The following is a 125,945-nucleotide window of genomic DNA, read 5'->3' as shown; positions in this document are numbered from 1 at the left end:
TAAGCGGCAGAGTATGAAACTGGATACCAGGTGGATCAACAAGTAATAAAGTGCATCGCCAAACATGAAACTGAGAACCAGGATGACCAGAAAGATCAACACTTCTGACTTTTATCGTCAAGAAAGTTTGAAGGTTTAGTCAATACCAGTGATTTGTCCGTGTGTTATTTTAGAGACGTGCCCTTTTACAAGGTATCAAAATGGCAGAGGCTGAAGCTGAGAACCAGGATGACCAGAAAGATCAACAAGTTATACTTTCCAAGGAAGTTTAAATGTTTAGTCAATACCAGTGATTTGTCCGTGTCTTATTTTGCAGTCGTGCCCTTTTACAAGGTGCCAAACGGCAGAGGCTGAAGCTGGGAACCAAGATATCAGGAGGATCACTAGTAATAAGTGCATCGGCAAACATGAGGCTGAAAACCAGGATGACCAGAAAGATCAACATGTTATACTTTCCAAGAAAGTTTAAAGGTTTAGTCAATACCAGTGATTTGTCCGTGTCTTATTTTGCAGTCGTGCCTTTTTTTACCAGGTCGTAAAATGGCAGAGACTGAAGCTGAGGACCAAGATCGCCAGGAAGATCAACAAGTAATAAGTGCATCGCCAAATATGAAGCTGAAAACCAGGATGACCAGAAAGATCAACAAGTTATACTTTCCAAGAAAGTTTAAAGGTTTAGTCAATACCAGTGATTTGACCGTGTGTTCTTTTGCAGTTGTGCCCTTTTACAAGGTGTCAAACGGCAGAGGCTGAAGCTGAGAACCAGGATACCAGGAGGATCAACAAGTAAAAAGTGCATCGTCAAGAAAGTTTAAACTTTTAGTCAATATCAGTAATTTGTCCGTGTGTTATTTTGTCGGTTTATAAGTACAAGGTATCAAAATGGCTGTGGATAATGCAAACCAGCGAGACTGAGCAGACCAAGTAGACCTAAGACGACCAAATTTCTCATTCACTAACCTGCAGATCTCAGCACTATATCCAGTTTGATTTTCTTCTAGTCTGCAAAATCTCGCTTCCATTGTCATTCGGGCTCAGAAGGATTTACTCAACTCCTGTGGTTTGTCTGTATTTGACTTTTGTGTCTATCACGTCAGAGACCTTACTCTTCACGCTAAATATAATCGAGATTTCCCAGCTTGAATTTCAAATTTGATGAAAATGTTGCAGTTTCACAAAAACTATAAACGAAGACTATAAACATCAGCAGATGGACACTTAGGATGTCCTGGTATTGGTGATTGCTGATAGAAAGAGCCAAATAACGATAAAATCTTGAAATGTACGTTACATACTTTCTTAATAAGATAATTTCTATAATGATACTATTTTACCAAACAGAAGTGATGAACGTAAAGGTTGGTAGTGTTTGATGGTCTCTGCGTTGTCAGTTGTGACTTTTTTGAGGAAGGAAGCAAAATAGTAGAGACTGACGATTACATTCAGGATGACTAGAACTTCCAAATCCATCGCCTGACAAGTTTATGCAGTTAGACACAATCAGTGGTTTGTCGGTGTATTATTTTGCAGTGAAGCAGTATGAACAAAATGTAGCAGATCCATAAAAACCATAAAGGAAAACAATCGACAACGGATAAGCATCAGCTTGAACGCCAAGGAAGTACGATAATCGTATCATCGTGTTGTTGATAAAAAGAGCCAAATAAATAAGGATAGAACCTTGCGATACATGATACATCCTTTCTAATAGCAATATAACTTCTAAAATGGTACTATTTTGTTAAAGAGAAGTGATGAACGTAAAGTTTGTTCGTCATACGTCAACCTTGTTGTTCAGTCGCTCAGTCGAGTCCGACTCTTTGCGACCCCATGGACCAAGTCCCTCCAGGCCCTCCTGCCTTCTGCTGTCCTCTGACGTTGACCCAATTTCAAGTTCATTGCATCTATGACACTGTCTAACCATCTCATCCTTTACCGTCCACGTTTTCTTTGACCTCAATCTTTCCCAGCATCAGGGTCTTCTCCAGTGATTGCTCCTTTCTCATTTGGTGCCCAAAGTAATTGAGTTCATTTTCATTATCTGGCCTTCCAGGAAACAGTCAGGGTTGATTTCTTTTAGGATTGAGGGGTATGATCTTCTTGCAGTCCAAGGGACTCTCAAGAGTCTGCTCCAGCACCATAGTTCAAAAAAATCTATTCTTCGGCTCGGCCTTCCTTATAGTCCAACTCTCGCAGCCATACATGACTACTGGGAATACCTTTGCTTTGACCATGCGGACTTTTGTTGGCAGGGAGATGTCTCTACTTTTTATCATGCTGTTTAGGTGCGCCATCGCTTTCCTCCCAAGGAGCAGGCGTCTTTTAACTTCATGGCTGCTGTAACAGTCTGTGGTGATCTGGGATCCCAGGAACGTGAATTCTTCCACAACTTCCCCTTTTATTTGCCAAGGAGTGATGGGGCCGGTTGCCACGATCTTATTTTTTTTATGTTGAGCTTCAAGCCCACTTTTGCGCTCTCCTCTTTAGGTCCTCTTCACTTTCTGCCATTAGAGTGGTATCGTCTGCATATCTGAGGTTGTTGATTTTTTCTCCAGCAATCTTAATTCCCGCTTGTGATTCAAGTCAACCAAGGTCAACCTAGTCGCTCTATTATCCATGGCAGAAGCATTTAGCACTTGTGTTTGTCTGAGTGTTATTTTCTCTCTCATGTCATTTTTTATACATTTGGCAATAGCTGTGGCTGAAGAAAATCAGTGAGAATAGGCATACCTGGTTGACCAAAGACGGCCATACTTCACCTTCACCTTGTGAATACGCTTCACTCTAAAAATAACCAAGATTCCCAGCTTAAATTTCAAATATGAACAAAATTTAGCACATTCACCAAACTATAAATGAAAACTAACAAGAATCCGTTTTAAAAGATAGCGAAGCATCAGCACACAGACTTGAAACCGGATGACCTCTGATGCATGATGAGTTAGATGGTTCAAAGAAATAAGTACAGAATATTGTAGTACCTGCACGGTACATTATTTCTAATAACAAGATTGTACCTATATGATTGTTAAACTACAACCATTGTTAACAACTCTGGTTTTATTTGATTGTCTGGCTTTTTCCAACGCGATGAGTCGTCTTGAGTTATGTTTGTTTTATTAAAGAATCGTGTTATCATTTTTAAGAGCGAACGTCCACTTAGTACTGGTTCTAAGTACTGGATAAATTCGCTTTTTCCGTTTTATTACATTGTTCCGATAACGAAATGCGAAGTGTATTGAAGATGAGGTTTATGGCGTTTTAATGTCCGTTATCACCATCGGAATCGAGGAGGACATCTCGCCTTTACCTTATCTTCCTTTTTAAGGTTTTATCTCGACTTTTTCAGTAATTATTATCTTACTACGTACATTCGTTTCTTAGTTTGTTTTGTTTTAATGTTCTAATCGAAAATTTGGCATTGGAAGCGTTTTTTATGACGATGTTATCTTCCCTGTAAGGGGATCTCTAGGTCAAAAAGAATCCATTGATGAGTTCGAGTCTCATCAGAGTCGGAAATTATCTTGGAAAATTTCTTGAAAAATCTGAAGGTTTAAACCACGAAAATACTTCATAAAAAAATAGGGAAGTATAATATGATAAATAAATTCACACGCCACTTCTCAACACATATTTGTCACATTTTTGAATATAATTCCGATAGCAGAAAAATAAAAACAATTGTCAATAAAAAGTGTTGTTATTATTAAGAATTAAATCATGTCAGAACTATTTTTACAATATTGCAGATCGTGGAAAATTTAAAAAAACAAATTTGAAGGTTTGTCCTGATAGCAGCATACACTCCATATATTTTACTCATCGAACACATAAAAACATATAAAATATAATAATATATAAAAATATAAATCAACTGGGTTTTAAATGTGATAATTTAATATTTCTGGGCAGATACCTCTTACATACAATCGTAAAATTGATTTGGTTTTTGTATTGTTATCTAAACTCTGCACTTTTCATTCTTGATTTTTGTTAGTGCGAACTTCTCAGCACATCGTCTTTAAATTGTCATGACTAAGTAGTCGTGAAAAAAAATTTGTATCTCAAATCATTTTGGTCCGCTGATTCTCCCTGGTTGACAGATTGAGCTTGGTCTGTGTTTTGTTTTGACAATCGTCTACTTTTTATAACTGAACAAGTCTCAGACCTCCAAGTCTTGGTTCGCGACTTCAGAAGAGTCATCAATTCGCATCTTCAATACAATATTACATAGTAATTAACTCTGTACTTCGATTCTTTTTATCAAAATTATATGTGGATAAAAGGGACTCGACTGTCAGAACTGCGTACAGACCAAACACTCAAATGGGCTAAGTATTCTTCTGTTAGTCACAGCCAGCAAGCATCAGCAACGATCAAGCTACATTTATTCACAACATAGTATATAATGAACCTACAGCTAGGCTGAATCAGAACTGACCAACGTGGCCTTCTTATTCTGCTGATGTCATTGGACACGTGCTTAAAAGGGACTTGGCTGACTGAAGAGCTCACAGACCAATCGCTAAAGCTAGCGGGAACAGACAGATCAGATGATATGATATAATCAACCTACAACAGATTTATTTATTAAGGAAAATTGTGTTGAAGTTACCTTGGTTGAGCGATGTGATAAACCTGTAGCTTGAGTTAGATCAACCTGGTCTTCTTATCTCACTGGTTCATGCCATTAGTCACGTTCGTAAAAGGGACTTGGCTGAAAGAACAGCACACAGCCTAACTGCTACGTTGGCAAAATGCTTGTGCGTCTGAATCAAAACCAGGGAGAATAAACGGGCCAGGTACGATGTGATGGACCTTTAGTTTCACTTAGATCGTGTGTTTTTTAGGTTATGAAAAACAGGCGCAGAAGCACCTAGCCAATTTTAGTGTTGGTCTGTATATTTTTCAGCCATATCCCTTTTACATAAAATCAAAATTGGGCTAAGTGTTTATGCGTTTGTTTATCGCAACCTAAATATAGACGGACCAGGATGGTGAGAAACGATCCAGCTACAGATTTATTTATTATGCAATGTGCGACGTGATGACCCTATAGCTTGACTGCCTTAAATCCACGTGATCTCTCTATTGTTGCTGTTTTCGCCATTTTACAAACAAAAGAGGATACAACTAACAAAATAACACACAGATTAACCATTCAAGTAGGCTAGTGTTTCTTCAACTGATTATCAAAGTCAGAAAGAATTTTTTGGAACTGCAGTTTGATCTTTTCGATCAAAATGGTCTGGCATTCTCACTGGCTCTGGCAATCAGACACAAATGCATTTTGGTAAATTCGAAGGTTGACCTGTGTTTATTGTCCATCGTGTCCTATTTATAGGCTTGTAAATTGTTAAATCCAGCGAGGAGAAGTAGTTTTGTTTGTTCGTTTCCTATCATCTTGGCCTGTCTATTCTCGCTGACTTTAACAATGTTCCCCAGAAGCTATGAGAGGTAGAGCTGAGTGTGTTTATTCCCTCGAGTCACCAAATGGCAAATACCAGTGAGAAGAAATAGCTTAAGTTGTTCTCATACAAGCTATAGTTCATCAGCTCGCAGACATCATCTCAATATTGCATAATATTTGAAACCTCTAATCGTTTTCTCGCATCCTGATTTGCCAATTGTTGCAGGTTTTGACAATGACGCAGAAGCTTTAAGTCAACTTCATTGGTAGGGCTGGGTTGTTTAGTCACTCGAGTTACTTTTATATGATCTTTCAAATGGCAAATACCAGTGAGAAGTACCTTAAGTTTATCTCACATAAGCTATAATTCATCAGCTCGCTGACATCATCCCAATAGTGCATAATACTTGAAACCTCTGATCGTTTCTCTCATCCTGCTCAGTCCATAGTGGCTGATTTTGACAAAAAGGCGCTGAAGCATGCCCAACTTCAGTGGTTGGCCTGAGTGCTGTCTAGTGATTCGAGTCACTTTTTATAAGTTTGTGTTAACAAAACTAGTGATAATAGGCAGACCATATTCTCTTAATCCATCGAGACCATCGACCTACAGGTTCATCAGACATCTCAGTCATCTCGGTGACCTTTATGCAATATTGAATAATAAATCAATCTTTATCTTGATGGTTGTTTTTTTTAGGACTAGGACTTCTACATAATATTGCATAATAACTAAATTTGTAGATTGATCGTTTCCGATTATCTTGGTCCGCCTGTTCTCGCTGTTTTTCTTTGTAACCGACCAGTTTAGAGACGAATGAGTTGCTGAATGAAACCGGCTTTTACAAATTCACAAAAAACAAATATTCATATTCTATTGTAATTTTAAATTAATGAAATTGGTTTTGCTGAATAACGCCAATTATTAACGGAATAGTCCACCGGACAAAATGTAAAGTTATTAATTCGAAATAAAACACATTTTTCAATCCCGTTGTTACACGGCTTTGCCAATCCAAAATTAGACCCCGCCCAAATTTTGGCCCGGGTCCCGGGCTTTAGCACGTGTGGGTTTCACCCCTCCCGGTTCACAACAGAAACACCTTTTCGCAGCTGTGCCTGGACTCGGATCAAAAGGTCAGTCAATCAAGGTCGGTAATTAAAATGAAAAGACAACTGGGGAAGAAAATAGTCGAGTGCGAGGAATTTGAAAAGGACAAGACGAATAACTACGCGATGCGTCAAGACGTTTTATCCTGCCTTCCCGGTCGCACGCCGTTTTTTTCCTGCAGAAGTTGCAGGACAGACGGGAAAAAGTCACAAAGGCTCTTTTTATCGAACCGTACCTCATATCTGTAAGCAAACAGAAAACCTTTTTCAACTTTTTTGCACCCTCTCAAATAGGTCCCAATTCATTATCACTTTGGCATCAACAATCGAAATTAGGAAATATGTTAAACAGTTATATCCTTGTTTAATAATTTTCTTATTGTAAAATCAAATTGAATTTCTTAGCAGTTGAAGATGTATCACGAGTTTGATCAACGATCTATGACGTTCTGTAATTTTTGCCGTTTTTAATGTACGATCGCACAGAGTAACGTAACAGGTTTTTTGGCTCCTCCTTTAAGAATAAGGTGAGACAGAAAAAAAAAACGATGGGTAAAACGTTTCAATACGTGTAAGCCATTATCTTATCTCATGGAAAGATAATATCGGCCGGCCGCGAAAGGGAGATAAAGTCGCTGCGCGTACGTTCGTTCATAAGGGCGTATGTGTTCGACTTTTCGTCTGCTCGAGTCCAAAAGTCGACTCCATTCTGAAACCGAAAAAAATACCAAGTAAAAATATTCAAAAAGCCCAATATTTGACTATGCCTTATTTTTTTCTTGTAACACTCCGGCACGCATTTAACGTAATTACAAATTTATTGAATACTGAACGAGTCTACCGCCTATTTGGTCAAGTTTGGTTTAAAAACAAAAAAACGAAAAAATCGGAATCGAAAAGTATTCCAGAATCCGCGGATGAAAGATTTTCTTGAAAGGTTATCAGCCAGCCGAGTTATCGTTAGACATAGGGTCAAAAAATAGACAGGAATATAGAAAACTATGTCAGTCGAGTTTTTTATATGTAATTTATTTATTTGCATTTGTTTATTTCATTCATTAATATGACAAATATTTATTTAGATTTCTCCTCTTGTTTTTGATCAACCTAATTATCAAATTCCCCCCCCCTTCACAGTTTTAATAACTTGTGAGAGGGAAAAAGACCCAGACAAACTACTGAAGATAGCGAAGACCCGACAGGATGATAGGAAATGATTTACAGATTTAATGATTATGCAAAATTTTGTGGGGGTTTGCGTCGTGAAGGACCTGTACGTGGATAAGACGGACTTGGCTGACAGAACCATACACAGATCAACCACTATAGTTGGCTAAATGCATCTTCGCTGATAGTCAAAACCAGCGAGAATAGATTGGTCAGGACGATAGGATACGATCAAGCTACAGAAGGGGAAAAGCCGCAGACAAACCTTGAAGATAGCGAAGACCCGACAGGATGACAGGAAATGATTAAGTTACAGATGTAATGATTATGCAAAGTTTTATGGAGGTTTGCGACCTGGTGGACCTTTAGCTTTCTTTAATCAACCTTATTTACGGTTCTTCTTCCTGGTTTTTACCATACTCGTGGATAACACGGTCTTGGTTGACAGTACAATACACAGATCAACCACTATAGTTGGCTAAATGCATCTGCGCTGATAGTCAAAACCAGCAAAAATAGATTGATTAGGACGATAGGATACGATCAAGCTACAGATTTATTGTGCAAAATTGTATTGAGGATTGTGATGTAATGAACCTGTAGGTTCACTTAGATCAACCTGGTCTTCTTCTTCTCGCTGTTTTTTAAACACTTGCATATGAGTGCTAACAGAACAACCAACTACCAACCACTAAAGTTGGCTAAATGCTTCTGCGTCTGGTATCCAAAACCGGCTTACTAGGCAGACCAAAACCTAACAGAACAACATACAGACCAAGCACTAAAACTGGCTACGTGTTTCTTCTTCCGATAATCACAGCCAGCAAGAACAAATGGACAAGGATGGTAGGAAATGATCAAGCTACATTTATTCGCAATATACTATGTAACAGACATCTTGACTATCCCAGATCGACCTAATATGCCTATGTTGTTGCTTTATACAAACATATAAAGAGTACACGACTGACAAAAAATATAGTGTTTTTTCCCATATAAGGGCTAACAGAACAACCACTCAACTTGTGTGCGTCTGCGTCTTATCGTAGACAGCGAGAATTTTCCTACCAGGAAGATCGAGTGAACCTGCAGCCTGGTCGACTTGATCTAGCCTGCTTACTCTCTCTGGTCATGCCATTTGGAGCCTTTTTTAACAACTTATACACAGTTAAACCACTGAAGATGTCGACGTCGATTGTGAAAAACAATGAGGATGGACGGACCGCTTTTATGTGTGTCAAGATTTAAACTAAAAATGGCACAACAAACTAAGCGATTATAAAGAGCTATTAATCTTTATTTAAGCGGGATATAAATTGGCAGATAGCAACAACTAATTAGATTTAGAAGAAAAGAAACTATGTTTAAATTTTTTTATGAAGATTGCACGTGATTTCACCCCACTGTTTGACACAATTTTCGCCCAGTCAAAAAATGAATTGCAATTTGATAGCTAATTCAGCCAGGTGTGTTTAACTAGCATGCAATTATGAAGCAAGGTATTTCTGGACCTTTAACTTAAACAGGGTGTGTATACTTCAATAGCACCAAGCAGTACTTGGTACAATGAGTTGGGGACTTTTACTGTAGCTTGTTTTCTGTCAAGAAAAATCAACTAGTTTGTCAGTATTGTCAAATTTTCAAGGATAACAGGTAATACTTCGGGATATTGCCAGCTCTAGCTACTTCTAAATTTTTTTAACAATTTTTTTCAGTACCTACTTATATTTTTCACTATCATTTTGCAATGTTGCCTGAGGGGTGAAAACAAGTCTCCTTAGTAAAAATAATGGAGCCCCTCGTTCTCAGATGCGTTTATTTAAAAGGAGGGGCACTAGGCCTTTTGTGGACCTTTTCTCCGTCGAAAATAAAACCTAAGGGGTCTTCACAAAAGGAAAGGGGTCGCCGAGGAGGGCGCAACCCGGTTTTCTGGAGAGGGGAGCTGGATTGAGAAATGCACAAAGGGTTCTGGTTCCTTTTTTTATTTCTTTTTCAACCCCGGACACTAATTCCCAAGGGAAATGTGCGAAAAGTGGGCGGGGGAGGGTGTGGGAGAATTTGCATTTCCAATCATCTGGTCCCACATGAAGTCCTGAGGGTGTACTAGTCATTTTTCCTTAAACAAAATATATTAATTATTAAATATTTTGGTACATGAGATGAGAAGCAACTTTCTTCAAAAGTCAACCTATTGAATACAATCACCGAGGGATGTTTTACATTGACCAATATGTATTAGCAGATTACTATATTTTCTACTTTCATTCGCAACTACAAATTGGTGATTTTTAACCGTATTCGATCATCCTGATTTGGTCGTCAGAGAAACTGTCAAATCAGTGGTTGGTCTGTGTGTTATTTTTTCAATTGTGTCTCTTTAACATGTTTAGAAAATGGCGAAAAAAGCCATCTGGTTCAGACAAGCTGTAAGTTTATTACGTAGCAGACCTCAAAATTTTAAAATATATGAGTAGTTTGGTCGTCTCTGTACTTAAAATAGCTGTAACGAGCGAAAATATGACTGGTTGATCTGAGACGGTCGAGCTACAGGTTGGTCACGTACAGACCTCCGCACTTTCTCGTTCCTTTTGACAATAAGCGAAGAAGCAAACCAACATCAATGGTTGGACTGTGTGTTATTTTGAGAACCGTGTCCCTTTTACCGTTTGTGAACCCAAGAAATCCAGCAAAACTGGAGAGAACAATCATCAAAATATCATACAAAATAAGACAGTAATCTGTTTTCACTGTGTAAATATTACATAACGATCATCTTCGTTATCCTATTCTTCTGTCCCTTATAAAAGGATTGACAAAATAATACACAGACCAACCACAGAATAAAGCCAAATTTCGTTCGGCGTCCCGTTGAGACCATGATGGAAGAGGGCCAAAGGCAAACAGTTGACGTTTGCAAAATCTTTTTTCGGATCTGACCTTCAAAACGACCAGGATGATCAGTGATGATCTCAGGAGTGAAGGGCTTGCAGCTTGGACGTTTCCTGTCATCCTCGGTTGGACAATCAGATACCAAAACATTTAGTTAGGTCGGTCAGTGTATTGAAAGGTTAATTGTGTCTATTTTATTGGTTTGAAGAAACCTCAAAAATTAGTGAAAGATAATAATCTGTTTTGGTTGATCTGAGGCGATTCGATTATAGATTCATCAGCCGTCAGATCTCAACACAATGTTTCGTAATGAATAAATGGTACCATGGTCATCTCTGACTATACTCCGTTTATTCTCGTTGGTTTTGACAAAATTGGTCAACCATGTAGTCAACATCAGTGGTTTGTAAAATGGCGAAAATCGGGAAAACGGAGAGACGAGATTGACCAAAAACAATCTATCTACAGGTTCATGATGAAGCAATGGCTTGAGCTCTCCCTGTCATCCTAGTACCTCGCTGGTTTTGAAAATCACTTAACATAGAATTTAGGTTTGTTTGGTTAATCGTTTCTTCAATACGTTGGAGAATTACATATGCAAGCGAGAACTTAGGGAGTTGTAGGTTGACCTGAGGCGATCCAGGTAAATGCTCATCACTTAGCAAACCTCAACAATTTTGTCAATCAGACGCAGAAGTATCCAGCCAACTTCAGTCTGTATGTTCGTAAATTGTGTCCTTACCACGTCCACACCTCAGAAGGAGACAATTAATGGAACGTACAGACCGAAGGTGTTTAATTCCTCATTTACCTGAGATGATGCAGATTCGTTTTTGCTGATTTTGACAATCAGGCGCAAAAACACTGCCCAGTTTCCATATCCATTTTCGGTGGTTGATCTGAGTATTGTTTTGACAATCTTGATACTACTGTTTGTCAATCGGCAATGACCTGCGGGAATATTTGAACCGGTTGATCTGAGAACAAGCAACAGCTGAAACCTGAAACAATCAGTTCCTATCCTTCTGGTCCGTCAATTCTCGCTGGTTTCGTCATTAGTGTCGTAAAATGTGAAATGGCGTCTGCATTGTCCATTAACATCGGCCTTTTTTTTATGTTTTAGACTTTTTATATGTTCCTGATCATTTGATTCCTTTATTAAATATAGTAATAGGTTTTATGTACCCAACATTTATAATATTCTGTTGAGTGGGTTAGTGTTGTCTCAAAACGTTTTCATAATTATACTTATTATTTTGATTGCACTTTTTATGCTTTATAGTTTGTATTTTTAATATACTTTAATGTATTTGTTAGTTCGTGTGTATTTTTTCTTTTGTAAGCGAATTTCTTTTCCTGTGGTGTTTTGTTTTTAATTTTACACATGTCCTTTGTTTATTAGGGTATTTTATTTACTGTTTGTCTTTTTTAGCGGTACTCAGTATTGATTTTAATCTACCGTGTTCTTCATCGTCATTTATTGTCTATGTGGATGTTTTGAACCCGCACGTTTATCTAATATTGTAAATTGTCAGCTATCATCTAAATCTGATCAATATTGACAGTCAACAGTGGAAGAATTGCAAGAATAACATTTGTTGCCTTTTCTAGAGAAAATATTGACGTTTATTTTTGTTTAATAGGCTAACCAATTAGAGTTAAGACAATAAACCATTAACATTCTTTTCCGAAAGTGGAGACTGCATACGATTGACGTTTCGACTCGTGTAAAATTCATCGAGCGGATAAATTTAGGTTTTTTCAAATTTAACGTACATTGCAAGTTAAAATTTAGTCTAGGGTACATTAATTTCTTCTCGAGACTTTAGGCGTGTGCGGCGGTGTCTTTGACCCTCCGAGCTGTTCCTTCTCTCTCCTTCTTTTCTCTCCTTTGCTCCCGGGCCAAGGACGGACAAAGACAAACTTTCTCTCTTTCCTTTATGAGAAAAATAATACGAAGGAAGGTGGGTGATTAATTAGTTAGTGTAAGGATCATGAGAATAGGCCTAATTAGTATAGATTAGACCTCTGAGAGAGAGAGAGAGAGAGAGAGAGAGAGAGAGAGAGAGAGAGAGAGAGAGAGAGAGAGAGAGAGAGAGAGTGAGAGAGAGTGAGTGAGAGAGGGGAACACAAATAAAACGAATAAACATTAATGTAACAAAGAAAAATAAATACACTCAATTGATGTATAAAGTAAATATCATTGTAATTGTCAATTAATATTTAATTTACGGGTTGTTTTATTTAAAAATATACTGTTCAATCTTTCTCTTTTTTTAACCTATTAATGCCTGTGCATTTCGGGGTTTACATTAGGCTTCCTGCAGACATATTTTTGAAAATTTTATTAAAATTAAAACTTTGTTTTATTTATGAAACTTTATTTCAATATTTTTATTTAAACCAAACAAAATTTTAATTTTTAATTTGATCATGTATTTGGCGATTACAAACGAAATATTACTACGGTGTGATGGACCTATTAAGTACTGGTCCGCCTGTTCGCGCTGGTTTGCCCTGTCAGAATTCGGCAATTCGCAGTCTTCAATGCCTGTGCGAGTTTTGTCATTCGAGCCTTTTTGTAAATCTATAAAACCAACGAGAACAGGAACACATATTTGGTCAGAGATGACCAAGTTTATCACTTCGCGGTCTTTAAGCAATATCTCCTCCTACATCTTTGATCTTCCTAAGTCTTTCCTCGCTTTTCCCACTATTGGCATGTACAATGACGGAGTTTTTTTTTTTTTATGCGTTCCTAAATTTTCACACGTGAAGGAGACTCTATGCGCAATGGTAATGTTTACGGATGTATGCCTGTACTAGACTGGAAATGGCACATGAAGTACCATGTATTTGACTTTAATTTTTAAAGTAGGTTATTTATCTACGGATTCCATTGAATGGCTTAGCTTTTCCTTAGACGTCTACTAGTTGTGAGTTTTCTATTTTGCATTTGAGTTCTTTGTAAGGTATAGGGATCCACTGAACCATCAGACTTTTGTTTATGACCATCTATCCTCGTTAGTTCAGCCTATAAGACACGTGAAAAGGTGATATTCAGTGGTTTGTCTGTGTGCTATTTTTATAAGATGCTCAATCCTCCAGTGAAGAAGGAAAATGCCGTAACAAGTCCGACAGAGGTGATAGAAATACCAGGATGATCGGACAGGTTTGAACTATTTTGAATGCTTTTTATAAGTACTAACCTAGAGTATGTTTAATATAGAACGAGCTATGTACAAAGCATAATTTCGTTTATGACCGAAATCATAGATCATCAATCAGATAAGACATAGACATGCTTTGTATAAAAGGAACAAACATTGGCATGGTTTTTTCCTAAAGGGCGGCCTTTCAACAACTCCCGCCGTCAAGCAGGTCCTTCCCCCCAAGGGCCTACCATCTCTACACTACTTTAAAATAATTCTCAAATTAGTAATTTTTAGCGTTATAGTTTAGTTTTAGTTTTGTAGCGTCGTTTTTCTCGCAGTGTGTTGGGAAGGGATGGGATGAATTGGGAGAGGGCAAACTGGGACAAACACGTGGATCCCGGGTGAAAAAGAAGAGGAGGAAGATAGAAGAAGTACTAGCCAAAGGTGGTGGGGAGGGAATAGTAGGCGAGATGGAAGGCAGGGGGACGTTCTAAAGAATCCTAGTCGAACCGATCCCAGCCCTTTTTCAAATGATCAAAAACTATTAATCCAACAAGTGGGTTGAAAAAAAGTAACACATTTGTACTTGGATACAAAATACAATTATTCATTAAGTCCCTTGCTTTGTAAATCTCTAAAATGACAATTTGTATGCACAATTTTTTAATTTTTTTTTTCTACTTAGCTCAGCATATGTGGGAAGTCGTCAGGTTTGCGTTTCCCATGGGTACGTGATGGATAAAAGCGCGACCGAGCCACGGCTCGGATGGAAAAATGACGGCATTTCCCCAAAAGAAACGCTTTTTTAAAACGCGTCTCACAAACGTCAAAAAGAATGTCAGCAATCACCATTGCTGGCAACGGTTCTACTCACATAGCTTTCAGCAGGCCATTACGGACCGTCAGAGGGTCTGCCTATTCACGCGGTTGTTCTTGGCTCAAGCGTGCTCCGATCTATTTCTATATTTAAACCTCTTGTTTATAGAAAAATGAAAATAATGGAAATTTAATTTTGACCGTTTGCGAGACCCTAGCCGCGCAATATTCCTAATCGGCGAGCGTTTACGGTCATCATGCTTGAAATAAACATTAAATCAAGGGATGCTGGTGAAAGCATCTGCAAAAAATCTAATCAATAAACTTGACAAATGGAACCACCTTACCATACTTCCATTATTAAACCATTTCCAATAGGAAACGTTGGAGATCATTTTCAGAAAACGCAAAAATGTGGTCTCTCTCTCTCTCTCTCTCTATCTATCTATCTATCTAACTATCTATCTATCTATCTATCTATATCTCTATCTCTATTTCTATCTCTATCTACCTATCTATATATTTCTTTCTCTATCTTTTTATAGAATGAGGGTTTTTTTCAAAGTAACCAGCCATAAAAATACTGTTTCGCTCTACCTCTGTCTGTCTGTCTCTCTTCATCTCACTTTCTCTCTCTATATTTTTTTAATATTCCAACGTCTATATGTAAATTATAAGCTATATTGGATGTAAGAGAGGTCCTTGAGACCTAATTCTGCGAGGCTAAATAAAAGCTAACAATTTCACTCTCTCTCTCTCTCTCTCTCTCTCTCTCTCTCTCTCTCTCTCTCTCTCTCTCTCTCTCTCTCTCTCTCTCTCTCTCTCTCTTTCTCTCTGTATATGTATAATATATATTATATATATATATAATATATATATATGGAATACATGTATAATATATATATATTTTTTTATACATGTAATCCAACGTCTATATGTAAATTATAAGCTATGTTGGGTGGAAGAGAGGTCCATGAGAACTAAGCTAAATAAAACGCTCTCTCTCTCTCTCTCTCTCTCTCTCTCTCTCTCTCTCTCTCTCGCTCACTCACTCATTCTTTCAGTCTGAATCAACGAAGTGATCTCAAAGAAACCAGCCATAGATATTGCATTATTTTTTGGTCTCTGTATTCTTCCAGAAAAGATTTCAGAATAATTGTTTATAATCTGACATATAGAATTGACAATATTCACAAAGTACTAGGCACAACAATAGGATATACCCTAGTAAACAAAGTTTAAAAAAAATCTATTCTATATTTTTATGTTTTTACTGGCCTTTAAAAAGAACGACGCGTAAATTCAAGGGCGCCGCTTTTGAATATAAGATGGAAAAAAGAGAGGGAGAGAGAAGAATAAAATTCATCAATTGATAAGACATTGTTTATCAATTCAATTGGTGCGCCTCTTTCATACTGAAAATTATTTCAAAAAAATGTGCTTTATCTCTAATCTTTTTTAATTACTATTTACTCTTCTTTTTTCCTCGGCAGAATGTATTACGCCTTGTTCGCATTATTTACGTTATTTCCTCTCTACGGCTTTTTTACGTACTATTTTTCCATTAATGCGGTTTTTTTAATCGAAATCTAATCTTTGATTAAAAAGAAAAAAAGATTACTTCTACGTACGTGTTCAACCTTTATTTTAATAAAATATGCTGTTTAGTTATTTTATACTCGACTGAATTTGGAAAGAAAACAAGAACATTTCATAAAATTATGAAATGAAATTGGTAACCTCTTTTTAATTGATTTTGCCTTTTGTTTTTAATTTGAATTTATGAACGATCCTTTCGTACGTGTATTCTTCCGGAGAGAGAAGTAAGAGGGAGAGAAAACGTCAAAAAGAGATAGATAAAGAGAGAAAGGCAGAAAATTGAGAAAGTTAGATAAACAAATTCAATATTGAAGCAAGGGTATATAAATGTAGGTAGATAGAAAAAAAAGGCAAACATAGAGCCAAATAAAATTATAACAATACAATTATAGCTAAATAAGAATATATAGATTGAAAGATGGACTCAGATAGATTGATAGATAGAGAGAAAGAGAGTGGGAAAATGTTAGAAAGAGATACCTTGGATACATATAGAGAGAGAACGAGAGAGGGGGGGAGAGATAGTGACCAAAGGGAAGGAGGTGAACGAAAGGGGAGAAGGTGTAACAGGAGAACGAAGGCTAAAGAAGATAGAAGGGGGGAGAAAGAAGCACAATTTGAGAAGGAGAAAGTAAGACAGACAGGTAGTAAAAAAGAGAAAGAAAAAATGCCGATACTTCGATACTTGCAGAAAGAGTGGGAAAGAACGAAGGAAGATTGTGAGGGCAACAAAGAATTAGAGTCAACTAGTGAAAGAGAGATATGTGAGATTGGGATGAGAGGAAAGTTTAAACAGAGAAAATGAGAAAAACTTGCAGAAAGTGAATTAAGATAAGGAAACAGTGTGAAGCAGGCAGAAAGAACGAGAATGGCTAAAACGAATGGTAACACAGGAGTCGTTCTTTTTAAAGGACAGTGAAAATATAAAAATATAGAATATATTTATTTTTTATTTTTTCGGAGAGAGAGAGAGAGAGAGAGAGAGAGAGTGAGAGAGAGTGATGGGGAGAGAGACAGTTTTGTATGACTGATTACTTTAAAAAACAACCTCATTCTATAAATAGATAGATAGATATATGATAGAAAGAGATAGAGGTGTAGATAAGAGAGTGAGAGAGAGAGATAGATAGATCGATTGATAGCTTTTTATTTAGCTACGCAGAATTAGGTCTCATGGACTTCTCTTACATCCAACATAAGTTATAATTTACATATAAACGTTGTAATAAAAAAATCAGAAAGATATATATATATATATAGAGAGAGAGAGAGAGAGAGAGAGAGAGAGAGAAACTCTGAAACAAAAAATAACAATAAAAAATAGACAGAAAGAACGAAGAGAAACGTACAATGAGGAGAATTTGTGAAAAAGAAAGTAAGAAAGACAGGTATTAAGAGAATACGACAATAAAATATCTACACAGGCAACACAGAAAATTTAAGAAATATAGAGAAGGGAATGATAAAAAGAAAAAGAAAGGGACGAAGAGAGAGAGAGAGAGAGAGAGAGAGAGAGAGAGAGAGAGAGATAGAGAGAGAGAGAGAGAGAATTGAAAAAAAGAAGATGAGGTAAAAAATGGATAAAGAGTGAAACAGGTAAAAAGACGGAAAGGGTGTGCATAGGTAGAACTTAGAAGAAAGAGAGGTGATATATGAGAGAAAGAGAGAAATGGATAGATAGATGGACAGAGAGAGAGAGTGAGAGAGAGAGAGAGAGAGAGAGAGAGAGAGAGAGAGAGAGAGAGTGATAGAACGAGGGAGTGATGGAGAAAAGTACTTGGGGACAACAAATAGAAAGTTCCAACTGTACAATTTTAAACCCTTCGGGTTGTTTGTCCCATTAAAAATATTCCATGTACATTCACGTAACATTTCAAAACAATCCCACAGCTGCATGTCTACCTTTTATTAACCGAAAAGGGCAGGGAATGTAAAAACGATGGTGGTTGAGTGAACTTACCGCCAGAGACTAGACAAAGAAACCGCAGGATCTTTGATAGAAATTAGAAACACGAATCTTCTTGATTGGACATTAGAATAATAGAATATTGGAATGGGAGACGGTATGAAGACCAAATTCTGCTCGTCTCTGAAGAGAACTTGAAGCGAAGATATCAATGATTGATTAACTTGACTCTTGATTTGTATCCCTTTCTTTTATCGTAATTTATCAATCCTCGTAAAAGTTTAAGAAAGATTATTGTAAAATCTTGACGTGCTTGGTACAAGTGTGCACGTTTTCTGCTATTAAATGTTACAGGACGATAACAAGGCCACGGGGTCGAACTAGCCCCCGTGCTTCCTAAGCCGTCAGGTTTTTCCTGTCTGTGCGTACGTCTTTTTAGCAGTTTCTGTGAGCTGTGAGCATCGACCTAGTTACAAAAGTCGGCAACTTTCCATTTCTTTTTCAAAGGAACGAACTCAGCCCCCCCGCCCTGAAATCCAGTTACATAATCCGTTGTTCCATGGCGCAGAGGGGGAACTTTCACTTTCCCGAGCTCCCTCCACGAGAAGTACCAGACGTAATCTTTTTACGGTATGTCACATGAAAAATCGAAAATGGAAAAAATACGAATTTTACCCTGCCTGGCAACCCGAGGAAAAAACACGGTCGACGCAACTATGCGTATAAATGGGGTATAACAACCAAACGTTTAAAGCGTGGATATTCGCAAAATTTGACCCAGATTTGTTTCACAGGGGTCAGTACGTCCCCTTCGCTGTGAAACATACACATTTCTCTAAAAACATTCTGTTTAGCTCGACTCTATTTAGTTCTCCCTATCTAGTTTCATTAGGCTATGAGAAATTTTCAAAAATTCAATTCCCAGTGTAATCTTATAAAGCTTGCTGTAAGATTAAAAAAGAAACTACTTGATTTCCTTACCCTCCGAATAAAAGGATCACCAGTGACAGAATTACACGCGGGCAAACTACTGAAGAAAGTGAAACGTCTTAAGGCGTCTGAAAGGCCAATCCAGCGAGGCTCTGCAGACCAGTCTGCACCTGTACAACAGACTGTAGCTAAGTTGTCTCAGATCAAATAAGTCTTCCTATTCTCGCTGGTTTGCTCCATTTTAAGAACTAATAATAGGGACATGACTGAGAAAATAACACACAGAAAAACGACTCAAGACACCAAAACACCACCGTACGGATGACCGGCCAAACCAGCAAAATTAGGCAGACCAGATGAAAAATCGATCTTTTCTATATTGATTATTTACGAAATGTTTTGGTTACGTCTGCAAAGTGATAAACTTGCAGTTTCATTGTCAAGTCACAGTGGTTTTCTCCGATTTACAAACTTATAAAAGGACTCGACTGATAATGCAGCATAAAGACCAATCAAGACGTCGGAACGCCATACCCAATCTGATCCGCCAAACCAGTGAAATTAGGCGGACCAGGATGATTAGAGATGGCCAAACTTCATATTTACTCATTACGAAATATTTTAATGAAGTCTGCGAAGTCAACCTGTAGCTTGACTGCTATTATCGTTGTTTTTCGCAATTTTATGGCGAATAAAAGGAACACCTCTGGCATAATATCTCGCAGCCTAACCAATGAAGACAGCGAAACGTCTAACGTGTCTGACAGGCTAAACTAGAGTGACTATGCAGGTCGATATGTTCTTGTAATCGTCCCAGAACAAGCAAGTCCCCTTCTACTCTCGCTGTTTTTCTCCATTTTAAAAACTAATAATAGAGACGCACTGTTAAAACGAAACACAGGCAAACCGCCTAAGACATAACCACCACAGCACGGATTTCAAGTCAAACTACAAGATTAAGCCAGAAGATCAGAAACGACCAAGTTATGAACATGTAGTTCATTTTCCCATTCACGCCGGTTTTCTCCGTTTTACAAACTTATAAAAGGACTCGACTGATAAAACTGAAAACAGACAAATACAAGCAAACTACTGAAGACTGCAAAACGCCTTGACTTGTCTGGCAGAACAAATCAGCAAGATTAGAAGGATACTACACGGTTTTATGGTGTAAAAGGGACAAGTCTGACAAAATGTCTCGCAGGCAAACCACTGAAGACTGCAAAAAGTCTTAAAGAGTCTGCACGACTAGGGCACCGGGATGATCTGAGACAACCAAACTGAATATTTATTTATTATGAGATGCTGATTGAAGCTTGCGACGTGACGAAATGCAGACTACCCTTTTACAAACGTGTAAAAAGGACAAGAATGACGAAATAACACACCGGCAAACCATTGAGCCTAATAATGATTATGATTTAATCAGGAGAGAAATAAAATTTGAAAATACAAATATTTGGCTATATGGTATATTCTACAAAATTCCTTTCCGTAATTGTATTATTAACTTTTTTTACCCCAAATGGTTGTCACTCCTCAATGTGTTGACCCTGTATGCAATGTATGCATGCAATATATAATTTAGCCAAAAACTAATTTTTACAATACAGTCGCACAAATAAATACATTCACATCTGTGTACATTCCACTCATTCTGATTAATCGGTGGAGTACTCCATATTCCGCCATAGATCAACACACAATATTAATAATCTAACGTAAATTAGATGGGGTACTTTTATAAACATTCCGCCATCGGCACAAAACAACGTTGGAGCGGTTGCGCTTTATTTCACCATCAGACCCTCACCACTCACACTAATAAATACATTTACTCAAATGGATCTATATACAATACAATAAAAAAGAAAATAGAAAATTTTATATATTTTTTTCACACAAATAAATACATTCACACCTGTAGTTGTACCTATGTAGTATTTAGTAGATGGAGTACTCAATATTCTTCTATCAACCTGCATACAATAACAAACTAATCTAATTGGGGTCGATGGGGTACTTTTATAAATATTCCGTCATCGACCCAAGTCACGTACATAGCTCGAGGGGGGGATGGGGATGCTAATTCACCATCAGCCCCTCCCCATTCACTCCAATAAATACATTCACTCACACAAAACACATTTTGACGGCTATATATAATTAAAAAATTCGCAATTCCCCTAAGAATCGGAACAGGGGATTCTGAAACTAAAGATTATAAATTGACAAATGTTTATAATTAAAATATATAAAAAATGTAATATTATATTATATAAAATATAATAAATCTATAGCATATATTACAAATTTATTATTTACTAAAAAATAAGTACTTATATAACTACAGATTATTAATTGACAAATGTTTGTAATTAAAATATATAAAAATCTGATATTTATAATATATAAAATATAATAAGGCTATAATCTGTATAAACATAAAAACATAAAATCTAAAATCTACATTCATGTAATAAATATAAATGAAATAACTGTGTATAAAATCGAATCTAAAAATCCATTTTGTACTTCTAAATATTAATTATAAATCAAATATTAATTAAATTATCACAAAGGAGAACAATAAGATGAGCATGGTGACATGATTTTGAAGAATTCATGAGATGAGGTGTCCGAAAAGGTAAGGTGGAAAAGGTGTTGTCAGAAAATTATTTTAATGTAAAAGGACAAAATAGTTTTTATAAACATTATTTAACTATTTATTTATTTTTATAAAGTAGCCAACAATTATTAAAGAAATAATTAATGACAACCAAAATGAAAAAGGTGTGATTTAATCCTTATCAATGAAAGGAGAGGCTTTAAGTTTCCTCTTTGGTGCATTGTCTGTTCGGCATTCTTTTTAAGGACGAAACAACAATCTTAAGAATTAAAATCGTCCACAATCCAGAAAAGAAACATTCAGCAAACTAAAATTGTTACAAAACCATTTCCCACATTTTCCGCTCTTGGAAAAAGTAGGTCACGTGACGTAACACTTGTGTTTTTTTTTTTTTGTATTCGCCTCCGTGGTAAAGACCCAGTGAGGGAAAATCGGCGATCCCTGACTAGGAGTTGTAAGTACGGTTCGGTTGCTATAGCTGTCGGCAGCCGGGCCGTCGTCGGAGGGAGGGGTGGCCTAATTCCCTGGGCTCCGGGCCCCCCGTCGCCGTTGCACAACCGAATACAAAACGGCGACGCGAGAAAAAGGGAAAGTTGATGTCTTATATAACTGATAAAACGCCCGCACGGCTCACCGCTCCGGGGAGAACACGCAAATGGGGAATCGGGACACAGGAGTGACCCGAACACCCCGGAGGGCGAAGGATGGTCGTCCGTTAACGGTCGACTGTCGAGGTTCACGACATGTATGACGAAGCTCGGGGAAATCCAACTTGGACTAAGTCCTAATCTTAAATCTTGCCGGCTGATGAGCTAAATACCACACCCTAACCTGGAAATCGTGAAAATCCTAATTGCCAAAGTCAAGCAGCTAAGTTTTGAGCAAAACAATCCTACTTCAACAAGATGGAGAAGTTTAGAGCATCTTTAAAGGTCTCAATTTGCACCTCAGCCAAAGTTAAAAGCTCAGAAATCAATATTCAGCCTTAAGCATTATGGTACATGCTATATTCTATATGATTTTGTTTACATTTTGTTGTCTCTCATCATCCTAGTTTGATTATTCTCGCTAGTTTTGATGTTTAGACTATATTAGTTTTGACCATATTCAGTGATATTTGGCTAATTGTGTAAGGTATTGACACTCATAAACCCACGGAACTCGTCTAACAAAACAAAATTACCGGAAGCGACCAGAGTTTGTCAAAACATTAGATTAAATATGTAGGTCGATCGTTCGAGACGTCTTGGTCCGTCCATTCTCGGTGGTTTTCTCTGCGAGATACATTTCGATATCTTGATATTTTCAGTGGTTTGTCTGACAGTTGTGGTTTTCATTCGTGTCCCTTTCATATGTTCGGAAAATGGCTAAGATTGGAGATGTTTAAATTCAGCGGGAATAAACAAACAAATTTGATCTGAGATAATCAATCTACGAACTTATTTTACCTTTTTTAACTTGTGTTGCTATTTACAACTGTTCAAACAAATAGTCCAGCTAAATTTCTGGTTTGATGGCCTCCAATCGCCCAAGTCTGTCTAATATCGCTGTTTTATTGCAACTTCAATGGTTGGCCTGTCATTCATTTTGCCAGTTGTGTCTTTTTGTAAAGTATCAATACTCATAAAACCCACGAAACTCGTCTGACAGACCGAAACGACTGAAAACGACCAGAGTATGTCAAAACATTAAATTAAATTTATAGGTCGATCGTTCCAGATCTTATTGGTCCGTCTATTTTCGCTGGTTTTCATCTTCAGTGGTTTGTCTGAAAGTTGTGTTTGTCAGTCGTATCCCTTTCATAAGTTGGGAATATGACTAAGACTGGAGATGGCTAAAATCAGCAAGAATAAGCCAACCAACAATGAGATGGACAAGCTACGTACTTATCTGTATTTTTTTAAGTTATGTTGCTGTTTACAATGGTTCAATTAGGTCTGTCTAATATCGCAGGTTTACTGCATCTTCAGTGATTGGTCTGTGTGTTATTATGCTAGTTATGCCTTTTTAAAGGTATTGACACTCATAAACTCAGGGAACTTGTCTGACAGACGAAAATTACAGGAAACGAACAGAGAATGTCAAAGCATTAAATTATGTAAATATATGCTGGTCGAGTCCCTTTTACAATTTCGTAAAAAGAGTAAGACAGGAGATGATTAAATTCAACGAAAATAACCAGACCATGTCTGAGATGATCAAGCTACGAACTTATTTGTACTTTTATTTTATTTTGGTTGCAATTTACGTTCAAGCAAATAGTCCAGCTAAATTTCTGGTTTGACCGTCTCCAATCGCCTAGATCTCTCTATATCGCTGGTTTTCTGCATCTTCAGTGGTAGGCTTGTAGTATTTTGTGTCTTTTTGTGGCGTATCGCTACTCATAAAACCTGTCCATTAACCAATAACCTTTTTCGATATTACACTTTGATCGTTTACGATCATCTGGCCTGTCTAATGCGATTATCCAACCTTAATGTTTTGTCTGTGCGGTTTTGCCAATTGTGTCCTTTCAGAATTGAATATCAGAAGCAGCCAATGAATAAAACTGCCTGGGTTTATGAGTCTGCCTGTTCAAACCTGCGAGAATAAATAGTTGGTTCATCACTTCCCAAACCTTAAGTCAATATTTGGTAGTAAGTACATATCTATGATATTAAACTCGATCATTCGGGTCCGCTTGTACTCGTGGATATTATCGTTCATGCACGTTTTTAAATATTCGCTGGTTGGTCTGTGAGTTATTTAAACAGTAGGTCCTTTTAAAAGGTATCGATAGTCCACAAACTCATCTGTTACAGCGGCTTAATGCTGAAAAACATGTCTGGTATGCAATAACAGCGAGACTAGGACCAGGATCTTAGCCAATCTACCTACAAATTTACTTGTAATCATCACTTTTTAATTATATCTGTATGAACTTCCCAATAATGAGCACCCCTCCCGACTTCGGTAATCATTTACAGACTAATGTCGCTTTGGATAAATTAATGTACAAAACATATAACCATAAACATATTAAAATGTGTCACTGCATTTCTGTTTGATTAATAAATCACGATTGATTTGCCTTCCATTTGCGATGACGGGGAGTCGGAAAGACCTAAACCTAAGATTACCTACAGTTATTGAACAGCTGTATAAAGGAAGATACCAATTATGTTTGTTGGAATCCATAATGCAAAACAATAAGTTAAATACAAAAGAAGAAAATATTAGCAAGGAATATTGTTATACGAAATCGGCCTAAATTCACCCTTTTCCTCTGGATAGTGCAGTATCCCCAGTTATCTGCAATGCAAGAATAAGTAATCGGTGCTATAGCATTATTTATCGCGGAATACTGCAGATGATAACACGTCAAAAAAATATGCCAATTTCGTTATCTATATCATAAAAAGTAGATAGATTGTCGCACATTTTAATACAGATATTTATCCTCTCAATTATGCTGAGATTGTTGAGCGCCGAAGAGCTTGTGGTGTTTAAAGGTTGTCGAATAGATTTAAAAGAAAAGTAAACATTTCTTTTGACGTTTGTTTCAACAAAGAAGTCAACGGTGACGTTAATTTTGCAATAAAATAATAAAAAAGACAAAGAGAGTCATAAAAACCGACCAATAGAAGATAATACTTTTTTTTATTTGTTTATAGAAAAAAGTCAATAAAATTATAAGAGCGATACGGCCGATCGGAGTTGGGCAACAAGCTGAAAACATCAACGGCATAAACTTTTTCCTTCAAGTAAGCAAAGTAATCAGGCTTTGCATGAATGTCGTGTGCAACAGTTAATAACTTTTACTATATACTTTATTATAATTTGTTTATACTATATTCTGGTCGTTGCCGATCTGTCATCGCAGGTTTTTTTGTCAGACAAGTTTCGCATTTTTCAGCGGTTGGTCTGTGCGTTATTTTGACAGTTGTGTGTTTTCATAACCAATGTATCAGTTAGTTAATGAACCATAAAAATACCCACTTGGCTAAATGCTTCTGCGTCTGTTGTCAAAACCATCGAGAGTAGGAGGACCAGGTAGATCAGAGAGTTTCGCCTTTTCCGCGGTTGGTCGTGCATTATTTTGATAGTTGTGTTCTTTCATAAACAAGCATCAGTCGACTAATGAACCATAAAAAGAAAAGACGCACTTGGCTAGTTGCTTCTGCGTCTGTTGACAAGGCCATCATGAATAGGTGGACCAGGAAGATCAGAGTATTTCACATTTTTCAGCGATTGGTCTGTTCATTATTTTGACAGTTGTGTTCTTTCATAAACAAGCATCAGTTGATTAATGAATCATAAAAGAAAAAAACGCACTTGGCTGAATGATTCTGCCTCTAGTGACAAAGCCATCAAAAATAGGTGGGCTAGGTTTTTCTGTCAGAGGAGTTTGGCATTTTTCAGCGGTTGGTCTGTGCGTAATTTTGACAGTTTTGTCCTTTCATAAACAAGCATCAGTTGATTAATGAACCATAAAAAAAAAACTCATTTGGCTAAATGCTTCTGCGTCTGTTGTCAAAACCATCGAGAATAGGAAGACCAGGTGGAGTGTCTAGAATTTTTTCACGGTTGGTCTGTGTGTTATTTTGACAGTTGTGTCTTTTCAGAAACAAGCATCAGTCGACTAATGAACCATAAAAAGAAAAGATGCAATTGGCTAGTTGCTTCTGCGTCTGTTGACAAGGCCATCATGAATAGGTGGACCAGGTAGATCAGAGTATTTCACATTTTTCAGCGATTGGTCTGTTCATTATTTTAATGATGAATTAAATCAGATTAATGAACCATAAAAATAAAAAAACTGTACTAGGCTAAATGACTCTCAATCTGCTATCAAAGCCACCGAGAATAGACAAGTAAACTAGGGTTGGTTGTTTTCTTACCTGATCTTACCTTTATTTCCTGATCTTCCATCGAATGCTTTGTCTGTCAGGCGAGTTTCGCATTTTTCACCGGTTGATCTGTGCGTTATTTTGATAGTTGTGCCCTTTCATAAGCGACCAGCAGACGTTTGATGAACCATAGAGACAAAAATTCGTAGTCGGCAAAATGCTTCTGCGATTAGGTTGATCAGAGATGATAAAGTTATTCAGATATCGTGAGATGCGGTCGGGTGTGTCGAACGCCTGTAGGTTGATCGTTCCCTGTCATACTGGTCCGCCTATTCTCGCTGTTTTTTCGAAACAGATGAGTTTTAATGTTTTAATATCCTCAGAGTTTTGTCAGTCGTATGACACAGGTTATTGTGTTGTCTTTCAGACGCGTCATTGATTTCCATCTGTATTATATTTTAATTGTGTCCTTTTATAATGTATCTGCTTCAAAATTCATCTGATAGGCCTAACCAGCGAGGATAGGGCAGACTAGCGTCAGTACCCCGTCGACGACGCAGATAAACCTAGAACAAACGTCATGGATCTAAACTTACACTGAACTCCCTCCCCACCATTTACTAGCATTTGTAACTCAGTCATCTTCCTTAGCCTTATCCAGATGGTTTTGAGTTCAGACGCAATCTTCATCTTCCCTGACTGTCTTGTGAGTTATTTTGTCAGATGTGTCCTGGGAACATAAGGAATGCGTATGAGTTAAGAGTACAGACCGAATGCGAGATAAGGGCAGACCAGCGTCAGATGAGCACATCAATCTCGAACAAAACGTTTTATTTGTAAATTGTAATATCTGTACCCTTTTCATTTTGGTTCGATTTAGACATTTAGTACAGCTAAATTCGAACTACTAGCATCTGTTGTTTAATCATCTGCCACTCTGGTCAGCCTTTTCTGGCTAGTTTTGTCCTTCAGATGCGAGGTCTATCAGGCCAAGCCAACGAGGATAGGATAGGGCAGATCAGTATGACCAGGAACGACCGATGTACAGATTACCGATCAAGAAATCTCACAAAATGCCCTTTTTAACGTTCATACTTGTAATTATAATTTCCTATAAATATATATAATAATTGGTTATTTGCACAACACTTTTATTGTTCATTTTCTTCTCACTCTATTTAATCACGAACAATTTAAAAAAATTCTTTTTAAAAATATAGTTCCTACTCACAGTAAGTTGTTTTCCATCGCTCCGGATTTCGAGCTTTTAGCTCATCATCAGGGCAGACCAGCGTCAGATGAGCACATCAATCTTGAACAAAACGTTTTATTCGTAAATTGTAATATCTCTATCATTTTCATTTTGGTTCGATCTACACATTTAGACGTCTGATGACTTGATAAAGCTAAATTCGAACTACTAATCTGTTGTTTAATCATCTGCCACCCTGGTCAGCCTTTTCTGACTAGTTTTGTCCTTCAGATCCGAGGTTTATCAGACCAAGCCAACGAGGATAGGGCAGATCAGTATGGCCAGGAACGACCGATTACCGAACAAGAAATCTCAACAAAATGCCTTTTTCTAACGTCCATATTTGTAATTATAATTTGCTATAGATCGCATAAAACTTTTAAAATGTCAGGATAATTGTTGGTATAAGGTTATAATGTTCGTAACAGCAAAATTAGGATATATTAGGATCTGGAGAAGATGGACAAGTAAACGATAATTGATTTTTATTGGTTTTATTGCTATGAAATATTTCACGTATAAAAAAATTCCTGTTTCACACAAGAAACAAGTTCTTGCTTTATAGTGGTCGTCTTTTAACGGATGCAGGCCGGAAGCAGTGAGCCAAATTGTGAAGAACCTAACGTTCCAAGGTCGTCCAAGTTTATCCAAACAATTTGTAATCTCTGTCCACAATTCACAGTCATTAAATTGTCTTATTTTAATTAAAGAAGTTATGTATTTTTTTTTCTTTTCAGGCGACGACACTGGTTATTAAACTTGACCTATTTTTCGATGCTGCAATACTTTCGAGAGGGGGGCGGGGCGATGAAAATTTTTGAGAGTCCTGAAGAACCTTTTGGTGAAGACGTCAAGAATGGCCGGTTTTGGGGGAACCGGGTCGAATAATCGGCGGAGTGAATCAAATCGTACCGGTAACACACTTTCACTTTCGAAATTCCCTTCCAAGCGGACGCGGCTGGACGCGTACGAGGGCCTCGTAGAACGTGACGTCTCCCTGGTAGAAACATCAAAAAACACACACAAAACCGGCTTATATTTTAATCTTTTTTAAAACATTTATAGACAAAAATTTATAATGGAAATCGACAGTAAAACACTACTCTGAGTGACAAACGACTAGCGGTTGAACGAGAACAGACGGACCCAGACAGGGCGGCCGTCAATTTGTGTGATCTTTTGTGCAATCGTATTGATATTGGCCTTTAAATTTCCGTGTCACACGTTCGATTTCTTTCTATAGAAGCACCACATCCGTTATACCTGGAAACAGTGACTTTACACTTCCTATCAAATGTTTGGGTTGTGAACTATTTAAACTGTTAAATATATTTAAAAAATCTATAGTGTATAACAATATAACTGAATTGAATAAAACTGTCCTACCTGCAGTTATTTGTTTTAAAAAGACTGTTATGCAATATCATGTTGTAGTCGTAATTGTATTAAATACTAAAAATATTCAAAAAATATATGGATAAATATAGTTGGACAGATATAAAGATAGACAGGCTGCCAGAAAACCAGCATTGGAAACAATGAATATGATAGAAAGGAAGACAGTGAAAAAAAAGAGAGAGATAGTTAGATAAATAGATTGATGGATAGATAAATAGAGAGAGATTGATTAAGAGAGAGAAGAGAAAACTGAAAGAGAATAGAAAAAATGAACATGATATCATGTCAAATTTAGTGAGAAAAAGAGAGGTGTGGAGAAAATAGCGATAGTGAATATCGATAGAGAAAAAGTTTAGCTAATATACAAAAACAGAAAGACATAGAAAAAAGGGAGAGGAGAGGAGGGAGAGAGAGGGGGGGAAAGAGAGAGAGAGAGACAGAGACAGACAGACAGATCGATAGGCAGACAAAAATTTGAATGAAATGCAATAAAAGAACAGTAGGGAAAGCACTAGGAGCGGATGAGGGGCGATAAAGAAAGAGAAACAGAGGTGTCCAGATATAGTCTCACAGATAGTTATTGTTTGAGTAAATGAGAGTGATAACAGAGAAAGAGAAATGGAAAAAGAAAGAGAGAGAGAGTGAAAGAGAGGATAGAGAGCAGGACAGAGAAGAATGAGAAAAAGAGAGAGGAGAGACAGACAGACAGACAGAGAGAGAGAGAGAGAGAGAGACAGACAGAGAGAGAGAGACAGACAGACAGACAGACAGACCGACAGGCAGGCAAAAATTTGAATGGAATGCAATAAAAGAACAGTAGGGAAAGCACTAGGAGGGGATGAGGGGCGATAAAGAAAGAGAAACAGAGGTATCCAGATATAGCCTCACAGATAGTTATTGTTTGAGTAAATGAGAGTGATAACAGAGAAAGAAAAATGGAAAAAGAGAGAGAGTGAGAGTGAAAGAGAGGGAAACCCAGAGAGAAACAAAGACAGACCGAGAGAAGAGAGAGAGAGAGAGACAGACAGACAGAGAGTGAGGGGGGAGAGAAACACACAGAGAGACAGACAGTCGGACACACAGATAGGCAGACAAAAATATGCATTAAAGGAACAGAGAAAATGGGATGTCTAATACATTATTATAAGAGGTGATAGAGAGAGACAGGTACCCAGATAAATAAAGATAGAGATAGATAGCAACAAAGATGGATATCGATTAAATGAGAATAAAAAAGAGACAAAAACGTAGACAAGGAAGGAGTGTGAGGTGGAAGGAGAGATTGGAAATTTAAAAAATTAATACGAGAGAAAAGAAGAATGTAAGGAATAGATAAATAGATAGGTAGATAGATAGAGATAGACATAAATAGATAGATAGTGAGAGAGGGGAAAGACAGACAGGCAAGTTGAAATAGAAAGAGTGTATATGAGAGAAAGGAAGATAGTGAGAAAAAGCTTTAAAAGAACTTCAACTTTTCTCAAGCTTAAACAATCCGTGCGTTGGGATTTTTTATAAATACATCTTTACATGTTAATGATGACAAATACATGTTTACCTATGTTATACAATTATATTTAAATACAATAAATGTTTTATGTGTTTCTTTTGCCATAAAAAAAGTTTATCCATTTATCCATTGCTTAACTCATCGATCTTTTAGTAATTTTTGAACTCGTAAAATTGAAGAAAAAAAATCAGGGATATATAAAAACACAGATCAATCGTCAAGCTTTCGATGAAAAGTTCATCAGGACTTTGAAAACTATTATTAATTTGTAAAGTTAGCAAATAATCTACTTGCAATACTGAAACTTATTGTTTTAAACGTAGTGAATTTATGAGTTGAGGGTGAGACGTGATCTACAATCTAAAATATGACTAAAATGACTTATGACTAATAAATTTGGATATTTTAAAACTTGACAATAACCACCAACACTCAGACTTTTTATTTATTTCCTACAGTTGCAAGATCTTTCATCTCCGAGTGTCTTTTTTTTTTTACATTCCTTCTGTCAAAATATTTGTCACAATTCACAGCTTTTACATTAGCCCAGTCAAACTGTGGATATGGTCCTAAAGTACAGTTCCGGATTTCTGCTGTCCGACTTTTAGTCAGGGATTCTATTGTTAATTAGCTGTTGGCTTGGCCATCAAAAGAGCGGTAATTCAGTTTATATACTATGCTTGTTTTGATGAACTTCATTTAGGTACTTTTAACATTAAGTTTATATACTTAAAAGATAATTTTTATGCTTACTTCTAATAATACAGCTAATTTATCTGAAATGTTGTCTGTCTACAGGTCTTATATTTTAACATAGTTAGCAGGAGTTTTAACATTCTGCCCACTGTTTCTTAAACCACTCAATCTTGTACTGGATTAATATGTCAAACTAAGCCAACTGTCAAAATGATCTTTTCCTGATTTTAGAGTAATCGATATTCTTTCAAATTGGCCTTATCCCTGATTTTTCAATGCGGCAATAATATTGACGGCTGTAATCAATTATATCGACTAGTTCATGTAGAAATATTTATTAATTTTAATTGCCTAATTATTAGAAACCAGACTAATAAAGCAATTTGTACGATCGATTTGATTTTAAATACAATCAAGTACTGGCCAATAGTCACATGATTTGCATATCTTTCATTAAAATCATTCATTAGAATGGCAAATTATAAAACAAATAATCGTGAGGAAAAGGATAAAATTTACTTCCAGTGTGGTCGGGTCCGGGGCACCCAGGTCTGTCAGCCCTCGCTTGTTTTGCCTTACAAAACCTACTTTACAAAAGGGCTCAAATACAAAATAACACACAAGTCAGACCAGTGAAAGTGGCGAAAATTATTAAATTCCAAACCAGATTAACAAAACTAAATGACCAAAAATTTCAATAAATTTAGAAAGCCAAATAAGGTCATTTTTGTTTGCATTATATTTAAAACACGATCATGTGAAATTAAACTACCCAGATTGCTTAGAAAAAAAATCTGTTGAACGTTTTTCGGTTTTCGGAAGATAAAAAATTAGATTTGTGCCAAAAAAAGAAATTTTTTCTTTGCATTCTTTTGAAAACACGATCATGCGAAATTAAATGAACCAAATTGCTTAGAAAAAAATCTGTTGAACGTTTTTCGGTTTTCAGAAGATAAAAAATTCGATTTGTGCCAAAAAAGACAAATTTTTTCTTTGCATTCTTTTTAAAACACGATCATGCGAAATTAATTGAACCAAATTGCTTAGAAAAAATATATGTCTATTGACGAACGTTTTTCGGTTTTCAGAAGATAAGAAATTCGATTTGGGCCAAAAAAAGACAAATTTTTTCTTTGCTTTCTTTTTAAAACACGATCATGTGAAATTAAACGACCCAGATTGCTTAGAAAAAATTTATATCTATTGACGAACATTTTTCGGTTTTCGGAAGATAAAAAATTCGATTTGTGCAAAAAAAAGACAAATTTTTTCTTTGCATTCTTTTTAAAACACGATCTTGCGAAATTAAATGACCCAAATTGCTTAGAAAAAATATATATCTATTGACGAACGTTTTTTGGTTTTTCGAAAGATAAAAACTTCGATTTGTGCAAAAAAAAGACATTTTTTTTTGCATTATTTTTAAAACACGATCATGCGAAATTAAACGACCCAAATTGCTTACAAAAAATCTATTGCCGTACGTTTTTCGGTTTTCAGAAGATAAAAAATTCGATTTTTCCCAACATATACAAAATTTTTGTTTCTATAATCTTTAAAACCCAATCACGCGAAATTAAACGACCCAACTTTTTTCAGTTGCACGGAAATATTATCTATTGTAGAAGGTTTTTCAGTTTTTAGAAGATAAAAAATTCAATTTGTGCAAAACAAAAAGTGTTATTTTTAAAACACAGTCATGCAAAATTAAACGACCCAACTTTTTTCAGTTTTCAGAAGCTAAAAAATTCGATTTATGCAAAAAAAAGACAAAATTTTTGTTTGCATTCTTTTAAAAACACAATCATGCAAAATCAAACAACCCAGATTGCTTAGAAAAAATATCTAATGTCGAACGGTGTTCAGTTTTTACAAGATAAAAAATTCGATTACTGCAAAAAAAGACCAAATTTTTGTTTGTATTATTTTTAAAACACAGTAATGTGACATTAAAAGATCCAACCGTTTTTAGTTTTTAGATGCTAAAAAAATCGATTTATGCCAATAAAAACCAATTTTTTTGTTTGTATTATTTTGTAAAACACGATCAAGCAAAATTAAACGCCCCTGGTTGCATAGAAAAAATATCTATTGTCGAACATTTTCCAGTTTTCAGAAGCTAAAAAAATTGATTTATGCTAATAATAACCAATTTTTTGTTTGTATTATTTTGGAAAACACGACCATGCAAAATTAAACGCCTCTGGTTGCATAGAAAAAATATCTATTGTCGAACATTTTCCAGTTTTCACAAGCTAAAAAAATTGATTTATGCTAATAATAACCAATTTTTTGTTTGTATTATTTTGGAAAACACGACCATTCAAAATTAAACGCCCCTGGTTGCATAGAAAAAAAAATCTATTGCCGAACATTTTTCAATTTTAGAAGCTAAAAATGTATACAAAAAGATAAATTGTTTGTTTGCATTCTTTTTAAAACACGATCATGCGAAATTAAACGACCCAAATTGCTTAGGAAAAAATTAATTAAATTTAGATTTGTGCTAAAAAAGACCAAATTTTTGTTTTTATTACTTTTAAAACACAATCATGCGAAATTAAACGACCCAGATTGCATAGAAAAAATATCTACTGTCGAACGTTTTTCTCTTACCTATGCTAAAAAGATTCGATTTGTGCCAAAAAATAACCAAATTTTCACATGAAGTTTGTACTCTTATTTGCTTTAGATTTGTATATGTCATTAAGATTTTATTATTATTATTATTATTGTATATTAGTATCATTTTTGTCGTCATAAATGGATTAGAAGTTTTTAATGTTTGCTGTCATGTCAGTTTTAAATACGACATCTTGAATATTTTTGTAGAAATTGAAATGACAAATTTGTTTAGTTTTGGGTCATAATTTTTTTCAAGACGCTACTAGGGGAATTGGAAAAATTACAAGTTATTACAAATTGCATACCTGTCCCAGCTATTAATCCACAGCTAAATTGCGACTCAAAATTCCCACTTTTTTTCAACTTTAACATACTTTTTTCCCCATCTATAAAACCTGATTTCCCAGAAACTAGTTTTTCATCAGTATAATTACATCCTGGCATCCTCCCACGGCTTGTCTTTACAGCATAACCAATTACATTATTATATTGAAAATAAAACGCCTAAATTTAAACCATAGATATTTGCATCTCTTTAACATAGATTTTGGCCGAGGGCCCGGAACCCCTGAGCCAAATCCGACCAAATATAACAATGACGCTACCCACTGTAAATAAATATACAGCGAAGCATAACAAAGCCGTTCGTGTGCTTTGAAATTTTAAGCCGGTGAAATTTCCTATGGTACACGTCAATAATAAAGTCCAATTATTTAAGGGATCGAGGTGAAAATAAACTGGCTCCTTTCTTCTTGACCACTATCGATTTAAAATTTAAAATGACAACTGCATATTCCAAATTCCTGCTTACTTACATAATTCACAGGATGAATACGAAAAAGGTTTACTACCTCATTGGGTTAAATAATAAACAAGTCTCCTCCTGGTCTTCCAAAAATATTTTTTTTTTAATAATAAATTAAAAAAGGGGCATACAAAATAAAATAATACAAAGGGGGGAAACAAAACAATGGAAAATACATTAAAAAATTATATCTCCAACTTAACAACTACAAATTCGTATATTTGCATATAATTATGTATATATTTATATATATATAAAAAAGAAAATAATATGTATACAAATCTATTAGATTAAAGAAATGAACGAAACCAATTTTTGTTTAATGTCATTTTAAGTATCTACAATGAAAACGAAAATAAAATAAAAATTGTGGGTGTTTAACACCATATAATCTGTTTTTAACTATGTAGAAAATATATAGCTATATGTATCAAATATATAATTTTTTGGAATAAAAAATAAATTAATTACTATTATAATTAAAGAACGCAAAAAAAATTCAATAATTTTTTTCCATAAAAATCAATAAATTATCCTCAATTAATGATAATAAAATAATATTTACATGGATTTTTTTTCTTGTTTTTCAATGGTATGATATATACAGTGCTGATAAGTGGAACTGTATAAATAGATGTATTTGTGTTTTATTAATGAGTAAAAAGCCTTAAATTTACTGGTTTAAAATTATATTTTAATTCGTTCCAAGTTTTTAAAAATAACAGATTTTTTGGTAACTTTTCACTTTTTTTTGTCTCCTCCACAACATTTTTAACAAAATATCCTCCATTTAACACATTATGAATAAATTTTGTTTACATCTTAGCTTAAAATTGAAAATTTCTTTTTTTTTTAATTATTATCATTATTATACTCTTTCTCTCTCGCTATATATATATTTATATATAAAAGGTAACAAAAATAGTTCTATACAAATGCTTTTTTTTAATTTTTAAAAAATTTTACTTTTTTAGATATATATAATCGCTGGAAGAAAGAAGAAGATTTCTGCTGAATATTTAAGTATATTGTTTATGCTGATTTAATATACTTAAGTATACACACATGCAAAGCTTTTTTTAAGTCCGACACCAGAAAAAAAAGAAAATGTTAAAATTATAATTTTTTTTTTATAAATCACAATTTTTTCTTTTTCTGTTAACAATATCATATTTACATAGCTGTTAGACTTTTTATTATTATTTTTTAAATATATTTTTATACAATAGTAAATAAATATATAGAACATCAATTTTCTCGTTAAGCTTTTTTTTATTTTTTCTCGATGATCGGAGCTCGGAAGATCACAGTTTGATATTTTCAAGGCCATCGGTGAGAGGGAAAACAACGGGCAAAAACAAAGAAAAAACACGTGAGAGGGAAAACGGTTTTGGTTCAGATTGGGTTTGCAAGAAAGAAAATAAACGAAGAAATGCGGATAGGCGGAAAGTTAAAAAGTCCATAATCGATTTGTCCCGGTGGATAAAAGAAAAGTACAAAGTGTAAACAGTAAATAGTTTTGACAGGAAGAAAGATAGTAAGAGGAAAATGGGGGTTTAATAAGAAAACAAAGAGAGATTCGGTACTTGGTTTAAAAACGAAGCATCAGAACTCTTTAAAAAATGGCGTCGATTTGTAGGAAAGCAGCCAGACCGTAAATTTCAACCCTTTCCTGACATTGGTCAATTAAAGATCCTGTTTTAACCTTTTGAACAAACGTGAAATTTTCTTGCACTTCGTATGTTGTCTACAGACAAGAATGAAAGACTAACTCGAAAACTAAATTCTCACTTTTACACGAAAAAACTCAAAAATCCCTTTGTTATTTATAATTGAGAAAACACCCCTTGAGACAGAAATCACGAAATATGACTATAGACACTACATATCTCTATAATTTTCTTTTGGCACGACTACTTTTGTTTAATAATGGTAACTTTTTTTGCCAAAATGGTAACTTTAATATATGGCGGTATATACATCTACGTTATATGTTAAGATATTAAGAAGTAGTAAAAAAAAAGGAACACACGTGAAACCCAAAGGAAAAAAAATATAGGTCAATTATGTCATTATTAAAATGTGCTTGGAAAGAACGATTTTACGACCTTTTTATTAGATAATGGTAAAGATTAATATATTAATTAAACCTTAAGGTGTGATCATTAACAATTTTTTTGTTTATCGTATTTCTTTTTGGACAAATTCGATTGTAATAATTCTGATTATATGAAGAAGTAAAGGACAAATCGTTATTGCTGACAGGTTGAAATTTTTTTTTCCAAATCGGCATCACAAGTCAAGAAAGGCGCTTACTACTTAGCAGCACCATAAAGTGTGTAAGTACGGCTTAACCTTGGATCTAACATCACCAGAAAGCAGGAACAAACACTTCGAACCACTTGAAACAGAAACAACACAGAAAATGCCACAGAGTCGAAGGATTTTGTCGAGTTAAAGAAAGAAGACGCCAAATATAGTTACGCCCCTCGAGACCACTTGGTCCGCTGCGGTTCGTCTTGAGCACCGAGCCCGGAAAAAAAAAGCGAAACAGTTTGAGAAGATCTATAATCAAATAACAACAGGGTGGTGCATTGACGGATCCCAGTTGTACGTTTGTATCCTATGCCCGCACAGAACCAAAACCAAAGATTTAAGATCACAGCCTTATCCAATAATATAAATCCGAGCTCCAAACCATTAGAGTAAGTACTTTTACCTTTAACTTTTCCAGTTGTGAGGATATAAAATATAAAGAAAAGCACTTGAAACTTGCACAGTACACTTCTTCTTCCTTCTTTTCTGGGGTGGTTTAGGGTGTGTTATTGGTGGTTGTAAGTGTCAAGGTGTTTGTTCAGCTCCCGGTGGAGGTGTTCCGGGAGGACGCCGACGTTGCTGAAGAGGCTCCTCAGGACGTTCAGCTCTTCTGTGAGGAGCTCGATCCTTTTCTGGAGCCTCTCGTTCTCTTTGATGAGGAGCTTCACCTTCTCCTCTGTCTCACGCGAGCGCATCTTGGCCTTCTCCCGAGACTTTCTCACGGCGATGTTGTTTCTCTCTCGTCGTCTCTTGTATTCGTCGGTGTTCTTGTCTATCGACTTGCCAGATTTCCTCAGCTGGGTCTTGAGGAGAGGCGACTGGTATGTGTACCTAAACTCCTCCGGCTCTTCTTTCACGGCCTCGAAATGGACAGGCTGAGGCATATAAGCTAGGGTCGTCCTGTTCTGATAACGGGGCTTAGGACCGGTCAAAATGTCGTTGAAGATGCCCTCGTTGAACTGGGAATCGTCTATCAGATTCTGGAGGTCGAGCGAGATTTCGGGGGCGTTCAAGTCCGAAAGCTCGGTGTAACGCTTTTGCTGCGGCTGGACCGGCTTCTTCATCTCGCCGGGATTGTCGTACAGCTGAGGCGAGTCCATCTTAAGTTTATCGGTTGTTCTCGAGAACCGCACGGCTCCGGGCTCGGCTCGGGACTGGCCCCGGTATCGCAGAAGGGGAGTGGAACGGCCCCTCCACTTGTTGATCCGAGGGGGGATCGCTCCCCGCCCCTCCACACAGCTATTCGTACATTTACGGATTTACCCATTTGCCCCTTTGATTTGGATTTGACGCAAAAACGTCAAACACACTTTTACTCTAATAAATACATATTTGTTACGACAATTAAATAACAAACGTGTCTAAAACTAAAAAAAAAAATCAGCAATTATCAATCCACCATCAGTTGAAAACCAAAGAACTAATAGTTTATTTTTTTTACAAATAATATTTAATGTTTCTTTTATACTGCATATAATTAACATAACAAATTCATTTTAATTAAAAACAATAATAATAATAATGAAAAGTATTTATTAATGAATATTTTGTAAAATGTATAAAAAATCGTTTCCAAAATTAAATTTTAAAAAAATTCAACTATTATCTGTCCACCATCAGTTGAAAAATAAAGAACTCTTTTTGTAAAGTTTTTCTTGCAACAAAAAACTAAATAAATATGTACAAAAAATATCACTAATCCATACATGTTTAACAGTCGTAATTGACTATATTAATTATTTCAATTAAATTTCTTTTTCTAAGGTCTTGGTTGAGTTTAAAAATTTAGTGTCATGAGTGGGATTCGAACACACGTTCTTTGGCCACTTCATAAGTTGCTGAGAATCCAATTCGATTACACGACATTTGAAAAATGACAAAAAGAGGGAAAATCCAAAAGGTTGTAGGTTGAGATGAGTTGCTGTCGAAGATCGTGGATTCGAATCCCATTCGTGCCAGTAACTTTTTCATCTCAACCAAGACCTTAGGATAAAAAAAAAATTAATTTAAATAATACATAATAATGAAAAGTATCTGTAAATAAATATTTTGTAAAATGTGTTAAAAATTGTCTGAAAAAAAAAAAACTATGTCCACCATCAGTCAAAAAACAAAGCCTCTAACAGCTTTTTTCACATATACACAAAAAATATATATAATAAAATAATGAATAATTATAAAAGAATAAATATGAAATATTTGTTAAATAAAGTCATCAGTTCAGAATCAGTTGAAAAACAAAGAACTCTTAACACATTTCTTTTAGCACTTCTTTGTGATGGAACCTCGTCGTGGATTTTTTAGATAAATTCAAACGCTTTTAGTTACAGCAAATTTTCTTTTATTTGAGGGTTAAATAAAACCTACCGCCTTAATTAAAATAAAATCTGCTGGAAATAAGTGTTTAAATTTATCTACACAATCCAAATGTAAGTCTTTTTACTCAAAAAAGACAAATATACAATAATAAAGTAATATATAATAATATTTATTAAGTATTTAAAAGTATTTATAAATATATACCATATATTTTTTATTTTAAATATGTATGTTTTTCTCTTTGTTATATATGTGTGTATTGTTGATTGTCTTTTTTTCTGTTGGTTTCATTTTTATTTTCATATTTTATATGTATACTTTCTGTGATAATTTGATATTTTAAAAATGCATATAATGACTTTTTTCTGTCTGTAATTGCAAGTTATTTTTTTAATTAATTAATTATTTATATATAGCACACTACACGAGATTAACATGTATGATTTTTATTTTTTGGGGTTCCTTTGTATACATTCTGTCCCAGTGCCATGCCGTAAAGGCAGGGCAGGCCGATTCTTCCAATCCTCCTTGAATGTAGTTACATTTCTCTATCAGAACTGTAGTAAATAACAGCCTGTGATATGCTCATCAAGAGTAAATGATAAAAATGTAATTACATTTTATTTAAATTATTAAAAATATAATTACGTATATTGCTTAAGCACTAGTGTATGATTACACAAAAACATACATGCACTAAATTTCGAGCACTGGTCTCATTGTATCAATATCGATAATACAAATTTGATGCCCGTGGATATGAGTTTCGGCCAACGGGCAAAAACCTATCCACATACTGATTAAATTGACTGATGAAAATCACATTACACGCAAAATAAAATTTAAAAAACACAGATGTACATATTATTAATATAACTGTGCTTCTAACCATATATAATCATAATTAATAAATACATAATAATAAAAGTAATCATGGAATTACACCGATGACTGGGCTTGTCTACCGAACTGGTATCAACTCACAGGCAAGTAGTTAAAGTTAAAGTTAGTAGTTAGTTATGTTGAAAGCAAGTAGAACCGATGAGTTGACGTGTCAATGCTCTAATTTTTGTGGCCATTAACAATCTGTTAAATGAATATTAGTTAAAAAAATGTATTGAAAAGTTATTGTTCAAGTAGTCAATAGTAGTACCAAAATAATATTTAGTATTGGTTAGTTGTACAATATTGTGCCATTATTTTATGACAGTACATTAATTTTTATAAAATGAAGTCAGTATAACAGTTAGTATTTGAATTAATTATACTTTTTATCTAAGGTATTGGTTGAGATGAAAAAGCAAGTTCATGGACGGAATTCGAAACAACCTTCGTCAACTCAACCAAGACTTTAGATTAAAAGTATAATTAATTAAAACACTTAATATTGTTAATTGTAACTATTAAATACTTATATGGGTTATATTTATTGTTAATTTCTCCTTGAAGAATGCAAGGTGATGAACCTGTAACGTGGTCGCATCTGATTCATTTTGGTCTATTACTGTTTTTTTTTATGAAGTATTGCCATCAGCAAGCCCACATCGTTCGAATGCAATTTTTGTTAAGCGCACCTTCAAGAAAATATCTAAAAATAACAAAAATTAAACAATCTACAAAAAGAGAAAAGACAACAAAAACTAAGAAAAAAAAATTAGAACCAACCAAACTATAAATTATATATTTGTTTCCAACCACCGCTTGATTATTATTGAAACTTCAGGGGTTGTAATAAATAAAAAACAAATACTTTCCCATTGTTTGTATTTTTTTTGTTTTTGTTTTTTTGTAAAAATGTACATTTAACAAACAAACATTAATAACATATTTTCATAAATTTAATCACTATTAAAAAAGATTAAGTGTAAAAAAATTATTTATAAATTACTTACAGTCTAATTTTTTTTATATATATTTATTTTCTGATTTGCATCTTGGACATATATTTCCTATATTGTATGCCTGTTTATGACATACAAGCACATGCTTTTTATACGTATATTTCAGTCTCTCGCACATGCTCTTTCTATAATTATTACAATTGTTTATATATTGTAATTTTTTTGTAATGTGTATAAAAGTATTATTTACAATTTGGCCGTTTCCCGTGCTGTCAGTGAAGAGGTGTAGTTGTTATTAGAAGAGAGAGAAAAACCATCAACAACCAAAAGAATATAAGTCAAGCTGGCAAAAAGGTATATTATAAATAAAAACTAGGGTGAAAAATTTCTAAAAATGGGTTTCCTCTTCATGGTCTTCAATTTCTTCTTTTGTGTCGGAACTTTCAGTTTCAATACGAGCGGTGAATTTGTCCAACTGCTCTTTCAGCTCCTAGGATAGAACGTTTACAATTATTTCATACAAAGACAAGGACAAGTGTACATTTACGATATCTTACCGACGGCATTTTGGTCCGATCCCAAGATTTGCTGTATGAGTCTATGATATTTCCGAGGGCGGAGTAGAGATCGAGGAGACGCTCAAAACCGCTTGCGCTGTCTGCGGCGTCGACTGTCTGATGGAAAATGGCGTCAAGTTCCACCTTGTTGACTACCACTTTTTGCGATGTCTCCTCCTCGTGGACAGATACGCTTTCGTCCAGTGTTGTAGACTCGTCTAGTCCATTTTCAAGCACTTCTTCATCACACTTGCACCTTTTAATCGGAGTCGAATGGGGTTCTGAATTTGTATCATTATGTAAATTTTTTTTAGGCTTGCTTATAAAGCCCTTCGACCAACGTTTGCGCCTACGACGCTTATCGTTCATTGGCTTCTTTTCTAGACCGTCTTCCCTCTTATCTTCTTCTATTAAACAATAATAATAATTGTAAGACAGATAAATAGTATTATCGAATTAATTTATCCATAATCATTTAACAAGTTTAATAATAAATGTAGGTATATATTAATTTGATGAAAATGATGTAATTATTAACAAATACTATTGTATGAATCCTAAACTACATCAGATTCTTCAAAATACATATATTTATTAAATTTTTAATTAAATTAAATTAAAAAATAAATTATTCCTCACTGAACTTAGTCGATTTATATTATTTGGAAATTCATTAAGATTTATTGTTTTAAAGGAGTGTTTTAGCTAATAGTAACATTATCAAACCTTTTAATTAATCGTATCTTCAGATTTGATTGTTTGTTAATTTTAATTGTACTTATAACAAAACCTCAATTACTTCTTTACCTTTCTCTTCCAAGGGTTGAACAACCTCCTCCTTCTTTTCTTCCATTTGTTCATCCCTTCCCTTCCGAGCGTCGCGTATGCTTCGACAGTTCACTTCAAAATCCGAGTCCATTTCGGCTGAAAATAAAATGAAATGTCACTATGACCGATGCAGTTTGTGACTTCTTGAGCAATCGCTATGTGAACAGACCTTTAATAAGTGCATATGCCGTGTCGCGAAGATAACAAGCTCGGTGCCGGATCAATTTATCAGCAGGATCTCTGTCTGGGTTGTACTCGAGAGCATTTGCACATATCATATCGATATCTTTAAGAAAATCTTCAGCACAAGTATATTTATGAAGGTCAATTTTGGTCATCATAGTCTCAAGGTCCATCGGCTCTTGAATTACCTGAGTACAGATAATATTTGTAATGATGTTGAGGTAATAGATTAATAATAATGAATAAAGCTTACTTGTAAATAATCTGGAACCTCTTCAGTATCAACGGGTTTGGAGAACATGTAAAATTGTTTATTGCGAGCGAGTTTAGCGCAAATTTGTCTGAGAAAAATTCTCAATTCACGAAGAGTGTTTTCTTCCTCGTTGTGAAGATGCTCGAGCTGTTCTTTTGTTAGCTTTGGAGGGGGTGTAGGAGGGGCTTCGGCCAGCTGTTCAAGCGGCCTCTCTTTCTTAGCCACTGGGGGTGGTTTCAGTGCTCTCATTCGGAAAAGGGGCCGGAAAAAGTTTTCAAGCATCTCCCTGCTCGGCCTTTCGACCGTGAACACCTCATTCCTGTATTTGTTAAAAAACCGGTCTATTTCCGATGGCGTGTTTCCAGTCTGAGATGTAGCGAGGAACAGGATCGGCAGCGAAGGATCCAAAAGAGAAGAGAGACTTGTAAATACGGCTTTCACTGTCTCCGAGACATTCCTCCACCATAAGGAAATATCTCCAAACCAGAGGATCGAACCTAAACTATGAGGAAGTTCTTTAAAAACCTTGGTCACAGTTTCCTCAGGTGATCGAGCCGACTCAGAATACAGCGTTTCCAGGGATATTGAAAGAGTTGGGCAGTGTTCAAGTTTGTACAATAGAGAAGTTGCAAGAAAAGATGTTTGCTTCTGCTCTCCTACAATAAGTAAGCTAGGCGATCTATTTACCCTTGTGCTAAAATGAAAGTTTTATTTAGAAGTGAGAACTATATACAACAGATTTATAAATTTATAAAACTTACCACCCATGAAGTCTATTAAAAGCCGTTGGAAAAACATCGCCCACATACGACAGTAATTGTGCAAGAGGTTGGCTGAGAAGGGGTTCCAAATATAAAGGCAACTTCCTTCCCAGTGTGTACATTGCTCTCTGTGCCGCTGGGACTATACTACGCTGTGCTCGTTCAAAATCAATTTTTGAGACCTAAAACCAAATTACAAATCATTTAATGTTTGTCTATTTAGATTTGTAGTTTAGTGTAAAAACACAAAACTAACCTTGACTTTATTGTGATCGAGAAGAAGTTTCTTGCTCGAGTTATAAATCTGTGGGTAAACTCTCTTGAGCGACTGGATAACCGCTTCTGTACAGAGCGCTTTGAGGTCTGAACCGCAGTACCCCGCAGTCGTTTCTGCCATCTTGTTCAAAACACCAGCATCTGCCCACGATTTGGCGTGGATTCCGAGGATCTCCCGCCTCTCTTTAACGCCTGGAAGGGGAAAATGGAGTTCCCTATCGAAACGCCCAGGACGTCGCAATGCGGGATCGATTGAATCGATACGGTTTGTTGCACCAATAACGATTATATCACCCCGGTTATCAAGACCGTCCATAAGTGCAAGCAGGGTGCAAACAATGCTGGCATGAATCTGATCTTGTTTAGAAGACCTAACAGGAGCCAAACCGTCAAGTTCATCAAAAAAGATTATCGAAGGTCTACCTTCATGAGCCTGTGGGAGAAAATAAAATATAAAAATATACTCAAATTAAAATTAAACTTAAAACTGAAATATTTACCTCTTGGAATAATATTCTGAGCTGTCGTTCCGATTCACCGACCCATTTACTCAAACAGTCTGCCCCTTTCCGCATAAAGAATGACACTTTTCGTTCTCCTATGGAACATTCGTTCGCAAGTGCCCTTGCCATCAGTGTTTTACCAGTACCTGGTGGGCCGTGAAACAACACACCTTTCGGCGGTACTACGCCGAATCTAGAGAATATTTCTGGGTACAAAATCGGGAACAGGATCATTTCCTTTAAGCAAGACACATGTTTCTCCAGGCCGCCGATATTACTAAAACGGATCGAATGATCTAGAGAGATTGGGTCCACATCAGCGAGTTTTCCTGTGTTTGATTTACTGTTTCCGCCGGCTAGTTCCAATCTAAATTTAAAACATTTAAATTTGATTTAAACAAAATAGTCGAAATCGAATGCGAAGGCTTAAACTGAACCTGACCTGTTTCTGGACCTTTTCCTATCTCTATCACGATCACGGTCACGGTCCCGATCACGTTCTCGATCTCGATTACGATCATAATGACCATCTGAAGATGAAGAACTAGAAGAAGACCTTCTCCTTTTCCTGTGAATTTTCCGTGCAAATACTTCCCGTAGAACTTGCCTTCTTGACGATGGCTCTGAATTAAAAAAAGCATCAATTACATTTTAATTATTTATTACGCAAGATTTCATGAATAATAAATTGTCATAAGTTAAGAAAAGAACAGTGCAACAATAAGTACAGTAAATAAAAAAAAATCAAGGAATAAAAATATAGAAGAATTTTATCATTGTGAATCAGATTCTTCTAAAAAATTTATTAACTCACCTGCAATTTGAAACCGTTCAACTGTGGGCTTAGTTTTTCTAAGCTGGTATTTAATTTTCTCTTGCCTTTGTTTCCCACTCCTCGTCCTTATTCTTCTCTTGGAAACAGCTTCATCGTCCGCAGAAGAGCCTGTTGAATCTGAGTTCTTTTGTTGACGCCTGCGCTGTTTCACACGTGCGTACATATCTTGATAATTGTCCTCGTTCTCATCGCCTTCATCAGAAGAGCCTTCTTTTTTGTCTGCTTCTTTCTTCATCCCTGCCTCTTGCTTCGATGAAGCCTTCTCTTTACTTTGGTTATTTTCTTCATTGACATTCTCCTCCTCCTCTTCTTCTTCTTCTTCCTCCTCCTCTTCCTCTTCTTCTTCCTCTTCCTCTAAAGGTTGTTCTTTTTTGTTCTCAGTCAAGCTAGGATACCCTTTAAGAGACTGCGATCCAAATATCCATGAATCATTACAGTTTTCATATTTTAGCTTGCGCTGTCTCTGACTCCTACGAATTCCATCTTTAAAAAAAAAAGAAGTAAATAAATAAAGTTACACATTTTTAATATTAACATTTTGTTGAAAATAAATTAATACCTTCACGAGATGAAGAAGCCAGATTTTCTTTAGTTGAACAGTGGCGCTTTCGCAGGCTGTGTGGAGGAGGAGTAAACATGGGTTCTTCATCTTCATCTTCCGACAAATAGTGGCGCCCGCTTCGTGCTAAAACAGATATCCTGCATCCCCTAATATTGCTTCCGCCTGAACACCACAAACCAATTCATACTTTAATTTTTTTCCATGAAAATAAAAATAAGCACTTACTGTTAGAAGTATCAACATTCCCTATTTCTTTTCGATCACACATTTTATTTTGTGTTCTCCGCTTCTCATAAATCTCCGTTTCTTCATCTTCGGAGGAAGATGGCGTCCTAGCTGCAAGGACTGATATCCTGCAGCTTCTGATGTTACGCTTCGGTTGGCCATTGATACTTTGGAATGTGATGCTCCGTTTCCCTGAGCTCAGGACAAATCGATTTCGGAGCTCGCGACTCCAGATGTTGGATTTGGAGACCTTAAAGTTGTCATTTGAATCCTGAAAGAAAAAACAGACGATAAAGTAAAAATAACATGATGTCAAATTTAAAAAAAAACCATATATGTTACGTTTAAAAAGGATCATCATGACTACGAAGCCTATCACTTAAACTGGTTGATCTGAACTGAAGATAGGATTGTCTAGATGACATGAGCTTGAACTGTATTTTTTTAAAATGCTTTGTTAATGTTTATATAAGTTTAAGATACAAACTGTCAGATGCTTCATCACCCAATTTCTTTAGTTTATTTTATTTAAATTTTGACAGCAACTGCTTGAAGAATAACATTACCAGCAATAAATTTTATAGCTTTAGTCGTCCATTACCTCAACAAACACTATGTCACTCATATCACTGACAGATGATGAAACTTTTACGATAGACTAAACCAACAAATATGGGTGACCAGGATGATCAGAGACTATTAAGATATGGGTTAAAACTTCTTGCAAATTACAATACGATATAATTGACCTAGTAACACACAGACCAACTTCCGTCACAGAGAACTCTTCACTAAGATTCACAATAATACTGCAGCTTCATCCGACCAAATTTGTACATATATTCTTGCTAGTTTTACTTGTCATACGTGTTTTTGTGTTTTGCCATCTTCAGAAGTTTGTCTGTGATGAACACTAAAGATGTTTGAGTGAGAATATAGTCAATCAAGTTGATCTGAGATTATCAATCATCAGGTTCATCACTTAGCAAACCACATTTATTTATTTTTTTTATTAAAAGAAAAAACAAGATATACTGTACATGTTATACATACCAACAAGACTTGGTGTCTTGGTCAGGGATCTAAGATGAATGAAGAACAGGTGTATCACAGATCACAATATAATATTTTGCAATAATATTGCAGTTTGATCATCTCTAATAATCCTGATCTGCCTATTCTCACTGGTTTGGTTCATCAGACACGATTTTCATTTTATAAAATGTAAATGTAAAAAAATAAAAATAGGCCATACAAATCAATAATAATAGGTGATTGATACTAGGAAGCAGGGTTTATGCTCCCCAGGCACTGCAGCCTTCTGGCTTATTGTGCCTTCCTAGTTCCCTAGTTCAGTGCAATCGATTCAATCTTTCTTCTCAGAAGTATTAGGTCATTGACTATCACTGTTACAATTTCATCCCCGGGTATTTTTGTATGTTAGGTTATCTCCATTGAGCCGTTGCTTCGAAACCGAAGATGCTACAGGTGGCTGTTCTTACTGCTCATTGCATAATGTGCAAATGGGATCACCGTTGAATATGTCCATGTTATGTAGAGGTTTTCCCAGATGCCAGTGACCGGCTAATAGTCCTATCACTCCTTTGAGTCTTCCCCTCTTCAATCGCAGCAGTGAGTTTGCCAGTCTTGGGGAGGGTTGTTTTAATATAACTTTACTGCGTCCAATGCCCCTAGAGTTTATCCACTTTGTCTTTTTTGGATCCATTCTGTAATAGAGGATTCTGTGTTTCTTTTTATTATTCCAAGAATAGGTTCAGGGCCTTTATAAGATCTTGCAGATCCTCCTCTGGCCAGTGTGTCTGCTTTTTCATTTTTTTCATTACCCAAAATTCCTTTGAGTCCTGGCACCCAAGAAAATCATCAGAGTGTTTTGTTTCCTCAGGTTTTGGGATTTTGGATGCATTCACTGACTAGTTATGATGTGATTTTTTATATGCTAATGCTTTAATAGCTGCTTGGCTATCTGATTTTTTTTTTTTTAACCAGTGTAATCCCTTTTAAGATTTTACACAGCACAAGTATTCACAACCGGTTCCTTCGTTTGATTTTGAGCCATCTGTGTACACCTCATCCTTGTACCTGATGCTCTCCCGAGTTTTTCCTCTTCTTTATAGTCTATTGAGACTTTATAGGATGTAAAGAATGTTTCCGGGATCGTCAGTCCCCTTTCTAAGAATGGGTGTCTGATTTTATTAATTATGGTAGTGTGCCTGAAGTGTTTAGTTTCCATTTCATTTAATCGTTTTTGGAGCTTAAATGAGCTTTTCCTAGCTTCTTCTTGATGACTGTTTCCAGAGGAGGTTTAGCTGAGTTTCTAGTGAACTTGTACGGGTAGTCCTAACACTTGTTCACACACCTCAACATAATAACATACTATTTCATAACATAGCCATCCGATGACTTAATAGGCCTTATTTCACTGGTTTAGTCTGTCAGGTTTCATTTTATAAAACATCAAAAAATGGCCAATCTAGGCCATAAAGGCCAATGTTTAATCAGAGATATCAAACAGCAAGTTCACCATCTCACTGACCTCAACACAATATTTTACAATAATATTGCAGTTTGATCAACTCTGATTGTACTTTGCCTTGTTTTGCTGCTTTATTCTTTCAAACATTGTCTTCATTTTATAAAACATCAAAAAAGGACAACATCATACAGAATAGAATATATGAGCAGGTTGATCATAAATGATCCAAGCAACAGGTTGATCACCTCACAGATGACAATATAATATTCTACAATAATATTGCAGTTTGGTCATTTCCAATAATCCTGATCTGCCTTATTTACTGAGCAACCTAGACCAGATGGCCAACAAGAGTAGGTGAGCAGGATTATCAGATGATCAAGCAACAGGTCTATCATGTCACAGAAGTCAATACTTTTTTTTTAATATTACTGTTTTATCATCTCAAATTGGTTTAATTTGCCTATTATCGCTGGTTTAGTCGGTCGAACACTGTTTTCACCTTATGAAACCACAAAAATTGACAAAATAAGTCACACAGTCCAACAATAACAGGTGGTCAGGACAATCAAAGATGATCAAGCAACAGGTTGACAAATATGCAGACCTCAAACCAACATTTCACAATTATACTGCCGTCTTACCATCTGTGATAATCCTCCTGATCCACCTGTATTTATCAGACACGTTTCAAGTGTTTTTCCATCTTCAGTATTAACGTGTGTTGTTTTTATTGTTTTAATCAGTTTATAGCTAGCGAGAATAATGATGATTTGGTTCATTCGAGACAACAAGCTACAGAATGACATACAGGTTCATCCGGTCCAAACATTATAGATCTTCATTATAGATCTATTATAAGTTTGAAAAAAGGAGAAAACGAGGGAGAATAAGCAGCAAATTCACTGCTTTGCCATCTGTAGTGATTTTAATTTGTTGTTTTTATCAAATTATAAGTCAATTAATTAAGGTTTTTAATTGAGATAAAAAAGTCAGCGTCACGAGCGGGATTCAAACCCACGACCTTCGGCTAGATACGCCACTGCTCTACCAATTGAGCTATCATGATCCACTCGAACACTAAAATCCCATCTCAACCTCACCCGCTCGTGACACTGACTTTTATCTCAACTAAAAACCTTAATTAATTGAATGATATTAATTGGTCAAGCGGACCATGAAAAATAGTGAATTTAATGAATTAAAATGAAGTATACTTCACTAAAGCTCTCCGTCGCCATTTCATTTGTCACCCGAGAACCAAATAGATTACATGACAATTGAAAAATGGCAAAAAGGAGGGAAAATTCAAAAGGTGAGGTTCAGATGGGATTTTAGTGTCCCACTGGATTGAAGTCACGACAGCTCAAGTGGTAGAGCAGCGGTATATCTAGCCGAAGGTCGTGGGTTCGAATCCTGCTCGTGACACTGCCTGTTTTATCTCAATTATTAACCTTAATTAATTGAATGATATTAATTGGTCAAGCGGACCACGAAAAATAGGAAATCAAATTATAAGTTTGTATAATGGCAAAAACTAGCAAGAATAATATTGCGTTGGTGGATATGAAACAATAGAGCTACAGGTTACATCCTGGCCCAAATGTTCTTGCTAGTTCGATCTGACAAAATGCATTTCCGCATTTAGACATCTTCAGAGGTTTTTCAAGGGAGAACAAGCAGAAGTTCATCAGATATTTCATACGAGAAATTCTAAGAAAAGGACATGAAATGCTTAAACAGTCTGGCGTATCAAACCTGATTTCTTACAATACTTGAAAAACAAGCTCAACAGATAAAGTTTTGAATTATTGAAACCTTTACCCTAATTAGCAGCAGGATCAATAAGCTAAGAAGAAAAACGAGACTTTTTTAATATAAATGCACAATAAATCTTAGGCCATAACACATGTAAAAAATTATTCAAAACATTTATCTGTTCTTTATTTGAATGATATAAAGCTTAAAATAGCAGTATGGTTGTTCAATGAAATCATCGAAACTATTAGATTTTGTTTAAGAGAATTAAATTCATATGATTTTTTTTAATTTAATGTAGGATGGAGTTGTAAACTTTTTGAAGCTATGAGTGTGTGTGATAGATGTAAGATGCTAATACATACTATATTTGAAAATATTTCATAGTCAATTTAATAATAATAGATTAAAAAATAACACAAACTTACAAAATTCCTTGGCTTCATATTTTCCTTTTCCCTTTTCGACAGGGACTTTTTTCTCGACCATCAGCAGGAATTAAAGGCAGAAGGTTCGTCGCATAGACAACTGGCCGGCGAGCTTTGGATCGCGACCCATAACTAGAAACCCATCGCGTTTCGCCGTCGGCCTTTCGAGTACCGCAAACAGGGACAAAATGGCACTTTCCTTTAACGGGATATCTGTTGGTATTTCCTCCTGGCCCATGCCCACAGGGCCGACGCGATCTTTCTACAAACCGAGATTAAAAACGAGACTCTGCCTTTAATTTCCCCCTCGTCGCCTGTCGGGGGAAGAAAAAACAACGCCTTTTTCTTCCTGGAGAACGGAGCGGGTTCGACAACCGGACTAGGAGACAGACGAGATTCGAGAACCCTGACTTCACTTCAACTTAACCTAGATGATGTTCAAACGGCGTACGGGATATCGATTCGTCTACCGCGCCGGCGGCCATACCTGAGTACCATCAGATCCAACGACAACAATAGTCAATTTAAAGAATAAAACTGTACGTTTTACAAGGCCTCTCTTTTATTTACGAATCTTATAAGTTCCATCAATACACAAAAGATCAAAATGTGAAAAACGATCTGTAAAAAAAATGAAAAGAAAAGAAAACTGTAATGCAAAATAAAACTGAATAATATACATACAGAATAATCGATAGTTCCTCGATTAGTTCGTAATAAAAGTATTTTCCTGTACGAGTTTCGTGTTGTGATTTTACCCGCGACTTCGTCTAGGCGGGACTCTGTTTTAAAGTACCTTTCTAATGGGATGAAAGTGCTAGTACATATAGGGATGGAATTTCCAAAAATCCTTTCTTAGCCCCTATCTTATGATTTTTCCTTCTCGAAGGTGGGATAATAGGTCATCTCGAAAAAACAACAACCAGTTTTTCTTCAATCCAAAACGTTTCGGTTTTATTTTAATCCTTCCTCAGGTGAGTCAACGCAGAGGTCGTCAGTCATTAATATTTTGTAACAGTTTATTTTAAAAAAGTGCCACTATGGTACATATTTAAGTCTTTCAGACTTCGTTCTTCAAAATGCAAAAAATCATAGGTTGAGGTCGAAATGTAAGAAAACATCGTTAGCCGCTATCAATGTCATTATAGGATTGCACTGTCGAAATTTCAGCCCTTTAGATCCAACGGTTTGGTCTGTGTGTTGTCTGTCAGTCAGTCACGAACTGTTTTATATATATATAGTTTAGTTTATACGGATAGGTACAGGTACAAAAAAACTTCCCCGTTCCGTTTTTCAATGGACATGGGAGTATTTAATTGTGTATAGTTATGATTTTGTGTTTTGTTTGAGTACGTGTATTTATTAGTGTGAGTAGTGATCGGTGGTGTAGATGATTAGTCGGGGTGCATTTCATACTGCGCCCTTTTAAGAGCTATACCCTAGTTGAATTTCTTCTACGGTTACATTGTACATCCCATAGCACTTCCTCCTGCGGGCAAATGTAGCGCCACAGTTTGTTAATAGGTGTATTGGTGTCACCTCTGCTTCCTTGCAGAATCTGCATGTGCCGTGTTGAGTTATGCCAATCTTTTTTTAATATTCATTTAGTTTTTCAGTGTCCTGTTAAGAATCCTGTAAGGATTCGCAGTTTTTCTTGCTTCCCTTGGATACGTTCTGTTACTTCTTTCATTCCAAAATTTATTAGGAAGGATTGTCTATGTCCAATGAGTGAGTTCTATTGTACCCTCATTTTCCTTCTGTCTGAGGTGCTCATTGATAGTGTGGGTTCCTATACGAAAGAAGGGTTCGGGTCCTATCAGAGGTATAGCAATCCCTTTTCTTGCAAGGTGTCCCTTTCCTGGGACGCACTGGTGAGGTAATGGTCAAATATCATCATTTCCCTTCCAGTAGTGTGTGTGCGTTTAGGGGCGATGGCAGAGTTTATATTAATATTAAAGCACCTCATCGACCCTAATTAGGTTAGATTTTACAGTGTATAGATGGATGGAAGAATATCCAGTACTTCACCGACTAATCAGAATGAGTGTAATACACGGATATATTTGTGCGACTGACGTCTAATTTAACTAGTACTAGGCTAGATTATAGTTTGCACGCGTTTAGAGCGAAATGACCTATCTTTATGGCCTCCGTAGGAGCCTAACCGGTAGGAAGCGACGATCTCCCAGGCATCTGGCTTAAAGGTAAGAGATTTATAGACACTAAGGTCAGCACATCGGGGACCTTACAACCCTTCTGGGTGAAAGCCAGAATAATATACATACAATAATGAAATAACAGAAATATAAAACAAATCAAACGCAATTGTCAGGTTTCATTTTATTGATATTAAGTTCTTATGACTTAAGGAAAGGTAAAAAGTGTCACTATTTAAAGGGAGTTTAAGTAACATTTCATATGAAAATCGTTTAACGGTCATTTATATAAAGTACGGTCATTGTCAAATAGGGCAGATGTTGCGTGTAAATAGAAATAAAAAGTGTGTCGTCTGTTATTGTTTGAAATAACTAGAATTTGTCATCTGTAAAAGGAAGGCGGCCGGGATCCGTTTCGGTTTCGTCCAAGTCGAATTTCCCGCCATCTGTAAATGGTTCGCCTTCACGTTGGCCAGCCTGCGCCCCCTCCCCGGCGAAAGACGTCCGACGGCAGTAATGGAGGATATGTTTTGATTCCCTCCGATCGACGTCGGATATTTTATCGCGAATACCTTTCCGTTGGAATTTGAGTTTGATCGCGTCCCGCTTCACCGAGGGAGGAGTTTCATTTTCGAGAGGAACTTGACCGACGAGTGATTTCGCCGACAAAACAGTGTAAATCCGGTATTAGCCCGTGATAGTAAAACCCTTGTGATGTGAGTGTTTGAGAAGACGACCCGCACATTCCCCCCCTGGCCGGGGGTGGCTCTCGAGAAGAAGAACGAGGTAAACAGTTTTATTTCAACCCTGGCCCTTTTTTCTCCTCAAACCGAAGGGTTCTTTTTGCGTCTAGATCGAAGGGATTTAGGGACGACTACGAGAACGTAAGGAAGTCGCGTAGCGCGATTCCAAGATGGCCGACTCGGGCCAATGCCGTGTACAGCCTAGCCCTTTTTTAATAAATAAAAAAGCCCTTTTCGCCCAGTACGTCCACGGTCGGACGAGTCTGTACGCCGTTCATCATTTCCACGTTTTCGAAATGACCATCCCGGCCGCTTGTCCGGATTTCCTATCCGGCCGCCGCGTTGATGCGTTCCTTTTTTCCAATTTTTTGGAGGGGGCAAAATTTTGGGATTTTGTTTAAAAAAAACAGTAAACAGGCGATTGAAAACAACAATTCAACAATAACCCTTTACATCGGCTAAAACTTCTCTTATTTATTTTTTTAAACAAAAATAAAATAAATAAATAAACAAAACAAATAATTTCCTTACAAACTGATCGACTTGGCACCAGAACTAGAATAAAAATCTAATAATTATTGTTCGAAAATTGAAAAAACGTTTTCAAACAGACCCTTTATACCTTTGCCATTATCTAAAACGAGACTAAATAATTATGTTGAAAAACCCCCATAAAAATCCGTTTTTAAAAAATTTAAAAGTTAATCCTTTTCCTCCATATCAGAACCTTAAATCTTTCCGGCGTAGTTTCAAAATTTGCAAGCACTATTAAATTTAGTATAACGTGGATACAAATTTAATATGTCAATTCACATTTAAAAAAAGAAGTCAATATTGACAATTTAAAAAAAGAACAAGGTAGAGAAACAAAGAAGAAAGAAAACTGACTTCCAAGGGCGTAAAAAGTAAATACCTTAAATTCATTCAAGATAGTTTCAGAATTTCATAAAATGTAAAGAAATTAATGGTTTTTTTTTCTCTCCATTTGTTGTAAACGTATCTCGTGATAAAATTGTCATTTATTTGGACAGTGCTTTAGTCCGATCACGTCATTGTGATTAATGTATTGTTTTGACGAAAATAAAATAGTATGATCCCATTGAATACATATTTCATTAAAAATATACATTTTATTTATTTAGGTCTCTCAGCTTGTGCATGGGTGTTTCATGAAAGGGGCGTTTACAATTAAAACAGTATTGTCAAAATTTAAAAACAGATGAGTGGTTGGAGGTTTTTGATCGATTTGATTAGTCATTAGATGAATTAAAAAAATCAAATTCACCATATCTTCAGTTTTATTAATTAATAAACTAATTTTACTGATTTTTTCCTTTATTCTACACTTTTCTGGCACTATAATTTTTTTCAGTTTGTTTCAAATTGTTAACTATTTTTGGTCTTACGTACATTATTGATGGGTTCATCGTTCGAATTTTTTTTTTCTTTCAATTTCTTTAAATCTCTCCTTTTGAAAAAATCGTATTGCTTTTTCCCCATATATTTTACTATTTACGGTCAATTTTTTTCTTTGAAATTTTTAACAGTTTTTACATGATTTGAAGTATTTTACTATTTATGATCAAAACTTTTTTTTTTCATTTTGCTTTGAAGTTTTTAAACTGTTTCTCCCAATTTGTGGATTTTTTAAAAACTTAATTTTCATACCTTTATTTTTATTTAGAAAGAATTGCTTACAAATAAAACTTTATTGTCAAAATGTAAAACAACATTGTAGAAGTTTTTGATCGATTTGATTGGTCATTCCGAGGGTTTAAAAAAATCAAATTCAGTTTTATTAACTAATAATTAAAATTTCTGATTTTCTCCTTTATTGTACACTTTACTGGCTCTACAATTTTATTTTCAGTTTGCTTTGAAATTTTTAACTGTTTTTTAGCTTTACGTACTTGATTGATGGATTGATAATTCGAATTTTTTTTCAATTTCTTTAAATTGAATCGATATAATCTCTCTTTTTGAAAAGATCGTATTGCTTTTCCCTATATATGCTATTAATTATGGTCAATTTTTTTTTTTGCTTTGAATTTTTAACTTTTTTTTAACTTTACGTACTTGATTGATGGATTCATCATTAGATTTTTTTTTCAATTTCTTTAAATTGAATCGATTTATCTCTTTTTTTGAAAAGATCGTAGTGCTTTTTCCCCGTGTATTTTACTATTTATGGTCAAAACAGTTTTTTTTTCGGTCTGCTTTGAAATTTTTACACTGTCCCTTCTAATTTCTGGATTTGTTTAAAACTTAATTTTCAAACTTTTCGCTCTTTATTTATTTTTATTTTATTTATTTATTTATTTGAGAAATAATTATTTACAAATAAAATGTGTGTCTATATGTCAAAATTTAAAACCACATCGTAGAAAGTTTTGATCAATTTGATTGATCATTCGGAGCATTTAAAAAAATCAAATTCAATTTTATTAATTAATAATTCAATTTTCTGATTTTCTCCTTTATTCTACTTTTCTAGCCTTTTTTTTTTAAACTGTTTTTAGCTTTTTGTACCTGATTGATGTGTTCATCACTTGAAAAATTAAATGTTTTTCAATTTCTTTAAATCTCCCTTTTTGAAAGATCGTATTGCTTCCCCCCTTTATTTTACTCTTTATTGGCTCATTTATAATATGGGGAAAACAATTTTTTTCTGTGTGCTTTGGCATTTTTAAACTGTATATATTATAATTTCTGGATTTTAAAAAAACTTAAACTTAACTTAATTTTTATACCTTTATTCCCCCTTTATTTTTACTTTTGGAAAGAAAGAAAAGAATTGTTTATAAATAAAACTCAAAATTTAAAACCACATTGTTTGTAGATAAAAAAAAACTTTTTTTTAAAAATAAAAGTACTATGATTTGTTTTCGCTTTTACTTATATATTACACAGGGCGGGCGACCAGGACCCGAGGGGTTAAAAGCCTGAGTAGGCCCGTACCCCATCCCTAGAAGGTCCGGGACCTGGTCGGCTCACGAGTCCTGTATAAACCTATTGGACCTATTCACAAACCCCAGGATTGTGGACCATTTTATCCTGGGGAGTGTTTTGGTTATGTCCTCTCCTTCGAAAGTATTAAATCTTTCCCTAGCATACCTNCTGAGCTGCCCCATGCTATGTTATGTGCATTTACATCACAGCCCAGTATAAGTCCTATATTATTATCCTCACAATATGTTGTGAGTTCCCTGACTATCTCGGTTGGACAGTCCTCATCGTGGGGTAGGTAGGCACTCGCTATGTAGAGGTTATGTCGACTACCCCTTCTCCTGAAATCAATAGAGATCGTTATGATATCCCTAGAACAAAACCTAGTTATGAGAATTGGTTTTAGTTCCTTGTGAGCCACAACACTTTTACTTTCTTTTTCTTCTTCTTTTCTTCTGCTTTACTGGCCTATAATAACAAATTTTTTCGTTTTAATTTGAAACTTTAAATCTGTTCTATTTAGTGAGCATATTGCCTACATTATTTAACGTTTAGTTGGGTTTACTAGAAATTAAAATTTTTTCAATTTAATTTCTTCCCAATTTTATTTATTTATTTATTTTTTCAAACGGTTATTGGCCTACAACATTTTGTTTTTCAAGTTGTAAATTGTATCTGACTATCATTCAAGTTTCTGATGGGTTGATCAATCAAAAGATTCAATTTTTTCTTTCAATTTGGTAAATCTCCCTTTTGGCAAGAATTAAAAAGATCATATTGCTCTTTTCCAAGTATTTTGCACTTTATTTATCCATAATAAGTTTTTTCGGTTTGCTTTTAAACTGTTTTTATCTATTGAACATTATTTACATTATTGAAGATTTGATGTCTTGGCTACTTGAATTCAAATTCACATGTAAAAAAAAATTATTTTACTTTATTTACAAACCTCTATTGGCCCATACCATGTTTTTGTTTTGATTTAAAAACTATCATTTTTACCTAGCGAACACTTACGTACATTATCAGTGGTTTTTATTGGTTCATCACGCGAATAATACAATTTTTTTTCTCTTTCACAAATCTCCCATTTCGGTCATAAAAGCATATTTTCCCCTTATTTATTTACTTTTTCTTTTCAAACCTTTATGGGCCCATAACACAAATGTTCTGTTTTATTGTTCTTCTAACTATTGAAGTACATTCTCTGCATTATTGATGAGTTTTAATGGGTTTATTATACGAAAATTTACATTTTTTCAAATTCACCAAATCTCTCATTTTGACCGGAAATAAAAATGTTAAAATGCCTTTTTTTATTCTACACGTTTAGCAGACTATAAGTTTTTTGATTTGTTTTAAAATTTTAAAACTGTTTTTAGCAATTGAACACTTTAATTATATTATTAATTGAAGGTTTTGATGTTGGAAACTTCAATTCATTTTTTTTTAAATTTTATTTCTTTTTTTTTATATATTTACAAATCACCAATTTTGATCAGGTAATTTTTCCCCCATTTATTGTATTTTTTTAGGCATTTATCGATCTACTTTTTTTACCCATTTTGTTTCAAATCGTTTCTAACAGTGAAGTACATTACCTTCATTATTGTAAGTTTTGATATGGCAACAAGGTGATTGTTTTTGGTGGATCCATCACTTGAAAGTTTTTTTTTCAAATTCACAAATTCATTGCTCTCTCTCTCATTTTGGACAAAAGTAGTTTTTTTTCTCTTTCTTTAATATACCCTGCGTGCTTTCACACTTTTAATGCTTTTAGGTAATGAGTAAAATCAAAAAGCAAAATCATCTTATATTGTTTGTGAGTGAAAAAAAGTTATCCCCATTTTATTTACTTCATTTTCAAACCTTTATTGGCTCACATTTTTTTCTATTTTGTTTTTCAAGCTGTAACCATCCTAATCCCTAGAGTAAATGTTTTGATGGGTTGGTCACTCAAAATAGTAGAAAAAATTTCAATTTCACAGTGCCCTATTTTGGTCAAAAGTACACAAAAATCTCTTTAATATTCCCTTTATTGGTCATAATAACAAGTTTTTAAGTTTTGCTTTGAAATTTTAAAGTGTTTGTAGTCTAAAAAGTACTTTACCTGCATTGAAAAAATGTTTTTGGTTTGGCTACTTGAATTGATTCTTATTTTTTTTTAAAATTAATCTCCCATTTTGGCTTGAAATGGGACCATGTTTTTGTTTTTTTTAAACTTTATTTTCAAACCCGTGTCTTGCATAAAAGGTTTTTAAAAGCTTTTTATTAATATATTATCCCCAGGGTTAAAGTATTAATTAAAAGTCTAGAAACTTATATTTGAAGCTCTGAAATAAACTGTGATTTCACTGTAAAATTTTATATTCATTAAAGTTTTTTCTCGTTTCTTCAAAGTAGATTAGTGTTATATTCAGTAAGATTTCTTCTTGGGGGTTTGCTAGGTGTACAATAACAGTGTACAATCCAATATGAACCAGAAGCAAACTACTTATTTCGTTAATATAAAACAAAAACTCCCAAATGTCCAGTGGTCTTTCTCGGCAAGCATTTTGTTGTTTGTTTTTTTCTATTTCTTAAGAACAATAGAAATTGAAAATATAAAGGATGATATAAACGAGAGAAATTCAAAAAAATCGTATCTTTCTTTTTCAGGTTTTATATCTACGAAACATACATTATAATAAAACCTTATAAAAACTTTGAAAAAACCCAAAACAAGTAAAAAACAGGGAAATGTGCAATAAGACAATTAAAAATGACGTAATTTGGTAAGTAATATATTAGTGGAATTGTTCCAACGATCGAATTTGTGTTATTAAAACTAGTCTTGCTTCATTGTTCTTTAAAGAAATGGAAGAAAACGAGAAAATAGATGCTGTCGAGACAGTCGTGACCTGCATCGGTGACCTGAAGGACCCTGAATTCCCACAGAGGTTCAAGTACATCTTAGACAGCCTGCGGGAGCTGTTATGCCGGGGTGAGTGCAATTTCTCAGCCCACTCAACCAATTCAGAGAATAAATTTGATAATGGAGCTGATTAAAATTAAAATCCAAAGGCTTAACAGTTGGATTGAAATGGTTAATATTATTTTTGAAGAATTGAATTTTCACACTTGAAAAAATAAAAAAGGTTATTAGTAGGAAATGATATATTAGCGAAATTTTGCTAACAATTATAAATAACAACTAACAATATTTTAAAAAACAGCTTTGTAATTTTTTTGTTGCCCCCTTTATTACTTAAAACTAAGTATATTATGAAAAACCTTTTATTATAGGTTTTGAAAATTAATTAGCTAGATTAGATTTAGTTAGGTTATTGTTGTTTTCAGATTCAGACAGGAGGTACCTGAGGGTGAAAAAAGTGGAGCCTTGGAACTCAGTGAGAGTGACGTTCAGCCTGGGGCAGGATGCCGCTGAGAGGCTGCGAAGCCTGGCGGGTCAAGGAGGAGGGGAGGTCCTTGGTCGCCTTGGGATCCTCTCGGTTCAACTGCGCCCTGCTGAAGTCATCTCAATACGAGTCAGTCCTCCGGTGCAGCCCCCCGTTGCACAGGATGTGCCTGGCCCTTCAAACAGGCCACCCCCCGTCGTACCTGCTCGGCCTCCGGCCCCGCAGATACAGCTGCAAGGCCAGCGCGTCTTCGCACCGTTTCAACCCACACCACCACAAGTGCAGAAAGTGGCGCCACAGATACAGCTACAGCAGAAGCACTATCCACCTCCCCCTTATCCAGGACAGCAGCCCACTGTCGATCCAAAGATAGAGCCAGTCGAAAGCCCCCTTCTAGTTAACCTTCTGCAAACAGAAGCAGTGCCTCAACAGAATGCGCAGCAGGTCGTACAAAGGTTTCAGCCCTGCCCACAGGCTGTAGTCCACCATAGGCCGCCGCCTCCGCCTCCTCCTCCACTACCGCCTCAGCCTTTGGTGCCATTGGCTCAACAGCTTTCAACACCTGAACCAGAAGTCAACAAAATAAAAGAAGTAATTTACTTGATTTTTTCTTATATTTCAACAATTCATTCAGCTTGTTAGTTATTATTTAATTTTTTGTTGTCATTAGATTAAAATATGAACTTTCTCCATGTGTGTGCCAATAATGGCTGAATAAAGAATAAATGTTTAATCAATTTTTAAAAAATATTTTAGGAAGCGGTGAAAGATCCGAGTGAGGAGGAACTGACTTCGAGTGGTAAAAAAAGGCAATACCTTATAAATCCTCTAACTGGTGTGCTCGAGCCCATGAGCTCGGATTCAAGTTCTGAAAGCGAGGCGGAGATGACAGTCGAGGAAACCAGGGTGCCACCAGTACCAAGCCCACCTCAGGCACCGGTACCAGTCCCAGTGCCAGTTTCCCTCCCCGTGCCAGTGTCAGTGCCATTACCAGTGCCGACACCCCCACCTATAGCGGTGCCTTTGGAATTTCCCCCAAGCCCTAGTAAATGCGAGGGCTCCCCACAGGAAGAGCGTGCCGCTGAAAAGCTCAAACTGCGTCTCAAAGTGGACAAATGTGGGCCATTTAATGTAAGGTATACGGCCTCAGCTTCAGCAATGCAGCAGACTCCTACCACACCGCCTAACTCAGAGCCCAGGGTTCCCCCACTTCACATATCTCTGAGAGGGAGGAATGCTGCAGTTGTTAATAGGTTTGTATTAGTAGATTTATCGACCGTCTCTTATAATTTATTAATTCTACTTACTTTTAAAGGTGTAGGGAAAGGAAAAGGGAGGGGAAGCCAAGGCGGAAAGTTGAAACTTCTCCTATCCCGAATGTTATCCCGCCAATTTCCAGTTACCCTTCAGAGGCCGAGGTCGCATCTATATTAAGGCAAGTTTGATATGCACTAAAACAAAAAGAAATGACTAAATCATCAGTTATAAACTTTTCTTTAGTTAATATTTTTTTCTGTGCTATTATCACTTCTTATTTTACAAATTTACTTACAGATCCGTCCCTGAAGTTACAACAGATGAGAAGAAGAGGAAAAGGGGCCATGGGAAATCCCTCACTCCTCTCAGACCTCAGGTGAACATGGTTAACAATTTTTAATTGTAATTTTTAAATTTATTTATTTATTTTATTTACATTTAAACATTACCAATATTTAATGTTTCTTTGCTTAAAAGCCTTTAATTTTACAGCTCGAGGACAAAAGAAGGAAGATGATTTCAGTAGCATCTTCAGGGGCACTTAGCACTTCTAAAACAGTAACAGGGCTTAAAACTGCACCTATAGTAAAAATGAGTTCAACGGTCAACTCAATACAACCGGAAAAGACCTTAGAAAAAGTGCAGGAGGTAGAAACGCCGCCTGTGCAAGATGCTAATCCCGAAGGTCATTTTATTAGTGAGTATTTTCATTTCGTGAGCTGCCCCTAATCTTTCTTAATTAATCTCTTTCTTTTGTAATTTTAGGTAATGGTAGGAAAGAATATCAGAATAAAAGCAATTCACCCGAGAGTAAACAGATGACACCCCCTTATCCGGCAAAACCTTCCCCTCCTGGGGGTGAAAAAGTCCAGGGCCCAGGTGGCGCTCTGGACAAAGCGGGGGACGATTCTGGGATAGAAAGTATGGACGCACTTTCTGAAAAATCGCCCAATCGAGGCGATTCACCAAATCGGTGAGTAATCGACTAGGTTTTAAGGTCTGGCTATACATTTCAGCACTGTGCCTGATGAAGTGTTGGGCATTGTACAGTGAAAAAACCACTATAAAACCAAGCCTGCACCCTACCCAGCTTGATTAGTCTATTTTATTTTTTTTATAGACCCTTGTCAGTCATGTCACTTTCTGCTAGACTTCATTTTTACTCTTTTATCTTCTCCCTATTTTTGAAATTGATTTACTACAAAATAGCATGTATCAACATCTTTGCCTTTGACTTGTTTTTGTATTTGCTTTAATTTTATTATTTAATTTTATATAATTAGAATTATATTGTTTCTCATCTGTAATTTGGCAGTTTCCAATCATTTTTAATTGTGCCTACCCTTGTAAATAACAATAAATTAAGCTAACCAGTTGGTTTGGGATTGGGGGGGGGTCAATACTCAGTAGTCAAATACCCAGCCGGCACTCATGTTGGTTGCAGTGTAGAAATGCGTAGCCAGACTTTTACAAATATATAATATACTAATAATTTTTAATAGGTGAAAAACATTTGAGTTATTAAGTTTAGTATTAGTGTTTGACAGAAAGTAAGCTATATTCTATACAATTTTATCAATCTTCAATTTAATTTTTGCACTAATCACATTATTTCTTATTGTTGTCTAAGGTTTTGTTTATATAAAAATAGCAATGATTTAAGAAAAAATACCAAAAGTAGCTCTAAAAAGTAGTATGGATGTATTATAAAAAAGCCAAAAATTTTGATAGTAAATTTTCATTTTTTCAGAAAAAAATTTGCACATACAAAGACGTTTTAATTTTGAGAAAGTATTAAAAATCCCTCAAATTAAATTGTGGCAATATGAAAACTTCATTTTTACTGTCTCACCCTGTCTGTTCCCATTTAATAGAAATTCGGTTAAGAAATCCATTGCGATTTGTTCCTTTTCTTAACCAGGAAAGACGATTGTAAAAAGGACGAGGTGAAAAGTACGGAGGAAGTACGAGACGAGGAGGATTTTGAGGTCGGAGGGGAAGACCCTGTCCCCATCCGTCTCACGCCAGCACTGTACACCTACTCTAACCCTGAAAAGCAGAGGGAGAGTCCGACTCCTGATCTTTGTCAGCTCAAATCAAGGGAAGAGTATCCCTCTACGAGAACGAGGTCGGACTCAGCGAGTGGCAAGTCGCTTCTTGAACAACTCCTCATTGAAATCCCAGGCGATTCGGCGGATAGACGTACTTCCGGACGGAGCATGCGAAATCACAGGTAAAACCAGTCTCATATTGAAACTTAATCGGTTTTAACACTTTATTTAATAGGTTAAGTACGAGGAGTCCTGAACCAGTGGTACCTGAACCTCCGACATCCCCACCTGCTAAGCGCAGTCGCAAGGCATCTGAAAGCTCTACAGCTTCGCATGATGATGCTCCTGCTACTAGGTGATTCTACTCAATGAAAAATTTCACATTTCATTAAGCATACATAAAAAATATACATATTTTTTTAATATATCTTTTTTTATACAATTCAGGTCATCAAAACGGAAGTGCTCAGAGAATGCTTCAGAATTAATCAAAGCCTATATGGGTGTTAACAGTGAGCAGCCAACGCAGAATAATTCTGAGCCTTGTATGAAAACAAAATCTAGAAAAGGTATTAAAATAAAATTGTTTAGAATTTCTAGAATTTCCTATTTCATGAAAAGGAGTTCAAACCATAAATACTTGTTAATGGTTCATACATAAATGTTGGATATATGATTATGTCTATGTTCTAACAGTAGCATATAACTCATAAATATATGAACTCAGATTTCATTTAATGACTTGTTTGACCATATAATGAGAAATTTTAACTATAAGTGAACTTAATTTTTTTTAAGTCTTTCATATTTTAACTTTCTTTCAACGTTTGTTCTTGTTTGTAGTTGACTCTTCTGAGGAGGATGATCCAGAGAAAAGGGTTATGGCAGAGGACATACCAAAGCAGAAGGGCGCTATGGCGACATCAGCTCTGCAGCAAACACAGACCACAAAGGATGAAGAAAAGTTGGTTTTTCCGCATATCCCGTATTCCTAAGCAAATCATAATTTTTTTACAAAAAAATAATCCTTTTTAAATTATTTTCTCTTTCTCCCCTGTTCTTGATTTACCCTTCTTTCTTTTTTGTTTTACTTTTTTTTACTCACTGGCACTTTTTGTTTTTATTTTTTCTATACAAATACCATTTTTTCTTTTTTTTTCTCTTCTCCGACGTCCAAATAGGTGTAGAGCTGGAGGGAGGAGATCTGCCAGGCAGGAGGTGAAAAGGATCACGCACAAGAAGAAGAAAGGAGGTGAATATACATCCATTACGTCGTGAATTACTAAAAGTACTTCTATAATAAAATTAAATTGATAATACAGTCCCATAAGCAGACACCACCCCGTGGGATAGGATTTTGCCCGCTCAGAGGGGCCACATATAGAAAAAATATTAGACACATTAAGTGAAAGTGAAAAAATTAATTCGAACGAATGTACACAGACACTAATTTTCTCTTTCTCATGGATTTGTATGATTTTGACCACAACTTCGACATTTTCTTTGACAGAAAGAATTTGTTTTTGTATTCATCACTAAAATCAGTTTGTCACAATCCAAAACGCAACTGAAACCAAAGGCAGAGAGGGTGTGCAGGGTATGAGAATTTCCAAACATTACTGTTTGCAAGTAAACAAAAGCCATATTTCATGAGTTGTTTTTATTTCTAATTAACCACTTGTAATAGACATTTTCATTAAACAATTTTTAAACATAGTCATCTGTTTTTTAAAATGTTTGGTGGTTTAGTTGACCATGCACGATGTTCCATGGAATCATGCTGAATTGTATTGGGTCATTTGGCGTGCATGAAATTTGAGGGGGCATTCACGACCGCTTCATAGTAATGCTCCAGTCCAGTTTTCCTGTGAATTGCTCACTTCTCAAAAATGGAGAGAAATCTATTGTGTTATGCTGCTGTTTGCTTACTTTAAAAAGCAAAAAACCTAAAAATAAGCCCGGAAAACAAAAAATCTTCCAGTCTGAAGCCCATTTCAAAGCAAATGTTAAGAAATATACTTAAAAAAGCAGTAGTACTACTTACTTGGTTTTACCAAGAAAATGTTTGGAGTGACACAATGGAGTTCAGTCCGATTGAATATTCGGTGCTTCATGCCACACCTATTCAGGATTGCTGTTGACATAGGTTTTTGGAGCAGTGCCGTTCTGTTCGAGCAATTGGAGCAATCATAAATGGTCAGCTTTAGTATTACTTCTTTTTGTAATGGAAAAATGCCACAAAAAATAAAATTGCTCGGTTATGAGAAACATCTGTTAGAAGTGTCCGTTTGTGGAAGTTGTCTGTAATAAATTTTTAAGATTTACCATTTCATTTTGTAAATCTTCCATCATGTCAGTATGAGGATCAAAAAGAAATAAATTATATGAAAGAATCCACTTTGGAAATATAAATAAATAAAGGTTTAAAAAAATTGAACTTCAGAGACAGATCAGACTATGCGTAAATCTCTCAAGAAAAAAAAAATGCTGATAGAGAAAAGGGGTTTAAAGCTAACAATAACACAAAACAAATAAAAATCACAAAAAAAAGTCAAATGGTGAGAAAGTATCGTTTGATACAGACTGATTTAAACTTGTCAGGTCAGAGGTGGAAAGGTTGGCAGGGTTTTCAGGAAGATAAGAAAAATAAAAGGATTCGACCAGAGATGCCTTGTTATCTGGGTTCACCATTTGATAATATTGCTCGGGTCAAAATGGCAATTAATTCGGGACGCTGTATCAGAATTTGATAATCCCATTTGGCAATTTTTTTGTTTTAATATATAAACAGTACCGTTTTCTTATGTTTTAGATGAAATTCAGATTGAGACGAAAGGAAGGCGGAGGGCATCAAAGGAGTCTGCACCTGTCAAGTAGAGAGCGACTTTTGAGGACTTTTGGGGAGAAGCTAGTTGTATATTATTACCGTATAACCTGCCACGTCTTTTCTTATTTTTTTCTTAAGACAAAGGGTTTCTAATGTGACTCTTCAGAAAAAAAAAATCAACTAATATATATATATAAATATGTAATATACAATTTGATATATTATATATTTTATATATACATATTAAAAGTGTAATATATTATATATATATATTAATAGATTTAAAAAAAGGAATATTTTCTAGAATGAGAGAAGGAAAGCAAATAAATAATAATTGTTTAATTATCAGACTCTTTTCCACTTCCCTCTACCCTTGAACAATAAATGTATTTTTTAATCATTAGAAAAAAATTAAAATAATTAATTGAAACATAAGAGATAATTGGTCAGTGCCTTTAATTTTTAATTTTCTTGTCAAAAAAACAGTACATGTTTACTTGGGAGAAAATAGATTATTTTTTCTTTTTACGAATGTGTATTCGGCAAGTGAAGTCTGAAAAAAATGGCAGTTAATTAAATTAAATGCTATAAAAATCAATATAGTTCCTTAATTTTGTTTGCCTTTCATTATAATAACCTTGTAATGTCAACCATATTTCAAAGAACCACTAGGAAAAGGTTCTTAAGATTCCTATTTTTTTTTTTTTTTTTTAAGATTTTTTAATGCAACAAATAAAAAATATATAAATAAAAATAAAGGCCCAAATAGTTGTTAAATTGTTCTCACTCTAGAATGACACAAGCGTAAAAAGAAACAATGTACATAATTGAATTTTAAACTTTTGTTAATGTTTTTATAGTCCCAACTTAAAAAGTAATTTAAAAAAAAAGCTTGTCCTATTCAATGTATTTTTACAGTTTTTGAAGGACTGGGCAAGATTATATATAATATAAATAAATAATTAAGGACAAAAAGAAAAAAAAAGCACTGTATATATAATATAATATTATATTATATATAAATAATATGTACATAATTTAAATAAAAGATTATATATAGAAAGAGAGAAAATAATTTTTTGTTTTTCAGAATTAATATAAAGAAATTAATTTTAAATCTCCCATTTTGGTGGGAAGTGAAGTCTTATATATATTGTATATCTGTAAAGAAAGGACGAAAAGAAAGGAGGTCAACAAAAAGATGTTTTTGTTAAAAAAAAAAGCAAAAAAAGAATATATTGTTTCTTTTTTTCAATTTACTTTATTCCACCCTTTATGACCCGCAATGAAGTTTTTCAATATTTGTTTAAAAACAAAAGGTTTCAAATCATTGAAAAAATAACATTACATTCCCCCTCCAAGTATATTTTTTGGAAAGAAAAAAGTTTGAAACGATTTGATTGATTTTTAAACTAAAAATAAATTATTAAAGTTGCATTCAGATTTAAATAATTTATTAGAAGTTAATACCTGGAGATAAGTCTTACACACATTAAATTACCACCAACACTTAACTTACAAACTTGAAAGTATAATCCAAATCTTTGAGCATGCAAAAATTTTAAATTTTGTTTGTATGCATAAAAGGATTTGATTTTTCGTACCGAAGGTTTTTGAAGTTTGAAAATTTTAAAATTAGAAAAGGGCTATGAAACAAACTCGAATTAGGTGGACAGGTCACATCACAATTCTTGACAAAATAGCTCCATCTACCAGGTCATCCAGTTTTACAGACAAAAAACACACATAAGAGGAATAGTAAATATGCTTGACAAAGTAGCATTCTGGTTCATCCTATTTTACAAAAACAATGCAATGTTACACAGAACTACCAGGAAAATAAATCAGAGCTGATCATACTGCACAGTATCATCTAGACTTATTTTGATAAAATAAAACAGACCAATTACCCAATATTGTGAAAATGTCTCTGTTGGAAAATCTTACAGTAATGAAAATTCAGAGATGATCATACTAAGAATTGATCAACTCACAGACCTAACTGGAGTGCTTACAAATCCATAAACCATTCAGGTCTGAATGTATTTTTAATTTTTAAGGACTGATAAACACAGACCAGCAACATGGTGATAAGTCCCATGAGACTAGACAGACCAAAATAAATCAGAAAGCTTCATTTTACACTTCCATAACCTCATTACAATGTTTTATAAAATTGGTGATTGTCCCAGATCCATGTCTCTCTGCCGATTTTGTTACTAAAAATAAAAAAAGAAGCATCATTAATAAAATAACACACAGACAACACTATCTGAACAGTACAAGAAAAGACAGGACAGAATAAATTGAAGATGATCATATTTCACTTTCATAACCTCATAGACCAAGTGTAATGATTAATGAAATAAATAGATTATTTACTCTACTGTAAATTGATTTAAAAAAATAAATAAAAATAACATACAGATGAACCACTGAAGATGGAGAAATGTGTCAACCCATAGAAATGGTGAATGCTGGAGTGAGTGCGGTGTTAATCCTTTTTTAAAACAGATAGTTCATTAAGTAAAAATGAAAAAAACAATGAGTGAGTAAGAACTATCTTTTTTGAAAAAGGAAGTGTCAACCCTACAAGAATAGAGATACAGACCAGAGAAACGCTCACAGTTGGTATGGGAGATCTGAGGCACCTGAACCTCACCATCTCATTTTTCAGGAAAAAATTAGAAACTATTGATAATTTATTTAATAAATTTGCTGATTGTTAAAATTTCTTTTTTTTTATTCCTGCATTATCTCCCAATCAGCAACATAACTTTACAAAGAGCATTTTTGTGCTTAGTGCTTAATAATGATCATACTTCAATGTTACTTGCACATCACAAGACTAGGGAGTCTCTCTGCTGTATACGTGCTACTTGCCCTACTTGCAATCTGGTCAATACTCATTTTTTGTTTTTTGAAAATAAGAAAGCCATGGTTTTTGGTAGTGGCTTTGATTTATTTCCTTTTTAAGTATATTTTGCTTTTGAGGTATGAAATAACAGCTGATTCTGGAACTAACTCTATGATACCATACTTCTCTGATGTCTCACAGGCTTTTGACAAGGTCTGGCGTGAAGGATTCCTCAATAAATGAAAAGGAATGCTACCAAAGCAGTAAGAAGATATCCTACCTGACAGGCATTTTAGAGTCAAATAAGAAGACCAATATACAGAACTAAAAACAATAAATGGAGTGCCACAGGGTAACATACTAAGTCCATTACTTTACTTGTTATACATAAGTGATTTTCCTAGAATAGATGAGCAAAAATTGCACTGTTTGCAGATGACATAACGGTGATATCAGTATGACCGGGCATCAACCATACATCCAAAATCCTCCAAAAGGCGTATAACAGGATAAATAAATGGACCAAAAAAGTAAAATAAAATTGAGAATCAGGCTCAATCAGCATAAATTTATACAAATAAATTATAAATACAAAAAATTGGACCATGTTTCATCTTGCACATAGATGCTATTATTCAGTGATACAGTTAAATATCTGGAAATGACCTTAGAATTCAAGCTGAGATCAAAAGAACACAGAATAAAAAAGGGCAGAAATAGGTTTAAGGTATAAGATATACTGGCTGATAGGATGCAGCTCCAACCATCTATACAAAATAAAATATTGTTATACAGACAAATCCTAAGCCTATTTGAACATATGGTATTCAACTATGGGATTGTACCAAACACAATAATATCAAAATTGTAGAAACATTCCAAAATGAAACCTTATCTTTTGGTTCCCTTATCTTAAGAGGACACAGCAGAATATTTTGCTACCAAACATCAGCCTCGCCTCAGCCAGTATGAAGTGATGATGATGAGAGTAGACTAGGAAGTGATGGTTTATCTTCCCTAAGCACTGCATCCTTCTGGCATATTGTACATCAGTTCAATCTGTCGATTCAATCTTTGTTTTAAGGAGTATGAGGTCAATGACAGTCATTGCTACAATTCCATTCTTGGGGTTTCCTTCGAATCCGAGGTTATGCCTCAATTGAGCAGTTGCTGCAAAATGAGATCTTCATTAAATATGCCCATGTTGTGTAGATGTTTTCTCAGATGTCAGTGACTGATAAATAGTCCTATCATTTCTCTGAGTTCCCTCTCTAACTATAGTAGTGAGTTTGCTAGTCTTGGTGAGGGTTGTTTTAGCATACGTTTACCGTGTCTTGCACCCCTAGTGTTAATCCACTTGTCTTTTTTATATTCATTCTGTGATGTCTTTGGTTTTTTTATCAGATGAGTAGCTTCAAGGCCTATATATGGTCTTGCATATCCTCCTCTGGCCAATGTGTCTGCTTTTTTGTTACCCAAAATTCCTTTGTGTCCAGGTTGGGCCAGCATGAGAAAAAGCGACCAAACTCCTCACAAATGAAACAACGTTAGAAGGTTGAACAGAACTAGCATAGTTTTTAATTTTGCGAATAGTGAAGTATCTTATTTACCAATGGGTTTATAAGAATTTGTAAATATTTATTTATTGTACATAGAACATTGCAAAATAATGGTTGGTCTAGCAAGGCCAGTTGTAATAAATAAAAGGAAAAAAACATAAGGTGTACATGGAACACCTTTTGAGGGTATGTATTATGTTGGATTATTTTAGTATTTATTTTTAAATTTTGTAAGATATGTTAAATTAATAGAGAGATGCTAATAGAAAAGAGAAAAACCCTAGATGTTTTTTTCATTTGATATTTTCCCGGGTTTTCAGCATTTGATGTCGGAAAGAAAAAAATCCCCATTATGGTCCATTCTTAATTTTTCAAATCAGAAAATACACGCCTTGTACAAATCGTATTTTTGTATATTTTTAGTTTTTAAACTGATTTGTAGTAAAAGAGTGAAAAAAGTACAAAACGATCCAAATAACGGCGATAATCGATTTGTGGAAAATCGGTGTTTTGGTTTTAAAGCCTCTTTTCTCCGAGAGATAAAAACCGTAGAGAGCCCGAGCGCCATATTGGATCTCTCAGTCGCCCCTTCTAGCCTCCCCGACGACAGCCGGAAAACTGAAAGCTCCAAAACTCGGAAAAAAACTCCGGGATCCGGGAAAAGCCCACCTCGACCCGGACAGGTCGCCGTCCTAGAAAAGATACAAGGGCTCAGCACTTAGGAGATCCTAAAAAAAGCCCATTTGTAAAAAAAAATTCTTTCCGATCCTCGAAACCGTCGAGGAAAACTCCCCGAGAAATGCCCGGAAAACCTCTTTCCCACGACGAACGTCCTCTCTGAACCTTTAATAAATGCCATCCGCCTTGGAAAAGTCTTAAGGGAAATCTTCACCTACCCAAGTGACAGGATGTGATATCGAGTGATTTTTATTTATTTTAAAAGTGCCTATTTGTTTTTTTGTTTTTCGTCTCGTCCCATCAGACCTGGACAAATGAAAAAGGACGGGAAAGGAAAGACTTGATGTTTGAAAGTGAGTACCCGACAATTTATACCGTCTCAAAATCTCTTGTTTGTTGTACATACTTGAAAGTTTTTTTTTAAATGCGTGTTTGAAAACCAATAAAAAATCATTTCGATTTATCTTCGACCAGCAAAAGAAAATTGTTCATCGCAGACATTTGGCCTGTTCATTTCCAATTCCCGGACTGTACGTACACGCTTGGAACAATGAGTCGTGAGTTGCAGAGAAGACAATTTTTTTTATTACATTTCACCTTGGTCAAAACTGAGAATCACGCAAAAACCACGCCAGAAGCGACAAAAATACAATACCCAATTAAAAAAAGAAAAAGAGAAAAAACAATAGCATTTACACAAAACAATTCTCTCAGATACTGCGAGTTTTCATTGCAACAATCAAATCATATCTGTACATTTCTGCCAATATGACTTCACAGTATTCCAAGCATCATGATAAACCGACCGCTATTAAAAAAAACATTGATTTTCAACAATAAGAGAAGATTAAACGATAAAAACGATAATAAAGCGATATTAACCTAAATGTCTTTTAATTTTGCCATATCTTGCAATAATTAAACTTGATTGTGACAAAATAGAGTTAGTATAACAAAAGGTTTAATTGTTAATCACAAACCATTTCTTTTTCTGGCTTTTTTGTATTCCCGGTGTATTATTGTAGTTTGGTCCCTAGTCTGCCTATCCTTGCTGTTGTATTCTGTGAGAAGCGTTTGATTATTACCACCTTGTCTATGGTGATTCCTGTTTGGTCGGATCAATTTTTATGTATTGGGAGGAAAGGCAGGCTAGAACGATCGGAGTCAACCGAAGTGCATGATCATCACACCGCCGATCTCAATATGAAATCAAATTAGAAACTGAAAATGATTCAAGTCTAAAAACAATGCAACTGACATCTTTCACAAATGACACTATAATACATTGGTGTATTTGATCTTGGGTAAAAGAAAAACAAAAAACAAGGAAACATTGTTTTGATTTTGGAACATAGAAGTACAGGTAGAAAAGGTTTTTTTGGTAATTTTTGATCCTGGTCCGCATATTTTTGTTGTTTAGGTTTGTACTTTATAAAAGGACAGTTAAGGTAGCATGTATCTGACCATAACAGACTAGGCAGACCAAAATGACCAAAAATTATGAAACTACAGGCCCACCACCCAGTAAACTTCAAGGCGATATCACACAAAAACCAAACATGAAAATCGATGAAATACCTAAATAAGCATAGGAAGACGACCAGGATTGGAAATCACAAAAAAAAAAAAAAAAAAAATACAACAATCCTCTGTCTTGATTACATGTATGTAGAAAAATGTATTATTTTGGCCATTTCCGATTCTGGTCTACCAATTGTAGCTGGTTTGGTCGGATGCATACCTTAAATATTTTTTATAATACACTAACTCCTATAGACAGGCCAGGATCGGGAATGACCAAAGCAAAACATTTTTTCACCTGTAATTTCTTGACTTTGAACATTAGATATACGGGTAGGAAAATACTTTATTTTCCATTTTCTGATCCATTCAGATTTCTGATCCAAAACAGCGAGAATAGGTAGACCAAGTAGACCTCAAGAGGGTATCACACCAACAGTTAAACAACTATGAAAAACTTACACAGCGAGGATAGGCAGACCATTATCTGAAATTACAAATACTAAATATTTTTCAACAACAGATTTTCTGTCTTGTTTTGAACATTAGTTATACAGGTAGGAAAATGTTTTATTTTGTAATTTCAGATCCTGGTCTGGTCCAGTAAAGTCTTCGTCTTGGCAATTCTTTTTGAGGTCTGCAGAACCTGACATTTTGGCCGTTACCAATCGTGGTCTGCTTATTGTTTTTTTTTTCCTTTCCATTTTGCCAAGTTTAGTGATGGTTGGCCAGTTGTGTACGTTTTAACCCTCCAACACTTAGGGACTGTAATTTAAATTGGCCAAAAAATAAACTAAACATGTCAGGACTGTTTTTTTTTGTGTTCAACTAAGTCCCTAATTTTACCCCCCCCCCCCCCCAAAAAAAATAAATAAAAAAAATCCAGGCCTTCTACATCAACCTCAATTGGTAATAAATTATTTTAATGTTGATTGCGGTCTCGTACTCTGTTGTCTTTTTGAGTTTGAATATCTTTGACTATAAAATGGATAGAAAAAAGTATGTAACTTGTGATGATCGTTGAATATAATTGTGGCGTTTGTATTGGTGTTGATGGGAATATTGGTCAATGGTTGTTGGAAAGAAAACGACTTCGAATCTTTGCCAACATTTCGATTTAATTCAAATCTTTATCAAGGCATCCTGTACATATATAGTATATTATTACATTATTATTTATTATTACAGAATTACATATATATTATATACAAGAAAGCAAAAGAGCTTAACTTACCGCTTGATCTCTAAGTGTTATCTTTTTTATTTATGTTTTATTTATTTATCAATTGGCAAATGCCCAGTTAAGTAGAACAATACATGGGACATTTGCCAATTGATAAATAAATAAAACATAAATAAAAAAGATAACAGAGATCAAGTGGTAAGTTAAGCTCTTTTGTCTTCTTGTATATAATATATATGTAATTCTGTAATAATAAATAATAATGTAATAATAGTAATAATGTAATAATACTATATATGTACAGCAAGCCTGATAAAAATTTGAATTAAATCGAAACGTCGGCAAAGATTTGAAGTCGTTTTCTTTCCAACAATCATTGACTGATATTCCCATCAGCACCGATACAAACACCACAAGAAAAAAGAAAGTATCTTATTCCCTTTTTTACTTGGGCTACACTTTGCACGTCTAGGCATTATTATTAAACAATAAAAATTAGAAATTATCTGTTTGTGTTCTTGTAAGTTGTATTTGAACTCCCTTTATTATAGACAATAATAATGCAATTTATAAATAACAAGGTTATCTACCAGAAGTGTTTGATATTATTTTAGTAATATGTCAACTGTTTTAGTAATTTTACTTTAATATGTGTTTGGCACCATTGAAGTTTTTTGTTCATGTTTAGTGATTTGTAAGTAACATTTCGTGCTAAGATATATTACATGCACATTAGTAGCATAAAAAATATTAAAAATCTTTTTTGCTCAATATATTTTGGGTGCATAAATTAAATTGATATTTGAGACAAAAAAATTATATTTTCATAAGAAACTGAATTTTGGACCTGGCGTAACTTGTTTTTCAAATTTAGAATACCATTATAATATGCAGTCTATATAAATATTAAATTCCACTTATGACACTAACTTCATTGTCTCAATCAAGACCTTATATAAATATTAATTAATTAAAATAATTATTAGTGTTTTTTTTACTGGGGCTTCCGACATCTAGATCATTTCAGCCCCCACCTAAGTCTTACCCTTTCAAACACTACATTCATACATTAAAGTGTTATTATAATAATTTTTTATTATTTTTGCCCTAAACAAAAAAACAACAACATGCATTTATTGTATTAGTAGAGTACCAAAGTAATAGAAAATAAAATATTAAAATACTAAATTTCGACTATGGGCTTTGGAGGGTAAAGATATCCACACACAACTTACAACACACAACAACTCATGAATTGTCCACTTCTAGAGCATGTTTAAAAGACCAAAGAAAAGAGGATAGGCAGACAAGACATCCAACTTATTTTAAAAGTTTTCATGGGCTCTACATATTGATTTACATAATAAAAAGATATCGAACAGCTTAAGTTCTATTAAAAATAATAGAACTCACTCTACAGAATTCAAAGGTTCAATGAAAAAATTAGGCAATTTTCTATTCAGCTTCCAATACGCCAAATTTTTATCAGTCCAAAATTAATATTTGTAATGCTAAAAATACAATCTTTCACAACGAAATTAAAAAAAAAAACCTAGATGTTATTAAAACAATAATTATGCATTACAATAAGCAACGTGATGTGCCGTTTTACAAGAGATGCAGCCAACATCTTTGATTATCCTCGTTTTTGGCTATTTCATGGTTCTGTCTGTCAAAAATATTTTAGCTTTTAGCTAACCATGATCACTGGTTTGGGAAGTCTTGTTTTATTCAATTATTTTGCCTTTTTTGAGTGATTGTATTTATTTGTGGGAGTGAATAGAAGAGGAGTAGAATATCATTGTGCACCCTATGGACTTCTGCAGATCCACTGGGTGATGGAATCTCCAGCGTCAATATTGTATTAACTACATACGATAATGGACAATATTGGGGAATGAAATATTGTCCGCTATACCTTTGAAACACCAGCTATTTCTATGACCAGGGGGATTTCAAATTGACTGAGCATATTTTGCATAAGAACAAAACCTCATTTGAAACTTTTACTCTCTGACGAAGCTCATTTTTTAACAGCATTCAGTTTTGTACAAAACTCAGACCTTCTCTAAACAAATCGTCTTAAAAGAAATTTTATGCCATGTGCTAAATGTCAAGCCAACCTGAAGATTCTTTAAAATCCGTTAGCCTTAAATGAAATTTTGCAACTTCTAAGGCCTTTTCTTGGATGAGGTAGAGATAGTGGTATTTTACCAACCTGAGCAGGGCAAAACCATTCAAATACGTCCTGTTCTATGGCTGAACAATAACAAAGGAAAAAAATCTGCGAGATTTGTCATTTCCATCATACAATTTTTTAAAAAGAATTTACTTGCCTGGGTCTTTCCGATTGAAAACACCCAAGTTTTGCACACTTAGTTGTTCCCTTTCACTCACTTTAATTACATTAATTTTTTCTTTAAGTATCAAACTCACTGAAGAAGTACTTAAACACATTTGCAAAGTGGCATAATCCAAATCTAGGAATACTGGTAAAATATTTGAAGGCGAACAAAACAAACACGGGAAACGGCCATTTTTGAATGCTAACTTCTATTCTTTGGGAGTTTTAGTCAGAATACAGTTATATTGGGAGTGTCTACTTTATAGAAGATTTTAATGTAAACAAACGGCGGAAGACGCCGGGAATGAGAATTTAAGGATTTCAGTTCAAGGGAGGTGTCTGCTTTTTAGAAGTGTCAGTTAAGGGAAGTTACACGAAAGTGCTTTGCTGTGGCTCGATCAACTATTATCATCATCATATTATTACTGTTTTACAAAATAACATACAGACCCAAATGGGCATAGTAACCAACCAATGATAGGTAGACCAGGATAGCAGTAGATCAAGCTACAACTTTACTTTATACTTACCTAAGGCAAAAAATGAAAAATAACGCCCTCTTAATTTTTCTTTATTTTCACAAGCACATCATTGATTATAATAAAAGCTGTTATTCAAACATAGAGATAAAATAAAGTTAAATGTACTTCCAACAACTGACCAGTTTTTATTATTGTTTTTCAAGGGAATATAATGACGGACAACCGTGGGTACAACCCTGAGACGAGCAATCACATCCAGCAACATTCCCAACACCAACACCAGCAGCAGGTTCCCACTCTGCTCCAACAGCACTTCCCAGTCTGCTTTGTCTGCGGGTCTACTGGGCACTCAGAGGAGTACCAGCTGAAGTCCACTCCAGGTTCAAGAACTTTGATCGCAGGTGTAGAGCTCGAGGAGCCTTTTTTCCCCTTTCTCGAAGGTCACTCGCCTCCTGCAGGGTACAGACGATCTTCTCATAGAGAAACCACCTTCAGAGCGTGTTATCTCTGCTATAGTCTTCTCACACAGGTAATCAAAACTTAAAAATTTTAAAAAATATTCTTTTATAATTTTAATTGTTATTGTTTTATAGCAATGGGAGAAGTACCAGAAGGAGAATACACCACACTCGAGGCGAATCTATTGGCTCAAAAGGGTCGACAATGGTCCTTACACTGGTGCGGAAGTCGGTTCTCAGGACTACCCCTCTCCAGACATCATGGGTCACATGTTCAGGTGTGATATAGTGTTAATCCAGTCTTAATTAATCTTTTTAATCATTTTTAATTTCTCAGGGATTCTGGAATATCAAGTCTGGAAGAAAGTACGCCTAACTCATTTGACCCACGTCAATCACCGTCCATATCTGCAGCAAATGGCGGCAGCTCAAATCCAGGTAATGCTAGTAAACTGTACACTGCTTTAAATATTCTTTATTCCTTTAAGTTTTTATTTTTCATTTTTTCTTTTTTCTTTTTTGTTTTTTTGTTGCCTTCCCCTTCTCCCAATCACCTCTTCAAACATCTATATTCAGGGAGTTATACAAGCTCAAGCGGTACCGATATTTTAGATCTTTCGATGCCGAACAAGAACTCAAAAACTCAGGTCTGCTATGTCTGTGGTGAGGAATACTCAAGAGGTTCATTGGCTCATATTGGTTAGTAAATAAGTTATTTTTTGTAGACATTTTTTAAAATAAATTTTTTCCTCCAGGTGCCAAGCCTCTTTCGAATCAACCTTATTTCCCATCATTGATGCTCCATTCAAGACCACCTAGGTCACGCCCGATGGATTCTACAGGCCGTGTACTTGCTTGTGCTCCTTGCCAACAGCATCTCCTTCACCAGTGGAATGCATACCAGGCAAGCAACGTAGCGCACAATGATCGTCATTACACCCTGAGAAAACGGTCTTCACCGGCACAGGAGACTTTCGTGTGCTATACCTGCGGTCTCGAGTACCCATCTAGTTCTTCACGGACCATGCACACACAACCTAATTCAAACGGGGCGATTTATTATCCATTTATAGCAGGTCTTGGAACTCCGTTGAAAGCGAGGCCGATCACGCCTCAAGGCAGTGTGGAAGTTTGTAGCATTTGTTACAAGTCGATACCACAAAAGCACCAAGGTTACCCAAGCCCACAACAGGACAAGAAGAAATCTGATATAAGATTCAAGCCGTACGAAATGAAACCTGCTCCTAAATCTGAAGATTACCCAAGTTCTAGCACTTATTTGTGCCCTAGTTGTATGCTTTTAGTACCAAGAAATGAGACTGATTGGGTACCAACTGCCCCGGAAGGAATAAACTCGCATGCTATGCATTTCCCATGTCTTCGTCCATTGCTATCGACTGCTGATTGTGTCGATTCAACTGGGAGAGTTTTAATATGCAATAAATGTCTTGGTAGGCTTGCCACTCAGTGGGATCTTATGGAAGCGGAAAGAGTTCCTCTTGAAGCGAGAAAATACGAGCTTCCTAGGAATGTGAGTAATGGTAGTCCGGTTCTTCATCAAGGGTCATCTATTTATTGCTTCCTTTGTGGCCTCCATTCAGATTTGACCCTTGCAAGAGTAATATACTCAAGACCCCAAGGCAGAAATGCTCCGTATTTTCCTGCTCTTCTTCGTCACCAAAGTCAGTCAAATACCGAACAACTGCGAGAAGACGGGTCTGCACTCGTGTGCACATTTTGTTACCATACTGTATTAGCTCAGTGGCGAAGGAGTCCAAACATAAGCCCCGAGACTAAGCAGTACAACTGGCATGATTATATCTGCTACGTATGCGGCATCACAACATATCGGAGACGAGTACGGGCGCTCCCTGTGAAAGACTTTCCCTTTCTTCGATATCATAGGCAACCGGAAAGATCACTTCTTCTTGAGAATGGTGATCTTGCCGTAGTTTGTCTGGACTGTTATGAGACACTAAGGTCACAATCGCTTGAATATGAGCGCTGGGGTCTGCCACCGGATAAGAGACAGTACAACTGGATTCCACAACCTCCACCACCAGAAGATTCACCAGATGTCCTTGTCGCCAGGTTACCATCGGGCCACCGCCATGGAAATGCTTCTGTTAGTATTATGTTCCTACCTTTAATTTAATAACAAGGATATTGAAATAACAATAAATATATTTTGTTAACAGGTTTCATCATCTATTCCTCCGAGCAGATCCACATCAGTACAGCCAAAGAAAGCGATTCCAAATCAAGTGAAACCACCTGATAAGCGTGTCCCACAAGTGTCGAAGCAACTCGAAGGACCATCACCGAAGGGGAAAAGCAGCCAGCGTTCAGCCCAAGCACAACTCCCTTCGACTCCCACACCTCATCCTCAACAGGGTCGATCCTTCGCCGCGTTCCTCCGCAACCTTGCCAGCAAGCAAAGTTCGGAAATTGAAGAGAGAACGAGTCCAAAACGAGCACCCCCGCAACTACTACGACCTCAGTCTCCACCTAACAACAAACTTCATGAAAAGGATACTGCGCCACGCAGCGGGTTTCAACCGTACAGGCCACAAGATTCAAGAATGCCCCACTTGAGCATACCTATCGAGTACCCTTACCAGCACTTGTATCCACAACACGTCTACAGGTAAATTTTTAATTTTATTTTTAAAGAAGGTGACAGGATAATTCAGTTTCAAATGACTTCTATATTTCATTAGTATTTCATTAATAAGTCCATTATTTTAAAGGCTAGAGGAACAACTTTACCTTGAGCGTTGTGGGCTTGGTGTATATCCGCCTTACCATGCTCCTGCTTCTTTATACCCTCTCATGCCATCGCCACTCCTCTTACCACCAGCGTCTCTCCATGAGCGTATCAAAATAGAAGAGGAGCACAGGCTACGAGAACAGGAGAGACGTGAAAAGAGTAAGAGAAGCCCGAGAGCATCTCCTTCGCACTCCACTGACTCCAGAAAAGCTCTGCAGCAACCACAGGTACAACCTCAACATCAACAACAACAGCAGCCACAACAACAACAACAGCAACAACAACCACCACCACCTCGATTTGTGAGACCATTTGAGGACTACCCAGGGCCCCAACGTCGCCTGAGCCCACCTCCACAGATAACAAAGGTTGAGGAAAGAACTTATGATGTTGCAGTTTCTATTGTGGATCAATATTTACAGATCTGGCCTGCTCGTACTTCATCTCCGGTAATCTTTCAATATAAATCTTTGCCTTGTGAATTTTTTAAATTATTTTAGTCTAATGGTTTTTTTTGCAAGGTTGTCTCATGGCTTGACGAACAGAAAGCACGAGGAGAACAGACTACACCATCTCCGAGTTCACCTGACGGTCCAACATTAGATGGAGAAAAGCAACCGCTTGTAGATGTCGAGCCTCTTATACTCTCCGGGCCACCTGCACCTTTAGAAACTGCCGAAGACAAACTGACGTCCCTCAGATCATTCGGACTTGTCACTGCCAGGGAGAAATCCGGTAGATAATTTGATTTGATCATTTTGTTTCATTTTATATTTAGAATTGTTATATTTTTTATTGTTTATGGTTTTTTTCCCCTCCAGATGTGGAGCTGGGCAAACTTCTGCGAATGAGGGTTCTGCCTGAGATGATAGTAGAGCCTTCAGAAGCAGAGGAGGCAAGGCCAGAGTCGCCTGTAGACCTCCCCATACCCCGTCCAATGGCCGAAGACCTGGGTGATATCAGGCATAAGGTGGATTTTCTCAACAATCTAGGACTTGCGTTCTTTGAGAAGGAACGTGCTCAAGGTGATATAAATTTCAATTTGTATTTTACCAATTGTCGTTTTTAAAATGTTTAATGTTTTATTTTTTAAGCAGAAAGGGAAATCATTTGGGCAGAAGTTCTTTCCGAGAGAAGGCGGAAGGGGCGGATTAACCCGCTCCTCGTCTATTTCGAGTCGTGCCAAGATTCCTTCGATAAGCCCCTCGAAGACACCGAGATTGTCAAATGGCAAGGAATCGAAGCGATAATAGAATCCTATGCTAACTATGATATCGGTGAGTGAATTCCCGGTATTTACGATATGATTATGCTGATCCTATTTTTTTAAAATATATTCCAGAAAGAGAAAGGGAAAGGGAGATTTTAAAAAAACAGTTGGAGTCGAACGAATGTTTTTATTCGAAACTGAGGGAGGAAGCAAAACAGCTCGAATCACGCCGAATGTCTCTCAAACAACTCTCAGAAAAACTGTCATCGGAAAGGGCCGATATTGAAGGGAAAATTGAGAACCTCAGGAACCTTGCCATGAAACTTGAGTCTTAATAATTGACTTTTTAATTTCTCTTTTAATTAAAACGACAAAAAAAAATTTCTTTATTATTTCATTGAGAAGTTCAATGAATCATCATACCGGTTAAACATGATCGATTACATTTTGCCATATTAATGTCTTTCATGTTTGAATTTAAAAAAGTCATAAAAGTATGCATTGATCTTGTTTGGGTTCTCAAATACTTGTTACATTAAAAAATATTACATAAAATAATTACTTGAAATAATTTTATCATTAATGAGATGATAAAGGTACTGTTAGAAATGAAATCAATGAAAATGTACCTTGTAACACATCCACATCTTCACTTTTAAGTGGGGAACATACCCGATGTAACCGCAACGCGACGTGACCCGAAGCCACCTGACACAATCCAATTTCCAATTTTCCGTAAAATTATATTATCCCCGTGCACATCCGCCCAACACCATGCAACACAATCCAACTCTACGCAACGCGATGCAACCAAGTTCCCCTGTCCAGATTTTTGTCGAGTAGCATTGAATACAGTAGAAGACAAAAAACCGGATACTCCTATTTTTTATAGTTATTTTACACTATATGTATTTCTGTTGTTATATCGTTTCAACATGCTTATTTTAATGTAAAAAAAAAGTTATTTAATTATGATGTTTGGCAAAAAATTTATCCAAATAACGGAATACCATTTATTGATTAACGAACAATTTATTACAAGGTTTCACTCATAATAATGCATTAAGAGCAAAAATGGTGTAGTGTTGTGATACACGCTGTGCGACTGTATGTGGCGTGCGCTTGATGTTGAACAGAAGTGCACACCTTATCAAAACGTCAAAACGAGCGTCAGGTCATGTCGTGTTGCGTTGCATCGGGTAAGTGTGCTCTCCGCTCTACTCTAAATTTTATATCATGTATTTCTAGAGATTTTACGTTGAAATCGAAACTGTTTAATGTCTTACATTTTCACGATGTTTTTTGAAGCGTTAAACTGATCAACCTTACACTGCATACTTTTTGACGGTTGATATCAATTCTGACAAAAAGCGATGAAAGAAAAATGGCAAGCCTTTCGGGAGGAAAATATTCCTTTTGTTGACCATTATGGATTATTTTTTAAAATTTTAATTTTTCTAAAATAAGATAAAGTTACCATTTATCAACTTTCCTTATTTTATAATTAATTTCACCATTGAATTTTGATTTAGTGGTAATAGCTTATTATTTATGTAAATATACTATTAAAAAAATAATAATAATAAAAACCAAAGCCTTTCGTAACTAAAGATAATTCACTTTTCTTCCCCCCCCAGAAAATTAGTTTTTTATTTAATTATTTTTGTAGCTCATTAAATTCATTGTATTTAATGTCCCTTTGAACCCACAATAAAGGAAAATAAATGCAAAACATTCCTTTAACATTAATTTAATTTTTTTTTTTAGAAAAAAAGGATAATTTTCATTAATTTGATATGATTTATTTATTCTTTTATTTATAATTAATTTATCCTGATTGACTTGTAATTATTATAGATAAGTGACTATTATTAATTATAAATTTATACAATATATACCTGCATTTATACATAAAATATATATGTATACATATTATATTAATGAAGAAAAAATGAAATAAAACAGTTTATATATCATTATAAATATGTAAATAGATGCGAAAAAAATTTTGGTCGAACCTTTTTAGGTCTTGTGTTTTCTCAATTGGGAAAATTTAATAAACATGTGATGTGTTCAAGATTTGTATTTCAATTGTAAAATATCGATTATTGAACATTAATTATATTTAATCGATGATGATTAATTTATATACATAACAACCCAAGAGTAAAATTAAAAAAAATATCCAAAAAAATATGGTTCAATAAAGAAAATTTTGAACAGTTTGTATTTGTGATTTTCTTTGTTTTTTGTTTTTAAACTTTCCCAATACACCCTGAATTTTAACTATGTATATGTGACAATAATTTTAAACAGAGAAAAAATTATGGACATTGACCCAAAATATCAACCAATGAAGTATTAGTGGACAAAAAACAAAACGCTTATTCAAGCATGTCTGCCTTTTTTTTCTTACAATCACAATTTTCACTGAATTTTGTAAATTCCGCCTATTAGCAAAGTTAAGCGAGCCCGGTTTGAAATTGGGCACAAAATCAATTCGGAATCGTCGCGATAAGGGTCATACAACCGCAAGCCGTACTTACACATCACACCTGAGATAAGATTAGCTCCTCCCTTGTTGGTTTTAAAGGACTGAGTTTTTTCCTTTGCTAGATTTTACACGTCACACTTTCAGCCTTACAAGGGAAAAAAATGCCCTTCTGTTCCGATTTATGTCAGGGCTTGCTCGCCAGCACAAGAGAATGTAAGTAAAAAACTTTTTACATTTTTGCGTAAGCAAAACTATTGTGTTCAGTATACTTTGCCGAAGGAAATATTTTTCTTGCTTACTGCAAGTTTATTTATTATGAAACCTCTTATTTAGACAGAACAACTTTAGATAATTTTAAATAATTCAATTGGTATTTATAATGCATAATACTTGATTTGTAAGGCAATTGAATTCTTAATTTTTTATTTTAAAAAAAGATGAAATTAAGCAGGTCAAACCTAGAAAAAGTACAATAATTAAATCTTGAAAATTTATATCAATCTAGCCATTGTAAAAACTAAATTGTGAAGAACCTACGAGACAGATTAAACCAGTGAGAATAGAGAGAGACCAAAATGATTGGAGAAACTTACAAAAGGACTCTACTGAAAAAAATAAAACAAAAACAACTCTTGGACAAAGCGTTGAAAATGGCCAAATACTAAACTCTGTTGACGAAATATCAACATTCAGTTTGGGGCTGAAATTGATCAAATATAATGATATTAATGTACTTTTAAAACTTTGTGAGGTGAGATGCTAGGTACTAGGTAGCTAGTTAGCTAGGTTCGCCAAATTGACATCATCAATGGTTGGTCTGTGTATTATTCTGACATCCATGTCTTTCTATATATACTTCTTAAAATTTTTTTTCAGAATGTTACAATAGTTGGATAAAACAATTTCTCTAGGACTAAACTGCGTTTGTACAATTGTTTTAAAAAGAACAAGCCTGGCAAGCTAATGTACAAACCAACCAATGACGATGGCGGTACAGTATAATACATCTGATATGAAAAGTCCGAGAATATTAATACTCAGAACAGGATTGTCAGAGATGATCAAACTACCTTTTTGTATTATTTAATTATGCAATTGTATTTAAGTGTCACAGATAAATTTGTTGTTTAATTTTCTCTTATCATCCTGGTTCATCTAATCTCGCTGAGTTTATCTGTCAGAAGTGTTTCAACATTTGGTAATTTCCAGTCTTGGATTAATGGGTATTGAGTAATACCCTGTTAAGGGACACAACTGGCATAGAAACACACAGACCGACCACTAAAGACAGTGAACTGACGAAAGCATCTAACAGTCCAAAACAGCAAGAATAGGTAGTCCAGGATGATCATTTTGGCTGGTTTTGGTCTGTCAGAAGTGTTTCAACATTTTGTAGTCTCCAGAGTTGTATTAGTGGGTGTCACATTTTGCCATCTTCAGTGGTTGGTCTGTGTGTTATTGCTTCAGTTGTGTCCTTTGACAAGGAAATCACCAAGAAACCTTCCACTAGAGCTTACCAAATGCTGAAACACATCTGAAAAAGCAAAAAATGAGAACATAAAGATCAAGATGATCATTCTCGCTGGTTTTGGTCGGACGGATGCGCTTGAGATTTTTGCCATCTTCAGTGGTTGGTCTGTTTGTTATTGTGTCAGATGGGCCCTTTTACAAGGTATCAAACCTTCTGCTGGAGATTACCACATGTTAAACACTCTGACATATTAAACCTGTGAGAAAAGGCATATAAGGAGTTGGTCTGTTAGAAGTGTTTCAGCATTTGGTTTTCTCCAGAGGTGGGTAAGTGGGTGTCGATACCTTGTCAAAAGACCAAACTGACATAATAATGCGCAGACCAACCACTGAAGATGGCAAAAATCTCAAGTGCATCCGTCAGATCAAAACCAGCGAGAATGATCATCTTGATCTGTATGTTCTCATTTTTTGCTTTTTCAGAAGTGTTTCAGCATTTGGTAAGCTCCAGTGGAAGTTTTCTTGGTATGGATTCCTTGTCAAAGGACACAACTGATACCACAACATACAGATCAACCACTGAAGATGGCAAAATTGCTAAAATGCGTCTGACAGACCAAAAATATCAGAAAAGGCATACCAGGAGGAAAATTCTGCTGGTTTGGTCTGTTAGAAGTATGTCAGCATTTGTTTTACTCCAGAGGTGGGTACTGATGATACCTTGTCAATGGACCCAACTGACTTAATAAACAGACCTACCACTGAAGATGGCGAAAATCCAAAGCGCGTCAATTCTGTTCATTATGGTCTGTATTTTCTAACTGTTTTGGTCTTTCAGAAGTGTTTCAGGATTTGGTAATATTCATCGAAAGATTTGTTATGCATACGTTGTAAAAGGACACTTCTGACAAAATGAAACACAAACCAACCAATACAAAGACAATATTCCAAAACGCGTCTGGTAGACAAAACCAGAAACGTATGTTTCTCAGTGACTTGTCGTTCATAATTTGTTGAAGTCGTGAGGAGCGGTCAAGAATGAGGTAGTTTAGAAAAACACCTTTTTCATTTGTTTGTCGACGTTTCGACCTTCATTCGGGTCATCGTCAGGGCATAAAGTGTGGTGCTATTCTTTTAGTGTCATATTGGTGTTGTGTGAAAGTGTTGTGTCACAAAACAAATATTACACCACAAGAATAGCACACTTTATGCCCCGAAGATGACCCGTATAAAGGTCGAAACGTTGGCAAAAAAATGAAAAAGGTATTTTTCTAAACTATCTCATTCTTGACTGCTCCTCACGACTTCAACAAATTACTAAACCAGAAAGTTGTTGATGATCAAATTACACTGAAAATTTTTTCAATTAAAAATATATGCATAAAGCCTATTTCAAATATGTGTCACACATCTGAATGCCCATAATGGAACAACTGCAAATAAGTAAACCGATTTTTGTAGGTATGTCTGCACCCTTGACGCGGAAGAAAATGATGGTGCTAGGAGGCATCATAGTCTTCCTCATCATATTCATCATAATCCTCATCGCTACTTTGTCGGGCGGCGACGACGGAGGAGGAGGAGGAAGTCCCCAATTCAAAACGGGAGGTGACGTTATATTGAAAGTCCCACTCGTCGTCGGGTAAGGGTCTGAGGACTCAATTTCTTCGTTTTTGTTGTTGTTTAATATGTTTAAACTAATGATTAACTAATATATGTTTAAATCAATGACTCAGTTTATTTGGTCCAGTTGAATGAATAAAATGATGATTTTGCTGTAAATAAGCATTTCTTGTAAGAACTTCTAAACTTAAATGTCATAGAGGTTTGTCTTACTGCGAAGGCTGGTCCGACTTTTGTTTATGTGAAAACATGAAAACATGGTTTATATTTGAAATTATATGATGTATTGATTGGAATTTCTCTTCAAAGGCGGAACGGACTTCCTTACCAGCTCAAGACGAAGTTGAACGACCAGCTCAAGAACGTCAACTTCAGCCAACGTCTACCCGATGGCGATCCGTCAGCGATGCGAACCGGTCATGTCGGCGTACAGATCTGGACGGTCGGTGTCAACTGCACTGCGACACAGTACAAAGACACAATTCCGCAGATTCTCGAACAAATCGACGTACTCAAGAGGTACACGAAGATCATGAACTTCACGATTGCCACAGAACCGACAGGTAAACCAAACAAAATCCATTTTTTTAATATTTAAACACAACTGTTTATTATTTTATTTGTTGATTAGATTTATCACATAAGAGTATTATTCGTCTCGGGTTAGACCTTGACCATCCCGGGTCATTGACGGTTTATCTTCATATCCCATAGGATGAAATATAAAAGCTAAGCATAATTCTTTACCATTCACTCCAGTAGTTCTAGATATTCCATTATTACTGACCCTAAAAAGGACAACTGTGTTTAGCACTTGTACATAAAATATCGATCTGGAATGAGGTCCTATAACAGACAGTAGAATCAAATTCATCATTATGTAGTCTCGTATATGCAGTATTTAGGGAAGAAACTTAAGTCAATCTCTTAAAAAATCCATGAAGTATGAGATTTTACCGAATATTGTATTGAAAATTAGGCGATGATGATTGATATCTAAGGTCAAAAGCAAGATCTTGGGCAGATGGATTTTCTCCCTGTTTTAAGGTAATATTATGAAAACAATGTTGCTGTTCGTTTGGAAGAGCTTTTGATAGGGTCTGGCATCCGGATTTGCTGTGGAAGCTCAAGAGCATCCTTCCCTTCACCAACTTCCGATCATACCTGATTGACCCCTTCTGTTAGGTTAGCAGGGAACATCTTTCTCTGATTACTATCCTGTTAAGGCTGGCGTCCCACAGGGGAGTACTCTTGTTTCCATACTTTATTCCATCTTTATTCTTATACTACTCCCTACCCATCCCGACACATCCAGTCACACTTCTGAGGTTGATACTGCTTATTCTATTCTCTAATAAAGATCTCGTCCTCTCACATCGCTCTTACAGGTTCACCTAATCGAGATAGAACCTAGAAAAATAAATTTAGACAAAAGCCAGCATATAACGTTTACTCTCCACCACTATACTTAAATCATACACCTCTTCGTATGGTTAATCACATCACGTACCTCAGGCTGTATATATTCAAAAGACTGACTTAGAATCCACAGACAAGAATAAAAAGCAGGAGCTTCACATCAAACGACTGATATACGAGACGATAATTAAATCCATTTGGACATACGGCATTGAACTGTCGAGTTTAGCTAAACATTACAACTATCATCGCATCCCGATTTCCCAATCCAAAATCCTACGAAAAATCGTGAACGCTCTCTTCTACATATCTAATCACACAATTAAAATTTCTTTTCGATATGGATTTACGACAAATTGTCATGTTACAATCTTGAGTCAACTATGAGAGAGTTCCGTTCCGTCAAGTCGCTCGGAAGTTCGAAGGTTTTCATCGGATTCCTATCACGTTTACCTTATTGTCCAGATCTAGTTTCGATTTATCGTTAAAATTTTGGAGAAGCTTTATGAAGCAGAAGCAGTTTATCGACTGCCATCTCAAAATCTGGTCGGACTCAGGTGCTAGCATCGAATCGGACACCTGGGTAAAAGATAACTTACGACAGTGGAACACAATAAGCTATTATTTTGCATTTTACAATAGAAGATGTATTGCTCCCAAAAATGGGAACAAAGTACTCACAGAACAGTTTTTCAACAAACCCAGGCAGGGACAGAAAAAAACCAAATTTATCTTCTGTTTCTCTTCGGATTAATGTTATAATCCTAAACCATCATTTCGAATTAATAAGATTTTCCATTTGAAGGGATTCGGTTAATCTAGGTCATCACATACAATTACTTTTAATAAATTATTGAACGATTTATATAAATATTTACAAAAAGGACATGAATGGAAAATCCGACCTTAATGGGATTTAATTGGCGTTAAAAATCTTTGTTCAGACAAATGAGAAAACCAGGTCACTTAACGAAACGTACTGAGAAGATCGATTTTAAAAATTATATATGGCTCTAATTTTATTAGCTTTACTATTAATAATTGAAGAATTGATTATACATTGAAAGAAATTTTTTTATAGATTTGAATACCGCAAAACCTGGGAGTGTGGTGGGTCTGGTGGGACTGGACGGCGCATACGTGCTCGACTCTCGCCCGGCGATGCTCCGCACATATCACGAGCTAGGGGTCCGCGTCATCTCGCTGGCCAACATTTGCGAAACTCCCTGGACCAAGATGGCCGGTCCAAACGTGTTGAGCCCTTTCGCAAAAGCGGTCGTGGAAGAGGCGAACAACCTCGGAGTCATGATCGATCTCACCGGGACGAGCAAGGAGTTGCAGCTGGCGGTTATGAACGTCTCGAGGTCTCCGGTCGTATTCACGGCTTCCAATTACAACGATTTGGTCAAAAACAGTCTGAATGTTGGAAACGAGACCCTCGATCTAATAGTAAGTGAATGTTTTTCTTTTAGGGTCTGACAGTACCATGGTATGGTCTGATGTCTCTAGGAGTTTCTAGTAGGTCTGGGAGGTTTTGTAGGAGTTTTAAAGGTAGAGCTGGGATAGAATCTGTATTAATGGATTAAGCTGAAATTTACCTCGAACTGCCAAGGGCGTAGGGCATTGAAGCCATCAATCCTTACAGAACGACTACTTACACGTACTTGTTTGATTTGTTTTTATATTTCAGAAAAAAACGAACAGTTTGCTCATGATCTCATTGTCCGAAGAACAGATTTGCACCAAGGACCAAACGTGCAACGTTGATCAGGTGGTCGGTGAGTAGATTTCTTGTTGAGAATCTGTCTAAAGTTACCATTCTTTTCATTGTAGCCATGTTCGCCGCCTTGAAGACCCATGTCGAGGCGAAAAATCTGGGAATTGGAGGAGGATTCGGATACGATGGAAAGGGGTAAAGCAAACTTTTTGTGAGGATTTGTTGTTTATAACTCCATCCATTTTATTGTACTCCCGAAAGGATTTTTGGTCTGATTTTGACTAGATACAACCGCAAGATTTGGGCTTATTATTATAAATATACTTTTGTTAGCCCAAAAATGGAAATGGAGAATCTGATCTTAAAGTTTATAAAATTATCAATGTTTTTATTTTGGTTTGATTTATCGAACTGAACTTTTTTCAGCTTCGCTGTCACCGGCGCGACGTCGTTTTCAGCACTTTTTGATTCGCTCCATTCTAAAGGTCCAAAGTTCAGCTTTGAAGATCTGAAATTGATCGCATATACAAACTTCGCGAATCTGTTCAGATCGGTCAAAAACAAAGTAAGAGGACTTATGCATTTTTGTTTTGTTAACTTATTTCAATTTATTTATTTTTTTTAAGGCGAATCTTAAAGCGGATCCTCTAGAGTTCTACGTGCCGAGCACGGATTACCCTGACGGTGCCATGAAGTGTATCTCAGATTTCGATATTAGGTTTCCAAATTCTACTAAACCGACTGAAAAGCCCCCCAAACAATTGGACTGAACTAAAAAAAAAATCAGAAATAATAAACTTTTCCGAGATATTAACAATAATAATAATTTATACATATATTTGAAAGAGTGCGTCGAAGTATATCCCATATATGTAAGTTAGGTTGAAAGACATCAGTTTGGAAAATTGTATTTATTTTGTGTACACTGTTATGAAATCTTTTGTGGACGAGATTTCCTTTGAGCACCACAGTTTCCATTCTTTCGGTATGTTCGAGTCAAACGGGGTCGGCATTGAGTACCTGTTTCGAAAAACAATAGCAAATTAAAATTTACAAAGTAGTACAGTCATCATAATTTTTTCTCTAGCGTGTTCTCACATTTTTACAAAGGCTAGATTTAGACAATTTAGAAGTGGTCCAAAATTAAAATCTTAATTGCCTACAGATAAGGGATATCTCAAATATTTGTTTTAATAAACCTACAATCCACATTTCGTTTCAATGTTAACTTATGTTACAAATTTTAAATGATTTATAAAAAAAAATATTTAGAAAGAAAAATGTCATTGTACAATCTTTCAATTTTTATATATTACATTTGACATTTATGTCGATCAGCAATAGACAAGAAACCTACACAAAAATTCATTTATTATGAATTTTTCTTTACGATTTATACGGGTTTAATTTGTAAAAAAATGTTGTTACAATTGAATCAAAAGTTTTGTCTTTAACCATCAATCCAATTTTTCATTTTTCGACCAGAAATTTTAATTCAAGTTACATTAGCTAAACAGTAAGCTGTGATTAAATAATCTCTCTAAGGGTTTTTTTTAAAAAGGGAAAATTTGACAAAGAAACGCATAGACCAACCACTGTAGATTGACCAGATAGATTGAAAAGCATTTGTCCGCCAGAACCAGCGAGAACCTTACCAAAATACCAAAATGATAAATGATCAAGATAGTTTATAGTTGCAAAAACAGCTCTGTTTAGATGTGTAATTTTTAAAGTTAAGTCGGTGATAGAGGTCCTGTAAGTACTACCGAAGAACCTAGCACCTAATCTGCTGGTAATGTCTGTCTGATGTATTTTAGCATATGCCAATTCCAAATGATAGAATTGTAGGTGTTGATAACTTGTGATAAATGACAAAATACATACAGGCCAACCACTGAAACGCTTCTGACTAATGACAGGCCAAATTGACGATAGTCCAAGGTAATCAACAGGTCAAGTAACAGATGCTAGTAGTTACAAAAAATCTCTGTTCAAGTAGGTGAAAAACAGGACTACAGAGCATCTGCAACCTTGCACCTAATCTTGCTGGCCAGCGGTCGTTTGTTGGTTGTCGGTACCTTAGACACAACAGACAAAATAACACATGGACGAACCAACCACTGAAGACGGCAAAACGCCCAAACGATATGGCTGTCGGTACCAGCGAAAATAGGCTAGGATGAAAGATAGATAAAAGGTTATAAGGAGTTCATAGCAACCTTGTGCACTAGGACCAATATTCGTCTAGAGTTCTCCATTATGCTTAAATCTTTTTACCAGGTCCCAAAGCTTTTTTAAGGTCTCCTGAATCTACCAGGCCTTGGCTTTTCCTCTCCCAGGAGTATTAGGCTAGATTATAGTTTGCATGCGTTTGGGCTGAAATGACCTGTCGATAGCCCCCGTCGTAGCCTAATCCCATTGGTAGAAAAGCGACGATCTCCGGGGAATTGGCAAGGGGATGCTAGCGACCCAGCTGTATAACGGGTTGGGTGAACTCCCTGATGTATAGACACTAAGATCAGCACATCGGGAAGTGAAAGTCCGATAGAGAATATGTTCCGCTGTTTTTTCTTTTTTCGGGCAATATCTGCACAGGCTTGTTACTGCTGATCCGACTCTGTACATATGCCCCATGAGTTTACAGTGTCCATTTCGTAGATTTAGTAGTTACCTTGAACCCAACAGATAAAATGACCGGACCAACGTCTAAAAATAGCAAAATGCCCCCCAAACGCAACCAGCGAAAATAGGCAGACCCTAATGATAGATGGTAAAAAGGACTCCACCTCAAACAACCTTGCACAATGAGACCAATGGCGGTCTATTGTTTAACCTCCATCATACTCTAGAACTCTTCGTTATTCTTAGCGCTGTTTACCAGATCCCAAAGCTTTGTTAAGGGACTTGGCTTCTCTCGGGATTAGGAATTTCAGTGTGGATAGGCTGCACCAACAGAGGATAGTTCCGCTATTCTTCTTCCTGGCAATATCTGCACAGTCTATTCATATGCCTCAGGACTATGTAGTGTCAATGTCCTAGGCTTAGTTGTTGTGCCGTTAATTTCTGTGATGGTTCTTTAAGGAACTTTTCCCATGCCTGTGACCTGGAATCCATTAAATAGCTCCTAAAATATCCCAATTATTTCTCGCTCTATAATTTTTTAAATCTTTACTGAGTACGTACATCTCATTGCGGGATAGATCCAATTGCAATGGAATCTTCTAAATGAATCCATATATTGCTGGAAATATAACGCACAGATCAATCTGTGAATTTGGCGAAATGATGGCGATCGACAGCCGATACCGGGAGAATAGACAGTCTAGGACGATTAGTTGGTAAATAGGTAGTCTATGTAACCATCTCTGGTCGAGTAGCAGTACTATAGCTACCTGGAGGTTGGTCACAAATCCCAAATATAATAGAACCTAATGAATAAAGCTGGCAAAACAACGCACAGACCAACCAGTGAAGATATGGTGAAAAGAGTCTAACAAACAAAGCGCAAATCGACCTGGAAGATTACCAACTACTAGCTGGTAGTTTCATAAAAGACCATACTTTATGAGCGTAGTGAAATAAAAGCTAAGTGTAGCTGTTACCTTACTTGACACAGCTGACAACAAAACGCACAGACCATACTAGAATATGTCGACATAGCGAAGAATGACTGACACAACCCAGCGAAACCAAAACAAAAGGATTTTAAGATGAAGTCAGACGGGATTACCTCCTGTCTTCTTTCTTGTCTGCGAAGAAAACCGGTTTGTCTTACCTCCCATGGCACTCAGGCCCTATGAGGATGAGGACACTCCCGGTGAAAAGGCTTAGGTATCTTAGGAAATGCTTATAATCGTTGAAATATGAGAAAAGTAAAGCGGCGTTCCCAGATTCCAGGCGGCAACGGAGGAGTTCTTCATCGGCAAAGATGTGCGCTTTGAAATTGGGTCGCGGGGTGTTCTTCCAGTAGATCCTGTCCAACTCCACCGCCAGTACTGGTATGCCTGAAACGAATAAATCCACTCAACTGTGGTTCTTAGGCATAATTTAAAACGTCACAACCTGAAATTTTTTCCAAGGCCCACTCGAACAGCCCGCTACCAGCACCTATACTGAGTACCTCGACCACTTCGAGGTCGTTGAGGGCATCCTTCAAAAAATCGAAGTCTTCCATCTTCGGCTTGGGCCAGAGTAAGTAAGTAGAATTGGAGAGTGAATGCAACTCTATCGTTTCGTGTACATCTCCTGAAAAATATCAATAAATTTCAGACATTCTGATTTTAAAATCTATTCCTCTCGAATCAAGAGAAAAAGACAACGGATTTTTTTTTCATTTTATTTTTATTGTTCGCTGATTGCTGTTGCTGCAGTTTGTTCCCTTAGAAAATACAAGTACACAGGCACTTTTTTAACTTTTAATAAAGAATAAGGATATATAGTAAGTTCTGAAGTTTTGAAGTCCAGTTTCAGAAGTGCTCATTCCCCAAGAATCAAAATTATTTCGAAAACAGAAAGGAACAATAAATAAAAATAAAATTATGCATTGAAAGGTAAAAATACAGTCTGTTTTGAAATAATGAAGAAATAATAATTTAATTAACTAGTTATTCTTCGAGTTTGTACATTCAAACCTCATCATTGCTCCAACAAAATTTAACTTATAGGTATATCGAATAGTTCCCGTAATTTTAAAAATATTTTTAGACCATATTTGACCGATTTCCAACGTTTACATTCCCTCGAAAATTCTGAAATTCCTACTAAAAATTTGCCGTGTCGTAACATCTAGAATTCTTAATTATTCTTTCATACCTTTCTTGAAGGCATCGATGATCATATCCAGATTCCAGCACTCGTTCATTTTCATTCGGGGCCAATCGTGACACTGGCTCATTCAGAGTTTGTTGGACCCTTGGTCAGACGTCAATCGGCAAGGTCCTGACATCATGCCAGCCGGGATGGACATATTTGCCAACCCGGCGAATAGTCTGTCCTTATGCCAGCTGGCCAAATATGTCGTAAGAACTGCATTAAATTGAAATAGTTGCAATTTCGAGTTATTTAAACATTCAAAACGGAGGTTATTCCATGAGGATATTTTAACTTAATGAACCCTCGGTGTGCTGGTGGTGTCTTTACTTTACCGTGATGAGCTCCACAACGCCTTAACCGTTGATTTGAGCAATAATATAATACGTGTGTACTGTGTTCTATATAAACCAAAGTAGTACCAATATCAAACGACCTAGGGTTATTAACGATCTAGATCACATAAAGCTTGACTTCAATGGTGTGAGCGTAGGTAAGTTTTTGTTCCATTAGATGAAAATTTTCGACACTGTTTGTCGTAAAATGTAGCCAGCAGGATGATGGAACGAACATAATTTCCACCCATGTATTATAATTATTATAAATCTTTTTTTTAAGGGGCATCCATCAGCTTGGTCATTTCAGCCCCGAGCGCATGCAAAATATAACAACACACATTCAATACGCATTCACACAAATAAATACATTCACACCTATACACATTGCATTTATTCTATTTAGTAGATGGAGTGCTCAATATTCCTCCATCGACCTGCATACAATAACAAACTAATCTACCGGGGTCGATGGATACTTTCATAAATAATGAAATAAATAACTTTTGAAAATACAAATATTTGGCTAAATGGTATACTCCACAATATTTCTTTTTGTAATTGTATTATTGAACTTTTTTTTACCCCGGATGGTTGTCACGCCTCGATGTATGCATGCAATATATAATTTAGCCTAAAACTAACTTCTACAATACAGTCGCACAAATAAATACATTCACATCTGTGTACATTCCACTCATTCTAATTAATCGGTGGAGTACTCGATATTCCGCCATAGACCAACAGATAATATTAATAATCTAATCTAAATTGGGTTCGATGGGATACTTTTATAAATATTCCACCATTGGCCCAAAACAACTGCTGGAGCGGTTGCGCTACATTTCATCATCAGACCTTCATCACTCGCACTCATAAATACAAGCACTCACTTATTATTTGACAAACTTAGCCATTATAAAAAATCTCGTAGATTTGATTGTCACCTCCAAGGCGTTTGTATTTATAAGCGTAGGAAATGAAAAATTTTTTATATATTTTTTTACACAAATAAATACATTTTCACCTATATAGTAGTACTATGTAGTATGTAGTAGATGGAGTACTCAATATTCCTCCATCACCCTGCATACAATATCAAACTAATCTAATTGGGGTCGATGGGGTACTTTTATAAATCGACCCAAGTCACATACTCAGCTCGAGGGGCGATGGGGATGCTATTCCACCATCAGCCCCTTCCCATTCACTTTAATAAATACACTCACTCATACATACAGTTTGTTCCTATCACATTCCCGTTTTTTTCCTCCAAAAAGGGTAGCTGCGGCTGTACGTCGCTTATATCGACGATTTAGACGAAAATGTATCGTAAAGTAGTTTGACCTCTCGTCCGCGACACCCAACGGGTAAGTGGTAACGCAAGATTGAAATTACAAACTTTCTAAGGCAGCTTATATTGAAATTGGTGTACTTAGTGCTTCTGAAACAGTGTGCTTGGACAATTCTTCAGGAAGGAGTCTGAATTTTCCGACTGGTGATGGTCGACCCCTTGTGAAGCTTCAGCCGAGATCCTTTCTCCATAGGGAGAGTAGGACTGGAAGCTTACAGCAGGCAGTCCTTCGATCAGACAAGAGTGCTGAGGTATTTTAAAATTTAAAATTGAATGTAGTTAAAAATAATACCCAGGCCCAAGTATAGCTAGTCGTGTAGTAGTAATAGTATTAGAGGACTATAAATCCTAGCAAAGTATGCCTTTGTTTTACAATTTACAATCCTCCTAGTTTTTGTATACAGGACGCTATACAGGGTTCCCCGTTTTAGATTTAAATTGCAAGAGTTTTACACTGTGCCTTTTTCCGCAGGGAGCGTATTTGAGCATTTATTATAAACCTAAATTTTAATAAATGGTCAAATCTGGTCAAAATAACAGCTGCGTCATTTTAAAAATAAAACTCGATGATGACAAAAATCCTTTTTTTTGTCAAAAATTAAATAGCTAAGCGTAACGCTACTCCATGACATAAAAGGGGAGGGCCATCTTGTTATAAGAAGCATACTCCCTCATGCGTCTTCCGTCGCGCATAACTCAGAAATGGTCGATCCTATCAAAATTTTCCTCTCAGTAAAAGTGGCATAAAATAAGCGCTAGAATCGAACTGTATAATAAAAATGTGCTATTCTTATTTAAAATAGCAAAGTTAATGTCAATTCCAAACTAGATGAGAAATATGTGGTGTTTGGTGACCTTTAGTTAATGATTATTCGGAAATCGTGAGATGCGGTCTGGTTTTAGAAAAACATTCTCTTTATCGTGCCAACGTTTCGATATTTATTGAGTTCATCCTCAGGCCTCAGCACGACAGAGAAGAATGACACATGTACACGGAAAACAAACACTTTGAGCCCTGAAGATGATCTCAACAAAGGTCGAAAAGTTGGAACGATAAAGAGTTTTTCTAAAATTACGTTACACCAGACCGCATCTCACGATCTCCGAATAATCACTAGATGAGAAAGTTGTGTTAAATTTGTTACCACCACGCGATTCCAAGCCAAAATTAACTTGGGGTTTGTATAAGACCATTTTTTGCTAAAATTAATTCTTTCCGAATTAAATGGGTGAACTATAGAAGTTGGTACACCCTGTATACTGACACTAAAACACAATTTAACTTACGGAATATAATAAAACGCAAAAGTTCAGACTTAAAGGAGTTAAAATAAAGTGAAAATAAGTGAAAATTCATGTCAAACATTACTTTTCTATGAATGGATATGTAGGTAATTTAAAACGGAAATTAAACGATATAAAGGGTTAATGTTCGTCTGCTAAGCTGGCTTGAAATTCTTCAGAACAAAGTCCTTGTAGCGTAACTCTCCTTGTTGTTTAACGGAGCGTGAAATATTTGTCATCCCAATTAGAACAATCCCAGGATTTGGCAACGCCGGATGTTCAGAGGTAATTTTGGTTACGCCCTAGCACCAACGATAGTTATTCATTTCCCCAATTGGAAAAATTGGTACAGAAACCACATGTTCTTTAGAAACCACATTTGTTAATGCTTATAAATTTTCTTCTATTGGCTTTTATTTTTTTGAAATGTTTTTTGATGCGGTGAACAGAGAATGACATCAGGTAAAAATATTTTTGGAAAAGTGGCAAAATTGAAAGAACAGTCGTGCGGGAGACGAACCAATCAATGTAAGTTGTAAGAATGTGGTGTAAAGCTTTGCTTTTTCAATATTTATATTCACCGCACAAAGTGAATGGTCAAAATCGATGAAATTGTCGGCAATTGGTCTAGCCGATGTCTCATTAGAAAGAAGTATTGTTTTTATTGATCGAATTGGTCCAGTTTTAAAATTGTGTTCATAATCGGTTGGCGTTTGCTGTTTTTCGCCATCGACGGACGTTTCTCAATTGGCCGTCGACAGGCGGCTTCTCACGTTTATATCGAATTGGAAGAAAGTGAAAGCAGTTCCGCACCTCGGAGAAGAAGAGACTTTCATAACTTTCTCCCTTCTTCGCTCGAGTAAATTCCCACTTGAAATAGACACTCGTCGGTCCTCAAGACTTCAGTTTGCCGTGGTTCGTTCAGAGGACTTCAACGGAGTCGTCGGGTCGAGACTGAGATCCAGAGATACAGATCGAAAGGTGAGTCGCTCCAGTATACCTATCGAGGAAACACGAAACAGAAGGGATTGGCAGAAGGAGAACAATTGAAGTACAAACAGTTTCAAAGATGTAGAATATCATCCTCAAGTTAGGAAAGAAATGGATCTTGACAACTTGGAGATCGCGTATAATCTTGAGATCAAAATATGAAAATTATTCACAAAATTTATTTCTGAATATTTTGAGGATTAGTCGTTTCTTTCGTCTTGTTAAAAAAATTATATTACGTGCAGATACTATACAGAGATAGCATAGAAAGTTTGTTCAATTATTAATTCTATTACCGTAAAATAACGATTCAATTCAAAATCTCAAAGATAATGTTAAATAATTTATGCTAAAATTTTCTTTTGTAGAATTCTTTTATAATGTTCAGGCGCTTCTACAATTTAATTGGAGAATTTTTGAATAATAAATTTGAGAAGTAAAGCCGTGTAGTTTTAAAAATCGTGTTTAAGTTTAAAATTCACAAGGAAGAATAAAAAAGTGAAAATTTGCCGTAAAAAGCTCGTAGTTCGTCCAGGCGCGTTTCGCTTCGACGCCATCTCCAGTGGAAATCAGCTAGTCGATGAACTTTCCCACTTTCCCTTTCACCAGGAACTGAACAAACAGCCTATTTCCACAAGATGTACGGTTTTTAAATTGCCCAATAAATTAATTTTAATAGCTTTTGACATGCCCGACCAAATGTTGAGTGGTGAGCTGAAGGAGCTGGCGTTCAAGGACCTCCGCGAGGATGACACCGTCAGGGAAGAGAGCCTGCGTCAGATCAAAGACTGGATCGAGAAAAACCCCGACATTAAGTATTGCCGAACAGGTAAATAATTCTAAAATGTAAAGAAACGGCCTTAAAATAAATATATATATATATATTTTGTTTTTCAGATACTCCGTTTCTTCTGAGGTTCCTCAGGACGAAAAAGTTCAGTGTACCGCTCACCCAAGCTATGATCGAACGTTACATAGCCATCCGTCAGCTGTATCCAAACTGGTTCCAGAAGTTGGATCCCCAGGACGAAAAGATGATGGGACTCATAGATGCCGGGTAAGTTATTTTTATTTGAAAAGGCTTGCTTGCATCTCTATGGGCTTTTTTAAATTAAAAACAAAATGGACAAAATTTCGAATTAGTTGTGAAAATGTCAGGCTTCGTATATTCTTTATTGAACTGCTTCGATCCAATGGAAAATCATAAAATGAAATCTGATTGTTCCAAATGCGAATGATTGATGATAAATGTCACGTCATGGTATTGTTATAGTTATCATTTTTTTACCTTGAAAATCTCGATCAAAAAATGCAATTGGTCAAGAACGAATTTTCCTTAGTTTTAAATTAAAGTAAAACTTATACTTTAAATGAAATATATATGTATATAAAGTGAGAATTTTACTGGCTGACAAACTGCTGAGGTCATCTCTGGCCCTTTCCTGTGTTTTCCTTCTTATCGTGGTTTTTCTCGAGTATTTTGTTTTAAATTGCAGCCATTTTGAGTCTTGATTTAGTTACTGACTCTCAGGTTTTATCTGCGTACGTGTTACGTCGATATCCTAAAACGCTCGCCTCTCGGTTGTCAATTATAGAATAGGCAGAGATAAATGATACAAATATATATAATATATTGTTCATTACTTTTCTGTTCATCGAAAAAACTCAAACATTTGCACGTACGTATTTAAGTTATTTACAACTTCAAATTATTTTGCTGTGTACTGTGGAGAACAACTGAAATGGATATCGATCCGGTTGACAATCTGGCACGAAGAATTGTTTGTACAAGTCGAATAGAAACCAGTCGGAATTTCTCGCGTCTATTTAACAGGAAGGACTTGATTTAAATAGTAAGACTTGAAAGAAATTGAAAGCAGGAGCACCACAATTCGATACGGTAGACGACAACTTCACTTCGACGACTTCACAAGTCCTTTGAATTCCTTAAGTATCTGGTCAGTTCCAAACGTACTCAAGCAAGAATCGGACTAAACGAGTATTCCAATGAAGTGATACTTCAGCTGCAGAATATGGCACGCCATGTTTAAAGATATGGACTTTCAATAAGACCTCGGAACGGCTTACGTATTTGCTAGATCCAAAGGTAAGTAAGGTAAAGCAAACGAAACTAGACATTATGCGAAAAAAGCTACACTTGGAAGCTCATCAACAGAATATGGTAAAACTGCCATGGTTACATAGCATTGGCATGAACTTCAATATCTCCGAAGGCTTTATGTATTAAAGAGAAACTAAACGGTCGTACTAGGAAGCTACCCGACTGTGAAATATGATAAATCTGTCATAGTTTCTTTGTTATTGGCATATCCGTCAACGAGACTTCTGAATACCATGAGCAAGCTCAGATATAAAGGTGGACAAAGTCAGACTGACGGACTTTGTCCATTTGCTGATATAAAGCTGCCATAGAGGCTTTGGTATTGGCTTGATCTTCAACGAGATGCCATAAGTATCCGGCGAGATTCAAAGGCAGCACGGAAGACGAAGCGAGAATAGACAGTCGTTCCAACGAGGAAGCTTTCCATCTGTGGAATGCGGTAAATCTAAAAAAGAGTGCTTTGATATTAGCACGGCTTCAATGAGGAGTTACGCAAGAAATCATTAAACAGGAATAGACAAGCATTCCAACGAGTCGTCCAGCTGTGGAATATAGTTCATGGTTGGAAACATGGATTTTCATCAAGATCTCTTAACTCCTTTATATAAACATCCCAATGATTTCCCTCGTGGAATATGGTACGCCATGGCTAGAAATATGAACCTTCATCATCGACCGAGAGAAATCATGCCTTCTATACCCAAAGATTCAACGTAAGGCAAGGAAGAACAAATGAAACTAGAAGAGCATCGCAACGACAAGGCCAGATATAGCCAGAGTGAGACGACCAAAGTGGACAAAATCATTCAAAATACAGTAGCTCAGTGAACAGCTAGTGAAATAATGATGCCATCTCTCAGGGAACGTTAATTTATAAGCAGTTGTAATAATTAATGATTATGTCGTTTGTCAAGCTTTTCCATATAGTAAAAAGCTTAAAGATAAAATAAGCAATGCGGGTTGTTCGAGTGTGAAATTCCAACAGAGAGATGCACGCTTGAAAGGCCTGAACGATTTGAGGAAACGGAAACTCCAACAGACGAAATCATGTTATAAATAACTTCACTAATTTCGTGGTCCGCTTGACCAATTAATATATTACAATTAATTAAGGTTTTTTAGTTGAGATAAAAAAGTCAATGGCACGAGCGGGATTCGAACCCACAATCTTCGGCTAGATACGCCGCTGCTCTACCACTTGAGCTATCGTGGCTATCACCTCGATCTACTCGGACACTAACTTCTCATCTCAACCCCACCTTTTGAATTTTCCCTCCTTTTTGCCTGCTTTTATAAATAACATTAATTTTATTCCAACAGATACTGCATACCTCTCCCAGAGCGTGACGAGCTCGGACGCAGGGTGATCCTGACGAACACCGGGGCGTTCGACCCGTCGAAATACACGTCCGAGGACATGGTCCGCATGCACAGCTTAGTCGTCGAATCTCTTCTGGACGAGGAAGAAAACCAAATCAGGGGCTACACCCAGATCTACGACGAGTCGGGGCTCACGATGGCCCACCTGTCGATCTGGTCGCTCATAGACATCAGAAACATCATTAAATGCATACAGGTACTGTCGGATAAGCATCGAGATTGCAGGTCTTTGAATATTAGAAAAAAAATCTTGATTATTTCAGAATTCTCTACCTATGAGGCATAAATCCACTCAGCTTATCAACCTCCCTCCTTCGGCGGGGAAAATTTTCGAGTTCTTCACCGCTCTCTTGAGCGATAAGCTTAAGAAAAGGCTTGTGGTGAGTATCCTTGTTAAATCATTAAAATAAATAAAACACACGATATTTTTTTATTCAAGGTACACAAAAACTTGGACGAACTAAAGAAGGACATCAGCGTGGATATCCTTCCCGCAGAGTATGGCGGAAAGACGCCAATGGCCGAAATGATCTGTAAGTACAGATATTATTGATTGAATTTTAGTTTATTATAGATTTTTTCTCCTTGTAGCCAAGTTTAAGAAGGAGCTACTGACGAAAAGGGAAGCCCTCCTAGCTCTAGACAAGCTCGAAATCGATTTGGCCAAATCCAAAGTCACCGAGGATTTCGAGGACTTGAACGGAATTTCGGGAAGTTTCAGAAAACTGGAAGTCGACTGATTCTAAAAAATTGTCATCAAACTATATATTTATATTTTATTACTTTGCTTCTTAAACCTATGTATAAAATGAGTGATTTGACTATTATTATTACTATTTCAATTGGGGATTAATAAAACGAATAATTTTATTGTATTTTGCATACTTATTTCTCCACAGTGAATGTCTTAAAAAATGTAATTTTAACATATTTTACTCACACTTTAATACATTATAAATGTGACCACAATACGTTTTTTCAAGAAGTCGCAACATAACATTAAGGCCAACGCTGATCCTGGTGGACATATGTCATATGAAATCAGAAAATTTGAGGGATTAAGGGACAAAGAGGTTTCGAGGCCATCTCGATTAAGTCAATGTGGCGGGATTTCGGGATAATGTTGGGTTAAGAGGGCTTGAGCAGCAAATGTTAAGATCGAAAGGTAAGTGTGAAACTTTGGGAATTGGGAACGGATCAGTTCGTTGATACAAGGGATGTGGAGGTGGTTTTGGATAGTGGCGTGTAAAGAACTTTGACGATTTGTCTCAGGTCCATTGCCCTCACAGTACTTAAGATTGCTGGAATAGGGTTGTGGAATTGTGTTCGGGTCATATCCGTCACGTACGGGATGTCTAGGTCTTTGTGGATGGTTTAGTTAGTGACCTAGAATGGTGCGTAGAGTTGGCAACAGAGGACTTTGTAGCAGCAAAGTTTTGTATAATGTTCGTTTAGTGATCAGACGGATTTCGCTACTAGAAGTCTTTGTACTTGGCCAAGTCTTCTGTTGTCTTTTAAGTCTTGTATGGGAAGAATTTGACTTGAATGGAAATCGATATCTTCTTGCTATTACATGTGTAGCTGATGTACAGTGGAGCTGTTTTTTCAACGCGAACGTACACTGAGTACATTTTTCTTCATTCCGACTTGTCTTTTTGCACCAATTTTTTACAAGCTGAAGGTGTTATTAGATGTTGAAGGTAGCTTGGTGTAGGTGTCAGAGTTAGAAGACAAAATTGCGGTATCCTCCAGCGAAAGTAAGAAAAATTTTATAATTGGCACCCTAGGGATAGGGAAAAAAGGTGGCCACAAGGCCTTCTGTACCTCGATCTGGATAGATCTATCATGCTACTCTAATTTTAAAAATCACTTCAGGTTGTTAAACAACCTCCATAGCTTTGCCAACTGCTCCTTACGAATGAAGGATCTTGCTTGCGGCTTGTCCTCTCCTAGTTGCAAGAATCTACACCAACTGACCCTTACAGAAATATAAAACGTATTCTGCGGTCTTCCTGGCAGTATCTGCACAGTGTTTCTTCCGTAGGAACTCCTATCCAGTGAATGTGCCTTCTTAGACGGCCCTGTCAGGTGTCCAACCAGAATTGGAATTCTGTTGTGGTTATCATCCAGTAATTCTTGTAAGTCTTGCGGATGTCATTTCTTTGAACCTTTTTGCGTGCTTCATACCTACGGTTTGTTCCACCTGGTTTTGGACTCATTAATGTTCCATTTTTGGATGTATCTTTTTTGTCGCAAGGTGCTGCACAATAGGATCCGGGGAATTCATATTGGCTCTTTTTTCATTGCCTCTGCCTTGAATGCTCAGGGACCAATCCGAGGTCATTGGTCAATTGGCACTGAAAATTTTTTGATTAGTAAAATTTGAGAGAAAATTTGTTCTGCATGGAAAAATTGGCGCTCAATAACCACGCTCTGATTCTCGGAATAAGGCTGAGGAAGACCTCGCTCTCTACATTTCGCAATAGATTGGGCAAACGCAAACATTTAACTTTCTTTTTATTGTTTTATCTCATTTTTATTTATATTTGTATCTTTATAGACGCGTTTATCTATATATATAATATACAAAGACTTGCTGGCTGAAGACATTTGAAATTTGACCGTCCTCAGCGAGAATGGGTGTAAAGGAAATTTTAATGTACGGTAAGTGTCATATTAAATAATCAATTTATTACTTTCATTGCCACACAAAATCAACTTGCAATATTTTAATACTATGTAGCGTTAAAAATTAAAAAAAAACAAAAAAAACATTTTATTTGTCCATTTTATCTTGGAATGCGATCATAGCCGCTAGAGCGGCAAAGATCATGAGAAATTTAAACAATTTCTTCTGCGTAAACTGAGTAAGTATAAAAGTAAGTTTTTCTGTGATTATCCGTTTTCTATTTTATTGGATCGTTTTGATCTACTGTTTGTCTAAGTCCCACTGTCTGACGAATTGCACTTCTCCCCCAGTTTATTTAGAACGGTTTCCCTGGCAAAGCCCCAACCGGCGAGATATTGACGGCCAGTAAGTAACAAAGTTCAACTCATTTGTTGAAATTTCCACGGCGAACTTATAAGTCCCAATAAAAAGTTTCCTTCGGCGAAACTACTTTCGGAAAAACAGACTATGAGAAAAAATAATCTATATTTGAAATAATCAAATTTTGTACATTAAAAAAAAAAAACAGACATACATTCATGTTTCATAAAAGAATCGTTGTATACGGTAATAACACAGAGAGATAAACTATCTAGGTGATAAGATAAAAGTAAACTAAGGTGTTGTGAAGTGTATTTTTTTCCTGTGTCAATAATCGAAAATCGATTACTCGCATTTATATCCTGCCCTATAAACCTAAAACAAACGTGTACAAGTTCAACGAAAATCGACTTTAAACTTTTTACATACTTAATATTTTGAAGTTTCCGTCAGATTCGATTTCAGGTTGAAGTTAGAAATAGCTAAATCCTTTGCATTAATAAATTTAAAAAAAGTGTATCAATAATATATAGCAAGTTAACTAGTTGATAAATATACAAAAATATGTTTCTGTTAAATTTTAATTTTTACAATCCAATTTTTTTGAACTATTGTCTTATCAACTTATTGCCAATAGATATACGAATCTTGAGGTGCCCTTTACGATGAATGGCCGCTTCGGTTTGGCTGCAGTTTGCATTGGGGCAAATAAAAGAAACATTAATTAGAAAGCATAGTTAGTCTTTTAAAAAATTTAAACTATTTGAATCCATAACAGCTGCGATTGTTTTGTCCTCCTAAATTTGGGGAATAAACCACCTCGATGAGATTGACATAGTACTAGGTTGATTAAAAACTTATTCTACTTGAAAATGAACACCCTCTAATCATTTTATCAGGCTAGAAAGAGGTCAGATATCAATCAAATTAATGGCCATGGAGAGAGTATTGAGACGGTGGGTGGCTTTCGGTTTTATCACGCTCTACGAAAAGCCTTGTCGTTCGATCATTTATGGCAAATTATCTAATTCTGGATAAGTTAATAATTTGTAGAAATCCGCAGAATCGGTTTTATCAGATGCTGGTTCACAACTTCTTAGTATCCAAGTTACCTCAGATGCAGGTGATCCTGATAACTGTAGGGTTGAATCTGAAATTTAATAATAAAGAAGAACTCAAAAAAGATAATTGCTGTTATTATTGATAGATGGAGAAAATCATATTTCATCTCTGGACATAGCCCGGGTAATCAACTCGAAATACAACGGATTTTATCGAAATCAAATACCACTATCTAAACTCAAATTTTATCCCAATGTATAACAGAGTATGCAATTGAAATTAGCCAATAAAGAGTTTAATCATAATATATTTCAAAGGTAATAAATTAAATGAAAATAACAGGCAAGAAACAGTGAAACATTTTTTTTCGGTAATGTCCAATTTCTGTAGCATGTAGACGATTTTACTAGTTTAATCATAATATATTTCAAAGGTAATAAATTAAATGAAAATAACATGCAAGAAACAGTGAAACATTGTTTTTCAGTTATGTCCAATTTATGTAGCATGTAGACGATTTTACTAGTTTAATCATAATACATTTCAAAGGTAATAAATTAAATGAAAATAACAGGCAAGAAACAGTGAAACATTTTTTTTCAGTTATGTCCAATTTATGTAGCACGACGATTTTACTAGTTTAATCATAATATATTTCAAAGGTAATAAATTAAATGAAAATAACAGGCAAGAAACAGTGAAACATTTTTTTTCAGTTATGTCCAATTTATGTAGCATCTAGACGATTTTACTAATAATGTTTTAAATACCATAGCGAAGTTGATCAATTAAATTTTATATTGAATATTTCAAATGTCCAACAAGCCAATGCTATATGTTTTGCCTTCACCATTAGAGAATAGAATCTTTATTCAAATTATTTCCAACAGTTTACACATATTTACATAGGAGTGCTAGTTTGTGCTATAACGTCCTGCTTCAGAATTTTATTTTTAAGAAAGTGTTTCAACAAGCCAAAACAAAAGTCAGTTTAAGGTAAAAATCATTAAAAAAAAAACCCTAAGGCTGAGGCATATAAACTGCTGAAATATTTTTGTTAGTCGGGTAGAGCAAAATAGAAAATACAAACCAAAAAAAATGTTAATCCTAATTTTTTATAAGGGATTAGACTAGTTAGAAATTTCTAACTTAAGAATAGTAAACATGAAGATGTGAACAAACACCTTCCATTTTTCTCCATTTTAATCCAGTTGTATTCTCTTTAATCATGGAAAGACATAATCTTTAACTAGACGTTCGCGATATTATTATGAGAATAAGTCAAAGTGGTCACCGGTCGTCATCGCAAGGCAGTTAGCGTTTCTCAGAGTGTGGTCTCCCGGGCTTTGGCCCGATTCCGAGAGACTGGAAGTGCCCATAGGAGACCGGGTAGTGGAACTCAGCGCATTACGACGCTAAGGGAGGACAGAAATATTGTTATTGCTGCAAGAATATAACCAATGCCCGCCAAATCCTAAATGAAGTACAAGATGTTTTGGCAAGACCTTTACCACTACAAACGATTTATAATCGTTGGCCTCACATCGTATGCCCTTTTGAGACGACCTGCAGAAACAACCCGCCAGCAGCAGCTCAGGAGAATATGGTGCATGTATGTTTCTCATTGGGGGGCATAATGTCTTATACAATGAGGTTCTTTAACGTGCGCACTTGGCACATAGGCCTTATCGCATGTTTAGTTTGTCAAGTTAGAAGCGACTCACCTCCACTCACAATAGTGTGAACCGTGAGGTTCGGTGTAGAAGCCGCCATATCCACAATCATGCTAACTTCTCCCGCTTGCCCCGTCCGAAGAACAATATCAATATCGTGCACTTAACCGTGTGCCGCGTGTAAAGTGATACCCAAAGGGCTATAAGGCATCAGCCGGTCCCCCAACGCGCTCTCTAGATAGAGACGATAACTCTATCTCCTGAGTATAGGGGCCTCGCCAGCGTTGAAGCTACCGGGTCCTCTCCGGTCGCGGTTTCGTTTAAAGTGGAATTTCTAACCATTCCCTAGAGAAATCTGCCTTCGGAAAAGGACGTCTATGCGGGCATCACCGAACAACAGGCTCTTCTCTAAGTACTCACCAGTAGACTCACCACTAAGCCACTACGAGTCCATTTCCACGCAGCTGGACTTGGACTGGAACGATTTTTCGCTGCCGTGTAGAAAATGGTGCAGCAAGCGCCTAGAATACCAATTGGAATGGAGTTATGTTTACAGACGAGTCGCGTTTCTGTCTGAATAGTCACAGCAGGCGCCGAAGCGTCTACGGAGAGAGGATGTGTACAATGCCCCAGTTCATGCTCTTTTCAGTGCAGTTTGGAGGATGCGGTGTAACGGTCTGGGCAGGGATTTATACCGGAGGACGAAATGGACTTTATATTGTTGAAGGCAACCTCACCGCAGTCCGTTACGTCCAAAAAAATTATCGAGGAATACATCCTTCAAACCTCATTGGCAGGGATTTTCGATTTGTGGATGACAATGCCAGAACTCATATAGGCAGAGTTGTTCATCAATATTTAGAAAACGTGTCCCCTTCCCATCTGCCCCTTCCACCATTGTCTCCAGACCTCAACCGCATTGAGCACATGTGGGATGCGTTGCAGTGGATGCTTTTCGATCACCATCCGCAGCCAATTGTTCTACAACAACTGAGTAGCGTTGTAACATCTATGTAGTAAAAGTCCTTATGAAATTAGTGACAATCTTACATCACGAATATTTTAATCCAATAATTTAAGGGGTGAACTCCATGTTCTATCTTTACTACTGTCCATTCTACCATCGCACCATCCGTTTTTAAAAAACGTTGGAAAATGCAGCAAGAAAAAAAGGTTCTACACTAACCTCTAATCTCATTTTAATCTCCACAACTTTCCTCTCGATCTCTTCCTAACAATCCTCCTCGACGTCTAAAAAGGCAGTGGCTCCGAAACCAGTTATCAGAGGGTGAAAATGATAAGTAATGATTTCTCATTTAGGAGTGTTGTCACTGGATAGCTTCTCCACTCGATGCCTTTTCGTTTTTTCCCTTGTATTTGTTATCTGGTTATATATGCAACATATTGCGCTTCGCGTATATTATTTCTCGCTTCCTCAATAAAAAAGAACATATCTTTATAATATTGAACCCAGGTAAACAAAGCAATAAAAAAAAGCTATAAAAATGTTCAACTGTGAAAGACATTATCTTTTTATATTTTTTGATCTTAATTGATTTTCTTACTGGACAATCGTAAGATTATCCGTTACAATCGTATGGACTATCATTGTGAATTGACCGAATTAGTATATAATCTGGTATCAACAGGTCAGAATTCATCAGCACGTGGCGTGCCAAGTGTTTCATTTTCCTTTCTTTTATTATCGGTCTTCGTGCACGGAAATTCCTTCCGGCTCGGATCCGTGGAAATAATGTGGTAAGTAGTATTATCTTCCCTATCCGACACGAGACTGTATCGATAAAAGGCGCGGAGGCTAGTCGGCATGGGAGAAAAAACACTTTATCATATTGGTAAGAACGCCGTTTGTATTTTGTTGATAGAAGAATTTGTGTTGGTATTGTTTTTTTGCCTGCAAGTTTGAAAAATCCAAATAAAGCTGATCCCTTCGGCTTGTTAAACGATTATGCATCATCACGCGACTATAATTCAACTTGCCCCATATACTAAAGGAACCTGATTAACGATGTTACAGGTGTTTCAGAGTATCTAACTTAAATTTGCCTACAATTAGGCTAAGTACAGGCAACATACTTATTTCAACTAAGAACTTTAACTTATAAGCTTCATATTTCAAGAAAGTAAGATATTTTTACAGATATTCCGGTTGTCTGTCTATTTTTTGTCAACCCAGGTCTTGATGCGTTCATTACCTCTCTTCTGGTCTGTGATGGCCCATAGGAAAATGTTTGTATAACAGCAAAACTTAATTTTTAGTGATTATTCGGAGATCGTCAGATGCGGTCTGGTGTGACGTAGGTTTTAGAAAAAAGATTTCTTTATCGTGCCAACGTTTCGATCTTTATTGAGATCATCTTCAGGGCCTGGGATTTATAAACATTGTTTAAATTTTACACATACATGTAGGACGTGAAAAAAACTAAACACCACACATTAATTTTCAGTTTGATCCTCTTCACATGATCCTGATGACGGAACAATAGGAAGCTTTTGGTTTTGAATTTTCCAAGTCTTTTAGAGAGAGAGAAAAAGAGAGAGAGAGAGAGAGAGAGAGAGAGAGAGAGAGAGAGAGAGAGAGAGAGAGAGAGAGAGGGGGGGGGGAGAACGTGAATGAGTGAGATTGATTGATTGATTAAACGTTTTATTTAACGACGCAAAGTTAGGTCTCATGGAGCTAACATTGCAGCAAACTCACATTAGATAACATCTTTCAAATTTCAACCTGAGAATACGTTCGTTTTTTGTTTGAATTGACTTCGCTATGCGTCAGTTTCTATTGTCACAAGGTTGAAATTGTTGAATCGTTTCATCACTTGAATTTTAGTCTTTTGGAACCTCCCTAAACCGGTTTTTCACATTCCCTAATTTAGCTTACTTTTCAACCGTCAATTTTCACAGGGCTATGATAAACCTGGGTCGTTTGTTTGAGTTGACTTTTGTAGTTTCGGTGGAAGTTGCGGCTCCTTCAGCCTCGCTGCTCCACCGAAAAGTCACAAGGCTAATGTTTTTGTAAAGTTGATTTATTAGAAAAGGCCGAGATAAACTTCCATTTACTACATTTTCATCGCACATAAATCTGAGTTGGCTCTAGGGAATGGGATGATTTTTATCTGTTATTAAAATTGAATGAAAAATATAAATTTTAGGTTCAGCTGAAGCGAAGATAAGTCTTCTTAAACGTCTTTAAAAAATATAGAAAAAAAATATATATAGAAAAAATGATAGCAAAACTGTGATAACATAAACTATCATGCGATTTTATGGGTTTACTCAATGTTTTCCTTTTAAAAAATTAGTCAGTATTGAAGTGTAAATATTTTTTGTGCTGGAGGTTTACTGAAATTATGTACAATTTTTTTAATTTAAATTAAATTTAAAGATTTTCAAATTTTTATCAGAGTTTTGTATTTTATTGAGCTTTCAGTGTGATAAAATCATATAATTTTTTGATACTGACCATCCTAATTTTGTGAAACTCCATAATAAGTTTATGAGTAGGAAATGAATTGGAAAAGACAATTTATTTCCTACCCATCATCTTTTCACCTATCTTGGCAATCATGTTTTCTGAGTGGTTTTGTCGGTCCGTGGAGTCTCGCCCTGTTCAGATTTTTTTGACAATCCTCTTTTGCGAACTAAATAGATGTATTGTGGAACCTCTATATATTATAGATATAGTGGGAAGTGCACTTTTTCCCATAAGATAAGCACTTCCCTTGGTGCCTCTGCGCAGACCTGTTTTGGTGTGAGAAATGTCCTACCGAAGTGGCTGTACTGTAACCTGGCAAATGTTTCACGATCACAATGGATATGTGCTGATGTCTCTGGTCCTCCTGACAGAGTCGGCATGTTTGTGTTATGCCCATCTTCTGTAGATAGATAGATAGATAATTATGTTTATTTACAATAAAAATTATTCAGAAAACATACAGTACATAAAACATCCTAGAAAATAGCCTAAAGGCTGTCTGTCAATTCCTCCCCATCTTCTGTAGATGACAGTTAAGAGAGCATGGCCGGTGTACAGGCCTATAATTCTTCTCAATTCCTGCTTACTGAGAGAGAGGTGTTCTTTCACCTTCCTTTTTGAGAGATTTATGGGTCTTACCTTGTCTTATCCTTGGTGCTTTTGTACAGTGTTTTTTTCTCAAGCCATGTTTCCTGTTCCAACATAAGCGCACACTCCGATGGATCTAGTTCTGGTCGATGGGTGCGAGGGCTGCCCTTTTTTTGGCTAGTTAGTCAGCCTGATCATTTCTTTCTACTCCTTCATGCCGGTAATTCACTTTAAGGTGATCTTGTTTTGTTTTCCTCGAGTTAGACAATTTAGGCACTCCCAGTCAAGTTTTGAAAGCATATGCTGCCGGGCTTTCTGGGAGTAAGAAAGCCTGTGCACCCTTTATATTTTTCTTTACTAACTCCTGTGAAAGAATGGTTTAGCATAGACTTCTGTTTGGAAAATAGTTGGGATTAGTCTAATGCGCTTTGGCAGTGTGTATTTCGTCCTTTTATTGAACTTAAGTGTCCACTTTTACGTAAGTCAAACCACCTAGGATCAGACCACTTATTAAGTGTGCCTAAGTTAAAATTTACTAAATTTACATTTTCTTCTACAATAATTTCGCAATGTATTCTGTCGTCAAGGAAGTGTAAAATATGGAAATTTCAGTACAAAATGAATCATTATTTCATAACATTATGATTTGATGATTTAAAAAAAAAAAAACTTTCTTCGTGTTTTACACACATATACATACTTGCACGCATGCTTTCTAATTAAAAAAAAAATAATACCGATTTATAAGAGATAATCGTGCAAAACACGCCCAATTCGACCTGGTTTTATAAATCGAGAGGATAAAATCGATATGCTGTTGTATGGCCCCCTCCAGCCAGCATATCTCCAAGGACTGTCAGCGATTCGGCTCCGGCCCGCAGTCGTCATTGCCCTCGTGAACACAGGAGAGAGAGGTAAATCCACGCCTGGCTTACAAAGCACGCATATGCTCCGGAACCGTGACTACTGCACGCTTTCACCCACGCAAACTATAAAAAAAAAACATACACACACGAGAAGATTTTACTATTCTGCATGACATGTTCGTGTGATTGTATTTTTCAGCACGGCTAGCTTAATTACTTTTTTAGGGTGCGGCATCTTTTTATTAAATTAATCATTTAAAAAAATTTATTAATCAAATGGCTATATATTATTAGTTTTTAACTTATCTTGAACAATATTTTTTTTTTAAAATTGCCAATTTTTAACTTGATGATGTTTAAATACGGTCAATCAAATTCTAACATGTTCTCTACATAAAAAATCACTTCTAAGCACGTTGGAAACCGTATTGAAAATTAATCATGTGCTTGAATATTGTTTACAAACCTATTTTTCAGTTTTAATCCGGTTTGGTTGAATACGAACAACAATATTTTTATTTTAAAGCTTGTGTTCATGGGGTCTGATGTTTTTAGCTTCATATATTTAATTTATGGTTTATTGTTAAGTAATAAATGAACAACCATCAGGTTGGATCTCTATTTTGCGAATTTGCATGGGGTCTGAAATAAAAAAGGTAATCGTTAAATAGCTTTCAAACGCAAGTTTCTCCCAAAGAACTTAAATGATAAAATTTAAATTGATGTATTATTTTTATGTAAATTGATTGAGATGAAAAATCAGTGGCACGAGAGGGACTCTACACACTTTAAATAATTTATGGATCATGACCAAAACTTTACAAAAAAAAAATTATTCAGAAATCGTGAGATGCGGTCTGGTGTTATGTAGGTTCCAGACCGCATCTCACGATTTCTGAATAATTATCGATTAACGGTCACTAATCACCACACATTAAAAAAAAAGATTAATTAATTAAAAGAAGTAATTTGGTCAATCAGACCACTAAATATAATTGATTTAATATAAATTAATATGAAATTTAAAACTAGAGATTTGTTAATTAATTTGATCCATGGTCCAAATTTTGGTTGGGTGAAATTCACAGTAAATTCCAGTATCCACGATCAAAAATACACACCAATGACCAAGAAAGTGGGGTTTAACATAAAAAAACGAGAAAACCGGTTTGTTTGCTTTGTTAATGATTAATGAATCTAATTCATACCTTTTCTGTCATCGATCAAGAGGTTAACGTCTATATTATTTGGTGTCATTGCAATATTGAAAATGGTTATATTTATCTTAAAATTGAACATTGCTTATTTATAGAAAAAAAGAGAGGAAGAGGAAATTGACTTCGTCAAAGTTTAAGATGTTTATGAATCGCTATAACTTGGCTGTTTGTCCTCTAACTTCTTCAGGGGTTGCAGATGTGCTTGAATGGGATTTAGAGCGATTTACCTTCTTTTTTTTATCGAAGAGTCCGGTAATTGTGCAATCAGTCCTTGACTTAGGGGTATTCGTGAATATTTCATTAAATACCGTATTAAAAATGAAAACAAATCGATTTCTTGTTAATTCGGCCAAAGGCAAACCCGTAAAAGAGTTATGCCTGTACAAAGGACAAAACGAATTGGCTGAAACACCAAAAGCATGCTATGATCGGTATCACACGCACCTTCGATTGCTTTTATCGTATAACAAAACGATTAATTCGGGGGTGAAGAAAAAAAAACAGTAATGGCTAATCACGCAACAGTTTTTACTTTGTTCTATTGTAGTTAAACTTAGATCGTGTTGAAAGAGGATTTGTTCTGTAATGTAAAGGTGAATTAGAATGTCTTTGTCGATTAGATCGTGGCCGTCCTTTTTTGGGTTCGTTTACCAACCCAGGGCGTAAAAGCTATTTTTCTCTTTTTCCCCTCAAAGCCGAATGATCAACTCGATATCATATCTGGTCTCGCTTGCAGACGACGAGGCGATGCGACCACAATCGGCGTCGAGTCGCCAAGAGGCCGAGATGATGAACAAGGCCAAAAGGGATGCTGCCGTCACTGGAGATCCTCTGGAAAAGCTCAGGCTGCTCTGCCTGGCTCGGGGCACCGCGGGAATACTGGAATTCGGAAGGTGAGTTAAACAAAAAGAAAACCCTCTTGCTTCAAATCGCTTTGAATGTTGTTTGAATCCTTCGAACAGAAGACCTTTCATCCTAACAGATTTGGCCTGTGAGTGATGATTTTATGAGAAAAACTGTTTCTTGGATAGAAAAAAATGTTTCAATTATCGATGACTGATCAATGATTTTTATTGTCATTTGACTAAAAAACCATATCAACTAATCGTCCTCCCTACATTTTTGGTTACATTTACCATTTACTTGATCGGCTCAGAACAGCCGCATATTCAAGCATATACCATCAGGTGGAGGCCACAATGTTCCTCTTATAAACATAGATCAAAATGATTGAAACAATTATTAAAAATAAATAACAAGAGATGAGAGAAACAATGTATAGAAAGCCAGATGAAAAGAGAGAGAGAGAGAGAGAGAAAAGTGAGATAAAAAGAAGAGAGACAGAGTGAGAAAGAGTGGGGAGTGATAAAAAGGAGAGAGACAGTGAGGTAGATAGATAGAGATAGTTAGATAAGTAGATAGATAGATAGAGAGAGAGAGAGAGAGAGAGAGAGAGAGAGAGAGAGAGAGAGAGAGAGAGAGAGAGAGAGGAATGAGATAAAAAGAAGAGAAACAGAGAGAGAAAGAGAGGGGAGTGGCAAAGGAGAGAGACAGCGAGGTAGATAGATTGATAGATAGAGAGAGAAGGAGACAGAGAGATAAAAAGACGAGAAAGAGAGAGAGAGAGAGAGAGAAAGAGAGGGGTGTGATATAAAGGAGAGACACAGTGAGGTAGATAGATTGATAGAGATATATAGATAGATAGATAGATAGATAGATAGACAGAGAGAGTGAGAGAGATAAAAAGAAGAGAAACAGAGAGCGAAAGAGAGGGGAGTGATAAAAAGGAGAGAGACAGTGAGGTAGATAGATTGACAGATAGAGAGAGAAAGAGAGAGAGAGGGTGAGTGAGAGGGGAGAAAGACAGTGTGAGAGACAGAGAAAGAAGAGAGACGGAGAGAGAAAGAGAGGGGTGAGATAAAAAGAGACAGGAGATGGATAGATAGCCTGTCAAACCAGTGATAATACAATATCATTATTGTAGTGTCTCATTGTGTGGGCATTTTACCATACTCAGTGGTTGGTCCGAGTGTTATTTTGTTAGACTTTTGTAAGGAACCAACATCTACAAATCTATCCAACTATTTTTCTGTATAAATCTACCATAAAACGTTCTAAATGTGTTCTTCCTCGTGAATTGTACCCATTTCAGTTGTTTTTGTTTTAAAAAAGATACGATTTATAGGACAACCGGCAGACAAACCACTAAACTTGGCTAAAAGGTGAAATGGGTCTGACCGACAAAAATCAGCGATAATATGAGGAACATGAAGTAATTTTTTTTTCTGACCTGCGCATTATTGTCAATTTTAAGTTTAAAAAACTCAGATATTGTTTTCAATGTATTACATTGAAAAAAAAAAAAAATAGAAAGTTCTTAATTATATTGTCTTAAATTGCTTCAACTTTATAAAATTTTTGATAATGTTAATGAATACAAGACAGTTAGTTATAAAATTTGTTTTAGAAAACTGATGTTTTTCTCATGTCCTGCGTTTTATAAGTCGGGGGAGAATTTTCTACCGCATTGCAGAAAGTTTTAGACGTGCTCTGGCTTTATGAAAACCCTGGGCCTGGGCCATTTGCTCAAAAGTTTCCACCCATTCTGTTTGACCTCATGCACTACCGGCCTAGTTTTGGAAATTTTCCAGCATCCCTTCACGGTTTGTATTATATTTTAACAAATAACGAACCGTTTAATCGATCTTACAATACGTTAAAGACTTTTTTTTCTCAATCTCGTTTTAATTTTGTCGTGAGACGAAAAACAAAATGAACCAGTAAAAATTTTTGAATTTTAATGTTTGCCCTTTCCTCATCATTGTCTCAACCGACCTCGTTCTCCGAGAAAAAACGGGATTAAATTTTCAAAAGTGTTGAAATGATTCACGAACGACTTCATCCTTGACTAGCTTCGACGTCCTTGGGGATAAGGGACCGACTTTCCCACAGAAAACCCGTTGAAGAGGGGCAAACAAGAAACAGACAGAGAAAATTAACGGATCCTTTAATTAGACCTAGCAGAGATGAAAAGGGGGCGAATTTGTTTACAAAGCGATATGATTTAACGCCCTTTTTAATTAATTAACACCAATTAATATTTTAAGTTTCGCTCCATAACTGCACATATTTACGGCTGTAATTATTCAGTAATGTACAACATATTCACACCTCATGGGAGTGTCTCTTTTTCGCATGTTCCTTCCATCACATAATCGCTATCGTACGAGCCCATTTCATTAAAACTTTACGTTTATTCTTTCATTGTACAATATACAAATAACAATAGAAATAAAAAAACTTAAAAGTTCGAGTAAATTTGTTATATGATCGACTTAGGCCAGCATGATTTGGATTGATCACCGATCATTGCAAAAATTGAAAGGATATGGTCTTAGTAGATTTAGTCTTCTCCGGATAATCCTCATCCTAATGTTCACATTTTGATCTATGAGAGGTGTTTCAGCATTTTGAAATCTCCAGCTAAAGATTTGCTGTCGATACTTTATAAAAGGTCTGACAAAAATGACTAAGCAACTAAAAATGACCAATCGCTCTAAGATGATGAAATTATGAGAAGCACATTCTGACCAAAACAGCGAGAATAGACCAGAATGATTAGAGTACCACTCAAAAATCTATCGCTGGAGATTAGAAAAGCTAAAACACCTCTGACAAAATCATCGAAAATTGTCATCCTGGTTTATGTATGATTCGGCATTTCGCCATCTTCAGTGGTTGGCCTGTGAGTTATTGTTTAAAACCTTTTATAAGATATCGACACTTACAAACCTTTAGCTGTATTTAAAAATGCTGAAAATATCTAACGGACAAAACCAGTTATTGGATGTCGATACGTTCTAAAGGGTCATGGATGACTAACATCTGACCAATCACTGAAGATGATGAAATTATGAGACGCGCCGGCGGACCAAAACAGCGAGAATAGGCGGACCAGGATTACCTGAGATGATCAAACTAAAAATCGTACAATTTATTTATTACAGCATTCAATAATAATAGAAATGTCAAAACTTAGAAGTCCAAGTAGATTTGTTATCGAGGTAACGAAGGTATTGACTTCAGTCATCCTGGTTGTTTGAAAATCCTTGGTGTTCCAGTAGTTTGAAAAACTGAAGCTAAAGAATTGTAAGTGTCGAAACCTTATAAACGGGTCACGTCTGACAAAATAATAAAGAGGCCAACCACTGAAGATGGCGAAATGCTGAAACGCGTCTTACCGACACAAAACATTCAGAATTGGTAGACCAAGATAATTATTTTCGATGCTTTTGTGCTGCCAGATGCGAACCCCAATAAAAAATCTCTCTATCGTACTGTTTATTTATTACAGTTTTAAATAATACTAGAAATCTAAAAAGTAAGAAATGCAAGTGATTGTTGCAATATCGACTCCCACCATCGTCCATTTTGGCAAGTTTTTGCCTTTCAGAGGTGTTCTAGCAGTTTGAAAATCTCACACTAAAGAATTGTAAGTGTCGAAACCTTATAAATGCACAGGTCTGACAAAAATAACAGAGGCCAACCACTGAAGATGGTGAAATGCCGAAACGTATTTGACAGACGGGTAAATAATAAATAACACCTTGTAAAGGGACTTAAATGACTAAGCAACATGCAGACTAATCACTGAAGATGATGAAATGCCGAAATTCGTCTTACAGAATAAAACATTGAGAATAGATAGACCAGGTACCAATTGGTAGATCTTAGACGATCAATTACAAACAGTACATTTTAAAAAGTAAGTATGCAGAGTTTTTTACTTTCTGTTTTACTTTTTATACGTCTGTCAAAATAACACACAGACGAACCACTAAGAAAAGAGAAAAAAAGGGAGATGGAAAAATTATGAAACAAGACTGACAGACCAGATAGTACTCTTTGTTTATACTGTGGGAGATAATACAAGTGACTAGTGTGATAAAATAACACACAAGTCACTAACTACTGTAGATGGCAAAATGATTTAATACGTTTGCCAGACCTATATGCAGATCAGAATGATCTGAGATGATCAAACTCGTACTACATACTTTGTATTATACATTTATATGAATACATCCTGACAGACCGACCTCTGAAGACAACCAAACGCGTCTGACAGACATAATAGTAAAAACGTGTGAATATTTGGATTTGATCAATTTAACTAATTAATTATAAAGCTGTAAAGTAGTAATGCAACTAACAAAATAGAACGCAGTTGATGGTAAAACGCGTCTGACAATTCGTCCTAGCGAAAATAGGGGGACCAGGATGATCGGAGATAGGTATATAGGTCCATCAACCGCAGGCCACCAATAAAATCTTTCAAAACATAATTTCGGCAAATGATTAGTGGTCGAAGTAAATTTCGCCCAACGTTTGCTGATTTAAAACCAAGAGAAGTCGAAATATGACCAAGGAATGCGATCTTATAATTTTTCATTTTCAAATTAGTCGTTTTATATAGGTAAACATTTCTAACTAAAATCTAATCCAAGAAACAAATTTCATTGCCTCTCTTACCTCCTTGTTTCAGGTTTAAAAGGAAAATTAAAGGTAATCAAGCTTAATTGGTAAGGCCTGGAAAAAAAAACATAAAAACGATGTTGTTTTAAACTATTACTGACCTCTTAAAATGCTATTAAGCTAAACCAATTAATTTTTTTTTTTAAAGAAAACGTTTTGTTTTCAGGGTCTTCCGTCGCATGGACGACGACGGCAACAAAACTCTCAGCTTTGAAGAATTTTCAAAAGGTGCTTTTTTTCTTTTCAAAACTAAAACCGAATAAATTCCATAATGGATATATTTTTTTTGGCACATTATTGTCTGAACTTTTGCAAGAACCTGTAGCAAACAAAATGGAAGTCAAATTTAAAAAGTTAAACACACTACCTCTTATGCCAATTTAGTCTGATATTTAGCGGTGAAACTGTCGCAGATCTGAGAAAGATCTTGAAATTTTTCTCTAAAAATCAAGTTGTTTTTATTTGTTAATTTTGATTTTCCAGGAGTCAAGGAAGCAGGCTTAAACTTGGACGGTGAGTCGATGAAAGAGCTTTTCGACAGGTTCGACAAAGACGGTTCAGGAAGCATAACTCTCGATGAAATGCTACTCGCGATAAGGGTGAGAAGCCAGCTTTCAAACGACTTTATTGTGTAAATTTTATGTCCAACTGATTTTTGCAATATGAAGTGGAAAGTGAAACCTAGTTTGGTTCGGAGGTGTCAGTTGTGCTAAATATGATTTTCAGCTTCACGAGAATGCCTTATAAACTTACACATCAAAAAAAATTTTCCAGCCACCTATGTCTGAAGCTAGAAAAAAATCTATACAGGAAGCGTTTAACAAGTTGGACAAGACGAAAGACGGTGTTATTACAATTGACGACCTGAAGGGTGTCTATTCCGTCCAGAGAAACCCAAAATATCTTTCTGGAGAAGAAACGGAAGAGCAGATCCTCAAGAAATTCTTAGCTAATTTTGAGAAGGGCGACACTGACGGGAAGGTCAGAAGTGAAATCATCTTGAGAATTTAGTTGAAAAATTATTTAAATATTGATTTCTTCAGGTAACAAAAGAAGAGTTCTTCGACTACTACTGTGGGATTTCTGCATCGATAGACTCCGACGTCTACTTTGACCTGATGATGCGACAGGCATATAAGATGTGAAAAAATAAAGTAACGGATGCGGAATTTCCGTGTTGTAAAATAAATCCTTAACAAGAACCTTACGATAAAAAAAAAAATATTATTTTAAAATAAGTCAAACATTAAAATGGTAATTATAAATGGTAACATTTGTTTTTGATTGCCGAAAGGCAAAGAACCCCATGACCCTGCTGGATATTATTTGTCAATGCTGTTAAATAGGACTATATAAAAAAATTGCTCAGGACAACATTTATTTGGATCTTCGGATAATGTTTATTAACTGTTTTGCCATTAATTATGTTTATATGAACGTTCAGTGCAACATAGTTCAATCTAATTTTATATCTGGCACAATGAAAGAAAAGTTGATTTTTCTCTGATTAAAGCTTACTTTCAGAAAAAAGTGGATTTTTTATCTCAAAATCAAATAAATAAAAGAAAACTTTAAGCATTTATTGACTTATTTATTTGAAAGTATGGAAGTGCTCAAGGAAGATGTTCCATTTATAGAAATTTTAATACAGTGATCTCTACATACTCATAAAAAGACAAAATTTTAAGATAAAACCAAAATAAACATCGAGAATTATCTTTTATAAATCTAGATTCATAAAAGATTAAAGCCTCAATACAGCATACATAATAAAGTAACAAAATAAACCTCCAATTTACTCTTTTACTTTTTTAATACTCTTAAATGATAAAGATGAAATGTCTAAGTAATTTTTAACCACAAATTTCTCATAATTCTTCGAGAAATAATACATATTTGAATCAGAACTTATTTCACCCTTTATATTTCCCATACGAGCCAATTAAATTACCAACCCCAGACAATGCTAAACACTTTTAAACAAAAGAATGCAAAGCTGTTGGTTGAAAATTATGAACAAAAAGCCGATTGCTTAGAAAGAAAAAGAAAAGCCTAGAAATTCAGCACTTAATAATTGTCCAATTAAATTACAAACTAAATTAATTTAATCTTTGTACTTGTATTTAAATGTATTTGTTAAGAAAGGAGTCTAAGCATATTTTTTTACACAATATGATCTTCCTCAGTCAGTCTTTTCAGTCTTCAGTGGTTGAAAAGTGTTATTCTTCAAAGACTGACAGAAATGCCAATAACCACTGTTGAAAAAAAGGAAAAGGGCAAAAGAGACAGACCGTAATGATCAAGGGCAATCACGCAATACCTGAATGGGTGGGAATATTGGCAGTGTTTATTGTGATAAGAAATGGGCCATAATGCTTTCTAATGATCAGTTCGAATACAAATTAAAAGTTCCGTGGTTAGTCAGTTGTTGCAACTATAATTATATTTTGTAGTCAGTAGTAGGCAGACCACTCTTACCATTTGTCTACCACAATAACAGTATTTGTAACTTTCGAACTATCTGGTATTTGCTGTCCCTACAACTGTAACTGTAGCTCTCAACTTCAACTATTGTAATTTAATTTTGAACACAAATACAGAATTTGTGGTTGACAAATAAATACTAGTTGCAAGCTGCTGACTACTAAAAGATATTTGCTGTTTTTAATTTATTAATTTTAATTTTTTTACATCTAATTTAAAATTACTAAGCCTTTTTTCAAGAAGTTGGCTAGTACTACTGAGTACTGTAGTACTAGCAGTACTACTGCCTAATTCTATGAATGATATAGTTAGTAATATAATCCTGTTCCTGGACAGATACAACAGAACCGTTCAGCAGGTACAATTTAAAAATAATCAAAGGACAAAATCTTCTAAAGATTATACTTTAATTATATTTTTTTATAGTAAAGTAAAGAGATCAGGGATGAAGCCATGTGGTGAAAGAACCAACTTGTTTTTCTGTAGCTTTTGGATGTATTTGAGCCTTCCTCAGGACTCTTAATCACAATCATTTATAGTTAGGATTACAATTAGGATCAATTGTAGATGAGGAAGGCATCAAATCTTGACAGCAGAAAAACAAGTTGGTTCTTTCACCTACATGGTTTCATCTCTGATCTCTTTACTTTACTATTTATCATGAAGGCCGATACTATACTCAACGATAATTTTTATAAACTATTTATTAGATTGGGCATTTTTATTGTTCGGTCTGTGGATCAACGTTCTGTAGTTTGGTCGTTTCCGATCATCTTTGCCTGCCAGAAGAGTAGTGTTCTACAAAATAATGATAGAGAAATCTGCTTATTTTTGCTGATTTTGTTTGTCAGACGCATCCTGGTATTTTTGCCATCTTCGGTGGTTTCTCAGTTCAGTAATGAATTGTGTCCTTTCATAAGTTCACTTTTAAACCTTGACAAATGAAAACGGCCAAATTTCCAATTAGTTAGGCTTTTAACTAATTGAGATTGTGACGGATTTAATAAACTTTTTTTGACATCCAACTTATTTGGTGACCATTTTGAAAAGTATTTTCTTTAATACTTGCTGAGTTTATATTCATCGACTTTCCTACTATTGTCATAAAAAATAAGCCCCCTTTTTTTAACTAATCCTAGAGGAGAGAAAACAAAGTGCAAAATTGGCTTAGACACTTTTTCTGATCATTTGCCATCAAAAGTTGAAGCTTGACATTTCTCATGCAACCAATATAATTATTTTTTACAGCTTTGATTATAATTACTCAATAGAGTGAATGATAAACATTTTTCCATTTATTTATTGCAAAATTTTATAATCACGTTTTGTTCTTTTGTGGTTGTTCTTATCAACTCTTTGGTAATAGAAGATAAAAAAAAATGTTTTATTGCAAAATTGTCCATCAATAAAAAGAAAATCAACAAAAAATAAAACTTTTATGAGTGAACATGTCTCTCCTCTTCTAAAACTGGAGCTTTTTTTCTTCAGATAACTACAATAAAGTGTTTAAGACAAATGTGGATGTTTAAAATATCAGTGTAAATATGTAGTCGTCTTATGTGAAATTTACGTTGATCTTACTTTTTAAAAAAAGTTTGCGATTTTGAAGGAAGTTTGTTTAGTTTAAAAATATTGGCTTACTTAAAGTTAAATAAATTTTAAAATTTGCCTTAATTAAATTTTGTATATGCCTAAGATGGTTATTATTGAAATTGAACTTCATAATGACAAATTCCAAGTAATTTATTACAAAATATTTTAATTAAATATTCACTAATTTAAACATCTTTGAAAAATACAATGGTAGTATTTGCATGGAAATGAACGTTGTATCTATACTTAAAAACAAACTTATGAAAAGGACAAAACTGAACACACAGACCAACCACTGAAGATGACAACATAGTGAAATGTTTCTGAAAGACAACCCATCACAAACAGGCAGATCACGTTGAAAGTTGATGAGTCACACTTTTATCTGCCAATAAATAAATGAAACTGTATAGAGATCATAAATATGCAAATTGAGTCAATAAATGTTAATATTTTTTCAAATAATTAAAGAAAATATTTACTAGTTTTTCAGCTATTTCACACTGTTGTTGACAGCAGTAGACAACTTGGTAGTGAGCACAAAATTTAAAAAAGGGTAAGTACCTAATTTGGCAAAAGATTTTCCTCTTTGAAAGCTGGTTTCTTTCTTCCAGTGAAATAGCCAACTTACACTAATTTAGATAAATGTGACATGACATAAATGAGCAAACTACAAATTAGAGTTTTCTATGTAGAGATTAGTGATCGTTAATCGATATCTGAATAACTATCAATTAGAGTTTTCAATGAAATGGCAAATTTTAAATTCTCAGAATATATTGCACATGGCTGAGATGTATTTACATCTTCATTTCTTTCTTTTAGATTACATAAGACTTTTTTCCAGATATATATTTAATTATATAAAGTAATTCACTGTATTATTTAATTATTCAACTTACTAATTCTACATTTTGAGTGTTACTAAACAGTTAGAATTACTTGTTTAGACAACTGTATTGTTGACTATTCACGGCCAATTGTTCCAACGTTTGTATGAATTTTACCTTGATATTTACCAACAAACATCATAGATCAACATAGCTACCAGTTTTTGTAAATGCTATTTACACAATTACAATTTAAGCTTTTATCTCATAGTTGACTTTTTAGCTGATGATTAGACATTACCATTCAAAGTGAAATTACCAACACATTGAAATTTAATCTTTTAAATTTAATTTAATCTTTCTTTTTTAATCAATTAATGTTTGATGAGCTAAGAATTACTTAAAGAGCCAAAATCTTATGATTGCTTTGTAGTACCCGCAGTAAGGCATGACCGTTTGACAAACATTTCAGAGCAATGTGATATCTTTTAATTTTAAATTTTTGATATATGCAGGGCTTTGCTAATTTATCCCTTTGGAGGGAAAGTGTTCATGCATGTTCTTAGATATTTATTTTGTTAAGATATCTAATCTTTTTGGATCTAGACAGTTGCCCAAAAGAAATTTATCAAACGTAAATCCATGATCTTATGGGTGCTTCATAGTATATGTAATAATGCTAGGGTTGGCCATTTGAAATAAATTTCAGAGCAGTGGGATATCTTTTCATTTTCAATTTATCTGTTGTTTTAATTTTTGATATATGACTCTTCGATGAGGAGAGAATTAGCAGTTTTTTGAAGAGAAAGTGTTCATCCTTACATTCAGCTTTGAGTGCATTAATGGTCTGCTATTAAAACATCTTTATGTTTTTATTTCATTTACCTCAAGTAACGATGAACTAGATTATCGGCCTGCTGGAAACATGAAGCCTTTTCGGAGGATCTACGGAAGAGGTCAAACACAGAGAAAACTTCATTCAATGACAGATCCTATGGTTTCTTTATTCTATAATAATAAAGATGGTCCTATGGTTGGCATAGCCATTTGAAATAAATTTCAGAGCAGTGGGATATCTTTTCATTTTCAATTTATCTGTTAAATTTTAATTTTTTTATATATGGCTGTTCGATGAGCAGAGAATTAGCAGGGCTTTTGAAGTGCTCATCCTTACCTTCAGCTTTGAGTGCATTAATGGGTTTGCTATTAAAACATTTTTATGATTTTATTTCATTTATCTCAAGTATTTTCATAAGATGTTAACATCCTCACCAAATGCCAAGGAAACCATATAATTAACAAAAAATGTTAGGCTTGGC

General features: G+C 35.6%; 8 protein-coding genes and 1 long non-coding RNA gene across 18 annotated transcripts; 6 read left to right on the top strand and 3 right to left on the bottom strand.

Moving 5' to 3' along the window:
- Positions 1-37,273: 37,273 nt before the first annotated feature.
- Positions 37,274-38,218, bottom strand: LOC106662328 (CCAAT/enhancer-binding protein beta-like). Its single transcript, XM_014386354.2, has one exon. It carries the CDS (start codon positions 38,137-38,139, stop codon positions 37,546-37,548), a length of 594 nt encoding a protein of 197 aa, XP_014241840.1. The 5' UTR covers positions 38,140-38,218; the 3' UTR covers positions 37,274-37,545.
- A 3,011-nt stretch (positions 38,219-41,229) lies between these two features.
- Positions 41,230-51,327, bottom strand: LOC106662260 (ATPase family AAA domain-containing protein 2B-like). 3 transcript variants are annotated; one of them, XR_001339863.1, is made up of 14 exons: positions 50,863-51,327; positions 46,183-46,453; positions 45,955-46,119; positions 45,375-45,878; positions 45,003-45,183; positions 44,558-44,927; positions 44,038-44,490; positions 43,782-43,963; positions 43,021-43,714; positions 42,754-42,955; positions 42,564-42,680; positions 41,757-42,163; positions 41,450-41,689; positions 41,230-41,384 (listed from the first exon to the last, which is right to left on the bottom strand). XR_001339863.1 is itself a non-coding variant. In XM_014386209.2 (13 exons), exons 1-13 carry the CDS (start codon positions 50,878-50,880, stop codon positions 41,588-41,590), a joined length of 3,666 nt encoding a protein of 1,221 aa, XP_014241695.1. In that variant the 5' UTR covers positions 50,881-51,327; the 3' UTR covers positions 41,230-41,587. The 3 variants fall into 3 exon arrangements, 2 of the variants coding, with proteins under 2 accessions (XP_014241695.1, XP_014241697.1); XM_014386209.2 differs by having other exon boundaries at positions 41,230-41,689; XM_014386211.2 differs by having other exon boundaries at positions 41,230-41,689; positions 45,955-46,080.
- LOC106662261 lies at positions 50,675-51,414 on the top strand. Its single transcript, XR_001339864.2, has 2 exons — positions 50,675-50,780; positions 50,905-51,414. It is a non-coding gene; the product is annotated as an uncharacterized LOC106662261 (long non-coding RNA).
- Positions 51,415-53,335: 1,921 nt separating this feature from the next.
- Positions 53,336-67,083, top strand: LOC106662255 (nuclear receptor coactivator 6-like). Of its 2 annotated transcripts, none has more exons than XM_024225819.1 (15): positions 53,336-53,804; positions 59,366-59,481; positions 59,562-59,690; positions 60,047-60,696; positions 60,862-61,358; positions 61,421-61,540; positions 61,660-61,747; positions 61,855-62,059; positions 62,128-62,335; positions 63,284-63,595; positions 63,649-63,768; positions 63,861-63,982; positions 64,257-64,377; positions 64,595-64,665; positions 66,226-67,083. In XM_024225819.1, exons 3-15 carry the CDS (start codon positions 59,564-59,566, stop codon positions 66,288-66,290), a joined length of 2,706 nt encoding a protein of 901 aa, XP_024081587.1. In that variant the 5' UTR covers positions 53,336-53,804; positions 59,366-59,481; positions 59,562-59,563; the 3' UTR covers positions 66,291-67,083. The 2 variants fall into 2 exon arrangements, with proteins under 2 accessions (XP_024081587.1, XP_014241680.1); XM_014386194.2 differs by having other exon boundaries at positions 53,337-53,804; positions 61,660-61,738.
- Positions 67,084-71,013: 3,930 nt separating this feature from the next.
- LOC106662252 lies at positions 71,014-82,325 on the top strand. 2 transcript variants are annotated; one of them, XM_014386183.2, is made up of 12 exons: positions 71,014-71,687; positions 77,068-77,393; positions 77,458-77,600; positions 77,660-77,760; positions 77,935-78,021; positions 78,078-79,447; positions 79,521-79,969; positions 80,073-80,541; positions 80,614-80,827; positions 80,914-81,117; positions 81,190-81,369; positions 81,435-82,325. In XM_014386183.2, the coding sequence occupies exons 1-12, from the start codon at positions 71,678-71,680 to the stop codon at positions 81,635-81,637; spliced, it is 3,756 nt and encodes a 1,251-aa protein (XP_014241669.1). In that variant the 5' UTR covers positions 71,014-71,677; the 3' UTR covers positions 81,638-82,325. The 2 variants fall into 2 exon arrangements, with proteins under 2 accessions (XP_014241669.1, XP_014241668.1); XM_014386182.2 differs by having other exon boundaries at positions 71,016-71,687; positions 77,899-78,021.
- A 1,524-nt stretch (positions 82,326-83,849) lies between these two features.
- Positions 83,850-90,816, top strand: LOC106662243 (dipeptidase 1-like). Of its 2 annotated transcripts, none has more exons than XM_014386161.2 (8): positions 83,850-84,009; positions 86,728-86,908; positions 87,199-87,452; positions 89,390-89,757; positions 89,999-90,086; positions 90,142-90,220; positions 90,452-90,590; positions 90,652-90,816. In XM_014386161.2, the coding sequence occupies exons 1-8, from the start codon at positions 83,958-83,960 to the stop codon at positions 90,793-90,795; spliced, it is 1,305 nt and encodes a 434-aa protein (XP_014241647.1). In that variant the 5' UTR covers positions 83,850-83,957; the 3' UTR covers positions 90,796-90,816. The 2 variants fall into 2 exon arrangements, with proteins under 2 accessions (XP_014241647.1, XP_014241648.1); XM_014386162.2 differs by lacking the exon at positions 83,850-84,009 and adding an exon at positions 85,038-85,130.
- Positions 90,817-90,918: 102 nt separating this feature from the next.
- Positions 90,919-95,004, bottom strand: LOC106662245. Its single transcript, XM_014386167.2, has 4 exons — positions 94,838-95,004; positions 94,088-94,270; positions 93,801-94,029; positions 90,919-91,045 (listed from the first exon to the last, which is right to left on the bottom strand). The coding sequence occupies exons 1-4, from the start codon at positions 94,917-94,919 to the stop codon at positions 90,937-90,939; spliced, it is 603 nt and encodes a 200-aa protein (XP_014241653.1). The 5' UTR covers positions 94,920-95,004; the 3' UTR covers positions 90,919-90,936.
- A 236-nt stretch (positions 95,005-95,240) lies between these two features.
- Positions 95,241-103,174, top strand: LOC106662244 (clavesin-1-like). Of its 4 annotated transcripts, XM_014386166.2 has the most exons (9): positions 95,241-95,327; positions 96,450-96,539; positions 96,609-96,774; positions 99,477-99,626; positions 99,695-99,854; positions 102,240-102,495; positions 102,563-102,679; positions 102,739-102,832; positions 102,891-103,174. In XM_014386166.2, exons 4-9 carry the CDS (start codon positions 99,485-99,487, stop codon positions 103,037-103,039), a joined length of 918 nt encoding a protein of 305 aa, XP_014241652.1. In that variant the 5' UTR covers positions 95,241-95,327; positions 96,450-96,539; positions 96,609-96,774; positions 99,477-99,484; the 3' UTR covers positions 103,040-103,174. The 4 variants fall into 4 exon arrangements, with proteins under 4 accessions (XP_014241652.1, XP_024081565.1, XP_014241650.1 ...); XM_024225797.1 differs by lacking the exon at positions 95,241-95,327 and having other exon boundaries at positions 96,362-96,774; XM_014386164.2 differs by lacking the exons at positions 95,241-95,327; positions 96,450-96,539; positions 96,609-96,774 and adding an exon at positions 97,697-98,335.
- Positions 103,175-104,881: 1,707 nt separating this feature from the next.
- LOC106662347 (calcyphosin-like protein) lies at positions 104,882-120,981 on the top strand. Of its 2 annotated transcripts, none has more exons than XM_014386390.2 (6): positions 104,882-104,963; positions 114,921-115,077; positions 119,886-119,947; positions 120,203-120,318; positions 120,494-120,700; positions 120,763-120,981. In XM_014386390.2, exons 1-6 carry the CDS (start codon positions 104,936-104,938, stop codon positions 120,862-120,864), a joined length of 672 nt encoding a protein of 223 aa, XP_014241876.1. In that variant the 5' UTR covers positions 104,882-104,935; the 3' UTR covers positions 120,865-120,981. The 2 variants fall into 2 exon arrangements, with proteins under 2 accessions (XP_014241876.1, XP_014241875.1); XM_014386389.2 differs by lacking the exon at positions 104,882-104,963 and adding an exon at positions 112,918-113,015 and having other exon boundaries at positions 120,763-120,980.
- Positions 120,982-125,945: the final 4,964 nt, after the last annotated feature.

This window comes from Cimex lectularius, unplaced genomic scaffold (assembly GCF_000648675.2).
Source record: "Cimex lectularius strain Harlan isolate CLEC.00 unplaced genomic scaffold, Clec_2.1 scaffold3, whole genome shotgun sequence".
Taxonomy (NCBI): Eukaryota; Metazoa; Arthropoda; class Insecta; order Hemiptera; family Cimicidae; genus Cimex; species Cimex lectularius.
This window is presented reverse-complemented; position numbering and strand designations above follow the sequence as displayed.

Bases quoted from the DNA above. Each gene is read 5' to 3' on its own strand.
- LOC106662255 (XM_024225819.1), top strand. From the start codon at position 59,564: ATGGAAGAAAACGAGAAAATAGATGCTGTCGAGACAGTCGTGACCTGC. The intron at 59,691-60,046 runs GTGAGTGCAATT...TGTTGTTTTCAG, and splicing joins GCGGGAGCTGTTATGCCGGG to ATTCAGACAGGAGGTACCTG. The intron at 64,666-66,225 runs GTGAATATACAT...CTTATGTTTTAG, and splicing joins GCACAAGAAGAAGAAAGGAG to ATGAAATTCAGATTGAGACG.
- LOC106662260 (XM_014386209.2), bottom strand. The intron at 46,120-46,182 runs GTAAGTGCTTAT...TGTGGTGTTCAG, and splicing joins GAATGTTGATACTTCTAACA to GCGGAAGCAATATTAGGGGA. The intron at 44,928-45,002 runs GTCAGGTTCAGT...TTTTAAATTTAG, and splicing joins AGGAAAAGGTCCAGAAACAG to ATTGGAACTAGCCGGCGGAA.
- LOC106662347 (XM_014386390.2), top strand. From the start codon at position 104,936: ATGGGTGTAAAGGAAATTTTAATGTACG. The intron at 119,948-120,202 runs GTGCTTTTTTTC...TTGATTTTCCAG, and splicing joins CTTTGAAGAATTTTCAAAAG to GAGTCAAGGAAGCAGGCTTA. The intron at 120,701-120,762 runs GTCAGAAGTGAA...TGATTTCTTCAG, and splicing joins AGGGCGACACTGACGGGAAG to GTAACAAAAGAAGAGTTCTT.
- LOC106662243 (XM_014386161.2), top strand. From the start codon at position 83,958: ATGCCCTTCTGTTCCGATTTATGTCAGGGCTTGCTCGCCAGCACAAGA. The intron at 84,010-86,727 runs GTAAGTAAAAAA...CGATTTTTGTAG, and splicing joins GCTCGCCAGCACAAGAGAAT to GTATGTCTGCACCCTTGACG. The intron at 87,453-89,389 runs GTAAACCAAACA...ATTTTTTTATAG, and splicing joins GATTGCCACAGAACCGACAG to ATTTGAATACCGCAAAACCT.
- LOC106662328 (XM_014386354.2), bottom strand. From the start codon at position 38,139: ATGGACTCGCCTCAGCTGTACGACAATCCCGGCGAGATGAAGAAGCCG.
- LOC106662245 (XM_014386167.2), bottom strand. From the start codon at position 94,919: ATGAGCCAGTGTCACGATTGGCCCCGAATGAAAATGAACGAGTGCTGG. The intron at 94,271-94,837 runs GTATGAAAGAAT...GATATTTTTCAG, and splicing joins CATCGATGCCTTCAAGAAAG to GAGATGTACACGAAACGATA. The intron at 94,030-94,087 runs GTTGTGACGTTT...TATTCGTTTCAG, and splicing joins GGCCTTGGAAAAAATTTCAG to GCATACCAGTACTGGCGGTG.
- LOC106662244 (XM_014386164.2), top strand. From the start codon at position 98,260: ATGACATCAGGTAAAAATATTTTTGGAAAAGTGGCAAAATTGAAAGAA. The intron at 99,855-102,239 runs GTAAGTTATTTT...TTATTCCAACAG, and splicing joins ATGGGACTCATAGATGCCGG to ATACTGCATACCTCTCCCAG. The intron at 102,496-102,562 runs GTACTGTCGGAT...TGATTATTTCAG, and splicing joins ACATCATTAAATGCATACAG to AATTCTCTACCTATGAGGCA.
- LOC106662252 (XM_014386182.2), top strand. The intron at 78,022-78,077 runs GTTAGTAAATAA...TTTTTCCTCCAG, and splicing joins AGGTTCATTGGCTCATATTG to GTGCCAAGCCTCTTTCGAAT. The intron at 80,828-80,913 runs GTAGATAATTTG...TTTCCCCTCCAG, and splicing joins CACTGCCAGGGAGAAATCCG to ATGTGGAGCTGGGCAAACTT.